Source organism: Oryctolagus cuniculus, chromosome 10, assembly GCF_051225735.1.
Source record: "Oryctolagus cuniculus isolate XC-2025 breed Fujian yellow rabbit chromosome 10, ASM5122573v1, whole genome shotgun sequence".
In the NCBI taxonomy this organism is placed as follows: Eukaryota; Metazoa; Chordata; class Mammalia; order Lagomorpha; family Leporidae; genus Oryctolagus; species Oryctolagus cuniculus.
In genome coordinates, this window is record NC_142876.1 from 44,976,374 (window position 1) to 45,120,172 (window position 143,799).

Below are 143,799 nucleotides of genomic sequence, written 5' to 3' on the forward strand. Positions count from 1 at the left end.
AATAAACTTTGATTCTTGAAAACTTTTGATGCATATAAAATAATTTGTAGATATACATACTATAATTTTTGTCAATGCATTCAAATTACTTGCATAGTTTTGACTTGCTGACCATTTCCATGAAGATGAATGGGTAAATATTCATGGTCTAATTATCAGAGGAACAAGAATGCTTTTTTTTTCTTGTTGTTTAAATCTTCAGCTTATCCACAGCAACTAGGAAAGTTCCCAAGTGTACTTTAGGGAGCATTCATTCTGGTCACTTCTCTTCAATGCAGTCCTATACACTAAATGAAGGAAATGCTACCTGTCTCCAAATCTGGAAACAATGGACCCAAAAAAATAAGCGATTTGTCCACAGTCACTGGTAATGTCAGAGAAAGAAGCCAAAGCACACCGCCATCCTCTCTCATCCCAGTCCCTGATGTGAAGGCTTGTTGCCAAGAAGTCACTTTTCAAAGTCAGAAACACATTCTGTAATCTATCACCAGACTAACATTAGTAATAAGTACCTGGGCCAGCTTGCGGTGCAGTGGATTAAGTTGCTGATACAGCGCCGGCACACCACATGAGAGACACAGTGTAAGCACCAGCTGCTCCACTCCTGATCCAGCTCCCAGCTAGTGTGCAGGAAAACAGCAAAGGATGGCCCTAGTGCTGGGCCCCTGCCACCTATGGAGGGCGGCCTGGTGGTGTTCCGGCTCCTGAGTGAACCAGCAGATGGAAAATCTTCTCTTCCTCTCTCCTTTTCCCTCTCCTTCTATCACTCTGCCTTTCCAATAAATAAATAATTTTAAAAGATTTTGAAAATTCACCTTTAATTACCAATCAGTATATTTATTCAACAACTACTGTGGCTGAGGTATATAACTATGCACCACGGGAGGCTTTTACCAGGCAGAAGGCTTGTTCCCCTCTAGAAGCTCATATTCTGGTTGAGGTCAATAAAATAGATTTCCCTAAATAAGTAACTAACAAAGCAGCAAATAATAAGTGCCAAAAGACTATTGCAAATAATAGTACCATGAGGAAGTTACGGGCCTGCTTCTTTCTGCTCCAGTAGTTCCTTATATGCACCCTTATTAGAGCTATTATAAATTGTAATTATTCACTTGCTGTGTCTAATTTATCTGCCTGTCTTCTCCACTAGAATGTTAGCCCCTTGAGGGCAAGGATGCAGTTTTATTCATCATTGTATCCTCAGCATTGAACACGTTGTTTTGCTGGATGATAAATACTTAATATACTTAATGAGTGAAGGAAAATACATAGAACATGGGTATCTATTTTGTGGCTCTCTGGAGTGAAGCAGCTTTGGTTTGAACCTCACCTCTACCTCTGAGAAGCTGTGTGAACCTAAAAAATTCACGTGCATTCTTTGCATTTCATGGGTATAACAATAATAATAGTACCTTTCTTTATCAGCTACTTTTACTATGGAACAAATCACCCCAAAAACTAAAGACTTAGCACAGTGGCCACTTATTTAGTTTAGGGTTCTGGAGCTCAATAATTGGAAACGGGCCGGTTCTCTTGTCTTTGCCAGACTCATGCATGCATCTGAATTCAGTTACCAGGTGAGCCAGAGAGAATCTCACCTTCTACCAGGCTAGCCTAGGCTTTCTACAAGGCCAGGTCAGTTTCCAGGAGGGGGGAAATAAATTCCACTCTGGATGGTAAGAGCAGCAAAGTCACAATAAAACAGGGTGCATACACCAGGAAGTGTGGAGAGGTGCCGTCATGTTTGCTATTGGCCATACTCTCTCATAAGATTAGCAAGGGGATTAAGACAACAAAACATCTTAAGGATCTGGAAGAGTGTCCACCATGCAAGTAAGGAGCTCAGTATATAATAGCAATAATTATTGTTTGAGGCTTCCAGGGAAAGAAACCTGAGTTTAATCTTGAGCAATGTATGGGATTTCTATTGTGTAGCGAACCAAGGCCTGTCACAAGAACACAACCAAAGCCAGGGGCTGGTACTACCATAGTGAGGGGAGTCTGGAGAACAGTTTACAAAAGCTGGGCTTGACACTGGAACACCAGTAAATAATAGCCAATAGCACCATTTCTTGCTTTTTATCGTTACTGCAGATTTTTTTCTCCTTCTTTGTGATAGCCCTGGCCATCTCTACTCAAAATTTAAAAACTAGAAACCTATGAGTTATATGCAGGTTTTGCTATTCCCTGCTTTGAGGGAGCTATGTGGTCCTTCTTTCCTCAATTTTATTCCATCTGTAAAACAGAATAATTCCTCTCTTTACCCGTCCATTTTGCAGTGATGGCAACCTCAATAGCCAGGCCACACAGAAGTAGCATTTACTAACTAAAAGAAATATAGGCCAGGACAGAACCTGATGTTTACATAATTTGGTGATAGCTCATACATCTAAAGCAGAAAAGTCAAGAGAGAGGAAAATAAAGTTTGACTGTGGTTACCCTTTCATGTTGGCTAGTGAAATGCTTCTAGAACTGCTCTAAAGATAATCTCAGTTCTTCCAGTCCAGTGAGATGATCCCGAGTAAGTGATCCACTGATACATTTGGATTTCTGCCACCTTGAAGGCCAACCAGATCACTCGGAGCTAACGGCAGCTCTCCTAGACTGCTCAGTGGTGATAGTTTCAGAATCTCTCTACTGTACATAGTTTAAAGGCAGATTCACTGATGAATAATTTTGATAATTCAGTCAAAGTATGATGACTGCTTGAATTAGAGGATTACATGATTGTATTTTTTTCAGAGACAATTCTGGCTTCTCCTCTGCCACGTGAAATCCATCCTGCTGAGTGCTCTTGACTAGTCACGTCTTTCCTGCCATTTTAAAAACAATAGTGGCAGAGATGCAAGCTGCTGATAGTGCTCAGCAGGACAGATCAAACACACAGATGCAATTTCTGTACGTTGAACAGCGAAGTAGGATAAAATTCAAATACTTACAATCGCTTAGTAGCTAGCATCTGATTGCTGCAAATTGAATCTTTCATAACGGAATTTATTGTAAATAGTCTCATATCATTTGTGAGTTCTGCAATAATTTCAGTCAAAGCCAGTGCAAGATATTGGAGGAGTGAGCTTTACACCATCTATATGCTAGTTTATGCGCAGATCACGAAGGATCTTTTTTATAGCAATATTCTTTTTTAAATGCTTACAAAATACAAATCGTTGTAATTTTTCTCTGAAATTTTAAACATTATCAGATAGGGTAACTTTGAAATACAGAAGAAAAAAAGATTTATTCACTTCAACAGCTGTTTTAGAATTAATTGTGAGCCCCAACCCTACTCTTCCCCTTCTACTTAGTTGCTAAATAGGCATTAAAATGAAAGGAAGTTAATATTTCTGAAATGTACTTTTTATATTCTTTGGAAGCAATAAAAAGCTTAGTAATCATCATTAGTGATCAACTTAAAAAGATAAAATTTGAAGCTAGGGTACTTTGAGACCCGTAGACATACTCACACTTTACTTCCTTCATGATAAAATGGGAAAATGGTAATAAGTCAAGTGATCAGTACTATCATTATTCACCTTTGGGTTTAGTTCCAAATACCACACTGGAAGCTTCTAGAAGACCAACACCCAAAGTCCAACAAACATAAAGGTAGCAATTTGTAAGTGTGAGAGTTTGATGACGCTCCACAAACTTGACAGATTTAATTGCTAATGACACACACAGACTCCCCAAAACGGTTCTGTCTTATAGTTGTACAATTTTCTTGTTAAAGACCCAAATAAAGAAAATTCAAAAAATGAAAAAAAAAAAAGCAGACCAATTAGTAAGACCAGGGGATTTAGGTAATCTGTTCTTCTTTCCCCTGCCCTAAACAACAACAACTCCTTTTCTATTATTTCACCAGCTATTGGCGCTTTGCTATTATAACTGTGAGTATGAGAGTGCAGCATCTCAGGGCTCAGAATAAGGTCTTACTCTCAGGTAACCTAGGACTTCGATAGAAAAGGACCTATGCGAGCAATAAATGCTTTGGTTCTATCCTTATTCATTTATTTAAGAGTAAGTATCCCATACACATGCTAATGTTTATCATTCTGAATGGGGAATTCCCAATTTTGGAACCTGAAAATTTTTCAGTTTCCCCCTCCCCTGAGCAGGTGTCTTTCCATCTCTCACAAGTCAAAGGGGGAGGTTAAAAGACAGACTTTCAGTGGTGCCCAGATGTGTATGTTAATTACTAATCGGAGCACAGAGAGATTAGAATAAACCATATTCATAGGCTTAATAGCAAACAGAACTCAGCTTAAATGATGTCCAGCTTTCATTCCTGTCCATTTTATTCAAGGGCATACCTTCCTTTTCCTACTTTTTTTTTCCCCCTGCCTTTGTGGGACACCTCCAGCCCCCATTGACAACTGAAATGCAGGGCTATAAATGTAAAGGTGCAATTCATCATGAGATAAGTCTGGAGAACATGTCCTCTACCAAAATGCGCATGAATCTCAGGCACAGCTAAAATCCAGAAACAGGAGGGGGGTCCGTGGTGCATGCTAACCAGGGGCATACACATGAGGCTGTAGTCGCCCTGACCTACCTGAAGAGCTCCAGAGTTGAAAGGCTACGTTTTGTGAAATTGCACCTGCTTTCCTAGCACTTAAGCCTAGCTCCTGCAAATCAAAGTGTCCTAATTGAAATACAAATCTGACAAGATGATAATCTTCCAATTAAAAAAAAAAAAGCAGCCTTCGGAACCCTTATCTGTTGAAGAGCTAGTAGGGAACTTCACAGGCAGTTGTTTAACCTGACAAAATGAGAGAGAAAATGTGTTTTCAAATAAGGTCATAAAGCCGGGACAGTGCAGAAAAACAAATGTTCAGCCAGGGGTTGGCCTCCATTCTCTCTACCAATGCTGCTTCCCCCACCTCAGGTGTGTGCACTCAGCCACTCACCCCCTGGGCAAGGGCCAAGGTTCTCCAAGACAGACCCAGCCCCCAAACACCAAGATACAATAAAGTGTCATTTGGCATACTTGGAGATCAGATGGCTTCCGCCTTTCATGGAGTATATGTGTTGGGGGGTGGCAGGGTGGGGGAATGGAGGGGGACAAGCTGCATACCAATGTAGTGAAATCTGGAAACAGCAGCATATATACAGACACACAAAAAGTTTGCATATTGCACAGAGCGCTTGAAGATCATAAATCTATGCATGAGAAAGATGTAGTGGAAATTTTGGGGGGGATTAGAGTTTATTTTTGTCATCTCTGTGAGACAGCTACTCATTCATCCAGATCACAGCTAAGAAAAAAGCTGGTCACAGAAATTAGCAGTTTCAGCTCAGCAGCGAAGTCGCCAGCCTGTGAAGGCAGAGAGAAATTGACTAATTAGCAATGCGCACTAAAACTTGACGGTTCTTTATAGAGAGAGAGAAGAGAGGGAGAGAGAGAGGGAGAGGGAGGAAGGGGGGGGCTCGCTTTTTCCCCTTCTTTCTTCCAAAGATGTTTGAAATCGCAGTCATTTACGCTCGACAATTTTTACAATAGCCTTGAGCCATAATTTTGCGAGTCTCTCCAGCATCCATCCCCCTGTATGGTCTCTCTCTACTGGCCAAGCACGACCGTTTCTCTCCCCAACCGTGGATTTCCTATTACTCTCGTTACGACTCACTGAGCCCCAGGCCCAAGGATAATGATGTGTTGTTTCTTGGTAGCATAATTTGTCACACGTACATTTTTTCTTCTTCTTCTCTTGCAGAAAGCTCTGCTCCCTCTCTCTCTCCCTCTCTCTCTCCTCTCTCTCTCCCTCTCTCTTTCTCTCTTTTCTCCCTCTCCTACATTTTCTTGCTGTTGCTAATTCATGGTGATCAAATGATGTACGACAAAATAAATTGTAAAGAGTGACTGCCTGGAGTTGGGAACCAGAAGGTGCTTTCCCCCCCTCCCAAGGAGAGAGCAAACCTTTAAAAAGGAACGACAATTGATTTTTTGGGGGGGAGCTCAAGTGAGCCTTGACTTTGCAGCTGGTTGAGAGCAGGTAAGTTTCTGGCCTTGTGTCTGCCTTGTGTGTATTTTTGTCATGTCTTTTGGGTTGTTGTGGGGGGGGGGGCGGGAAAGGAGCCGTTCAGAGGGGTGGGGGCAGGTGTGTGGCAAACGCTCATAAAGAATACAACTCATATTGCAAGAAATAAGCAGAGTGGGGGGAGGCACCCAAGAAGGAAGGGGAATAGGAAAAGATGGGGGGGGGGTTGGAGACAGTGAAGCGGGGAGAGCCGGAGAGAGGTATGACCGGGTCCACTTCCAGGCAGAGACTCTGAGATGTCTCAGGCAAACCAGAGCTCTGGAGGGCGGGGGCGGGGGTGCTGCCGGGGGCGGGAGCGCGAGCGAGGTGAGGGTCCACCTGCAATGGGATGGTAAAGTGAGTGGAGAGGAGCCCGGTCTGGTATAAATAGGAAGCGGGCGATCCAGGACTGGCGCCAGGCAGGGCAGAGTGAGCCGCAGTGGAAGGGGCAGGTCCGGCGGGATCCCTCGGAGCCGGGCGGCGGCGGCGGCTCTGGCGGCCGGCGGGCGTGCGGGCCGGATGTGGGCAGAGAGGGTCCCTTTCGGCTTAGCCCTGCAAGGTGCAATTACAGGTTAAGGACCGGGCGTGCGGATTTCGCCTCGCCTCCCCCACCCTACCCTCCGCCACCTACATTCGGGCGGCTCAGACTTTTTGGAGTAGTAGTTCCAGGGCCGGGGGAGTGGGGGGTGCCCGCGTGGTGGTGGTGGTTGGGGGGGGGGGGGGGTCGCTGGGGGCTGCACCTAGGAATTCGTAAGGAAGCAGCGGCTGCCGGCTACGAGGCTGGGGGTGGGTGGGCGGGGGGGGGTAGCAGGAACCCGGCACCGGACCGCCCCACCACCCACCCTCCCGCAAAAAGGAAACCCCCACCCCTCCCCCAACACCTGCTTTCTAACTTGAACTTCTGGTAGTTAACTGGAGTTAAAGCGACTGTGCCTGGGGCCCGGGAGGAAGAGCCGTCCGCGGGAATCCCTCCCGGCCTCCCGGCTCTTGCTGGAAACCCACCCTTGTGGCCCCACTCTCTACCCCCACCTTCCCTGATGCCGCCCGGCGCTGCGGGGAGGGGACGTGGTGGGGGGGTGGCACGGGCATCTGAACTTCCGAGCCCTGACCTGCGGGAGGCGGGGAGAGGGGCCAGGGTCGGGAGCACACTGGTGCAAGGGCTCTCCTGCCAGGTTCAAAGGCGCCTCTGGAAAATTAGCAAAACTGAGTGGTGACGGGGAAACCAACAGTTTGCGAAGCAGGGAAGCGGGCAGGGCCGGGGTGAGGGAAATGAGCTAGAATTGATAAGGACAGCTCCCGCCTCTGCCGAGTCCACCGAGCTGCTCCTCGCCGCGCTCCGCTGCACTTTCCCGGGAGAAGAAAGGGCTTTATCTCCTCCCTCAGACTATTAGCCCAGGAGTTTGTCGGGGCAGCAAGGATAATCGAAGGGGTGCCCAGCTCTGGGGGAGCCGACAGTCGCCCACCCGCACGCTTATGTGGCCCCCTTTCCGGCCTCCCCCAAACTGGGCCAACTGCGAGCGGCAAAGCTTCGGGCACAAGTTGACCTGGAACCACCGCCGTCCGTCGCCTCTGCGCTCCCGGGGCAACCCCCGGCTCCCCACTTCGCGGCCTTTCCCTGCAACCGGCCCGGCATGGACACGAGCCCACGAGGTGTCTCGGCCTCAGCCGCCACTTTGCCGTCGCTGCTGCCACCGCTCTCGCTGCCCGGAGCCGAGCCCGGGTGGTTTTAAGAAAGTGAGGGACAAAGTGCGCAGGAGGTGGCGAGAGGAGTAGCGGGGGAGCAGAGCGGGCGCCCGGACCCCAGGCAGGGCCCTTCGGGTGGCGCTCACGGATCCAGCGCCTTCAGACCTTCCTGCAAGCGTCGGGGTCCTGAGCGCGCCGGGTGGGAGCTAGGCTGAGCCTTGATTGTTGTTCTTCGCCCTCCCCTCCCCTCCACACCCTTCCCCACCCCGACCACACCCCACCCCCTCCACCACCCCGCTCCCCTCCCTCCCATCCCCCACCCCTGTCTGCCAGGTTGGAGGAGGGTTTAAAGCCAGGTGCGCCCAGCCAGCTCGCCATGTCCAGATCGGGGGACAGGACCTCCACCTTCGACCCCAGCCACAGCGACAACCTGCTGCACGGCCTCAACCTGCTGTGGAGGAAGCAGCTGTTTTGCGACGTGACCCTGACGGCCCAGGGCCAGCAGTTCCACTGCCACAAGGCCGTGCTGGCCTCCTGCTCGCAGTACTTCCGATCGCTCTTCTCCAGCCACCCGCCTCTCGGGGGAGGAGGGGTCGGCGGCCAGGACGGCCTGGGGGCCCCCAAGGACCAACAGCAGCCGCCGCCGCAGCAGCAGCAGCCACAGCAGCAGCCGCCGCCGCCGCAGGAGGAGCCCGGGACTCCTTCCTCCTCCCCCGACGACAAGCTGCTGACCAGCCCCCGGGCCATCAACAACCTGGTGCTGCAAGGCTGCTCGTCCATCGGGCTGCGCCTGGTGCTCGAGTACCTCTACACGGCCAACGTGACCCTGTCCCTGGACACGGTGGAGGAGGTGCTGTCGGTCAGCAAGATCCTGCACATCCCCCAGGTCACCAAGCTCTGCGTGCAGTTCCTCAACGACCAGATCTCGGTGCAGAACTACAAGCAGGTGTGCAAGATCGCCGCGCTGCACGGCCTGGAGGAGACCAAGAAGCTGGCCAACAAGTACCTGGTGGAGGATGTGCTGCTGCTCAACTTCGAGGAGATGCGCGCCCTGCTGGACTCGCTGCCGCCCCCCGTGGAGTCAGAGCTGGCGCTCTTCCAGATGTCCGTGCTGTGGCTGGAGCACGACCGCGAGACCCGCATGCAGTACGCGCCCGACCTCATGAAGCGCCTCCGCTTCGCGCTCATCCCGGCCCCGGAGCTGGTGGAGCGGGTCCAGTCCGTGGATTTCATGCGCACCGACCCGGTCTGCCAGAAGCTGCTACTGGACGCCATGAACTACCACCTGATGCCCTTCAGGCAGCACTGCAGGCAGAGCCTGGCCAGCAGGTAGGAGACAACAAAGAGAAGGGGGGGGGCGCAACGGGGGGGGGGGGGGGACGAGAGGCCGGAGGGAGGGGAGGGGGCAGGGAAGAGTGGGGAGAGGGGTGGGCTGTGCGGGAGGCTCTGGCAAGATGGAAAGAAGCGCAAACACTTCCGACTGTGTGTGGGAAAGTTGATTTCAGAGGCCCTCAAAGGTCAGCGGGGAACTGGCCTGATAGCATCCCTGAGCGGACACAGGCCTTGAATCTCGAGAGCCCCCGAGCGAGAACCCTGGAGTCCCAGCCTGAAGTTGGCAGGCGGCTGGGGCCGAAGGCTGGGCCATTAGACGTACAGCTTTGCAAGCCCGTCTGAGCCAGCCCTCCCTCCACATCTCAAGGTGGACTTGCTCACCAGAGCAAGGGAGTCTGTGATGGGAAGTCGTCGCCAACCCCTCCTCTTCCTGCCTTGGGCAGCAGAAGCGCCGAGGCGTCACTGTCAGAGGAGGGCTGTACTAGTCTTTCTGTCCTGCACACAAGTTATTTTGGGTTTACTCGCGCCTGGGGTCTTCTGACTTTGGAGGTTAAGCTCCACAAAGCTTTGTCTATCAGGGTCGCTACCGAAAATGCTGGCATCGGGTGCTCAGGCAAACTTTCCTATTGGGGCAAAGCCTTTGCTTTCCACTTTTGAAGGAAAGCAAAGCAAGAGATGTCAGGGTGGCAGAGTGAATCTTGCCTGGGGACGCCTATCTGCAAAAGCAATCCATTTGAGAATCGGAAGCTGGGGGGATCGGAAGGGGGGGGGGGTTGCAGCCTCCCAGCTCCACTTGGTCTGTGTGCCTGCTCAGGAGTCACAAAGAAGTTGGTTTTGTTGTTGCCATTTAGAATGTCTGCGTGTGTGTTGCCAGCAGAGCTTCATGTCCAAAGGGAGAGAGAAATGATGCCTCTTTAAAATGCTGCTGAGAGAAAAAGGCTGGAGGAATTGACAGTAGTGTTTTATTGGCTCCAATTTTAAAACCCTTTTTAATGAGCCCTGGAAGAGGGTTTCTTTCTCCTTTTAGAAAAGAGACACAGTATCCCTCTTGGTTTCTCACCATAAAGCATGATTCCACATGCCAGGCAGATCCAGCCTAAACTGCAAAGTGTTACATGAGGAAAGTGCTTGGTTTGAAAATTTATCATGGCATTTTCTATTCAAAATGCTGTCTGAAAGACGGAGTCCAACCTATATGCAGTGTCATGGAGTTAAAGGTTTGGTTGGGGCTGGGGATTGTTTTCATCATACTTCTACCACACCTGGGTAGCTAAAGGTCTAAGAAATAGAAGATATTCTCTACAGTTGTTTAGGTAACACTAGGCCAATGGGAGACGTGAGACATCTCGAACTTGTCAGAAATCCTTTAACTAAATTGTCCTAGTATCTGCACGAGATGGGTTAATGACTGTGGTGTCAAAAGATGACAGGAAGACAGTAACAGGGGCAAGAGTCCCAACCTGTGTTCCCCAGCAGTGAGCACAGGAGTCCAAGTGAAAACAAGAACATGAATGAGTTTTTGTTTTGTAAGAGTTTTTCATTGATGTGAAGATCAAAATGGCAAGTTCAGAGTGAAGGGCAAACGTCACTACTCCAGTGGGTGTTGGTGATTACTACTGTTATTTTCCTTCTTATCACTTTTAAAAGACTTATAAATATACTTCATTTAGCATATGTCATACATATTCAAGGATTCAGACAAAACAGAGTCTTGAACAACATTTAATCAAAATTTAAAAAACATATAATCTAGTGTAAATTCAAAAACACAGAAGGTTCATAAAATTAAGATTTAATTGTTCTAGAGTAATTTTGGAAAATGAGCTTTATAAATTTGAACCAATAATTTCTGAAGCCCTCAATGCACTTTAATAGGTATGTCCAAAGATTTAATGTTAGGCGAGTTTACTTTCAAAATGCAAATTCCATTTCCCACCTTACTCTGGATTCAACACACCAGCTGGGGCCTGCTGGCTCTGTCCTGGTGGATGACTGAGATACCAGGCTTCCGGCTTCACTGGGCCATATCATTTGAAGGATATGTAGTGGTGTCTGACCACTGAATGCTTACAAGTGTCATGGATGCTGCAAGAATCTGATACTTCTGCAGCAGAGGAAAAACTGCATTTTCCTTTAAAAAAGGAAGATACAGAAAAGAAAATTGTTCATGCGAACCTACGGTTGATCCCAAAGTAATACAATTTAGACTTTGTTCCACTATTAGTAACTATAGTGTGCTAAATTATAGGGAGTAGTGGCATTATTCCAACTTTAATTCACAGAACGAATGCAAAAATAACCACCAATATTTTAACTTTAATGTGGATGAAAATACTGTAAGTTGCAACCAACAGTATTAAATCAGCCCATTGACTATACCAACAGCATGATGTAAGGACATTCTTTCAGCCTTCTGTGTAGTTTAACAAAGGGATAAATTCTTTCAATAATTGTTTTTGAGATCATTTTTATTGAAGATAATTGAATGGAAAGGTATTCTCTCTATATTTTTTCCACCTGTAGTTTTTAAAGTCTGAATAAGAAAGACTTCAAATTTGGAGAGAGTGATGGGAAATTAAAAGTGACCAATATGTTGGAATAAGTACAAGATAGAAGCAAATAGAATAACTTCAAAAGAGAATTTACTTGTTTAAGAATATATTTAATCTATAGAAAGTAGGAATAATTTAATAACAGTAACTTTAAAATGATTTTTTTTGTTTTCTTTCTTTTCCTTTTTAAAATGATTTTAAACATAATTTTGAATTTTATTTGGTCTAAAAATGTAAAGCAATCCAAGTAAGTCTTTAAATAAATACTAAATTTAAAATTTTTGCTCTAGTTGCCTAGTTTTCCTGAGTATGCCAATTGCAGTCAGAATTGATTTCTATTCTAACAAACTAAACAGTAGGATAGTGCATAAAAGAGCCAACCTGTTCCACACATACATAAGTGATTTAAAATGACAGGACTTGACAAAAGATATAACGTGTCAAACGGGAGGAAGAAGTTCCGGTGACTGTTGTGCAGCTCCATGACCACGGTTAATAATGCTTGTGTGCTTCAACATTTCTAAGAGTGGATTTTAAACATTCTCACCGCAGAAGAGCTATAAGTAGGTAATGGACTTATTAACGAGTTTGATTAAAATTTTTCACCATATTTACTTACATCAAAATGTCAAGTTGTATTTCCAAAATGTATACAACTTTTATTTGCCAATTAAAATTTTTAAAAGATGACAATTTTTCAATAGCCAGAAATTAAAATATCTTGAAGTCTTATTTGTTATTTTTTGTTTTATAGGAAAAATGAAATATAAGATAGAAGTTCTTGAAACTTTTTTTGAAAAATTAAACACGATAGTGTTCTAAAGCATGTAAATTTCATAAAAATAACATGACATGCAATGTTTTCTACATTAAAAAGTATCAGAAGACTTAGTCTAAATTTAGCTTCAGCAACCCAAAAAAAGATCTTTTTTATTTGTACTTTTAAATTTCAGTGTATGATTCAGTAACTAACCCAAATAAAGTTGAGCTGGAGTAATTGGCATCTACATTTTCATTGTACCTAATACAATGTTATTAGTATTATTATAATATTGTTAATGTATTAGTTAAATGAATGCTTGAAATTTGAATGAATTAAGATCATGAAATAAGGAAGGCTTAGCTTTGCACTTCATCAATACATGACTCAATCTGTTGCTATTGCACGTAACAAAACTTCATCTAACCTTGTCCAGGAAAACATTTGTAACAGAAAATATTCATGAAAACAATTACACTTTTAAAAAACATTGAACCACAAGCTATTAACGATCCTTATAGAGTCCCATACTGAAGTGTAGTTTTCAAGAAATTATACTTTAAAGATGACAGGAGGCTACCTTACAAAGATTTCACTCTCCACAAAACATAGTCTATTAAAAGATTTCACATAAATTAAGGTAAAAATCTATTCAAACATCAGGAGTACTAATTAGCCTCTAAAATAACTTGCAATGATTAAAAAGCCATTAGATTTCCTAATATGCAGGTTTAATTCCTGACTTTGGTGCTTAGAAAGGGATTCTTTAAATGTGGACAACATTTTTGTATTGGTTCTCCTTCCTAAGATTAAAGAAAAGGCTTAATAAAGCAAATTAATCTTGTATCCATACATTCTCTAAATTGTTACTTTTTTATATCAATTTGATACCTTCAGATTAGAAATTGTCAGTAGCTAGATTTTGTATCAAGAGTTACTCAACCATTCAGGTACAATTTGTTTATTATCTGTAACAGGACCACTGATTACAAAATTATATCGTAGGTATGGCAGCCAAATAGTTATGTCCTACAATCAAAAGGAAATTAGGGTAGATATTAATGCATTGTATTGGCAGAGAGGACCTACTAACAAAATTGGACATTTTCAAATTTCATTTTGAACTTATACTTTTACCCACTTTTATAAATATATTGAGATCTACTACCTGAGCTAATGTGTAAGATTCTCACCTTTCTTAAGTTAAAAACACTGCGGAAAATGTGTTACCTTATTTACAATAGCTACTACGTGTCACAGGTAATATTCTAAGCACTTTCTAAACAGAGGTGCAGTAACTGCCCTAAAGAGTGAGTACCCCGGTTCCGCGGCTCACTAGGCTAATCCTCCGCTTTGCGGCGCCGGCACACTGGTTTCTAGTCCCGGTCGGGGCGCTGGATTCTGTCCCGGTTGCCCCTCTTCCAGGCCAGCCCTCTGCTATGGCCAGGGAGTGCAGTGGAGGATGGCCCAAGTGCTTGGGCCCTGCACCCCATGGGAGACGAGGAGAAGCACCTGGCTCCTGCCTTCGGATCAGCGGCGGCCATTGGAGGGTGAACCAACAGCAAAGGAAGACCTTTCTCTCTGTCTCTCTCTCTCATTGTCCACTCTGCCTGTCAAAAAAATAAAAAATAATAAATAAATAAATAAATAAATAAAAAGAGTGAGTACCATCACTAGCTTCATTTTGTAGACAGAAAAATGAGTTCCTACACAAGTGAAGCCCTGTACTCAGAATTGCACAGCAGAGCCCATGTAGTGGGCCACTTGGGTCTGGTTCTCACTCACTGGGTGCCACATCTCACTGGGACCACTTCTATGCAAGGCTGTCATGCAATGATTGACCTTAGAGTTGTAGGCAGATATAAGACTTTTGGAAGGAAAAGTGTGAAAATTAAACATTAATGTGTTTGATTTTTAATGAGATAAAGAAAGGTTGTTTTAGGTCAGGGGTCAGTAGTTTTTTCTAGGGGTGGGTGTTTGTGCCCGAGTTTGATACCTAGATCCAGTTCCTGACTTCAGCTTCTTGCTAACACAGACCTTGGGAGGCAGCGTTTAAGGCTGAAGTAACTGAATACTTGTCATCCACATGAGAGATCTAGCTCTCAACCTTGGTCAGTTATAAGAGGTGTTTGGGGCGTGAACCAGCAGATATGAGCTCTCTCTGCCTGCCTGCCTCTCTCCCTCTCAGAGAAGTGCCAAGTAATAATCCTTTTTTGGCCGGCGCTGTGGCTCAAAAGGCTAATCCTCTGCCTAGTAGCGCCGGCACACCGGGTTCTAGTCCCGCTCGGGGCACCAGATTCTGTCCTGGTTGCCCCTCTTCCAGGCCAGGGGGCTCTCTGCTGTGGCCAGGGAGTGCAGTGGAGGATGGCCCAAGTGCTTGGGCCCTGCACCCACATGGGAGACCCGGAGAAGCACCTGGCTCCTGGCTCCTGCCTTCGGATAGGCGCGATGCGCCGGCCGCAGCACGCCGGCCGCGGCGGCCATTGGAGGGTGAACCAACGGCAAAAGGAAGACCTTTCTCTCTCTCTCTCTCTCTCTCTCTCTCTCTCCCCCTCTGTTCACTATGCCGGAAAAAAAAAATAATAATAATCCTTTTTTGCTTGGGGTCACTGGGTCTCTGTTGCAGCTAGTCAATCTTCCCTGATAGTGCCACCAATGCCATAGACAATATGCAAATCAATGAGCATGGCTATGGCACAATAAAACATCATTTATGGTTAATGAAATTTCATGCAATTTTCATGTCATAATATATTCCTTTTAAAATATTTTCAATAATTTAAAAACATTTAAAAAGTATTCTTAGTGTTGGTTTATACTAAAATAGGAGGGGGCTGGATTTGTTTTAGGAGCCATGATTTGTCAATCCCTGTTCATGGCTCTTGGGATTTGTCAGTGAAGAAAGCAGACAAAAGTTTGACCTTGTTCTTATGGAAAAAATTCTCACTATTCCTCTTCTTCCTCTCATTGGAAAGAATTCAGTTTGCAATCATTGTTCTGTGCCAAGTTAGTTTCAGATTTCCAAAATAAGACCTAAGGATTTTAATAGTGATCCCAGGAAGCCAAATAGTGGCTAATTAAAACTGTAAATGAGTTACTTTTCTTTTTCAAGCATACTGGATATAGAATCTCCTAAAGCATGGTGGAATAACCTCCTGACTAGGTTTGAATAATATTTATGTGCTATTTTAAAAGAAATTGGATATTTTAATGCACTGCTTTCTCAGAGATTGACAGGCAAGTATCAAGCTTTCTAATCTAGGCGTATAAATGAAAATAGTTAATTTTTTAACTTCCATCCTCTATCTCCAGCAGTTTTGATTAAAGGGCATGTGTTGTCAGGATTCCTGACCTCTGAATGAATCAACTGGATTGGGTATGTCTGCAGACCCTCTCTGCTTTCTCTGGAGAACATCTATCCCATGTAAATTTGTCTTCTGTGTTTATCTCCCGACAAGTCACTTTTCTGAATATTTGTAACTAGAGCATTTAACTCAGTGCCTGACCTTGATCCAAAAATGTGAGTTTGATGTGAATTGCTATTGACCTTAAATATAATTGAGACAAACACTTAAGATTTGGTTCATCTCAGTGTGAATTAAACAAGCCAATGTGAAATAAAATGGAAGTAATTTTAAAGATGATTACACACACACACACACACACATACACACACCCCAGTTATTTGCCAATGATAATGCTATTATTATTGGACACCTCCTAAGACCTTGAGTTATTGATTACATTGTTTTAATTCTTACAACCCTGTTTCAGCCCTTTCTAAAGATTAGAAAAATGAGACTCAGAGAAGGTAAAAAGTCTGAGTTGAAAGTTCTTATCATCACCTGGAAAATACTTTGTTGTTTTTACACATGGCTTCTACAAAAAAGTAAATTCTAATACACACCTTCCACATATTTGTTTTCTCTCACCTCAGAGTAATTCTAAGTCCTACCTTCTAACACTTGTTGAAGCCACCCAACCAATGAAGATGAGTGGGTAGGATCTATTAGGGAGCCAGAATTCTATCCTATTGGTCTACCATACTTAACTATTCTGAGATTAAGGGGCTAAATAATTAGATGGCTGAGATTAGTGATTATGGTCTTGACTAATGCAAGATAGACTGAACCTGGGGATGGGCATTTAGCCTGATGGTTAATACCCATGTCTTACACTAGAGTACCTAGTGTTGATTTCTGGCTCTGGCTCCTGACTCCAATTTCCTGCAAATGCAAACCCTAGGAGGCAGTAGTGATGGCTCAAATAATTGAGCCCCTGCCACCCATGTGGGAGACCTGGACTGCACTCTTCTGTCTCCAGCCCTAGCCCAACATGGGTATTGCAAGCATTTGAAGAGTCAACCACCAAACAGGAAAATGCTTGCTTACTCTCTTTATCTGTATCTCCACCTCCCAAATAAAAATTAAAATAAATTAAAAATAGAATATATTTTTAAATAAAAAGAACAGTTTAACTATGAAAATTAATTATGAAACAAAACAAAACATAACCTTGGTGCTTGAATTTAAATAGTTGTTTTCCCTAGATTACCAGAGTGGTATCAGCTTTGTTTCTGTGATAATAGAATACTATTCATATTGGTGATACTTTCAGGTGATGAACACAAAGGTAGAAACCAGCATTCTAAAAATGTCCACATATTTTAATAACATAAACTAAAACTACTCTAATGTAAATTCCTTGTTTACATTTTTGTTCCAGAAAATCATTTCAGCAATTGTTATCCCATAAATGTTTATGGCTCCTGTCATTCATTTAGAATTTTAGAAAATGTATTCATTTCTCCTGTTCTATTACCCTCCAAGATACTTCATAACAAATAATTCTTAAGGGAAAACAAAACCACACTGTTTTGATATAGGCAGAGGGGTAAGTTAACCAGAGGAAGCAATGTAAGTTGTAATGCAGATGATATACAGAGTGTGCCAATTTTACTGTAAATATCAAAGGCGATTATCGATTCACAAATCATATTAATGGAAGTAAGGTTAGAACTTTTTGCAGTATTGGAAGTAAAGCAGAAAGCACTAGGGAAAGCTGACAGCAATGGGGAAATAAGAGAAAATAAAGCATAGGAAAGTGAAAAAGAAAGAAAAACAAGTAGTAAGGAACATACAAGAAAATATAGGGAATCCAAGAAATCACTAAGAGGTAAACTATCTGAAAAGGGATACAACCAAGAGCTAGCAGTGGAAGAAGATGGGCCAGGACATCTTAGAAGTTGGAGATAAGGTCTTCTGTACTTACTGTCGAAGTTCAAATCAAGCAGCATTTAGACTGCTATGTTCAAGATGTTACAAAATGTACAGTTATCCACAGAGTTCCATCAAAAAGAAAAAAAGACATTCCTTTACCCCCATGATTTAATTCAGTTCAATTATTATATCTCTATAATCTAAACTAATAAGGTGTTTTATTTTTTAAGTTTTTGTTCTTAATGCTATAGGTAACATGGTAGTTTCAGTTGGGTCAGAGCTCAATGCTCTAACCATTTGTTGAGCTAAAAGCAGATGAAAAATATATTTGCCTTCCTTGTAAAAATTATCTTAATGCCCATTGGAATTTCAGCTGTCAGCAGACTTAAGGAACAAGCAGGCCTGCAAAACCTGGGGCACTTTTACTAAACCCATGCCCAAGCCCATGTCACACCCCCAGTGAGAACTTGAAATGGTGTCTTGTAATTTAGCACTAACGAAAAGTTGTGCTGTGAAATAGCCTGCAGATTTGGAGGAAATGTATATAATTTACTAGATTTTGAGCTACAGAGAGGAATGAGATCATTTTCTTGACATGAAGTTTACAGTAAAGACAGAGAATAAATTATGACACAAATCAATTGCACTAACAGTACCTACTATAGATTACAAAAGTGCCTTTAGCAGGGACCCCATCAAACAGACTGCTAGACCCTTACCTTAATGACCCAAGAAGACTTTGTCTGCAGAAAAGCTTGAAGATGAGCCTTGAAACATAAGATAGCTAGACATGGGTCTGGGGGAAAGGCAGAGTGTGCAACTGAGTGAGGCAAAGCTGAGCGAGCACATGCAAAAGCCCCCAGTCAGGAAAGAGTTTGGTGCTTTCCCTGAAGAAAGGGGTGTGTGTGTGGCTGGAGATGCTGCTGACTGGGTTGTCCACACTAACAGGGTGGTAGGCCCTGCTAGGATGAGCTGCTACATAGATAAATTATGGGAAAGTCAACATATTTTTAGTTGAATCAAGAAAAGATCCAATACTATGGAAACACTGCTGCTTTTGAAATAAAAAATCTAAATAATTGTCTCAGCACCGCCTTACTGCACCACCACATAAGTAAAATACGTTCATGACTGCAGTTGTGTCACAGGGTTTGGCTAAGGATCAGCTGAGATAGTGAAAAGCTGAAACATAAAATACTATTTAAAATTCATTTATCATAACTTTAAATAACATTAAGCAAATTTTACCTAAATGTACTTCTGCCATTCAAAAAAAAAAAAAAAAACTCTAGGACATACATATTTGTAATTTCACTGATAACACAGAAACAGAGCAGAGGCTTTTAAGACTACAAGAATGAAGTTGAAGGGACCCAAAGGTGAAAGCAAGGGCATGAGAAGAAGTGAGAAAAATCTGACTGTGATGGCTCTCAGCAATTTCTATTTAATTCTTCAAAGGGAAATTGATGACCTTTTTAGATGTCAAAGTCTTTCATTTCTTCCTTTCAGAGAAAAGACTCCTTATTCTTTTTAATCTCATGCATTCAAGTTTAGAGGCTTGCTTTGCTGCTGCTCCCAGACCCTCTCACACACGTGTCTGGCTTCTTTGCTCCCCAAGCGCCTGTGAGTGGGTTGGTGAATTGCACCTGCACAGGGACTCTGAACTTCCTCTGAGCTCAGCTGGGCCACCGTATGGAGAGGCTCACTGGAGGCTGCAGAGAAGTGAACTGAAGAATTACAGGCGGTTTCACTTCCCTGCCTTATGTGCCTTCAGGTGCCTCTGAAGACATGCGAGGCCAGTGAAATGGAGAGGAGGAGGAAAAGAGAAAGCATCAATATCCCACAAGACAGAAGCTCTGCAAATGTAGAGGCATTGTGGGAAAATGTGGAGAGCTGGCAATGTGTGTACAAAGTGCATATTGTTGGGTGCCATCTTCTAATCTTCAGTACAGTGATTTCTGAGATGTGTTGGTATCAGATAAATGCCTATTGTGTAAGTGGGGTGAGGGTAAGATGATCAGCAATTCAGCCTGGCACTGAATGAGGAATTATTGGGTTGGGAGGCTCTATTTGTTGCCAAAAAGAAGAAAACAGTCACATTTGTAAATCCTGCAAAGAACAAAGCAGCAGACAGCTGTTCAGCACCCCTTAAACCCAGCCACACCAGAGCATCTTGGGCAAAAGCAAGGGTTTAGAGGTGGGAGTGTATAATCTGTCAGAGAGAACTTTGAAGGGAACATTTGAATGCTGTAAGATATGCACCAGGCCCTCAGCACTTTCTACTCATGTGGGATACTCTGAGGATCCCTGACAAGACGGGAATATCTCAGAGGCAGGAGTGTGTGTGGAACAGACCAAGTTGGTGGATTGGTTACTGTGGCAATTGGACCACCACTGACAATTACAATTCCTAATTTTCTTTAAAGTTTTCATAAGTGTTCACTCCAAAATGAGGAAGGGGAGAAAGAGACCTAATAGATTAAGATATTTGCATTATAACCTGAAACTTTTAAACAGCTAAATTGCATAATTAGTACCCAAAGGTCAGACAGATGTGGGTTCCAATCCCACACCAACCACTTACAAGCTTCCTATCCTTGGGTAATTTTCTTAACCTGTTTTCAGACTCCTTACCTATAGAGTGCCCATAATAATACCCACCTCATTAGGGCAAATGTGAACATTGAAATAATTTGTGTACAATAATTAGGATAGTATGTGGCTGTGAATACTTAATAGTTGACAGCTTTTATTTTCATAGAAGTGCAAGATTTGTGGATATTTGATTTGCCTCTCTGTTCACTTGTTAATTAGGACTCCTAATTTCACAAAACCTACCTATTCTAGAGTGAGAGTCCCGCAGCCTGAGGCATCATGGATTTTGTCCACCACGTTGTGTTTTAGGTTTGTGTTCATTTTATCCACCTTTGAGTGACCTCCAGAGCACAGGCTGTCCTGGTGTCTGTTTCATTTTTTTGATCTATTTATGTCAGTAATTAGAAAATTTAGAAAAACAATGGCAAATTCATAATGAACAGCTTTATTGGATGGTGATTTACATATTATACAATTCACCCACTTAAAGTATATAATTCAGTGGGTTTTACTGTATCCAGAGAGTTGTACAGCCATCATTATGATCAATTTTTGGATATTTTAATCTCTTTCCCCCAAAAAAATTCCTGTTAGAAATAAACCTCCCTCCCCTACTTCTCCTTTCCCCTACACTAGCTCTAGATAATCACTAATCTACTTTCTGTCCACTGTCTGTCCCATAGATTTACCTATTGTGGAATCATGCAATGACTGATTTCTCTTATGTAGTACAGTATTTTCAAGGTCAAAACATGTTGTAGCATGTAACTGTACTCCAATCCTTTGTATGGCTGAATATTTATTGTATGAATTTGTCATGTTGGGTTGATCCAACAGTTGATGACACTTGGGTCTTTTCCACATTTTGATATTATGAATTATGCAGCTGACATTCAGGTCGAAGTTGTGTGTGTGAACCTATATTTTCTGTTCTTTTAGGCATATATCTAGGAGTGGAAATGTTAGCTCATTTGGTAATTCAGTTAACAGTAAGCAAATGTTTAACCTTTTGAGGAACTACCAAATAGATTTTTTTTCAAAGCAGCTGCACCATTTTGCATTCTCCCCAGCTGTGTAGTGCTTCCAATTTAATAGCATCTTTACTCACACTTATTGTATGTCTTTTTCATGTAACTATCTTAGTGTGTGTGAAGTGCTCTCTCAATGTGTTTGCATTTCCCTAATGCTAATCATAGCATATTCTCATGTGCTTGTTGGTCACTTAAATGTGTGTGTGTGTGTGTGTGTGTGTGTGTGTAGAAATATCTGTTCAAATGCTTTTGGCCATTTTTTAGTTGCATTATTTATTTACCATTGAGTCTTTTAAGCATTTTAGTAAGTTTTCTTAAGGTTCCTAGAGTACATCTAGGCTACATTGTACAGAATTTGTGTGTTCTATTTAACAAAAATGAAAATAAAATGCATGCAGAGATACAATGGAAACTTTTCTAAAAATTTTTACATGAGTATGATTATCATTTAAAAATCTTGGTGTTTGATGTGGCAGAGAAAAATACCTGTGATTGATTTTGGTGTTGTCTGTTTTCTTCTTTGTGTGATTATTTTGGCTTTATGGACTTAGGCATTGTATTTCTCAAATGGTAGTCTGGACTTGCTTTAGCAAATCTTTTATTCAGAGAAAAAAAGATTCATTATTCAAGTTATTTACTTAAATGTTCTTAAAGGCACATCAATATTTATTCCAACGATGTTTATGCAATAATTATTTTAGGGAAATGAGGTGGAATTCTTTGACTGCCAAGACAGTGATAACTCATAAGAAGAAGAAATATGTCAAAAGAAAACAAAACTAAAAAAACCGAAGCTCTCAGTTTAATGGTGATGCAAAAGCTTTCTTTGTGTGAATCTGCAGGAAACAGTGAAGCACACATTTTCAGTCATGGCTGGGATCCAACTGAGGGCTTCACTACAAATATCACCAGGGCAGGTCCTGACTTGGAAAAACTAAATTCATCATGAGAATTATTTGACCAGTTTCCTCTTTCCTTTGATACAGTCTCCTTGTAATTTTTCTTAGGGACAAAAATATCTGCAGCTCTTGATAATAAATTACTCTTACTACTGTCAGTAAGTTAGGTACAGTTTCTTTCCTCACTGTTGCTTTGAGGGTGTGTATATGAAGAAATGGTCAGCACATTGTTTCCTGGGCTTAGTGGTTCTGCTTCTGGATGGTACAGCTCTATTTTGATTATGAATCTTTATGAAAAATAAAATTTCTGCTTTCTATGAAGAGAGTTATATCACTATCACATAGCAAAGACAACTCTGGGCTATCATCATTACTTAGAGTGCAAGGCCATAAGAATTTTAATGTGAATACTTTTTTTTACCTGGAATTTAGGGAGATAAAGTATCATCAAAATACATGATCTCTTTAGAGTTTCTTTTAATAGATTACCAACAGATACCAAAAAGCAGATAATCTCTCCCAATTAGCCACTTTTTTTGTTGTTTTGTTTTGCCTTTTCTAGAAGGCATTGTCTTTCCTTGGCAGAAGGCTCAGTCCCATAGAAAAGGTATTTCATTTCAGGTAGTCACTTCAGATCATCCAGAACCCTGACAAACTTAACTATTGCTTGGGTGTGGTCATCCTCAAAATTTTGTAAGGGAAAAAAAAATGTAAAAAGGAAGCATTTAAACACCATATTTAAATCACTTAAATAAATGTAAGGCTTGGGATTTCTCAGGAGTTCAGAAGCAGTAAACTAAACCAGCAGCAAGTAGTCTAGGTAAAAATCCTTCCCAGGGAAGGGACATCCCCTGTGTAGGAAACAGCTACCCCCATGCACACACATATACACACAGCATATACACCCAAGCCTTTTGTCAGAGTTGTCAAATAGTCCAACTTTCAGAAAAAAATACTCTAAGATTTAGAAAGAATATTCACCTCAGAAATATTCTTTATGGAGAGTGATCTACATTTATTTTGTGTGTGTGTATGTATGTATGTGTGTGTGTGTAGGAAATGCTATAGTCTCGTAGCATGAGAAACATATTAAATTTCTAAACCACCCCCCAAAATTCACATCTATAGCTTTAAACAGGGGTAAGAGTCTGCCTTCTTAGCTTGTAGGAATCACTTCTGTGCAAAATTATCTTTGTTTTTGTCCTTCCTTGTTGCCCCTTCCTCCATTGCAACATTGCTTTCCATTAATATGCATTGCATAAGTATAGCACCCAAAGCTTCAAATAGAGGAGTAAGTAGGAAGCCTGTCTCTGCATACTTCTAATTCTCTGGAGTGTGGCTGATGGGCTGCTACAAAGAATAGCTACTGTGTGATACAATTAGGAAGATCTTTCCTCAAGGCAGTCCTACAAGTTTGGCCATAAGGGCTCCTTCTCCAGTGTCAGTTCCCAAAGCTGAGAGTGAGATTCCTTAATCTTTTTCAGTCCTAAATTCCTGTTGACTGAACAGTTCCGTTAATGTCATTAAAATTATTCTATCAGTCTGCTTGGCCTGCCATGACAGAGTATCAGACATGGTAGCCTAACAGAAATTTATTTTCTCACATTTGTGGAGGCTGGAATTTTAAGACCAAGGTACCAGCAGAGTTGATTTCTGATGGGGCCTCTCTTCCTGGCTTGCAGGTAGCCAACTTCCCTTTGCACTCATTCATGTGGTGGGTGTGGAAGATCAGGTGGGTGCCTTCCTATTCTTAAAAGGACACTAGTCCTATTGGCTTAGTACTTGCCTCTATGACCTCATTGAGCCTGTTGCCTCCTTAATGGTCTACAAATATATTCACAAGTAGGAAAGGGGCACAATTCAGTCCTAACAAAAGCCAAGAAGAACAAAGAATTAGAAAACAGGTTAGGGAAACTGAAATGTCACTTTTCAACCAGATCTATATGATAAAATTATATAGGCAATGAGAATCTAGAAGAGGAAGAAAATGCAACTCCTCTTTCCTCAGTCCCATAAAACCTTGCCTAGACCAGTAATTCTCTTAAGAATCAACCAGAGAGCTTTTTAATAAAATGTATCTTCCTCCAACTTACCCTAGAGGTGCTAAATAAATTCATTAGAAACATGGTTCCAGGAACATAGGTACTTAGCAAACATCACAAGTGGTTTTGTGACAGGTAGATTTTGAGCGACACTTTGAAAATCATGGGGCTAAAATAATTGCTTTGGTTTTATATTTTGCTGCCTATCTATAGAAGATCAGAGAAAAATGTTGATAGTAACTTATTGAGACAGTTTGGAGGAAGTTTGTCACAAAATTAAAAGAAATATGCTTAACTGACATGAGATAGAAGGAAACAGTTCAGAGGGAAGAGTTGGAATGACCAGACAGACTCCAGGGGACATGTTTTCTGGGGATGAAGATTAGGTACCCACTGCTCTAGAGAATTTACAGAATAGTTAAAGCTACGCAGTGCAGTGTTTACAATTCAGCCTTTGAGAATGTGAGAAACTTTCTCAGAATCATTTGAGTCTACATGTCAAAGATCTAATGATTGAAAAGGATATTTACCCAGACTGGCTGATTGTGGGCTCTCTGAGATTTTGCAAATACCCTTCTGAGAGGGGGACATTGGAAGGCTGCCTACTTGCCACAGAGCTCTCTAGCTAGGGTTAACCTTGGCACCATGGCCCTCTGGGATTGGCAAAACAAAGAACAGAAAGAGCTGGTTCCCTATGGGCAGGGAGAGGAAAAGAAGAAGAAGATAAGAGATTCCTATTTCACCCACAGCAGCAGGGTGCCTCTAAGCTGGATCCTACAAGCCACACCTCATTGTCTCCACAGCACACACCCCCTGTGCCTGTCTCACTCCCTGGCTGCAGATTTTCCCCAACATAAAGATAACCTCCTTCCTTTAGCTTAACCTCAGGGTGATTTCATAGACTTCTTCCCTGAGAAATAAATTCGAAGACTTTTTAGAAGGCTTCCGTTGAAACTCCCTTTCTTGAACTTGGATACCTAGTTATTGCCTTGAATATTCCAGAAAAAGCCCAGAGTAATACATCCGATTACTAACTTTTCTGTCTCCCTGCCTGGCCGTTTCTACAGTGACTCTCCAGCTGTAAAGAGTCTGCTTGGCCAGAGGCTGGCTCCACTTCCTCTGAGAATGAGCTTCCTACTTGCCCCTGGAGGAACCCCTCCCAGGAGTTAAAGAGTAGTGGAAGAAACTGGGCTCTAGATCTAGAGATGGGACCTGGCATGGCTCCCCTCAGCATCATCTTGAATGACCAACTACTTCCTTCATTTTTACCACTATGTCTCCGACTTTGAGAGAGAAGTTTCATGAGATAAGTCACATCCTTCTGAACCAGAATTTTCATTGTTCCTGTGATCTTACATCTCTCTGTATTTTCCCTGTGCAGCAAGTACCAAGGTTACCTCAGGCTGGGAGGTCACTCTTAGCACCTCCAAAAACCAGCCAGATGGGAGAAACAGAAAGGAAGAAATTCTAGAAATGAATTTGTTTCTCAGGAGGCAGGTTGTTTAATAATTGGGTGTAATTGGGAGCGTAAATGCAGACATCACTTAGGAGTCTGTCACTAGTGTGAGAGATGCTTTATCACCATGTCACCAGACTAGACAGAACTTTTGATTGGCTCCTTGGTAAAAGGCTGCATAGGATCACTCCCTTCCTTGGACGAAAGATCTTTATTCTACCACACAAATAGTGGTGGTCCTTGCTGGTGCTTTGCCAGCCACCATCTGTGTTAGCAAACTGAACACCCCTTGAAGGCAGGAGGATTAGTACAGGGACAGGGCGAGGGTGGGAGGTGTGAAGGGTGCTGTTATTTCTACAGCAATGTATGCTCTTCAGAAGAAAGGCACTAAGTACTAGGTATTGTAATTAGGGGTTGATAAGTAATCAAGCAAAGATGTTCAACTGTTTCTGATTACTAAAGGAAGCTTTAATCTGGGAGGTGGAGAAAGAGGGGGAACGCAGTGAATATAAAGTTGGCTGGAAACCATTGTCCCTCATAAAGCAAAAGGCCAAGAATGGAGTGTGAAGAGTTATGTCCCACACCAAGACAGACTTAGCCCTAGCCCTGAAGGGTTATGATCTAAGGGCTGGGAGCTGTATGTCATGGATTCTGATGAGGACCTTAAGGTCTTTTGTTTGTTTGTCTTGTCTGCCCCTGCCATCATTAGCTAGGTTTGGTGCTCAGAGGAATTTGGCAAAACATGAGTAAACTACCCAATCCACATGCTGGAGGGCACTGTTAACTTCTGAAATTAGCATATATCATGGAGGAACTGTAGAGGATCCCTGGGAGCTACAGGGGCTGGGATGAGGAGTTAAGGAGAGGGAAGATGGCTAATCCCAAACACAAGGTATAAAGCTGCAGCCAATACAGGTGTTGCTCTCCATGGTCAAGGAAGCTGCAGAGTTTGGACGTAACACAGGTTTTCTTTATTATTATTATTTATTCATTTGAAAGGCAGAAATACAGAGAGAAGGATAGACAAAGAGAGGTCTTTCACTCCCCAAATGGCTGTAACGGCCAAGACAAAGCCAGGAGCTTCCTCCAGGTCTCCCACATGGGTGCAGGGGCCCGAGCACTTGAGCCATCTTCTGCTGCTTTCTCAGATGTATTAGCAAGGAGCCGGATCAGAAATGGAGCAGTATAGTGTAGAATTGGCACCCATATGGGATGCCAGTACTACAGGCAGAGACTTAACCTCTGCTTAACCTCACACCACGGTGCTGATCCCAACACAGGTTTTCTAAAGTCCTGATTTCTTCTCTTTATTATAGCATCTCTGAATATGATTTATCTACCACTGGCAGTGTGAGAGACCATTTCAGGTGGTAATGAGAAATACTTTAAAATTTAATAGCTAGATTAGGAATTACTATATTTAATATGTTAGAAATAAAAATTAACTCACAAAACCCATGGTTTCATAAACATTAATTCATAAACATTAATTTCATAAATTTCATTAATTTCATAAACATTAATTCTTGGAACAATTGTTCTAAATATTGGTTATACATTGAAATTATTCAGAAAGGTTTAAAACGCATACACATACACACATACGCACCCCAATGTTGAGTCCGCTCTGGATCTTGACTTAAGAGCTCTGAGAGGCTCCCCAACCCTAGATTTCCTTTTTTAAAGCTTTCTCATCTTGTATTGGGAACCACTGGGCCAGACTGGGATTTTTAAAAAATCTTTTTCAAGTGAGCAGTTTTAAATGAAAATTAAGTAAATTATATCATAGTATATGGATACAGTAAAAATCATGACAGTCACAATGACTTCACCAATGACTGAAGTTGGGTAAACATTGCACTCTTGTTATGGCTAGCTCCCTTTCTGTGAGACAATCCTGATTCTAAAGAACAAGAGAAAAGCAGAAATGTTCAATAAAAATGATGAACAGGGTGGTAGTATCGCAAGAAAAAGCCAAGGTCAGATAGGGCTGAAAGACTGAAGGTGTGGGAGCATTGTAAAGGGAACAGGTTACTCAGGGGTTAGTCAATAGGAGTCTCTTCTGTTCAACGTATGGTCCTCTGGCTCTTCCACCATTTGCCTTTGATATACCACCATCACTCCCACTGACTCAGCCTTAACACAGGCAGAGAAAAAAAAGACATGAAGAATCTACAGCATATCCTGGATAGGACAATTACAGGTGACTTTAGTCTTCATTCGTTTGTTCCTTTATTTGTGATGGCTCCATCCATACAAGCCTATACTAAGCAGTGACTGCACAAAGTTGTCTTTGCTTTTTAGTCAAAATCAGTATATTTTGTCTGTTTGATATGACCAAACAAATCTTCAAGTTATTTCTATCTTAGAAAAACTAGATAATGAATATGACATCATTCTCCAGTCAGCACAGAGCTGGACTCATGGTAGAGAAAGTGGGGTGACTCCAAAGTCCCAAGATGGGAAGCTGAAGCATTTTCAACTATACCTGCGAGTCTCCCAAGAGCAGTGTGAGGAAACTCTAGAGACATTTCCTGTGTGAAACGGAGACAATAAAAGCCATCCTGAGGCACTGGAAGAGGTGCCCAAGCCCCCTTTCCTCTATTCTTTCATCTGTTAAATGGGGATAATGATACTTCGTGTTTACCTACCTCAGAGAGGCATTATCAGGTCTATTTAAAGGCTCTTCCCATGAAAGCTGCTGTGTAATTACCAAGCACAGCTATGATAAAGAAACCTAAATACAACAGCAAATCAGCTGGAACAAATTCTCAAGGGAGTTTGCTTCTTTGGAAAATTTTAAGAAAAAGGTAGCAACTCTCCTTTGTGGAGTTTGGGGCCCACTCTTGCTGGAAGTATAGGAAGGTGGGCTGACTTTCCAAGCCTCTTTCTGGCCAGTGACTTGGGATCTTCCTCTGCTTGCCTTTTCCCCCATGATCTAAGCAATTTCCATCTGAAATTCCTCTTTCAAGTTTTTCCAACTCAGAAACCCCTTTATCCCGGAAATGAATTTCAAGCCAGGTATTTGCCTATGAAAGAGAAAAGAGAAGTTATAATGTGGGGGAAAGGTGCCTTTTATAGATAATAGGTAAGAGGATTGAAATAATTGATCACTAATGTCAGGCTTTGCTAAAATTCATCAACAAAATATGTAGGATGGGTTAGATGGGAGCAGAGACACCACCGTTCCTTGCTCAAAAGAGAACCAAACTCAGCTGAAACAGGCTGACAGGGAACTGGCTGGAATGAAGAGACAGATTCATTACAGCTATGGAAGTTCTAAAATACATCTAGAAAATAAGAGGTCAAGAATTTGGTGACTTGAATGTCATAAGTCTAACTGCCTTTACAGAGAGATTTGATAGTCAACATAATGAGTAGATTGAATTTATGAATGAGATCTGGATCCATACTGTTGTAGGAATCCCAGTGGTTTTATATTTTTGTTAAACTTGCTTATGCTGTAAATATTCTGGCTATTTATAAACAATGTAACATATGGTATCTGAACGGCTTCTAAGCCAAAATTCCAAAGCTTAATTTTCAAATGAGTGCTTTATAAAGTTAATAATTATGCATAATAACTGATTTATCAACTACTATAAAAACTATATAAATATTTTTGTATGTAATGCCGATGTTAACTGGGGGGCTTCTCAGATCTTGTAAAATTGCTACAAATCCCTACGTGACTGCAGAAATCCAAAGCCATTGCTATGGACCAAATGTTTATGTCCTCCTCCCCTCAAAAGTCATACGTTAAAACCCTAATCCCCAGGGGCTGGTGGTCTGGTGCAGTGGGTAAAAAGCCAATGCCTGCAGTGCAGCATCCCATATGGGGGCCGGTTAGAGTCCCAGCTGCTCCACTTCCAATCCAGCTCTCTGCTAATGTGCCTGGGAAAGTAGGAGAAGATGGCCCAAGTCCTTGGGCCCCTGCACCCACGTGGGAGACCCGGAAGAAGCTCCTGGCTCCTGACTTCAGATTGGCACAGCTGCAGCTGTTGCAGCCAACTGGGGAGTGAACCAGCGGATGGAAGACCTCTCTCTCTGCATAACTCTGACTTTCAAATAAATAAATATTTTTTAAGCCTTCCTTTTCCATTGGTTCACCCCCCGCAATGGCCACTGCAGTCGGCGCGCTGCAGCCAGTGCATCGCGCTGATCTGAAGCCAGGAGCCAGGTGCTTCTCCTGGTCTCCCATGTGGGTGCAGGGCCCAAGGACCTGGACCATCCTTCACTGCACTCCCAGGCCAGAGCAGAGAGCTAGACTGGAAGAGGAGCAACTGGGACAGAATCTGGCGCCCCGACTGGGACTAGAACCTGGTGTGCTGGCGCCGCAGGCAGAGGATTAGCCTATTGAGCTGCGGTGCCAGCCAGGATTAGTGACCTTTTAAGAGGAGACAGAGAGAGCTTACTTCTTTTCCCCCTCTCCCCTCTACTCCACCCTCCATAATGCTAGAACATAAAGAAGATGCCCACCCTAACTAGGAACCAAATCTGATGGCACCCTAATCTTCTACTTCTCAGCTTCCAAACGGTGTGAATTATATTTCTGTTGCTCCTATTGCTACCCCATTGGAGGCACCCATCCCCTTGTCTATGAACCCCTGGAGGCTTCCTGCTTTTCTAGTCACTCCCACACGTGGCTGCTGCACTGCCACGCATGTAATGGCACATTTACTACTGCTTTTATAAAGTACTAGGCCATAATGGCTTTAGTCAAGTCTGCCGAAATGGGAAGGGCATGGGAGAGAGTGGTAACGTCCCTCAGTCTTTCCCAGTGCCTCCCTACTAGATTACATTCAAAGCATCAACCTTTCTGTCCCCTCATTTTGCAGAAATATTCATCTTTCAATATGAGAGGTGCACAAAAAGCCTTTGCTGGAGGGACTGGCTCTAGAAGGTGGCGTTAGTTATAGGAGCAACCATATCTTTCACATTGTACTTAGAAGACTTCATTCAACCCTACAGCATTCTTTTAAGAAGATACAATCATTCCCATTGTACAGATGAGGCAATGGAGGCTTAGAATTGGCTCAAGGCCAAAAATATAAGAAATGATAGAAAGAGGATTTAAGTTCAATTGTGGCTGATTCTTTACTTGAAATTAACTTGGGAGGTGCAATAATGATGAGCTACTTTGGTTTACTTCGCCACCTCAAAACTGCATAATTCTTTCATCAGACCTCTTTTTTTTTTTTTTAATATTGCTAAAGATCATATCCAGGAAATTCCAGTAAAAAATCCTAGTGATTTAGTTTCACTTTAGAGAGAATAAGTTGGGATAAATAAGACATCCTAATCAATGTAAATACAACTCGTTATTTTTAAGTAATAAATCTTGGATGGATACTTATGGCACCTGCTTGTCACACCTGCAAATCTCACAAAAGAATAGCTAACACTGGTGAGGCTGATAACGATGGTGGGGTGGGGGTAGTGATACAGGTGATGATGCTAATTTGCTTTTATTTAGCACTATTTTAAAGGCTCTACATATATTTCCTGTAATTCTGGAAACTGACAACTATACCAAAGGTTTATTTTTATCCCTGTTATACAAATAAGATTTTAAAAGGGCAAAGAAGCTAGCCCAACCTGTTCATCTCAGAAGAACTGAAACCAAGCACATCACTTTAGCTATGAAGCCTATGCCTTTATTTATTTGGCTGTTTTGTTGTAAGAACCATGATGGTTTCATTAGAAGTCCCCACAAAGATGGAATTAAACACCATGAGGAAAAGAGAATCTATGACTCTTGTTTCTACTATTACGTTCAGCCCTTCAAACAGCACTCAGAACATAGTTGGAACTCAGCTAACAATGGCTAAATAATAAATGAAGTAATGCTTAAATCAGTAGCAACATAAAAATGTAAAAAAGTCATATATAGCTATTTAAAGTATTTTAATGGGAAGAAATATAAGCTAAGAAAACTTGGCTTGATAATACTTGCTATTTTTTTAAATCTATATTTGTAGTAAGCTAGAAGCTGAAAAGGACCTGGTATTATATTGTGACCGCTAAAAGACTATTGTGACTTTGGAAAGCCTTAAAAGAAAAATAGTATTTTTATCATGTCACGTATCACCTTTATTACACAGTGAACAATTCCGACCTTCATATTTTAAAAAGAGCAATGACAGTCTAAGTACTCAGAGGCATCACCAGGATGATAAGGAAAATGGAAACATTTTCAGAAAAAAATAGGGATTTCCAACATGCAGAAGCTAAGACCTGTAGCATCTCTTCCAGTATTTGAAGTGTGGCTACACGGTACTTGCTTTTTCTCTCGAAGACCTACCTAGGTTTTTCAGCTCAGCATAAAGAGAAAAATATATATGTTTCACAATTGTCCAGCAATTTTCAACAACTACAGAGCATATTTTAAAAACTAACTTCCGTTTCTTATCAATTCCTAAATAGATAAGAATACTTAAATTACTTAAAACTGAAAACCATTTCTACATATGTAGAGAAATGCACCATGTTGGTGGTCCCAAATCTGGTTGGTGTTAGAAACAACTGGGAGCTTGTGGAACAGTATTGATCTTCAAGGATTCATACCATTGCCTCATAATCTGTAGGAGTTGGGAACTAAAAATCTCTATCCAGAACCTAAAATTTTTATCCTCTCAGATGATCCTGATAACTTACTAGGTTTGGGAATCATTGAACGAGATTATCTCAGAGGTTTCTGCTACTTGTGATTTAATGATTCTTAGAACACTGAAGAATGACTTCTTTCACAACTTAGAATTATTTGTAATCTAAAATGAACACGGTCTAAATGCACAGTGGTAACTCTAAAGTGCTAACGAACCAACTGATTTTTTTTAATAGGTTAAAACACGCCCTGTAACCTAGTTAATGAAAACTTTTTTCATGTATCATGGAAAGGATAACTTTATCTGGCCTGTTTCCCAATTATTAAAGTTCCAAATCACTGAAATATAAATAAATGAGACTTTTCCATATTTAGAACACCAGTATGATGAAAAATTTGTTTACACCAAGAGGTTTTAGGTCATCCTTCAATCATTCATCCCCGGAACCAAAGTAGATATGTACGCAAGCACACACACGCACACGCACACGCCCGAATGTGACACATGGTAAATGTTGGGCAATTACTGAGATGGAACCAAGGAGACCTTCAAATTCTATTGCCTTTTTAACCTTATGTTTTCTATGTGAGAATCTAGGAACTCAAACACATCCAAACAGTGTTATTAATCATGACATACTCAACTTTTTGTTTGAATTTTGCTAATTTCTAATTTTTAAATACATTAATTTGCTCTAGGTAATGCTAAGATGAGAAATGAAAAAGAATATTTAAAAAGATAATTTAAGATGTGAAGAGAACATAAGAATTGAGCTAAATTAATTCTCTATGTAAAGAGCCTCTACAAGGTACATCCTGGCCATATGAAGGAGCTCTGATTATTATAATAAGGCTACATTTGTAAATTTTGCCTAATCTAACAATCCAACCTGTAAAGCTCTGCTGTAATTTTTCATAAAAAGAGTAATTGAAATCCCTTTCAGCACAGATAGTTCAGATTATTCTAATTTTGATTTTCTAGTTCACAGGGTACCTTCCCTCCTGCCCCCAGGATGTTTTCAGATTGAAATTCACCCATATCAAATAAATAGCATGATAATCTGGGGTCCAATATCCAATACACATTTGTCATTATCTGTCATTATTGTCATTGTACCATTATAATTGTACATTGTAAAAAGAATGAAAGCTTTTCCACAGGAATTATTCACATGTATTACTTTCTAGGAGTAATTGAATAGTTGACATTGCATTTACATCAAAGTAAAATATGTTATGGTTTTTCTCATTTGTATTATTCTTAAGAAATAAGAAATGTAGAGTAATCTCAATTAGGCCCCTTTGAACCTGGATCCAGGTTCATATGTAATATCAAATATATATTTTCTTACAGTAACTATGGGAACTTTTGCATCTTAGTAAAATGGAAAGTTATATCTAGCACATTGGGCTGTTCAGAGAGCCAATGGAAAAAAATGGTGAGAAAACTATTCAGATGTGTTCTGTTACTTTATGTGTTCTGCTATACCATGCAACTTCTCACCTGCATTATCTTATTTTTGATTTCTGTGCAGTTCACCTTTCTAAAGTGGAACTGTTATGTATTCATTCATTTAGAATGAATACTACTCCTTTTGATGCTGGATTGCAAAAATAACACAAGTTTTATAGACAAAATAGTCCATATAAAACACCATAACAGAATGAATGAGTGAAGATACAAATAGAACAATGCAGAAAAATGGGACTGTGTCTTTACTCACATAGGACTCAGGCACTGCCTCTACATAGGAAACATACAATCAATGAGGGTAGGTGGGATTTCTTTACTTCCAGGTAATTCTTCCTCACATCACCTGCTGAGGCTGTGTGTGCAGTGTCTTTCTTTGCTGCTATGCTAGCTAGACCTTGAATCGTGTCATTATTGATAGGGGGTGGAAGTTGTTAGCAACTGTCATCTGTTTTATGGCTTAGGTGTTGGTAGCCTGACTTCCTGTTGTCACAGGACAGATGGAAATGGCTGGTTCTTTGTACTGAGAAGACAAAGACTTTAGATCCTCTTTTCATCCGTAGAGATGGTCAACTCAAGTCAGTGTGGAAAATCTCCAGTGGGAATAATCCAGGGAAGCTGACCATATCAATGAATGAAATGACCGAACAAACATATTGGAGCCATGTAATTATCACCTTTGTTATTAATCAGATTTTTAAAACAGTACTCTTACTTATATATTAAAATAAATTATATGCATTTGCCACAATCACCCCTTCAATGAGTCTTTCCTCTATGTCTACCCTATTGATATTGATCTGTCTGCCCTCACTGATTGTCTGGCAGCATGCAGATATGTGATGATTTCATAACAGCCACAGAATCATGACTTCCAATTCATCAGATCTGTCTACACATGGTAACTCACAGCAACCAAAAAAAGATTGTCTGCCTTCATCTTGACTTCTTTTCTACACACAAAGCAGCTGATTATCTGGACTAAGAACAATAGTGAAAAGAATGGCTGGCTGGCTGGCTGTTCTGTGACTATGCATTTTGGAAGTGAGATGGCACATAAATTAGGTGTTATTTCTAAATAAAGGAGTACTTACCATACATACTCACTTACCTTATCTCCCTTCACAAAATCACTGCAGTCCTTAAAGTATGGATTCTGCTGTTGTGATCTGTTTTTGTTTGCCAACCAGTGGCCTATGAGGCACATGGGTGGAGTTCAAAAGTATATTAAATGCAAAGAAGTTGGGTTTTTTTTTCTCTCATCTATATTCACACAGTGGCAAGATGAACATTCGTCATCTGTCTACATGTCCAGCTCCCCCTATCGATAATTCTCTAACACAGGAATTTCTTTAAAAGTATTTTTCCTACTGAGGTTTATACAATGGACTCAATGGCATCAGTTTCATTAAAGGAATTCTCTTGTTCCTACCTTCAATGCCATTAACTGTATTAAGTAAACTCTCCAAACGCTAGGTTCTTCTCCAACAAACAATGCTTCTCCACCAGGGCATATTTTGTCAAGCATCCTTGAATCAGAACGGGCTGTGTATGCAATAATAGATCCAGAGCTACACTGTGGGCTGTGTTCATATTTAAGAAGAACACTTTTGTATTTATGGACTTTTCCCTTCAATCATGGTTGTTCCATTTCTTCTACCACCACCTTGAGCCTTTCAGGTAAATGAAAAGTTCAATTATATGTAAAGCGACTGTTAAAGCAGCAGGCCCCTCGTAGGGGTCTGGGCCTCCGCTCCCTGCTTCAACAGCAAGTGTGCTCAATCCATTACTGTTCCCGAGGATTGTATATCCATCAGGTCGAGTATGCCGGCCAGGGTGCATCTTATAGCTTTTACTGCATATGAGACGTTGCAGGCCTCTTCTCAGGAACTGCCAGGCAGACTGGGAATCACGGTCACGGTTAATAGCAGCGAATTGCCAGCTCTTGATGGGTGGGTAGTCACTCCTTTCAGTGGGTGCCCCCTGGGGGAGAAGGTAGAAAAACAGAGGGAGGGAATTAGAGTGACTTTGCACAGTTGAGCAGGTTCATGCCGCTGGATCAGTGGCAAGCATTGGCAGGGCTCCACTCTGGGGAGGCTCACAACAACATCACAGTCTCATTTTTACCAATTGGTGCTGCTATATCGCCAGTGGTGCACAGGGGGAGAGCAGAGGGGAGGGCGAGCTGGGAGTAGGGAAAGGGGATGAAGGCAGAAGTCTAAGCTAAATTAAACAGACAAAAAAAATTCATGTTCAAACTGGTTAACCCACCCCAGTTAGCCCTGTGCTACTAATTGTACCAAACTGGTATTTGAAGTTCCCTGGGTGATTAAAGAGTTGGCTCACAAACTCTCTGCATAACCTTAATTTTTTCAAGGTTCTTTGAGTGGAGAATGGCTTATAATAATGATTTTGACTAATACGATTTTTGACATGCAACTTTAATGCTTAACCTTAGTACAACTCCAGAGCATTTCATGTGTACTCAGCTGTAAAGAGTGATGATTTAAAGGGATAATATAAGAAAAAGGTCGTTCTAGAATGAACCTCTAACAAATTGCATAAAGGGAGCTTATTATTCCATGGGTATGGGGATATGCAGCTCTTCTGATCATTTTTCTGCTTCGTTCAAAAAAAAATTGTTGAGACATGAATGGGAGAAGAAACAGGAAAAAATGAAATAGAAATCTGCAAGCAAAGAACATTCTTTTGATGGTTATGATTTCGTTGCCACTAAAAAAGACTCTACAATAATGTGGTTATTCATCTCCTCTTTTGTTTTGGGTGAAGAATTCGTTCTAACAAGAAAATGCTGTTGTTGGTTGGAGGGTTGCCTCCTGGACCGGACCGGCTCCCCAGCAATTTGGTTCAGTATTACGACGATGAAAAGAAGACATGGAAAATACTCACAAGTGAGTGCACTTTTTATTTACTTCAGGTTAGAGCTGTCTTGATGGATTCGAAAACATGGTTAATCAAATTAGACATTTTATTGATTTGTTACCCTTGGAGGTTTGTTTATGTATCACAGGGGATTTAGAGTAAAGGACTAAATTAACATTGCAGAGGTGGCCAATTTGGTAGTCGAATAGGCCTAAATTAAAATTGGCCTAAAATCACTGTACTGGTTTACGTCACTACGTGTGCTGCAATTGGAGTTGGAGGTGTGTGCAGGAGGAGCAGAGATTCCCCTACCCCCACTTCAAATTCTTGTTTATCGTTGATTGAAAATTGAAGGATTAGTTAAGAGTACTGATACATTTTTCTCACACTAAAATAGTTAATTAGCACATTGTCTCTGTAACTAACATCCATTCTGCTTTTTAGGCATTTTTTCTCATGGCTCTTTGGTCTGTGGTAGCCAGTCCTTGGAGAAGTGCCCCCATATGTTGCTCTGGCACAGTTTGGATGGACAGCTAGATGAGTGTTGCCTATTCCAGTTGTATTAAACTGTGCTTGCAAACTTCCCAAGATTCTCCCCTCCCTTCCTTAAAGGGTGATTGTGTTTTACAGCAAACCTCTTGCCTTGGGCACTGAGATTTGGAACTTATTGTTATATCGGTTATGATTCCCAATCTGATGCAGTCGTGGAATCAAAAATCATCGTTTCTTGAGTGCAGCAGGCTGTGTGCACTAGTCCCCTCGTGGGCACAGTGGCTGCACTGGTCAATAAAACTAAATTTTAACTGTCAAAATCGCCCAGAGCTGTAAAGATAAAATAATAAATGAGCAATTTTGATCCACAAATCAAAGCCATACATTTACAACTGACAAATGTGAAAGTTAAATGTTCTTATTGTGTGTCTTTTAAGCAGTTTTTTTAAAAATCAGATTAAAAACAAAAATAATTTTCTATGCTCTTCCAGAAAGCCCTTTAGAGTAATAGAAACTGAACAACAGTTTGCCCATAAGAGCAGAAGAGGAGTAAAGACATGTGAGGTGGTGCTTGAAATAATAGGTTTCTGAGCTGGCTTACCCCAGCGAAACCTGCAGTAGCATTGTCCAGGAACTGCAACCAGAAAGCTCCCTGGGCACCACTAACACCATGGTTGTAGTAAAGCAGTGGTGGAGTAGCAACAGTGAGATTAAGGAGAGGGAAGAAAGAAGAATAAGTTAGAGATGCCTGTAAATGACTTTTATTCTCCTTTTGACAAATTAACCATCTGACTGAAAGACCAAGCTGTATGTTAAAAGTTTATCTGAGTCTAAAGGTAAAGTAAAGCCAAACAATCAACTTTTGGACACTTGATCGATGAAGACACCTACACTGATGACACATGGAGACTAGGAGGAGGAGAGAGAAAAGAGGAAGGACTAAAGATTCTCAAAGGGAGGCAGCAGCAAAACAGAACATAAAAGACAAGGAGACATTAGACCTGACCAGGAAATGGTATTCGTTCCCAAATCTATTTGTTCCCCAAACATACCAAACTCGGTCCAATTTGCCACTTACTTGAAGCCCTGATTCAGTAGATGCTAAAAGATGAATAAAACATTGCAAACATTACCTAAGTCTTTTATTCATTTTCTAAAAGATTTATTGACTTATTTGAAAGGCGGAGGGTGGGGGAGAGGGCGAAGGTGAGGGAGAGGATCCTCTGCCTACCACTTCAGTGCCCAAATGACCACAACAGCCAGATCTGGGCCAGGCTGAAGCCAGGAGCCAGAAATCCATCCTAGCCTCCCATGAGGAAGGGTGCAAAGGCTAGGGCCATCATATAATACATTCCAAAGTACATTTGCAGGGAGCTGGACTGGAAGAGGAGCACCCAGGATTTGAACCAGCAATCTAATACGGGATGCTGGCATCACAAGCAGTGGCTTAACCCACTGCACCACCATGTTGACTCCTCTTATATTCATTTTAGACACTGCTCACAGATAAGTTGATCGTCAAATATATTGTCCAAACAGAATTTTGAGCATGAAAGAGATCTATTAATTATGCTGGGACAATAATTAGACTAGAACATATGGTAATCCTACTTAAAATTTCCTCACTGCCTGATTTAACTGTTTTCTTGGACAGATGTAATAAGAATGCATGAGCTTTGAGTCAGACAGACCTTGGTTCCAACCTAGACCTATAACCTGGAGGAAGTCATTTAAGTATTCTGACTCATAGTGTATTTTGTCAGATCATTTGAGTATATTTTTAATAAATAGTGTTTATAAATCATCTAGCACATAGCATTCACCCAGTAAATTGCAGGAATAATTTATATTACTATATCACCACCGGCAATATAAGCTCAAGGACTGTATCTTTGTATCCTAAAAGCATCAGTCAATAAAAGTTCTTCATGCAAATAGGGAGACAAGTAACATTGTAATGGATACTTTAGTCCACTTCCCCAGAGTAGAGTCTATTTCCCATAGTTTTCCTATGTTAGATGTAATAATCAATAGACCAACAAGTAAGGATCAATGAGTACCTATTAACTAAATTTACTTGATGTGAAAGGAAATAAAAAGTATATTTGTGTATATATATGACAAATTTCTATACTATTTGGGCCATGTTAGTAATAAATGAAGAAATGTTTCTCCTAGGAATAATATCCAAATTCTCTCAAAGTTGAACAAAACATCAAAGATGGCAGAACTTCTACTGCCTTTCTTTTGCTCCAGATTAAATGCTAAGCTGATTTGTCAGGGAAGCGAGTATGAAAGTTAATGAGGGAAGACAGTGTCCTGGGTTGAGTTCTGCTTAGGTATTGAGTGACTGTCTCTATATAAACAAAGTAACTCACAACCACCTTAAACTTGAGATCAGCCACAGCTTCTGAATCAGCATACTTGGCCCTCTTGATTCAAGCACACAGTTCTCAGCGCATCTCCAGGCTCCTTTTAGAAAGATGCCTTCCAACAGATACAAGCAGAGATAGCTACCCATGGGAGCCACAATATTCACACACATTGTGTAACAAAGAAGAGTTAAAGGTCCTTCACCATTCTCTTTAGATCTTATCCTGTTATGCTGTTTATATTTAGTAACCACTATACATCTGAGTAATTGAGTGAGGATGAATAGGAGTGAAAAACTGGGTCTACTTAACATAAGGAAACAAAATTCAAATCATCAGGCAGCCAGTGGCCTGGTATACCCTATCAGCAGAGAGCACCTATTCCCACAGAAAAGACTGTTGCTGGCGCAGAAGGCATTTTGATCATCTTTGGAAAATCATTCAATCTGATATTATAAATGCATGTTAAGAATGCTGACAGACCACCCAATCCCCTATCAGAAAACTATTGAGAAACAACATGAAAAAGTGTCTATAAGGCCCTTTTGTAAAGGTGAAGCATTAAGTAATAACAATAAAATTCACATTGTTGTTCTCTTACCTGTTAATAAGAAAAAGGAAGTGGAGATGCACTTTCATTCATTTTTATTTTACAGTACTGCTTTTCTTGCATTTCTCACTCCTGCACGCAGTCTCCCGTTTCATTCTTAACTTATTAGAAAGCAGTACAGGAGACATGAATACTAAAATGGCCAATGCGAAAAACATGCCTCCCAGTTTGCAGGCCCTAAATCCTCAGTGAAAAGATCAAACAAAGCAATCCCCATGGCTGCTGTGGACTTTTTGTTACAGATTTCTCACATACCAAAGTTTCCATGAAGTCCACGTGTGGAAACACCTTCCATTTCTCCCCATGGTATAGCACTGAAGAGCTCAACATTCCATTTGTATTCCCCATTGGCCAATTTCTTTACTGATGGATAAAGGTATTTATTTCCCAGAAACTGCCTTCCCTTCTGCCTCCATTTCAGATAAGAGATTCAGTTCACCAAGTGCTTCTTTGTTGCCTTCTGTGAGCAATGACAGGAAAAAGGACTTCAAAATATAGATTTATGCTTCCATGTGCCAATAATGACCTCCCTTTAATAACATGAGAATGAAAATTACGGAGCTAAGTTAGAAAGTCTTGTTGCTGCTTTTGACTTCCCTGTTCCCCCTGTGAAAGCTGGGGGAAATCGTTTTGTTCCTCTTCCCTGCCATTGATTTACAACTCTTTTTGCTACTGTGCAGTGCAAGGATGTGGGGCCTTCTTTTTTTTTTTTTTTTTTTCCCATAGAAAAGAAAGGAAACTGATGAGTTGTGGTTTCCTAGGTTGTCTCCTCTGGCCCAAGATAACACTGAACTTGATCCCATCCACACAGGAAGGGCCCTCTGAGTGGCTGCCATCAATATCACAATTAGAAAATTGTTACTGGCCAGCGCTGCAGCTCAATAGGCTAATCCTCCACCTGCAGCGCCGGCACGCCGAGTTCTAGTCCTGGTCAGGGTGCCGGATTCTGTCCCGGTTGCCCCTCTTCCAGGCCAGCTCTCTGCTGTGGCCAGGGAGTGCAGTGGAGGATGGCCCAAGTGCTTGGGTCCTGTACCCCATGGGAGACCAGGAGAAGCACCTGGCTCCTGCCTTCGGATCAGCGCGGTGCACCGGCCGCAGCACGCTGGCCACAGCGGCCATTGGAGGGTGAACCAATGGCAAAGGAAGACCTTTCTCTCTCTCTCTTTCTGTCTCTCTCTCTCTCACTGTCTTCTCTGCCTGTAAAAAAAAAAAAAAAAAAAAAAAAGATTGGTACTCTTCATATTTTAAAAAATATGTATTTCCACCACTATTGAAGGAACAGTAATGAGAAAAGAAACCTTATATAAGACATTTAAGCTCAGTTCTAAGAGACAAATGTAGGTTTGACCATATTCAATATTCAGGTAATGCAGAATTGTTTAACTGCTGATTATTTAGGAAACAATGAACCTGCAGGTTGCTACGTTCCCTAGGACTTCTTTCCTTGGCCCTTCTATCTCTTGATTTCAGCCCATTTCTGTTTTTTGAAAATCTATAGATAAAAAAGTCAAGTTAGTCAAAAGCTACTAATTTTTTCTTATGATTTCTTATTTTGAAGGAAATAAAAAGTGAAGGTTTTGTACCTGTAGGTTTCCTTCATATTAGTTTTATGACCAAGAACCCAAACCCATAAATGACTTAATTTTACACAGGTAGATGGAGTTTATTTTATTTTTTTTAACTTTTATTTAATGAATATAGATTTCCAAAGTACAGCTTATGGACTACATTGGCTTCCCCCACTCCCTCATGACTTCCCTCCCACCTGCAACCCTCCCCTTTCCCGCTCTCTCTCCCCTTTATGGAGTTTATTGATAGAGTACTTCTCATCACAGAAGAACCTCAGAAAGCAGGGAGATGCTTGTGGAATAGCTCTGAAAATGCCTGATAAGAATTTAGACTTATTTCCAGCATTCCGTTTCCTCACATAGCAAGCAGTTATTGAATATCCATTCAATGTTGGGTCGTAGGATAAAATGTCTCTCTTCTCAATAACCTAAGGACACAATTATAATACCTTATTCTAAGGGCTAGATAGGGAAATCCTAGGGTACTATGGCAGCATAAAAAGGGGCCTGGATTCTAAACATGAGAGGTGATGAGAAAGTGAGGAGGGATTATCTAGGCAAAGAGGTGACTGGGAAAATGTAGCCTGATGTCAGGGATGCCTAAAAGGAAAGACACAGTATAGCACCTTCCAGAATCTGAACATGTGTGTGTCTGTAGGAGAGTCTGAGGCTGCGATAGTATAAATTATAAAACTGGGGCATCAACCAAGAACCAAATCATAGGGGTGGGGATTTGGCTCAGAGGTTAAGACACATACATCCCATAACTCAGTGCCTGCGTTCAAGGCCGGGCTCCACTCTTGTTTTCAGCTTCTTGCTAATGCACACCCTGGGAAGCAGCAGATAATGGTATAAATACTTGGGTCCCTGCCATCCACGTGGGAGATTCAGACTGAGTACCAAGCTCCTATCTTTAAACTGGTCCAGCCCCAGCTGTTGTGGATATTTTGGGAGTAAACCAGCAGATGAAAGTGCTTTATGTGTTTTTATTTTTACAGAAAACACCATGTCATACGATGATTATTTCAAGGAATTTTCAAGTTTAAAAATTGAGAGTAAGCATACTCCCATAATTTTTGTTTCCAATGTTAAAAAAAACACAGTGACATAAAGATTTGATACAATAGCATAGCAGTTGATTTATCTTAGCTTGGAACTTTTTATTTCAGCTCATGGAACAATTGTTTCCATGACTTTGGACAAAGAGGAAGGAAAGAAAGAGAATTGTGTTTGGACTTTTTAAATATGTTAGCATCTAATTTTACCTTCAATGAGCTCAATTCTAATTTGAGATACATGGCTGCACATTGCTATATATCTTGAATTATTTGCTACTGTGTATTCATGCACCAGTGCATTAGTGGATTTTTCATAGATTTTTAAAAAATATGTGTGATGGTCACTCTGAATTCTGTATTTTAAGTCAGTTGGGTCCCTAGTAAAACCAGTTGAGTTTATTTGCAAATCTCTTGTTTATTTCTGGTTCATACTGCCTTGAATATAGCAATTACTTTTTCTCTAGAGAATAACAGTATGTGTAAAAATGCCTTCTCTACATACAAGCTGTGGTATTTGGTCCTGAGTCTGGCATGGAGAAGGAATGAGTTATATGGGCTGCTTAAATTTGCTCTGTGTGATTAGACAAACTGTAGACCAAGTGTAGCAAACCTCTAAATGTGAGTACTAAAAGATTTTAAATGAATCTCCCTGACCAACCCTCTCACTTCACACACTCATATCATCCAGTCAACGAATACAATTGACATCTCCTGTGTAACAGAGACTGCTAAGCATAGAAGATGCAATGTTAAGCCAAAACAAGTTTCACCATGGCCTCACTGAGTTTAGAATGGGACACAGCATTAATAAATAATCCCAGAGAGCAGTATATAATAACAAAACATGGTAGTGCTGTGAAGGAAAGGAATTAAATATACAAGAGCTTGCAGTGGAAAGACCCAATCTAGTTTAAGAGTTAGGGACTATCACCAAATAAGTGGTACTTAAGCTGAGAACCTAAGGGTGAGAAAAGTTAGGCAGCAATCCAGGTGAAAGTCTGAGAAAAGATAGCTCTGAGTTAGTTAGCAGTGAATGCAAACACCCTGGAGAGAAGGTGCATGGCTGAACTCAGAGTGAGACAGAGCAGGCGTTTTGTGCAGTAGTTGCAATGTCATTCCCACATTCTGTTGGAGAGCCTGGGCTCAACTCCTCAGCTCTGCTTCTGATTCCAACTTCTTGCTAATGTACCCTCTAGGAGGTAGCATGTGATGGTTCAAGTAGTTGAGTCCATGTCACCCATGTGGGACATGGGGTTCCCAGCTCCTGGTTTCAGCCTGACTCAGCCCCAGCTACTGTGGGCATTTGGGGAGTGAACCAGATGGAAGATATCTTTCTCTCTACCTTTTTCTTCTTTTTCAGTTGTTTATATGATTTAACAATTTTTAACATTTTGCTGTATTCACTTCATATATGGGTATTATATAAAATGCACATCACATAATGTGGGATTCATGAAAATGATCATAAAGTAGGGATCTCTCTGCTTTTCAAATAAAAGTATAAAGTGAGACAGAGAAAGACACAAAATGTGGCTAAAGATGTCAGCAAACCAGGCCATATAGGAACTTCTATGGCAGATTCAGTCTTGGTTGTCACTTTAAGTGATGAAAAGAGAGAGAGGTGCTACACCAAGAGTCCCAGGATGACTTAATGGCAGAGGGAGACGGAGAACACTGGTCTCTGTAGTATTCGCATGAAAGTGTGCTGCCTCAGATACCACATGCATCAGCCTCACCAAATGTCACCTTTCCACCCCATCAGTTTCTTTGTCAGTCACTGGACCTTCTTAGTACCAACGTCTACATCAGTTAGGCCATTATAACGCAACAATCGCTAACTGTGAACAACTTAAATAGGTAAAGATTTCTTTCTTTTTGTGTCTCATGTCTATGGCTTTGTTCCACTTCTCATTCTGGGATTCAGCTTAATAGAAACTCTGCTATTTGACTTATCTCCATTGCCGTGGTTGGGGAGAGAGAAATTTCACACTTTTAACCTAAATGCATACATTGTGTGGACAAAAACAAATCACTGGTCCATTCCTAACTTCAAAGTGGAGAAGTGCAATCATTTTAAAGTCTCTGAAGAATGATAACCAAAATATTTAATAGTCCTAAGATGAAAGCAAGGTACCCTTATGTACAGCAAATATTTGATTTGTTCTTATTACATGCAAAGTGTTTTCATTCCTACAAAAAAGTTATTGGAATAGATAGCCACTCCACTCATTTTAAACATTTATTATTTATTTGAAAGGCAGAACTATAGAGAGAGAAGGAGAGCCAGAGATCTTCCACCCACTGGTTCACTCCCCCAAATAGCCCCCAAAAGCCATGTCTAGGCCAGGCCAAAGCAGGAACCAAGAATTCTGGTCTCCCACATTGGTAGCAGGGACCCAAGCACTTCTTTTGTACATTAGCAGCAGCCTGAATCAGAAGCAGAGTAGTAGCCAAAAAAACAAACAAACAAACTAGCATCTAATGCAGGCATCACAAGTGGAGGCTTAACCCACTGCACCAAAACATGGGCTCCTTCACGTTTCAGTCTTACACCTGCTTCATCAGTGCAGCTTTATTGTCAGGATTCATATTTATTGAAGATATGTTTCCATATTAAAGGAAAAACTTGGAATTATATTCCCAATATTATTATTATGCTTTTTAAAATTTTTTTCAAAAGCTGACTCCCCTCAAATAATTTAAATGTGTTTGAGTGACTGCTTCTATTTATGATATGGAAACCATTTTCCATCTATAATACAGTTATACAAATACCTATATAACCACGGATATAAATTATAGACATACATAATTCTCATGGAACAGAATAGTTTTTATCCGAGGGATAGCATTTAAGAAAGAGCTGAAATGATTTTCAAAATGACAACAAAAAATGAGAATTTTGGTTAGTGACTATTATATGCAAATATCATCATCAAAACAAAGGAGTAATTAAGGCAAATTGCAAATAAGTGAGTGTTTCTTTTCAAATCCATGAGATGACTCTGTGGTGATGTTATTAACCAAACCTCTATTTGAGGAATATCCATTCAGAATTTGGGGTTTTGTGTATTATACACAAAATGACTCTATTCCTGGGGAATGTCTGATCACCACCATCACACCTTTATATTCATTAAGGGCTGTGCTTTCCAGAAGATGCCTTCAGGGCCTGACGTGGCCTGGGGATGCCTTTGTGGAAGGGGAGAGCCACGCAGACACTCTCTCAGCCCTGTGTCTGGATGTCACTGCTCCTTACAGTGTGTTCTAATTATTAATCCTACTGACATGCCTCATTTGGCCATTAAGTCTTAATTTACTTTTAAAAAAATTAAGATTGAATTCCAGTGATTTAGCTAGAACAATCATCATTGTGAGTTTCAAAGACCAAAATGTTCCCACATTTTTATGTTGAGAACTGCTTAGCTCTTTCAGAAAACCCTACTGCTAAGGCAATGATGTATCACTTTCACTTTCATTATATGTTTTTAATCAGAGCGTGACTTCACACTAGACAAAGCGATGCTTTATGCATGATCTCACTTGTTTTTGCTAAAATCTTTTGACATGATTAATTTTACTTTAATGCTTTTGTCTTGTTGTAATGGTAAGGATGATGGGTATAAACCAGGCAAAAATACATGCTTTTCCATTATAATGCCACTGAGCATTAAAAATATATTTTCGATGAAAGGGAAAAAAAAATCACAGGAGACTGGACCGACTGGAATTAAATTTCTTGCTACCTGAACACAGAGTACATGAGATTTTCTGAAAAATTATTTAGTCGTTGTCTTTAGTTTTATTTTTTGGTATTTTTATAGCAATTTATTCATCTGTATGATTAGATCTGAAGAGGAACGAAGAGATTGTAGCCCATGGATTTCTTGATCTTTTCTCATTTGTTGCTTTACAGTATTTACCTCCTTCACAGTGCCAAAGGACTGAAATATTAACCACTTGTATACAAAGTACATCTCCACCAGATCAAAGGCAAGCAGGCCACAGCTTTTCTATATTGTAGCCTGTCATTGGATGTAGGCTAGTTTTCAGCCATACTGATTTTTAGTCCAAAAGAACTGAATACAACAAATAGCCTTTTTCTGAATTACAGAAAAGCAGTGATGTGGATGACTTTAAAAAGAAAACAATAGACTATTCAACAAGTGAGACCTGCTTTGTCAGCTGCTGTTCAGTACCAGTTCTTGCATATTCATTTTTTCTTCACTAATAAATTGTGGTGTTGCTTATCCATATTACAAGAATATGACACCTCCCTTCCTGTATACAACCTGTCTGCTTGCTTTCCTTGACTCTGAAATAAAACCTGTCCAATAACCTTACCTAGCCCTGTTCCTTCTGTACCTGCATGTCTATCACAGTGATGTTGGCTTCTTGTAGCTGCTGAGCACTTTGAATGAGGCTAATGTGACTGAGAAACTCAATTTCCAATTTTATTTCATGATATCAAATTTAGATTTTGATAACCTTCTGTGTCAGTAGCACAACTCTAGGAGGAGGAAGCTGTGTGATGTGCTCACACTCAAGCAGGGGCACTGTCTTCCATCCTCACCTTGCTAGGCCACACCCATTCACTTAATAGGCAAGGGGAAAAATAGGTGACCTTCATGAAACAAAAGTATATTCCAAGAGTAGCCAATGAACCACATGTCACCCTTGTTCTACATACGAGGGCTTCATGTTTTAGTTTCTCAGTATTTCCTTCCACAAACGCCCATTTTTTTTTTTTCATGTAGGTGTATTCATTTTCCAGGACTGCTGTACCAAACTACCACAAATGAGCAGCTTAAAACAATGTTTTTCTCTTGCAGGAGTCCAAAACCAAGGGTTCAGCAGGGCCATGTCTGCTGTGAAGGTTGTAGGGGAGAGGCTTCCCTTACCTCTTCTCAGCTTCTTATGGACACCAGCAGTCTTCAGGCTGCTCGGCTGATAGGTTCCTCATTGCAGGCTCTGTCTTCACATGGGCTTCTTCTCTGTGTCACTTGCCTGTGTCTCTGTATCTAGTCCTCCTCTCCTTTCTCATAAAAACAACTATCATTGGTTTTAAAGCTCACCCAATCTAGTAGGAACTCATTCTACCTTGTCTTTATCTATCAAGACTCTTTTTCCAAATAAGATCAGGCTCACAGATACTAGCAGTAAGGACTTCACAAATGTTTTCCTGGGAATGCAATTCCATTCATGACATCTAGAGAATTGCACACATAAGAAAAAAATATAGTGAAATTCCTGGCACCTCACTTGCATGTATTCATTTAATTCTCACAACAGCCCTCTACGATGGTAGGCACTGTAATTGTTTCTACTTGAGATGAAGCAATGGAAGCACGGAGACATGAAATAGTTTGCTCAAGGTCACACAGATGGTAAATGGCAGAGCCAAAATGTGTACCAAATAAAGCTCCAAAGCTGTGCTTTTCGCTGCTTCTCATTACTGTGACAATAGTAGAGGGCAAGTTGTTGAAAGAGTCAAAGGTGAAGCAAGATGAGACTCTTGCATTTATGCAGAATAACACTGAATATCTTCTGTGCAAATAGACTATATTAATATCCTAAATACGCATGTTCATTTGTTGAATCTTTCACTGTGCCCTTTATGTTTGAAAAATGAATACGTATTGGATTATTTTCCAGGTGAGAATTATTTTAGAATGAGGTGATCTTTGTTCATGTCCTGAGGACTTGCAGTTCCTACCACCACTTTCTGTGTGTACTTGTTCACTTGCAAAAATTATAATTTTTAAAGTCTTTGTGCTGAGATAGGATTTCTAAAGAGGGAAGAGCTGAGCATTTATGCTCCCAGTTGCTCATTTCATTTCATACTAAAATGACTCTGAGGAACTCCCCTGTCTGTGATATCCTCAGAAATCTCAGATCTTTGTTTCCTGTACATTCATAAATTTGTTTGAAGTTTTTCATTACCATAAGCATTAACTGGACCAAATATCAGTAGCTGCTCTTATGTGTGCATAAACGTTTTGTAGAATTTTTACTTTTGCCAATATAGAGCTCTCATATTTTAAAAACTGATGGCCGGCGCCGCGGCTCAATAGGCTAATCCTCCGCCTTGTGGCACCGGCACACCAGGTTCTAGTCCTGGTTGGGGCGCCGAATTCTGTCCCGGTTGCCCCTCTTCCAGGCCAGCTCTCTGCTGTGGCCAGGGGGTGCAGTGGAGGATGGCCCAAGTACTTGGGCCCTGCACCCGCATGGAAGACCAGGAGAAGTACCTGGCTCCTGCCTTCAGATAGGCACGGTGCACCGGCTGCAGCGCGCCAGCTGCGACGACCGTTGGAAAGTGAACCAAAGGCAAAGGAAAACCTTTTTGTTTCTCTCACTGTCCACTCTGCCTGTCAAAAAAAAAAAAAAAAAAAAAAACAAACCTGATAAAGCACCCCTTTCTGTCTTTATTCTTTCAAAAACCCATCAGCATGGGCATCTGGCCTTGCAGTTAAGGCACTAGTGACGATGCTCGGGTCCCACAGCTGAATGCCTGAGTTCAAGTCTCCAGTTTTGCTCCTGAGTGCAGCTTTGAGAGACAGCAGTGCTGGCTTGAGTGGTTGGGTTGCCTGCCATTCGTGTGGAGACCTAGAGAATTGCACACATAGTGAAATGAATTCCTGGCAATCCTAGGCTTTGGCCCAACCTAGTCTCTGCTATTGCAGGCATTTGAAGAGTGAACCAGTAAGATCTTTAATTCTCTCTGCTTCTCAAAAGATGTAGGTGCAGATGATTTAAAGGAAAGTGTAATGGTTATTTACTTTGAGTGTTGCCATTAAATTCACAGAGCTTTGGTATACTCTACTGCATTTGACACAAATACATGTACATAGGTTTCCATGTTCAGTCCAGAAAACAAACCATGATGGTTCCTGTCATTTCTTTGTATTGCTAGTGCCCAGTTCATTTGCTGGTGTTAGCACTGGAAGACCTGAATCCAGAAACTAAAAATTTGAGTAGACATGGGCACAATCTTAAATCAAGAAGTTGGCTGTACCATGCACCTTCACTAGACAGAATAACCCTTCTTGACCTTTGGAAAAATTCTTCAATTTCCCATACTCTGCATTCTCTTGAGACAGCTTTTGTTCTTTTACAAAAGAAAAGTTAGTAATTTACAAATATGATAACTGATGCCTGGTTATATGATGGCCTGTGTAAAGCCAAGGATGGGACTTGAACTGCCTTTACAGCTCAGCTAGCTTTGCAGAGAGGAAAATTCTTTTTCCAAGTCACAGATTGTACCCCATCCTACTCCTTCTAAGCATATGTGACTGTTGATAACAGAAGTCCATTGAAAGAGAGGCAGGAACAGCACAAATCCATTAACACTACTGCAATATAATAGGACATTTATCCGGCTGAAAGTAGGTTAGCAGCTTCAGCCTCATGCATGTTGTTTTCTTAAGCAGAACTGATGGGGGCAAAGAGAGCACAGAGCAGTGCCATCAGAGGTCTTCTCAGTCTCACTTGTTTGCAGGGGATAATATGTTACATGAAAGGTTGCAAATGCATGAACATAAACACATTTCCCAGAATAAATCATTTCTTTTTTTTTTAACTTTTATTTAATGAATATAAATTTCCAAAGTACAGCTTATGGATTACAATGGCTTCCCCCCCCATAACGTCCCTCCCACCCGCTACCCTCCCCTTTCCCACTCCCTCTCCCTTTCCATTCACATCAAGATTCATTTTTGATTCTCTTTATATACAGAAGATCAGTTCAGCATACATTAAGTAAAGATTTCAACAGTTTGCTCCCACACAGAAACATAAAGTGAAAAATACTGTTCGAGTACTAGTTATAGCATTAAATCTCAATGTACAGCACACTAAGGACAGAAATCCTACATGAGGAATAAGTGCACAGTGACTCCTGTTGTTGACTTAACAAATTGACACTCTTGTTTATGGCATCAGTAATCACCCTAGGCTCTCGTCATGAGCTGCCAAGGCTATGGAAGCCCCCTGAGTTCACCGACTCTGATCATATTTAGACAAGGCCATGGTCAAAGTGGAAGTTCTCTCCTCCCTTCAGAGAAAGGTACCTCCTTCTTTGATGACCCGTTCTTTCCACTAGGATCTCACTCACAGAGATCTTTCATTTAGGTTTTTTTTCCCCAGAGTGTCTTGGCTTTCCATGCCTGAAATACTCTCATGACTGGTGCATAGGGAGATTACTGATGCCATAAACAGGAGCGTCAACTTGTAAAGTCAACAACAGGAGTCACTGTGCACTTACTCTTCATGTAGGATCTCTGTCCTTAATGTGCTGTACATTGAGACTTAATGCTATAATGAGTACTCAAACAGTATTTTGTGTTTCTATGGGGGTGCAAACTGTTGAAATCTTTACTTAATGTATACTAAACTGATCTTCTGTAAAAAAAAAAAAAAAAAAGAAGAAATTATCAATTCCCAACTTGACTCCCACTGGGATTAAACATGACAATAGGTCTGATCTGATTTCATCATCATTTAAAAAATCATCTATTATTTTTCACTTTATGTTTGTGTGGGAGCAAACTGTTGAAATCTTTACTTAATGTATGCTAAACTGATCTTCTGTATATAAAGAGAATCGAAAATGAATCTTGATGTGAATGGAAGGGGAGAGGGAGTGGGAAAGGGGAGGGATGCGGGTGGGAGAGACGATATGGGGGGGAAGCCATTGTAATCCATAAGCTGTACTTTGGAAATTTATATTCATTAAATAAAAGTTAAAAAAAAAAAAAAAAGAAATACTCTCATGGGCTTTTTAGCCAGATCCGCATGCCTTAAGGGCTGATTCTGAGGCCAGAGTGCTGTTTAGGACATCTGCCATTCTATGGGTCTGCTGTGTATCTCACTTCCCATGATGGATCGTTCTCTCCCTTTTTTATTCTATCAGCTATTATTTGCAGACACTATTCTTGTTTATGTGCTCGCTTTGGCTCTTAGTCCTATCATTATGATCAATTGTGAACAGAAATTGATCACTGGGACTAGTGAGATGGCATTGGTACATGCCACCTTGATGGGATTGAATTGGAATCCTCTGGTATGTTTCTAACTCTACCGTTTGAGGTAAGTCAGCTTGAGCATGTCCTGAATTGCACATCTCTTCCCTCTCTTATTCCCACTCTTATATTTAACAGTGATCACTTTTCAGTTAAGTTTCAGCACTTAAGAAGAGTTGTGTATTGATTACAGTATTCAACCAAAAGTATTAAGTAGAACAAACAAACAAAAAATACTAAGAGGGATAACATATTAAGTTGCTCATCAACAGTCAGGGTGAGGGCTGATCAAGTCACCATTTCTCATAGTGTTCATTTCACTTTAACAGGTTTCCTTTTTGGTGCTCAGTTAGTTGTCACCTATCAGGGAGAACATATGGTATTTGTCCCTTTGGGATTGGCTTATTTCACTCAGCATAATGTTTTCCAAATTCCTAACAGGGATCACTTTTCAGTTAAAATTTAAACACCTAAGAATAATTGTGTGTTAATTACAGAGTTCAACCAATGGTACTAGAACAAAAAGATTGTTTGAGATTTATTTATTTATTTGAAAGTTCCAGGGGGAGGGGGAGAAAAGAAGAGGAGAGACAGAGACAGAGATCTTCCATCCTCTGGTTCACTGAAGTCAGGAGCTTCTTCTGTGTCTCCCACACACAAGTGTGGTGCAGGGGCTCAAGCTCTTGGGCCATCTTCTACTGTTTTCCCAGGTACAGTAGTAGGGAGCTGGATTAGAAGTGGAGCAGCTGAGACTCGAACTGGTGCCCATGTGGGATGACAACACCACATGCAGTGGCTTTACCCACTATGCCACAGCCCCTGAATAAATCATTTCTATGCCAACTTTTCCTTTTGAGAGAAATGTGTTAGTAACAGTTGTCTATCCAAGGGTCAGCAAACTTTTCTGAGAAAGGCCAGACAGTACATATTATTTGGTTTTATAGCCATGGAGTCTCTGTCGCAACTATTCAACTCTACCATTGTAGTGCCAAAGCAGCCATAAATACAGAACTGAAAAAGCATGGCTGGGTGCCAACAAAATTAATTTATAAAACAGATGGAAGGTTAGATGTGGCCAGTAGGCCATAGTTTGCCAGCCTTTGTACTCTAAGGACATACTATTTTTTCACAAATCATATTACTTGGTAGTGAAATAATACTTGTGGCAATATGGTAATAAGCAGCATTTATTAGACTAAGCCCTTCGTATGTATTAATTCAATTAAGTCTCACTCCAGAGATCCTACACTTAAATCAAAAATGATACCATATCATTTGCCACCTTCATCTCTAACTTGAGAAGCAGATGCTGTTCTAAATATCAATGAAACACTTACCCTGACAGCAAAATGAGGATAGATATTATATATGCCTTCTTGACTAAATTAATTCCCCTACAGGACATACTGCATAGACACTGGACAATGCCATATCAGAGATCAACACATGTGCTACAGCTCTAGGCAAAAACCAAATGAACCAAATATTGACTTAACAGCCATGGAGACTTCTAGTATGGCACAGGTAGCAGTAGGCTTCCAAAGATATATGTTCAGCTCTTAAATGTGTAGACTTAGACTTTTCAGCTTATCTTAAGTCTATGTTTGGAGCTGGTATTGTGATATAGCCCATTTAGCCATAACCTGCGACACTGGTGTCCCATGTAGGCACTGGTTCAAGACCCAGCTGCTTGACTTCCAATCCAGCTCCCTGCTTATGTGCCTAGGAAAGCAGTGGAGGATGACCCATGTGATTGGGTCCCTGAACCCACTTGGGAGACCAGGAAGAGGCTCCTGATTCCTGGCTTCCACTTGGCCCAGCCCCAGCTGTTATGGCCATTTGGGGAGTGAACCAGCAGATGGAAGCTCTGTCTGTAACTCTGAATTTCAAATAAATAAATCTTTAAAAATGAAAAAATTAACTAGACATTAATTCATTAGCCAGTAGGGCACAAACAGGTTGTTTTGAGACAGCAGTAGCCTTCCAGAGGTATATCCAGCTCTTAAATGTGTATATAGAGATTTTTCAGCTCCTCTTAATTTTACATTTGAACTTAAAGTTATCTGTTATATAAACTGAGCCTATCTGAAGAGTACAGATACCAAAAAATTATGGAATAGAAAAGTTAGGGAGGAAAATTTTTATCTCAGCAACCTGAAAATGATAGTATATAAACACTTAGGATGTGTCTAACATTGTGTTAAATGCATGATAAACATATTTAGTGTTTATAAGGCAGATATAACTACCATGGTGAGAATGAAAAAAAGTTTAGACTCAATAACTTTACCTAACTTTCACAGGTAGTAAATATGAGTCACTATTCCAAGACAGGATTTTTTTTTTTTTTTTTTTTACTTTCTTAAGGTGTTCTCTCTCTGCCTCCCATGGCATGAAGCTAAAAATAGATGAAGAACTTCTTTGGGCAAGACAATGTGCTCTGTTCTTACACAGATTCTCTCAGTGTGATCATGTGAGGTTGATATCATACTGTCTCCATTTCAGTGCTGAAGAAATCAAAGTCAAGGAATATACCCAAGCCAGTTCATGGTGGAGCCAGAAGCTGGCTTTAGAGCCTGCTCTTCAACTCAGCACTACACTGCTTTTATCCTGTTACATTGTTAAGGATAGTGAACGTTTATTGAGGCTTTTCTAGGATAATAGATGTTTACATATTTATTGGACTCATTTTATCCTCATGACCACTCTTGGAGATTTCCCTGTGTAATCCCTGTAGTTGGAAAGCACTTTCAAGGCTATCATTCATTGGATACCCCCTAGTAACCCAGTGAGATAAACAGGTCACCGTTTGTTATCATTATTTGACATATGAGGAAACTAAAGTTCAGAGTGGTTAAGTGACTTGTCAAGGTCACACAATAATTGATGAATTTGTGACTCAAACCCTTGGCTTCCGACCTAATTTAGTTCAGTGTTCTTTCTATTAAGCCATGTTCTATGAAACCTTATTAGGAGTCCCTTGACCTGTAACTGACATTATTTGATCTCTTTCTAACATGATATTTTTTTCCCAACTGGGTTATTTATAAAAGTATTTATACATCAGAAGCTTTCTGAATCATGCTAGCCATTTTTAAATGAAGAATAATTAACTCTTGGTTTGCAAATAAGGCAGAGGTGACAAGGCACACAGTGCCATATTAAAATTTGCAACAGAAAACACATAGCAGTCTTTAAAGACAAGAGAACTACATAGACCGATGTGGGCAAGAGGAAGGAACACCTCAAGGAACAGTGTATCTCTCTACCTGTGCCTCTCTGTGATGTTTACAGTGGGCCCTGTTACCACCACAGACTAGGTGGCAAGGTTAGAAGAAGTTACCAGAAACAGATACAGAGAGGGCTGTGTTTGAAAGGCCCAACCAATAGGACCTTTGTTCAAATGAGAAAGGCACCCACAATGACCTAGAAAAGGAAAGCCGGGGAGTAAGTACATACCCTGACTTCCCTTTTCAGTTTTCTGAAAGCAAATCTAACCCGAAGCCAGGGGGCAAGGTAGTCCCTCAATGCAGGCAGCAGCATCAGCACCTGGGAGAGCAGAGCAGCATCACAAGCTGCAGAGTGGGTCTGCCGGGGCAGTCAGAAGATGCCCAGCATATCTGGAGTACTATGTGTGAACACTACCTTTCCTTAGAGACCTAAAGCAACAATTGAAAATGATATAATATGAGGTTGCTTTAAAGAGTTCATGGATGCAATCTGTATTCCTTAAATAAAAGGTTTCTTTGAGGAAAAAAAAATGTTCATGGAGAATGCTTAGTATGAAAAAAAAAAAAAGAAACCTGTGCATAGATTTCAACATTTTTCACTAGAATAAGCTTACCTTTTAATGCTATTCTCTAAGAACTTTTTGAAGTACCCTCATGCAGATACATTTTTCAGGTCTTCTGGGGACCATAATATCAATTTGGCTTAGCTAAACTCCCTAAAACTTAAACTGTTTTATATTTCCACTGGGTTCCCCTGACCCAACACCAGGTAAACAAATCAGTGGAAGCAAGTTGTAATGGAGGGACAGCATAAGTACCACCACGCTAGCTGGCCTGCAGGTGTAGAACATTCAGTGTGATCCTAGGCCCATCCTCCATGTTACATTCATACACCTTGAACGCTCATGTGATGTTTTAAAACACGAATTACTTATTTTCTCCTCTCCCGGATTTCTTTGCCCATTGAAGACAATTGGACAGGATGTGGTTTGCATTGTTAATGGTTATTGAGTGAAAAGGAGTGCTTTATTTGTGTTTATCATAATGTCCAAATGGTGTTTGTAGTAAGAACTGAGACCTCTGTGCCTTCAGTAGAGTAGGTCCTTCTGGGTGTCTGACATTCTTTCTCTTTCTTTTTTCACTTGGTCATTGTTACTCTGCAGACTGAACTTGTGAGTTTCTGATCATGAAATGTCACTGCATATGTGAGTAATGGCATAGGTTTTCGGTGGGACCTCCTGGTAGTCACAAATGCTGAAAGAAGAGCCATAGTTGGGAAGGTTTTCAGTGGGTGAGCCACAAGTCTGTTTTTACATCAGATGGGGCTGTGTGCATTGCAGCAGATGAGCCAGGAGAGCAGGTTCACTGTGGTTTTGAAGAGAAAACATAGCCTTAAAGAAGGAGTCCCCAAGCTTGGCTCATACTGGAGAATTAGTAGCACCAACCTTTTTCACTACATGAAGATATTCAGATTGGCAACTGAGGAAAGCCAGCCATGTGCCGAAGACGACTATGAAGAACAGTTTGATTAGTTAATCCTTTACGAGACTGTATCAAAGCTGAGAGAAGAGAATCCTTTCCTCAAGGGAACAGAAAACAGGTAGAAATGTAAATTTCCTGTTAATCAAGCCTGAACAAATGCTCAGCGAGTGTAGATGTGAATAATGAATAATTTTAATGAGACATTGTTAACTTTAATTTAAAAATCTGGTTTGTAAGTAGTACTTTTATCCCTCCAATGGATGGCTCCTGTTAGGAGGAGCTCACCTCTTCCCTCCTCTCTCTCTACATTGCTCTGTTGTGAGGCACCAGGAATCTTGGATGGAAGACAAACATTGCCCACCCCCAGCCTCTTCAAAACCACAAACATTTGAACATCCTCTGCAGGATTCTGACAAATGCACAGGAATTCAGACATGGACTTTTGCCCTCTTGTTGAACCCTGCTCGTTGAGGTTATCCAAGTGCACAGAGGCATGGGATTGTGGGTATAATTGTGAGGGTGCTCAAAAATGGTCATCCTCCAACTACTAGCACATTCCCAGCCCTCGTGGCAGGTAAGGCCTTTTGTGTAGGGAACATGTATTGTTTGTTATTTCACTTGGCATCTTGCCATGTTGCCATCTCACCATTCTCCTGTATTCCGTCTCATAAGCTCATTGGGAAAAGGATAACCTTAAAATAGCTGTGCTACCGAGGGACAAGAGTAAGAACTGGAGGCAGAGGGGAGAAATGGCTGTTTGTAACCTGTGTGAGGAAGCTTGGTGGGCCTGGCAGTGCAATCACAAACAAGGTACAGTGTTGTATTTGGCAATGACTTCTGGTCTAGAGAAGATCCATTTTGTCCTTGTAGTCTGGTAGGATAGCCTTCACTTCAGGGAAAGTCCTATCTATCTGGCTGTCACTCTCTTTCTCAGAAAATGCAGCTTTGTGAAAAGTGATCTTCCCTGGGTAGCTTCCTGAATGTTTCATGTTTAGTTGTCCTTAAAGTACTAGTGGTTGGAAAAGTGTCCTCCTGAGCCTTTTCTCTTCCTGAACAATCTTCTTAGGCCACTGGGTCCATAACAATTCACTACAATGTAATCAGATAGTAGTTGGTGGCTTATCTGTGTTGCCTTCCCACATCTCTCTCTTAAGACAGACTTCTGTATTTCTGACTACCTCTTGAACATCTCCTCTTTGCCTTAAAATCGTTACCTTGCCTTCAAACCTGTTCTTTGTTATCAACTGGATAAAAGATATCTTCTTCTCTCTGACCTGAAAACCAAAGTATTTCCTTCAACCCTTTCCTCAGCCCATCAGCAATGCTGCCACGATTACTTTCTGTATCCCTTCTCCTCCATTTCCTCATCTCCACTCACATGCTAAGATCTGGCATAAAATCGCCCAGCAAATTCCCAGGACACACAAGAGAAAATCCATCTACTTAATATGGCCTCTGACACATACATGCCTTCTCAGATTCAGTTTCTGACCTTCCTCCCACTCCATACATTTTCTAAACCACAGGCTTATCCCTAGAATCTAGTCATTCTGATACCTAGGCCTGTTCTCTTGCCCTTGATTTTGTGTAGTTCCACACATAATCATGCTTCGTGCGAGGAATTTGGGGGGAAAAAAAAAGAGATGACCCATATTATTAAGCTCTTAATGGACAAAGGAAACATAAATGAATTCATTCTATATAATGCCATAACCAAGATAAAAAGAAGTGAAGGGTGCTCACAGAGCACGAAACACCTGCCCATGCATATTCTTCTGGCCAAACAGAGGCTAACTCCTGCCCCACCCACTGCTGTGCCACTTCCTCATTGCTATCACAGTACCCTGTGCATACATATCTAAGGAGCTTACTGTTTTATGTTGTAATTGTTTTAATGTCTGCCTCCTAGACTGAAAACAAGGATATGCGTCTTTCTCTTTTAAGTCTTTACAGCCACTGTGTTAATCACATGTAGTAATTATTGAAGAAATGAATGAATGGTCCTTAAACGATAAGAGCAGATTAAGCAACCCTAGCAATCGATAAACTGACAGACATTCAAGTTAGTTTATCTTCACATCTTATTTATACAGGAATCAATTGGGGTGATTGCTACATCAAATTGTTGGATATGTAAAATGTTAGGGGGTGGCTCCTCAAAAATGCTTTGAGTTGTTAATAATGAGAGAAATATCCATTTATCAGTTCATACTTATCTTGAGTCATCAGTGGACTTAAGAGCTAAACATACTTATAGTTCAAATTAAAAATTGTGGGCATACTTTAAAATTTATTCTTCCCTTTGGACTGTTTATTAAGTGCCTACCATGATGGCACAAAACAGGTATTGGCTAAATATCTATTGAAAGCAACAAATTACAGGGCAGAGTAGTATGAATTTTGATGGAATTAGCAGGTGCTATTTTTATAAAATGTTCACAAAAGCCAGACTATGCCAATTTTGTATGTCTACATCACTGTAAAGACAAAGATTAAAAAGAGGGTAGAACTTATCATAGAAGCCCTAAAGTGTTATTTTTAAAAATGTTGATTAATGTTATAAATCAAAAGCCTTAAAATTGGATTTCTATGTAAAAGAATACATTAGATTAAAATATGTGATACCACATATTAATGCAAACATATATTCCAAATCTTTTTTTATTCAGTTAGTATCTACACTTCATCCTGATCTATTTTTTGGTACTGCTTCCCAGTGACATTTGGTATCTGGGCTCTCTTGCTAATCATAAGCAAGACCAGCTAGCTCAGTCTGAACATTCACATGTTCAGAGCCTTGGTTCTTTCTGTTTTAAATTGGGGGTGGGGAAAGACTCCTGGTTATCTTGCAGAAAGTGCAAGGAAAAGTTCCCTATAAACAAGAAAGTGTCATCCAAATGCGATGCATTCTGATTGTGCTGGGCAGAGAGAGAACGTGAGCACAGGCAGAATGTGATATTGCATTTTAAATTTAGGGAATTGCAGAGTTAGGAACTTCCAAAAGGAGAGTTAAGATCCAGGTGTAAAGGATTATGTGAAAACCATTGGGATCTTATTCTATAGCCAGTGGGGAGTCACCAAAAATCTTTAAGCAGGGAAATAGCATAATTAAACCTGTGTTTTAAAAGCTAATTTGGGATGAACTGGAAAACGAGAGATTGGAAGCCAGGTAAAGTTTGTTGCATAACCCAGGCAGGGGATAATAAGGGTCTGATTAACAGCAATGTCTATGAAAATGATGAAAGGATGGCAAATTTTAAACTCATTTCATGAATAGAGTTAAACATTCCTTGTAACCGCTGGAAGTGAGAGGCGAGAGACAGTCTGGTTTGCTTGGCTAAATTGAGTTGATGCCTTTGGCCAAAGGAGAAAATCAAGAAGACACACATTTAGAGGAGAGTGGAATGAATGTAGCCTTGGACAGGACTCAAATTGCCTATATCATATATAGTCTTGTGCCTGGCACATTTGTAGGTATTCAGTAAACAGTTCAGCATATTGACAAAGGAGGGAACAATTCAAGACTGAGAGAGTGAAGTTATCCAGAAAGGACTGAAAAGGCCATAAACACATATTCATAGTCAGCACTTAAGCAAAAAGCATCACTGAGATCTGTAAGGGAGAAGAGAGGACTAATGACTCAGCTCTAAGGAAACGAGATTATGAATGTCCAATGCCTGGCATAGAGCAGGGTTCAACAAATGATTATTCCTTGAATACCTGAATGAAAGAACGAACACACTCCAGCTTTTCAGGGGCAGGTGAATAAGAACAACTGGAAGTCTTGTGGTAGCCCTTGGTGTTTTCTGAAGTGTTTTGCCTGAATCATAAACTAATTTTACAGTTCAATATCTGGCTCCTATGAGGAAATATTAATGATTTAGTCTAAATTTCAGGCAACCTAGGAGGGATTGTTTCCCTTCTCTCACTTCCACACGCTTTCCTTCTAGGTCAATTTATTGACTTAAATCTATCATCAAATTGACTTGCAACAAATGATTCTTTCCTTCAGAATGCCTGTACGAAAGCAATGACAGGAACTTAAAACACTTGCTCATATACTAAAAATGAGCCCAAGAGAACCAAAACATTCAGCCAAATCACCTCATGTCCCAGAATCTGTATATACAATGATGTAGATGACAGGTTTTGCAGGTGTTGGCCCAAGACTTCACCCGTCACTGGAAAAGTACTGCTTTTCAGTGTCTGAATTGACCTTGCTCTTATGTGTCAAGATGGAATAAAATTAAGAATATATAATAATAATAAATTGAAAGTAAACTAAAGCTCTTAGGAATCATTTGTAGAAGGCATTTATCTACAAATGTATGACTTGAAAAAAATTAAAATATGAACGAGATACAAAATACAATGTGAAAAACAACCAATTTGAAAATATGAATTATATGAAGAGAAGGGATAAAATTGTCAAAAGTCAAACAAATTTCAAATCTCACAATTGTAATAATATTAACTTATCCATTTCATTCCCTCATCCCCCCCCCCCACACACACACAGACATACACAAACTCTAAGTTCCCTCATAGCTGAAATATAATCAATTTGTTTGCCTTTGGCATTCTATTTTGGTTTTGTCCACCTTCCAAAAAATAATCAAAGGACAAACTGAAAGGAGATGACAGAAGAAACAATAGTATTGGAGGAATACACAAACCAGACCACTGGTCCTTGAATAATCATGAGTCGACTACACTTTTAAACGACAGTCATCCTTTATCATTATAGTCCGAGAAATCTGGGTTCTCAGTTAATAAAAATGTCTCCCTTACAATTACTTCTAAATGTCAAATGAACGTAACTCAAAGAATGAGAACATAAAATTACTGTCTGTTTTCAGAAGCACCATTAAGCCTTTTTAGTAATTTTACTGACTTTTTAGATTTTCCAATTGAAGATGCACCTATAGGCATTGGTGTCATCTCATTATTGTGCAGTGGAAATGGACTTCAAGCAGCTCTTGTCAGCTCATAGCCACTCTGAGTGGCTTGAGTACTATTTTCCCCCACAAAGGATGAGCATATTGATTTGCTACAGTCCTCTTTGCCAATTAAGGATTCAGAAAGTGAACTGCCACTTGAGATGAGAACTATAATTCATAAAGGATCTATGCTAAAATGACAAGAAAGAGTAGAAGATATGTTGAAATTACTTAATCAAAAAAGATCATCTATATTTAAATATATGTGTGTTTGCAAAAAAAAATTTGAGGGCACTTCAAAGCAAGAAAGATGTCACTTTCATCTTTTCGATTTTGTCATTAAAATGTTTCTCAACAAGGCAATTTACTATATAAAAGTGAATGAAAAAATAAATGATACATTGAAGCTACTGCAAACCTTCTTGAGTAAATTCAGATGTGTTTCTGAAAACCTGGGACATCACTTTCAGGTGTGGAAAAGGACTTTACTCTTTCTTTTCTAAAGTACTTACTTTTTATCTTCGTGCAATTTACCATTTTGACAAGTGCATTTAATTATGTTTGACTCTTGTATGGAATTATTCCCTAAAAAGCAAAGAAAACCACATATTTCCCAGACACATATACCTCCATACTATATATAGAAATGTAAGTTTATACTGAAACATGGATCAGAGTAGCTTATGCACTAAAGGACAATACATCTGCCACATAAAATTGCAGGATTTATTTGTAAATCTCAAGATATTAAACAACTTGACCTATTTTTAAAATTTTATCTTTAACAATATTAGTACAGGATTTACTATTGTACATATGAATTTATAAAAGAAAAAATAAACTGTCTTATGCTACCTATAGGACTAAAGTATTAAGTTCAAAAGTATGTTGCAGTGAACAGAGAATCAGAGGTTTCAGTGCAATTCAATTATTTGTTAGTACTTAGGGAAAGTGGAGTAAAGAAAAATAATATTGACATTATTCCACAACTCAGTGTAATCTGCATTTAACAGATAAACACCTGAGTTTTCAAAGCGACCCTCCTCATTTTTACCTTTCCACTGTAGCTTTCCTCTTTGTTTTTGTTGGCCTTGGAAAGCCCCATGTCTGAGCACAGTTCTTGATGCTTTTCTGGGGGGTGAGTAAAGAACAGTGTGCACCATCTAGTGGCTGAGTTCAAAATTGCAGCAGTTACAGAGGCGGGTTTGAACAGGAGGCAGCAATGGGCATCCTACACAGTTAACAGACTTGGTTCTTCCTTCAGCGTTTTTCCACATGCTGGAGAAACGCTGAAGTAGTTGCCACAGATATCAGGGGTATATGCTCACAGTCCATAAAAGATTCAGTCTAGGAGGTTCATTTAAGTAGCCCACAGTTAAAATCCTACTTTATTTGTTATGTATTTATAATTGCTTTGATAAGAATTTTTTTTTACTTGCCTGCTCAGTATCAGGACTGATGTTATGACTGTTACACTTTGCTATGTTATGAAGTAAGCCGCTTGGAGGAAAAAGAAGAAATAGGTTCCACCTGTGGTCAGATGCTTAGGTGACTTCCTTCTGTAGCATATCATCACTAAAGCTGTGGTTGCAGTCTACACAATCCTGGGGGGAGCATGGAGCCCAAGGGGTCCGTGGGTCCACAGTCACAGGGCACATTCCCTACACACTGAATGTGTGCATCCTTCAGCTGTGCTGGATTCATCACTGCTGTTCAAGTATAACTAGTAAAATAGCATTACTAACTCATCAATAACTTGTTATATAATTTTCCTCAGTAAGTATTAGTATAAAATGTTCAAGAATCTGCAAAAGAATCTATATGTATGTAAATTTTTAAAGCATTATAATGGTCTTGATTTCTACAATCACATTTCTAGGAATTTGTTCCAAGGAAACAATCATTTACATGTTCAAAAATAATTATTTCAGTGTTGATTATAATAACAAAAAATTAGAACTGAAGTTTGACAGTTGGACATTGTTTGGTATTAGTTTAGCCATACCAAAAAAAAAAAAACCACTATAAAAAACTATTAATGAAGATCCAACTTTATTAGAATGAAAATCTCACCACATATTTCAAATGAAAAGACATTATAAAAGTATGTATACTATAATCCTTTTCTATATATCTGTGGGTAACGAAGAAAACATCTAAGGGGATATTTTATTCTAAGCAGAATAATAATTTATTTTACCAAACAAAATATAAAAGAGAAAAGGACTTTTCCTGAGCAAGCTAAACAATAAAATTGACATTCTCTCAGGTAGACAGGTGAATATTTGGAGAAGAAAGTCAAATGTTTTGAGACATGGTAAATTGGAGAGCCCTGGATAGATATTTTTTAAGCATTGTGGCTGGAAGATCACCCAAGTATTAAGTGTAGATGGAAGTAAGAAAGATATAAGGTACAAGCTCTTGGGACCTGGCAAATTAACAGACGAAGATGAGCAACCCACCAGGAAGGAAGGAGAATGCAGAGGGAATGGTCTCCTGGAAGGACACGTTGGGAGGAGTGATTTGCCATGTCAGTGTGCCAGACAGATCGTGTGAGATGAGCAGCAAGAAGCGACAGTAGAGTTAGCAACCTGGAGGTTAATTTAACAACAGCTGTTTCAAGAGACTGAATAAGCTAAAACCCTAATTGGAAAGGGTTGCAGTGAAAATGGAAGCACGAAAATTGGAAACTTTGAGTAAAGACAACTTTTGGGGGGATTATTTATATAAAGGGAAAATTAGGAATAGGAGAGGTAGGAAGAAGAGGGTACTGAATCAAGAAATGTCCCTTTTTAAGGTGAGCAGTGTAACATCGTGTTTCTTTGATAGAAGAGATCTGATAAAGAGGGGAAAGTTAATGATGCAGGACATGATAAAATTGCTGGGAAAAATATCCTTGAGTAGTTGAGAAAGAATGGGACCCAGTACACAAATAGAGGGCTTGACTTTGGAAATAAGCGTGGAGAGTCCATCCATAATAACGAAAGGAAAGGAAGAATGTATGCATACTGACACAGGTAATTGGTAGGTCCCAGGCTGGAAGCCTGTGGGAGTTCTTTTCTAAGTGTTTCTATTAGTGAAATCAAAAACAAGGTTATCAGCTAAAAGTAAGTTAGAGAACAGATGTTAGAGAGTTGAGAGAGAACAAGGTATGAAGCAGTCATTTAGGACAGAAGTGAGCAGACTTTTTCTGTAAAGATGAAGATAGCAATATTTCAGCCTTTCAGGCTAGTAAGTCTGTTGCAACTATTCAGCTCCGCTATTGTAGCACAAAAGCAACCATAGGCTATCCATAAGCTGTTGGGTATGGCTGTGTATCAATAAAAAATAACTTACATGAAACAGTTGCTGGGATAGATTTGACCCATAAGCCCTAGTTTGTTAGCCTTTGACCTGGGAGAATAGGATAGTAAATGACCAAGGAAACACTCAGTAGCAAGTTCAGGCAAGAATAACATTAATGTTAGATAAGGTCTATTTACATAGTAGTGTAGATTTCTCCAGCCACATTCAGCTGAGTGAGTGCTGGGATAGGGTGGAGTATAAGCAAGATTTGGTTTTGCTATGCCACTGTGAAGAATAGAGGAAGAAGCAAGAAAGTGGAGCGTGTGTACCAGGGAATTATTACAAAGAGGAGCTATGGAATCCAAGCAAGGTCAGGAGAAAGATGATAATAAGGGGTCTCAGGTATGGGGAACAATTCCTCACTTTGCACAGCAGGTAGGTTTAATGGATTTAGACCTGGTGACAGCTTTCAATGCTCCAATACCTTTCCTGAGGAAAGAGCATGATTCATTTGCTATTTGATTGAAGAATAAGAAGTAAGCAGTGATGGAAACTCTGTAATAGGGCCTCTTTCTGTGGGGTAGATACAATGTTACTCCCCTTTTATAACATGAAGGGAAGCAGAATCCAAGTCAAGTGCAAAGTGGGATTGAATGAGAGTCTTGTTTACAGTGATGCCTAGTTTGTTAGTGGTTAGCACTATTCCTTGTCTTCCTTTTATTGTATAAGTTCTTGTCTCCTCCCTCTCCGCAAATCCTGCAGATATCTGTTGGTATGTGTGTGTTAATGGTCTTCTATTTATTTTCCCTATCCAAGCAGTCCATTTTCTTTGCCTCTTGGCATTCACATGTGGCTGGCTGTGTTTTTCTTTTTCTGGGCCAACACCTGAAGATGTTTATACTCTTCATATTTTCCTCCTAGAGGTGCTTCTCTCTCTCTTTTCTTGAAATTCTACACTTTAATGTGGTGGCTTTCTTATATTTTATCAGAGAGTACCATGGTGATAAAAGAATGTTAGCAAGAGAGGACTTACCCCGGTTCAGGTTCACAGGGTTCAGACATTCCTCCTCTCCCTAAAGCCTTCCAGGTCTGTCTAATGAAAGCAGCTAAGTCTCCATTATTCATGGACCTCAACCACCTTGTCCCTTGCTACTTTTCCACTTTATGTTCCATTGTTCCCCAAGCTTCCTTTTGTACTCCAGCCATGAAAAGCTGCCTAAAACAGCTCCCCATTCACCACCCTTTGACAGGTGACATTCATTGGAACCCTCTGAGCCCCTCTCCATTTCCACCTTTCTCTAACAGCCCAACACAAATCCAGTGATAACTAATGTTTTCCAAGACAACTAAAAACACCACCCTTCTCATGCTCTTTCCCTGCATGTGGACCACTGTCACATCTTTAACTACAGTCTGCTTTGTGTTAAATTTGTATGTGCATGTAAAATTTTCCTCCAGTGGATGTAAGCACCCGATTGTCAGGCATCGTAGTCTTTTCATTTCATGTCAAGCACTTAAGTGTCTGATACATGAAGGTACTTTAAAAAGCCCATGGAAAAACAGAATTAAAAGTTAAGTTTGTTGTGGTACAAAAGTTTTTGAAAGTTACAAATTATAATATTCATTTTCCATGAACTTTTAAAAACATTTACTTATTTGAAAGGCAGAGTGACGGGGGCAGGGTAGAGGGAGGGAAAGAGAGAGTGGAAGATGGAGGGAGAGAGGGGGAAGAGAGAATCTTTCATCCCCTAGTTCACTCCCTAAATGGTTGCAACAGCCAGGGCTGGCCAAGTCGAAGCCAGGAACTCCATCCAGATCTTCCACATTGAGTGGAGGGGCCCAGATACCTAGGCCATCTTCTGCTGCTTTCCCAGGCTCACTAGCAGGGAGCATCCGAATATGCGTTTCCATCAAAGATGTCCTCTCAACCCCCAGTGACACAACACTGACTCCTCCATGAACTTTTTGAAAATTTTCCATTTATATGATTTTAAAATGTTTTGCACCAAAAATAAACTTATCTTAAAATTCCCTTTTCCTTGAACTTTTTGAAGTACTGTCATATGTTACCAATTATATGACATCTCTTATCCCCATCTAACACATGTTCTTGGGAAGTGAGTTTAAGCCACCTTGACCATCATCAGTATAACTCTTGACAGTTTGGGGGCCTGTGACCTTTTAGCCTGTGCACGTATATGGATGTAACTGTCTTCTGGGAGCCACACATTCCTGCCCCAATAAGCCAAAACTGTATTTCAATTCAGTTCTATACACATCTGTGCTTGAACAATTGTGTACTTTTATAAAGTAGTGGGTTGCTTAAGTGAAAAATCTTTTTTGGTTGGAGATGTTTTGTCCTTTGTACAACTAAACACAACAAGAATATTTGGTGAAAAAACTATAGAAAGGGGACTCTAAGAAAAGTACTTTTTGTAGTTAGTAGTGAATCTTTTGCTTTACATAATATATACCATCTAATTAAATCCTCACAATAACCCCATGAGGTAGATATTATTATCAACATCTTGAAGAAAATCAAAACCCTTAAACTCACATAGTTGAATGATATCAAATAAGGTCCATGTGACAATATACTCTACCATTTTGAAAAGCAAAAATGCTCATAAATGTCTGATATTGAACCAAGTAGCTAAAGTTACATATTAAACACTATTTTTCTTCAACCAAATCACTTTCTCTTTGAAATTTAAAAGCATTGCTTGGAGAGGGAAAATAAAGAGAGGATGGATAATGGGTATGGGGTGCAGCTAGGTAGAAGGACCAACTCTGAGGCCAGCGTTGTGGCGTAATAGGTTAAACATCTGCCTGTGGTGCTGGCAACCCATACGGGCACCAGTTCTAGTCCCGGCTGCCCCTCTTCCAATCCAGCTCTCTTCTTTGGCCTGGGAAAGCAGTAGAAGATGGCCCAAGTCCTTAGGCCCCTGCACCCAAATGGGAGACTTGGAAGAAACTCCTGGTTCCTGGCTTTGGATCGTCCCAGCTTCAGCTGATGTGGCCATTTGGGGAGTGAACCAACAGATGGAAGATCTTTCTGTCTCTCCCTCTCACTGTCTGTGACTCTGTGTCTCAAGTAAATAAAAAAAAATCTTGAAAAAGAGAGAGAGACTATGGGAAAGAAAAAGGAAGAACTCCTAAAGGTCATATCACAGTAGGATAACTGTGGTTGCCAACAATTAATTGAATAGCTCACAGTAGCTAATAGAATTTTGAATGACCCCAACACAAAGAAATTATATAATCCTGATCTGATCATTACACACGGTATATGTATATTGGATTATCACAATGTGTCCCATAAATATGTCTCATCACTGTGTTATTATAGATTAAGGGGCCAGTGCTATGGTGTAGTGGGTTAATGCCCTGGCCTGAAGCACCGACATCTCATATGGGCACCGGTTCAAGACCTGGCTGCTCCACTTCCAATCCAGTGCTCTGCTGTGGCCTGGGAAGGCAGAAGATGGCCCAAGTCCTTGGCCCCTGCACCCACGTGGGAGACCCGGAAGAAGCTCCTGGCTCATGGCTTTGGATTGGTGCAGCTCTGGCCCTTGCGGCCATCTGGGGAGTGAACCAGTGGATGGAAGACCTCTCTCTCTCTCTCTCCTCTGACTTTTAAATAAATAAATAAATAAATCTTTTAAAAATATAGATTAAGAAAATAGCAACATGCTAAAAAAAGTGCTGCTGCAAATAACAGAATTCCAACTCAGTAAAACTTAAATTGTCTTAAATTTAACAAATCCTTTTGAGCACCTGCTGTATGCAGAGCAATTTTCTAGGCTCAAGGGATTCAGTAGTGAGCAAAACAATCCTTGTCCTGCCTATGCAGTTAGTATACTGGTAGAGAAACAGATTATAGGCAAACAAAAACTGTACAAGGCTGCTTCCAAAAATTTGCAGAAAATGGAATTAAAAGATGTTTATCACTTGTGCTGGCATTGTAGCATAGCAGGTTAAGCCACACACCTGCAACACCAGCATTCCATAATGGGCACCAGTTCATATCCTGGCTGCTCCACTGCCAACAGAGCTTCCTGCTAATGCACCCAGGAAAGCAGCAGAGGATGGCCCAAGTGTTTGAGCCCCTGCACCCATGTTGAAGACCTGGATGGAACTCCTGGCTCCTGGCTTTGGCCTGGTTCAACGCTGGCCATTGCAGCCATCTCAGGTAGTGAAACAGTAGATGGAAGATTTCTTTCTCTCTCTCTCTCTGTAATTCTTTCAAATTAAGTTAAGAAATTTTTTTAAAAAAATATTTATTTGAAAGGCAGAGTTACAGAGAGGCAGAGAGAGAGAGAGAGAGAGAGAGAGAGGTGTTCTATTCACTGTTTCCCTCCCCAAATGGCTGCAATGGCTGGAGCTGTGCTTATCTGAAGCCAGGATCTCCTTCTTGCAGGGGCCCAAGGACTTAGGCCATCTACTGCTTTCCCAAGCCATAGCAGGGAGCTGGATGGGAAATAGAGCCATCAGGTCTCAAACTGGTGCCCATATGAGATGCTGGCACTTCAGGCAGCAGCTATACCTGTACACCACAGGGCCAGGCCCCAGAAATCTTCTTCAAAAATGTTTATTGTCATATAAACTTTTTGGAAAGCCACACAGTTTTTTCATAATGCATATTTCCCTGAACTTTTTGAAGACTCTTCATGTGAATGAATTTCAAAAATTTCTGAAGGAAAATAAACTTCTTTTAATTCAGTTTTCTAGGTGTTGTTTTGAAGCACCCTCAAATAAATGATAGGCATTATCAAGTGCTATTAAGAACACTGAGTTGGGGTAAGAGCGTAGAGAATGATTGCAGGAGGGAGCCTTTTTAAATGGGATGGTCAAGGAAGGTTTCTCTTTCTAGCAGACACCTGAGTGACACAGTAGGGCAAACCCTGAGAATATAGGAAGGGAGAACATGTAAGGCAGAGAGAGTCAATGCTGAGACCTTAGGAGAGGGCTGCATTTGGAGTGCGGGGAAAACGCAAAGAGGCCAACATGGGTGGAGCATCATGGCCAGGGCAGGGTAGCTGGAAAGGAACTGGCAAGGTAGCCAGGAGCCAAGTCATCCGATCCTTGCTGGCCATCCCGAAGACTTTAATATTTAGTGCCAGGGTAATGAGAATTACAGAAAGGACTGAATACATATGAATGTCATCCTGTGACTCAGGTTGGAAGAACCATTTGGAGCACTTTGTGAAAAATAATCCCAAATGGGGCAAGAATGAAAGCAAGGAGACCTACTAGGAGGCTACTGCACAAGTCCAGGGAGAAAGGGTGCTTACTGGGCCACAGAACCAGGACGTCAGGGCCACCTCCGGAGGAACAATCGAAACCTCAGAATCCTGCCGGAATTCCTTTTGTGTAGGTGTCATTTCTGATCACAGCCTGAACTCCCGCACGGCTCAGATGGGCTTCCTCATGGCCGCCTCTGTGTTGGAGGAGAAAGAGGTCTCCTTGCAGCTCTTCTATGGAAACCCCTCAGAAGAGCCTGGCTGGGTCACAGGACCATCACTGGACCAGTCACTCACTGTATGCACTGCTGGGCATAAGGACTGAGTTTTGTGGCCCAGGTAATGGGGTGCTCTAATCATAGTTAAGAGGGGCAGCAACATGAAAGAGGTTTGTGCTTTCTTTTGTTTTTGGAAGATATGGCAAAGGACCCCGGGAAGACAGCAGAGCATAATGGCTGGGGAGAAGCTCAAGATGACGCATTGCTACCCAACTAAGCCAATCCCCAATGATTTCTCCTTTCTCTTGATTGCTGTGACACAGGGTTCCCATACCATTGATTATTCCTTCCAAATGGTCTCATGTGTATTTATTGTAGTGGTCCAGTAAGTTTACAAATTTCTCTAGGAAATCAAAAGGGCTGTAGTGTCCATTGTTTGGACAAATCCTCTTACACCCCAGGTGAGATGGTGTTAAGCTGTGTTGGAATCTGAGGAGAGATATGCACATTGCTTCTAAACAAAGCAAATTGAGAGACCTGATTCTACAAATGAAAGTATTCATGGGGTGTTCAGGAGCAACTTTGTTAGAGATACACACATCTAAGAATGGGTATGTGGCACAGCATTTAAGTCTCTGCATCCCAAAGCAGAGTACCTGGTTTGAGCTTCAGCTCCTCTCCTTGGGGCCCAGCTTCCCACTAATGCACACCCTGGGAGGCAGCAGGGATGACTCAGATACCTGGGTCCCTGTCACCCATGTGGAAAACCTAGACTAAATTCTGGACACCAGGCTTTGGCCTGGCGCAGACCTGGCTGTTGGAGGCATTTGGAGAATGAATCAGCTGAAGGAAAATCTTACTCTCCCTAACTCTCTCTCTTTCTACCTTTCAAATAAAGTGAACATAAATAAATAATTTTTAAAGTAAGTCCACACATCTATAACCAATTTATCCAGTGAACTTCAGATATGAGGTCAATAGAAACAACTTGATTTTTCCAACCAGTAGCTTTCAAACCCTCTCTGATGGGCATCTCATTCCCCAAGGAAGTTCTCACTGCAGCCCAGTCATTTGGGGTGTTACACCACAACCTTATTCTCTAAATACATTTGAAATTTCTCTTTTCCCTATTGTGTTGGGGATCACCAGGGGCACCCCAGGTTCAGTGGTTGGCTAGGAGGACAAACAGAATAATCACGCAGTTCTCCTCGCAGCTATGGTTTGTGACAGTGAAAGGGTACAAAGCAAAATCAGCAAAAAGGTACATCTGGCAAAGTCCAGAGGAAGCCCAGGCAAGCTTCCAAGAGTGCAGTTCCGATAGAGTCACACAGGACACACTTCACTTCCTTCCGCGTGGAGTTGTGACAAACACATGCCAAACGCCATCTACCAGGGCAGTACACTAGAAACTCATGCCCACTGTTTTACTGGTGGGCTGGTTATGGACACATCTTCTAGGACATGTCCCAATTCCAGACTCCCAGAGGAAAAGCAGGTACTCAGCATCCATCACGGTGTTTGTGTAAACAGTTCGGATACTGAGAACTACTTTTATCAGTTAAGTTAGGAGAAACACTCTTGAAAGCTACGTTCTCAGAACCTAACCAAAGCCCAGCTTTGCAAGCAGACTGCTCTGTAGTTGCAGTCTCAGTTAACTGTTTCCCACACACTTGTATTGACATGAACAGCAGCAAGGCTGGCCTGCCCTGGAGGAGATCAGCCATCCTGAATAACATGGCTTCAAGTGGCATCAGGCCAGGAAGAAGGCAAAGGGAGAGAGCTCTTCTTGGCTTAGTGTTTTCAGAACCTGGTTTTCCTGCTCTTCCGTACTCACTTGCTATAAACCCGACTTTGTTTTGCGAGGAGCTGCCATGATGGGTTCTGTTGTGATCCTCTTTAGGAAGGCTTCCCACTGCACCTTGGGTTACTCCCCATAAAGACTCCATACAGATCACTTTGAATGGGCAATTCATGTTCTTGAGTGGGAGTCAAGACAACTCCAGCCAAGCAAGCCTTCAGAGCACAAGTTTAGGTTATAGGGAAGTCTTGGATACCATCACCCCACCAAATCCAACTCCAGAAGTTTAGGCCACTTTTTATTTTTTTAATATTTATTTACTTACGTATTTGAAAGTCAGAGTTTTAGAGAGGGAGAGAGATCTTCCATCTGCTGGTTCACTCCTCAAATGGCTACAATGGCCAGAGCTAGGCCCATCTGAAGCCAGAAGCTTCTTCTGGGTCTCCCACATGGGTACAGGGGGCCATCCTCTGCTGCTTTCCCAGGCCATCAGCAGGGAGCCATATTGAAAGTGGAGTAGCTGGGACTTGAACTGGTCCCCACATGGGATGCTGGCAGTGCAGACAGCTGCTTGTCCCCCAACTCTTTCTTCACACTCCCATCAGACAGTTCCCCAAGCCTCTTGCTTTCAGACATCTGCCTATGTCTGCCAAGCTCTGGGGGGCTAGGAACCATCAACTCAAGAATGCCTCCACCACTGTGTTTGTCTTTAGTGGGGAGGCAGGAGAAGCATTCCAACAACTGACTCTCTAATTGTCTTCTATCTTATTGTATATATGTGAACGCACACAGAAACAGAACCAGTTTCAGAGCAACTCTAGAAATCTCTGGATAAACATGGGATGTATCTTTAGAGTAGATCCAGTATTAGGGTCTCAGCCTAAATTTTAAGACAAGTGCCAAGTATTCATATACATTCATAAATATTCACAAATATTACTTAATATTCAGTGAATGTCTAGTTTTGCCAGTAACAAAAAGAATGCCAAAAAAGAGCAATTTATCATATTGCAATAAATGTTTCTTCTGACCTGCATACCTTTGGTTCCTCACCTTTTTCCCCACAATATAATTACAGAATATCTTCAAAAGGTGACTCTTAATGGTTGTGACCACCTTGAGCTCATCTCCAAGGATCGTAGACTACATTTTAATTTCCCTTGTGTGTTGATGCCATATAACCTTGACCACCCAGTCCAGCTGCTGTAGTACTAACTGGACACAACACATACAACATGGACATAACACATGCATGTGTATACTCCATGAAACGGCTATTGAAGGACATGTAGTAAACCCTCTGAATCTTTACAATGTACTATCAGTGAGAGCAAATGTGATGAAAAGAACAAAGGTATTGCTTACAGTTCTGATGATGCTTACAGAGTGATTGGATGGCTCCACATGCCCAGGAGATTGACCAGGAGTAGAGTTTGGGAACACTGGATTGTCCAAGAGTGGTCCAGAAGAGAAGTAAAAAGTAAAAGAAAAGCAAAAGTATGATATAGATAAAAGTCCATTCTTTTCCATGGCCCAATTTGCCCCAACACATTTTCTTGGCCTTCAATAAAAGCATTGCTATTGGCCGGCGCCACGGCTCAATAGGCTAATCCTACACCTAGTGGCGCCGGCACACCGGGTTCTAGTCCCGGTCGGGGCGCCGGATTCTGTCCCGGTTGCCCCTCTTCCAGGCCAGCTCTCTGCTATGGCCTGGGAGTGCAGTGGAGGATGGCCCAAGTGCTTGGGCCCTGCACCCCATGGGAGACCAGGATAAGTACCTGACTCCTGCCATCGGATCAGCACGGTGCGCCGGCTGCAGCGCGCTGGCCGCGGCGGCCATTGGAGGGTGAACCAATGGCAAAAAGGAAGACCTTTCTCTCTGTCTTTCTCTCTCTCACTGTCCACTCTGCCTGTAAAAAAAAAAAAAAAAAAAAAAAAAAAAAAAAAAAAAAAGCATTGCTATTATAATAATATCATCATAGGAGAAGATTTTAGAAATGAATGATCCATTTTTAGAAAATAATTAAAATAAAATACAGGGCCTAGCCCAACCTAGCACACAGTTAGGAACTCAATAAATATTTGTGAGATCAGTCATTTTACTGATAATGGCTTTTGCTTCTGTGACTGTCTGGGACAGACAATCTCTTTCCAGTCTTGTGATTTAGCCTAAATTGTACCTTCTCCCTGAATTTTAATCATTTCCTCCATGGTGCATCTATGGCTCTTCTTCTAGACCATTATGCTCCTATGTTCCCGTTCTCAATCTCTCTCTCTCTCTCTCTCTCTCTCTCTCTCTCTCTCGTTAGCTCTGGTTCATAGGATTAATCACCAGTGCTCAGAGTTTAGCATAACAGTTATTCAATACATATTTTTAATTAAATGAATAAATGAATAGACTGATTAACAAGTGATTCTTAAATAGACCCTTTACTACGTCATGGGTTTTAAAAGTTAACCACTAGCACTCACTTTGCAATATTACATGTGATCTATATCAACAAACATTTCTTATATATTCTTATTTTATATCCCATTCCCATTTCTTTCCTTCCAACCTCAATAATATGGGTCAACCAGGGGGCCGTCATCTGAGAGAAATTAAACTATCTAAGAATCACTTGGGGAAGACCTATCATCTAAGCACTACCACATTTCTTCAAATGTGTCTCTGAAAATACCTACAAGAAATAGATAACTCTAGTAGCCATTGTGACATCTCGGGTAAAGCTGCTGCCTGCAGCTCTGGCATTCCATATGGGCACTGGTTTGTATCCCAGCTGTTCCATTTCTGAACCAGCTCCCTGCTAATGGCCTGAGAGGCAGCAGAAGATGACCCAAGTGTTTGGGCCCCTGCCACCCACCTGGGAGACCAGGATGCAGCTCTTGGCCTCAGCCTGGCCCATTGCTGATCATTGTAGCCACCTGGGGAGTAAACCAGTGGATGGAAGATCTCTCTCGCTCTCTCTCTCTCTGCAACTCTTTCAAAATAAATATTCTTTTTAAAATATATATAACCTGGCCGGCGCCGTGGCTCACTAGGCTAATCCTCCACCTTGCGGCGCCGGCACACCGGGTTCTAGTCCCAGTCGGGGCGCAGGATTCTGTTCCGGTTGCCCCTCTTCCAGGCCAGCTCTCTGCTTTGGCCTGGGAGTGCACTGGAGGATGGCCCAAGTCCTTGGGCCCTGCACCCCATGGGAGACCAGGAGAAGCACCTGGCTCCTGCCTTCGGATCAGCGCAATGCGCCGGCCGCAGCGTGCCAGCCGCGGTGGCCATTGGAGGGTGAACCAATGGCAAAAGGAAGACCTTTCTCTCTGTCTCTCTCTCTCACTGTCTACTCTGACTGTCAAAAAAAAAAAATATATATATATATAACCCTTTATAAGACAGAAAAAAATAAAACTAATATTTGAAAGAGATTGAAGATTTCATTCTGAAAGGCATTTTTACTTTCCAAGGAGGAAAATAAAATTATCTTTACATTTCGGCATGCCAGAATGTATTCAAGATAAAATAGTTAATATTGTAATAATGCAATTGTAATTGAGAATGCAATAGAGAAAACATTCTAATTCAAATTAAAATATGATTTGGAAAGTCAATTCTGCTTAAAAAGTCAACAGGAGTCCTGTTTTAAATCACTTTAGTCTCCTTGGTTATTTAGCACTTCCCCAGGTTAAGTGTTCAGAGCTAAAACTGTAAATCAACAATGATTTATTGGAAACTTTTGACCTTGGCATGACTGGGTGCTATGAAAGTTCCTGAGAAGAGCACGTGTCTTTTAAGAGCTTGCAGGGTCCTTTATTGGAAACTGGCTGGCATGTGTGTTGCCCAAGATCACATCTCTCCCAGAAGCCACAGAATACTGATCCATGGCACACCCCACCCCCTTCTCTTTTCTTCCCTCACATCTTCTGGTATCTGACATCTTTCCTATCTTCCAAAGACACAAATTTCACAGCCTCTTTCAGCTAACATTCACTTATCCATGCCACTGACATTTATTGATTAATATTTCTAATAACTGGGCTAGGCATAAAAGTTATGAAGATGCTAAAGTCTAGTCCAGTACTATGTGCTGGGTTTTATACTCAGCATAAAACCACAGAGGTAGCACAGTCTGGCCTCCAGGAACTCATAGATACTCTGGGGTTGACAAACAAGACAGGCAGTTTTGATATACTGCACCACTGCCTGGTAAGCGATTAAAGACATGCATTTATCCCAACAACTGCATAGAGGAGAGTGGCAACACAATATCATTGTCTGGAAAACTCTCCCTCAGCTACAACATTGAACTACAAGAGAAATAAGCTCTCCTTGTTCTTGTACAGCTTCCAAAAGTGTGTGTGTGTGTGTGTGTGTGTGTGTGTAGATTTATACATCTTGAATTCACTTAAATAACTTTAGGGGCTATGATAGCCTAGCTCGCTGTGTAAAGAACAAGTTAGGAGTGAGAAAGTGATTCAGAACCTCCATCACCTTCTCATTGCTTCAGATCACACATATCTCTTTGTGGGCTTCACCTCCCACACTATGTCCATAACAATCTAACCAACCTCAAATACACACAGTTCTTTCATCTATTTGTAGCTTTGCAGGTATACTACAGCCCAAATGTAGCAGAAAGAAAAGTTACAGAGCCTTTCTATGGATTATATATTCAGTAGGCTCTCTCAAACCCCAACTAAGGTGTGAGATGTTTTACTTTGTCTCTGTCTTCAAAAATGCATTCGCCAAGTAGCTAGATCTTTACAAAAAGACTAGTAGAACTAAACTAGGAAACCTTTAAACATTTATGTTTCTCAAATGTATTTACTATGAAATTGTTTTTTAAAAAAATCCAGGACCTCATAACAAGAAATATTCATTCAATAGTACTAAAGTGGGGCTTCTCTCTTTTAGGTTACATTTGTTTTCAACAGCATGTAATTGCTATTTGAATTTGCTTCAATGAGTATTTCACAAATATATATTCTAGCAATACTACGCTTCCAAAATGTCATTTATTTTGCCTGTTTAGATAACTCCCTAGAAAAGCATACTTTAAAAGCAGAAATCATGTAATTATAGGTAACATAAATTATATCAGGAAATCAAAACACAACAGAAAAATGTGTAGAATACAAATGCAAATGGATTTTAAATGTATGAAAAGACACTCAACCTCTGTTACAATTTTTAAAATAGTTAATCTTTAACTAGATACAAATTGTTCACCTACACAATGGGCAAAGATGCAAATGAAAAAGCGGTACAAAGTGATGATGTCCACCAAAATTTAAAATGTACTCGTTCTCTTGTCCAGAAATATCACTTGGAGGAATTCATTCCATAGACAAACTCCTGTGTGGACGTATGTATCCACAAGGACACTTGATACAAAATCATTTGGAATAGCGGGAACCTTTGACACATGTCCCTTTTCTCTCACTAGAGCACCCTCATGGTCAAACCTCCAATATCTCTTATCTGGACCTGGAAAGAGCCTCCTTCCACTCTCCCTGTGTTCCCTCTCTTACTCCTACAATATCAATGGCAGCCAAAGTAGAGTGTTGTTTGTTTGGTTGATCTATTGAATTTAAAAGGCAGAGAGAGAGAGAGAATCTTCCATCCATTGGTTCATTCTCCAAATACCTGCAATAGCCAAGGATACAACAGGCCGAAGCCAGAAGCCCACTCCAGGTCTCCCATGTGGACAGCAGGAGCCCAAGCACTTGAGCCATCACCTGCTGCCTTCCAAGATACACATTAGCAGGAAGCCAAAAATGGGAGCAAAGCCTGGACTCAGACCCAGGCATTCTGATATGGAATGTGGACATCTTAACTGTTAGACTAAACACCTGCACCCAGAATATTTTAAATCATAAAAGATAAGATGTCATACTCCTGCTTATACCCCTCCATTGCCTGTCCAGGTTGCTTATAATAAAATCCACACCAATTATCCCAGCTCAGAAGGATCCACACACCAGCCTCTGCCTGCTTCCTGAATTCATCCCTTACCTCTCTGACCCTTTCCCTTGGTGTTCCTATTACAGTGTCTCTCTCCCTCCTTCTCAGACACAACCAAAACATTCCCCCTTCTGGACATCTGCATGGATTCTTTTATTTTGTAAGGGATGACTTATTTTGTAATGGATGACTTCTTTTCACCTTTCAAATTGTATTTAAATGTCCCTCCATGGAGAGGCCTTCCCCAGCCACTCCAGTTAAGAGTGATAACTGGCCAGTCACTCTCTAGGATATCATATTTTTGACTTTTTCTTTATATCATCTATCATTATCTGGCTGTATTCCTCTTTGCTATTTAGGTTCCATGTTATATAAATCCTGTGAGAGCAGGGACATTGTCTGCTTCATTCTCTGCTATATTATCAGCAAACAGAAAAGTATTTAAATGTTTATCCAATTAATAACCATCAAAATGTAAAGTGATAAATTATAGGACACACATTAGTTGCAACACTGTGTAGCCATTTCAAACAATGCAACTGGACAATGCCAGTGTTATCTTCTGACCACACCCTGCAACATTGCTCTGGTCTGCCTTCAGCCTCCCTCCTAGGCCTCCTCTCAGATCCATCTGTCCCCAGTCTTCTTGCTGAGCTGAAGTTGACCCAAGGCTGTGCCTCAAGGCTTTTGCACTTTTTACTCCTGTACCTAACACCTGGGTGGCTCCCTTGTTCACTTCAGTCACTTCCTACTCACAAAAGCTTCACTGTTATCATTCCTTCTCCCCCAAGCATCTTAAAATCCTAGTTGGAATGGATTTCTGATTCACTTTTCTTCATTGCACTTGTCATTTGAGAGAACAGGGTCTATTTATTTGTGCATGTGTTTATGATATGCATCCTCAGATGAGGCTGTCCCTGGGTTTTGTTCACCTCAGCAAGTTCAACATCGCCTGGCATGGAGTAGCTGCAGAAGAAATATGTGATTGCAAGGGAATGAAAAAATAAATGAATGAATTATTTAGTACAAAAAAGCAGGACACCAAGTAGTGTGTGTGTGTGGTGTGCTGCTGCCATTTGCATTATACAAAATGTCTCAAAAATCCAGTTTCTCAGGAGGAAAACACAAGAACACAGCAGCAGTGACAGCTTTGGGATAGAAAACTTGAAAGGTAGAATGGACATTTGACTCAGCTATTAAGACACTGACTGCAATGCCTGCATTCCTTCTCAGTGCCTGGATTTGAGTCCTAGCTCCTCTTAGGATATCAAACTTCTGCTAATGTGCATCCTGGGAGGCAGCAGGTGATGACTTAAGACTGGGATCCCTACCACCCAGTGGAGTTCTGCATTCCTGGCTTCAACCGGGTACAGGACCTGGCTGTTATAAGCATTTGGGAATGAACCAGCAGATGGAAAATCTCCTTTCTTTCTATTTCTGTCTGCCTTTCAAATAAAATGAAAAAAAAATTAATTTTTAAAAAGAAAACTGAATGGGATGGGAGAGGGAGTGGGAGACGGGATGATTGCGGGTGGGACGGAGGTTATGGGGGGAAAAAGCCACTATAATCCAAAAGTTGTACTTTGGAAATTTACATTTATTAAATAAAAGTTAAAAAAAATAAAAAAGAGAGAAAACTGAAAGCCTGGTGGTCAGGGCACGAAGAGAGACTTTTATGGATACATTTTTTTCCAAAACAATTTAAGAAGGTTGTCATATTGGGCAGTTTTAGAAGGTCCTCCTCAATGTTCCATCTAGATGATAAACACTCAATAACCATTATTTAGCAATCCTGGATTCTTGGCATAGCCCTATGTACTCTCTTGCTCGAATGTTCATGAAAATTTGTGACTTGTGAAAGATTCCTATACTTTCTGCATGAAGAGATATAAAATCTAGGAGGAGACAGAGCAGGGTGGACCTCTAGTCGAACTAAGGCCTTCATAAATACAAACAAGTCCCTCAGGAAAAGGACCTCCTCGCCCAAAATACTTTGAATCTGCTTTCAAGGTTGAAGTCTTTCCTCCTCGTTTAAAAATTATAATAAAAACCCTGTGCCAATAGACTACCCACCCTTAACTGACTGCTTTGCTCAGTGTTTTTCTGACTCCATCAAACAAATGTCCACTTTATGAAAGCCAACTACATTCCCTGAATATCCAGATTTATAGGGAAAAAAAAGGGGCATCTACTTGCTTTACTTAAGAATTCTTTTTAAATATCAAGCTAAGAAACACATGTAGAAGATGGTTCAATATAAAAAATTATAAACAAATTTCAAAAGCACCATCACTGAACACTCAGGTGCTCAGTAATGACTTGCTGGTTGGATGAACATACCTATTGAAAATCAGCAGAGTGAAATGGATAAAAGCATGGGTTGGGGTCCAGATATCCCCGTGTTTGGATTCTGCTTCTGCCATTCATTGGCTGAGTATGACCTTCAACAAGTGACTTAATCTCTCAAGGCCTCAGTATTACTTGTATAAATAAAATGGAGGGACATTGCCCCTTTGTAGTTGGTCATATTAAATGAAAGATGTTATGTTATGTAAGTAGAAGTAAATAGAGAATCATCATAGTCTATATTTTGTCAGATAATATCATGTATTATTAGCTTCACTTAATCTATGCTCACCTGAAGAGAAGCAAATGTACAACATGAACAAAATTCAAGAGCTATAATATTTCCAAGGCTATAATGTAGGTAAATATATAACTATATGATTAATTTACATATATATGGCACCTAGTAAATGCTTGGTAGATGGTAGTTATTGTGAAAAATAACATAACAACATTTGACTTTCATTTTCATATCCACAAAGAACAATTTTGTCATAATATTCCAAGACATTTTATTGCACTGGTTCAGGAAGGGGTAAAAGGCTTTTTGTAACTGAAATTTATGGCCTTAAAATTATGAGAAAACAATTAACAGGCATATAATTGTGGCAGAGAATCAGCTTACAACTGTTGCTAACATCAATTGCATGTGTGATGATTAATCATTCTGCAGAGTGAATATTGTGATTTAATATCCCCCCCCTTTTGCTCCTAGCACTGCTAGTTTGTTTGATAAAGTTGAGAATTCCCACAAAGGGCCTTATAAACACGTGTTATTAGATTTTAAATCTGATTTGAAAGTGCCTCTCTCCTACTCCCTCTGAGTAAAGTGACCTTTTTAAATGGAGGGAAGTGGGTTTAGATGACAGTCATGATAAATGCGGTCATGTTCACTCAATAAAATAAGGCCCAGTGCATTTGAGGATAAATCAGTGAAATGTACAGCCCCACCTGTCTGTCTCCATCATTCATTTCCACTGTCACTTTCACAGTGGCTGATGGATCACAGTTGCTGTAAAATTAGACAGCCTTTAATCTCATTTCATCCTGATTAGCTTCTTTCCCCTTTCCCTCTAACTCACTGACTGACACGCTAAAAACTCACACTGGGCTGTAGATGGACCCGATTACAAACCTCCTCCACTACCTGCTTGTGAGGTAGGGTCCACCTCTGGAGACATCTGGAAAGGAGCAGGTAAGCATTCGATGTTACTTAAGAGAGAACCAATCAGCACAGTACCCAGCGCCATTTTAAACACATTGTTTGCTCTTGCTCAGTGCCCTAGTTATTTTGCTTCTCTTCAGGTTTAATCAGAAGTCAAAGCAATTTGGTATTTTACAAAATTTCAGACATTGGTTTAATATAGATTTTTACCCTGATAAACTTGGGAGCATTTTACATGCAAAACAATTTCAGGGAGTTAATTGTGGATATTTGTGGCCTCCCAATTTGCAGTAATAATTCAGAAAAGACACGAATTCAGGAATGAGAAAACCTAAATGCTCAGACAAGAATTATAGCATGCAGGTTTTAGAATGAAAATTAAAATATATAGATAAATGAGAATACCTTCAAGTAGATTTTATATTAAGACTTCAAAGACCTTCTTTTCTCTTATTTTGAAGAGTTCAGTAGTTAGCTTAGTGCAATCATGTCATTTGTTTGCAGAAAGCATAACAATAGGGGTAATCAAATGAGAAAGAAGCTTAAAAATAAATCATGTATTATTTCCTTCACTTAATTTCTGCTTGCCTGAGTGGGAACAAATGAATGGCAAGAACAAAATACAAGTGTAAAATTTTCAGAGCTTGTGCTTTATGATGAAGCTGGACTTGTGGCTAAAGAGAAGAGAATGCAGTTTTTCATTATTTATAAGATTTAGGTGTTGGACTGACCAGAAGTTTAAAATAAATGCCTGAAGTACAGTGTCCACCAGAATAAGCTGATTACATTAATGGCCTATATCCTTGTACTACATCCCCTGTGACTTGATGCATACAGATGACAGTAAATGCTGTCAAGGCTTTCACTGACCAAAGGACATCCCTGGGAAACTGTAGTAGCACCAGGCTGCTCCCAAAAGTACATGGGGCAGCCTGGTTTTGTGTTTCATATATCGGAACCAACATCATAATCCAAACGATGATGAGTTAATTTTTGAAAATGACCTCTGAAGCACATTCAACCTTAGTCACTCAATGAGCCCAATAAATACTGTTACCCCACAATGAATTCTGAGTCATGAGTCTATAAAGTTAAAAACATTTTCCAAATAAACTGAGGATTGAGGAGCTCAAGGACATTCCTCAGCTCTAAGTCCATCAACCAAAATTGTGAGCCACATAGTCCACTGCATACCCACTTCCTATCTTATCACCAAATCAGGGGTATACATACCAATAGGCATTCCCTGGTGGATGTAAGTTCAAAAGTAATGAATATTCATGGTAAAGATAAATAGTTAACATTAAATAATCAAAACTTCTAAAACCTTGGATCAGAAGCCTAACGTCTCACTTGCTGTTTCAGAAATCATGCTATGGGTCTCAAAGCTGTACCTGTTTTTATTATTTATATATCTTCAACAGCATAAACACTTTGAGAAAAATAAAATAAAAACAAAATGAAATGAGATATATATCAGCCAAAATAAGTCAGGTGTGAGATAGGCGCTCACTCTCTCTGCATTGGCAAAAGAGCACACAGTAAGAGTTGGCTGGGACTCATATTGATTTCCCACTGCACTGGTTTCTTAAGTGCTCTGTTGATCCGTGTCAAGCAATAAGTTCCCTGCCTGAACATGCACATCACCTCCCCATTTGTCCTCACCTAGATTTAAGGTGCCCATATGATGAGCTGAGCAAGGACATCATTTTTCCTACTGGTGTCACTGGGCCTAAACCACTGCATGTGATGTGATAACTAATGCTGCGAACATTTACATTCACCATATGATATTACCACAGCCAACAGTAACCGAGGCAGCACAGAGAGTGTAAGGGGTGTCCTAAGCTGTACCCTGGGACTCCCCAGATGAGATGCCAAGTGCGAATACACAGAGAGAAACTCAGATTCCTTGTATAACGCCCCCACCCCCTCACAGCTGCCACATTTGGGCAGGGAGAAGGGAAAGAGATGAGGAGAAAGGATATTTGTGATGTTCCTGACAGTTTTCATCTTTGTTACAGAAGAGCTCCTAAGCAGATAGATGGAAAATGTGTGATTGTGCTGCTAATGACATTGTACAGGAAATTAAGCGTATACATTTGGTGGAGGCATTAAATCAGCAGGACCTTAATTTAAAAACTTAAAACTGTATGGAAATTCAGCTTGCTCATTGCTGTGGAATAGAAAGCTACCAAGCACCCTGAGTCTGTTTATGGGAAGATTGCCAGCAAACCAAGTCTGGGCAGAGCATCTGAGTGACTCTGAGCAGATTCAGGGTGACTTCTTCCAAGCAGTAGCCTGCAGTTCTGACCGGCAGGGGTGTCAGTCACTGGTTCAGAGTGCCATCCCCATGGGTAGGCAGGTGAGAACTTAGAAATGGAAAGCAGCGTAACAGGCTGTTCCTGACTAATTCGTGGAATAACATCATGTAAAATTCATCAGAAGGGGTTGGGTTTGAAACTACTGGAACACACCACTGAGCCACTGCGTGAGGATGGCTGGGTGGGTGGAGGGCTGCTCTGCTGCCTGTACTGTCTTCTTCCTTCTGACTGAGTCAATTTTTATACTTGCTGGTGAAGCACACAACTAGTGAGCCACGGCCTCCAGTCCTCAGATGGAACATTTCATACATCTTTTTTTGTTTTCTTAATTCCAGTTATGCCATACAACAGTGCCCACCACTGCGTCGTGGAGGTGGAAAACTTCTTGTTCGTGTTGGGCGGAGAGGACCAATGGAATCCAAATGGTAACTGTTGAACAGCTTCGTTGTAGGTGCTTAAGACGTTTGTGTGGACTACAGAGCCTTAGGAGCAGTCCGTGCTATGATTCGTATGGAAAACATCCATTTCTGTGCAGCTGGGACAAATGCAATAGTCAGGAAATTGGGCTGACAGTTGGAGGGTGGGTCAGTGTGAGCTGAGGATGGATGTAGCAGAGCATTCACTCATCGACTCTCTGGGGATTTGGCTTCACAGAGGTGCCCCGACCCTCTCTTTATCCATCCCTTGAGGAATGCCACAAGCACAGGCACCAATTCCCTAGAGGAAGGTAGCCAGCTGCAGCTGTTAAGAATTCTCACCACCTTCTCCACTGCTTTCCTCCCATTTTATCCGTAGGCAAACCAGTGGCAATAAATAAGCATCGTCTCCAGTTGCACTGTCTGTAACTTTAGCTGGCATCATTACACATCAGGGGTGACTTGAGGGCCATGCTACTTGTTGTACCTTCTACAAGTGCCTCTTCTATAGGTTAGCCACCACCTTCCCCAATCAAGCCTTTTCATATACCTCTCAAGCCAAATGCAAGGAGAACACTTGTGCCTCACAGGCGATGCAAAATAATCAAGATATTTTTGGAAAGCTTGCACACGAAGGAGGAGTTGCAGTTGTAGCCTTCTGTGTTACAGAGATAATTATGACTGAGAAACCATAAAACAGCTTGCAGGTACACATTTTTACTTTAAAACCCCAGAACATCCAGCCAAAATTACATATATTGCATATATTTTATTGTGAATGCTCTCTTTCAGCATCTGCACCAAGGCAAATTATAGAAAATTGTTACATCTGTTCACTCTAGAAAACCTTAAAGGAAAACAGTCCAAGCCACCCCTCAAGAACATTTAAGAAAGACGGACTTTGTTTGTCAAGGCCTGGAGCTTTGTTGTGTCACATCTTCCAGGGCTGGAAAGGAAACAGTCGCTGGACTTTGTGAATAGGAGAAAAATGACATTTAATCTCTCTCCTCTCACTGAGCTTTGTAATGAGTGGTCAGTTCCCAGAAAACTCTGCTGTACATGCTGTCCACTGTGAACTCCTCATTTACTATTCAATTTATCCTTCTGCGGAGTGATTTAAACTGCACACAGTGCACAGTCATTGGGTTTGTCTAAGCAAAGGACCTGCAGAATGTTCTTGACAAAACCACAACAGAAAACTCTGGAAAGTCCTGTCTCAGACCACAGTGTGCTCTCGCCCTGCTTCTTCCCAGGTGGCCTAGGCCTCCATTAAAAGACCAGTGGTGGCACAACTCAGCTCCTCACTATGAAACCACCATTCCTGAGCCTCACGGTAATCAACAACACAGAAAACCTGCTCCTTAGGCTTATGTCAAAAAAAAAGAAAAAGAAAAAGAAAAAGAAAAAAGAAAAACCTTGTCCCTACTTTTTGTTCAACTCCTAATCAAAAATCCATCTAGGAGAATAGGCACTGGTGGGAAAGGGAGTTTAAAGGATGTATTCCTGCCTCTAGGTCAAGACTGGGGAGACTTTCCTCTGCCAATGGCTGTCTGGATATTTATAACATCATCTGTAGGCCATACAAAGTGATCAACTTAAAAATTAGCCTGCTAGAGACTTATTGAATTTCAAGTCCTATCTTTGGTTGCCTTGGCAGGACCAGATCACACGATCTCATGGGCTTTATATAGCCCATCCCTTCTCTAGACAATCAAGAATTTATCTTTGAACTAATTCAAATTCTTGATCAAATTGTGCCATTGAAGCAGGCTGATTCTGCCTGCACAGAAAACACACAATTGCATTTAGAGTAGGGCTGTCTCACTTTTTTAAAAAATAAATATTTATTTATTTATTTGAATGGCAGAGTTACAGAGAGGCAGTGGCGGAGAGATAAAGAGGTAGTCTACCTGCTGATTCACTCCCCAGATGGCCACAATGGCCAGAGCTGGGCTGATCCAAAGCCAGAAGCCAGGAGCTTCTTCCAGGTCTCCCATGTGGATGCAGGAGCCCAAGGACTTGGGCCATCTTCCACTGCTTTCCCAGGCCATTGCAGAGAGCTGGATAGGAAGTGGAATGGCCAGGAGTTGAACCAGCACCCATATAGGATGCTGGCACTGCAGACCGGGGCTTTAACGCACTGCGCCACAGTACCAGCCTGTCTCTTACCACTCAATGTGCTCCATGTAAGGCATATTTGACAAATTCTTGCCAGACCCAACTGTTGAGGCATTGTGTGCTTTTAAACATTATTACTGGTACTAATCACACAACTGTGTCACTTCTCTCAGTTTTAGCTACTAGGAATCTCTGAGTAAAGTGTTAGTACAACTCTAGTTATACATTTTAGTATTTCTTTGAGTCTCAATATGGACCTGGCAGCCATCTCTCTCTATAGAACATCCCCCTTTATCATTTGGGAAGCTTCCATGTGGAAGGCTGAGTCATTCTGTCCCTGATGTTATTGGCATGTGGAGTCATTTTATATAAATCTGAGCAAAGGCTGATGAATCATTGGCTAGGTTCTCCTAAGAACTTAAGGTTATACCTTGAGGCAAGTAGTCCAGCCTTCTGTGCCCTGTGTCAGTGACACAGTTAGTGCACTAAAGCCTTCCCCCAGGTGAAGGATGAGGCAGGCAGTGAGGTGGCCTGTCCTCCCGAGGAGGCAGCTATGACCATGAACAGCCAGCACACACAGCAGCTAAGAAATGGGTACATTGGTCTAGTGAGGTGATTTGGGCAGGGTATCAAAGAGCATCCACTACAAACTTGCCAACATTTTCCATGTGGCCTCATATTCTGACCATCTGGTCAACCATCACTGACTTCTTTAGGATTAGTGGTAGTGTTTATAGAGTGTATATTATTTGCCAGGAACTTTACTGAGTACTCACCTGCATCACAATCATTATGTGAACCATGTGCTATGATGGCTCTGGTTTTACTAGGAGGAGACTAAGCCTGAAGAGGCTGAGTAATTTGTCAGGACACACAGCTTACAAGAAGCTGAGTTGAATCCAGCATAGGTCTATCTGACATCAGAACCTTAGTCTTTCACTGCTATCCTTCCCTCCATTTGGTTAGATGTTTAACAGAACTCACGTTTTTGCAGCAGATCTTGTGAAGTTAAATCAGGAATTATATGACAGTATGAACTAGCCCCCACTCATTCACCAAGAGCTCCTAGAAAATGATGAAAGGACTCAATCATCTAAAAAATATGGAGTCTTGGCCGGTGCCGCGGCTCACTAGGCTAATCCTCCACCTAGCGGCGCCAGCACACCGGGTTCTAGTTCCGGTCGGGGCACCGGATTCTGTCCCAGTTGCCCCTCTTCCAGGTCAGCTCTCTGCTGTGGCCCTGGAGTGCAGTGGAGGATGGCCCAAGTGCTTGGGCCCTGCACCCCATGGGAGACCAGGAGAAGCACCAGGCTCCTGCTTTCAGATCAGCGCGGTGCGCCGGCCGCAGCGTGCCGGCCGCAGCGGCCATTGGAGGGTGAACCAACGGCAAAAGGAAGACCTTTCTCTCTGTCTCTCTCTCACTGTCCACTCTGCCTGTCAAAAAAAAAATATATATATATATATATATATGGGGTCTTCATGTTATAATGCCTCATGCAATTAATACCAAAGCTTATCAAGAATAATAATCCTTGAACAATGTAGAGCACACTTGAATATCATTGGTGGCAGGAGAAAAAAAATGAAATCCATAGGCTCAAATGTTATGTTTGTGACAACTCTAAAGATGAAATCTTTTTTTAAGCTAAAATTTAATTCTCATTAAAATGATGCCTGAGGAGAGTGTAGCTGAATGAAACACAAACTTCTAAACACAAATTTCTAAATTTCACATGTTTGTGAAACAGAAACATGTAGTCATGGAACGTAAATGTAATTTTACTTATTGATGATCTTGAAGTCAGAAAATTTACTAGACACTGGAAGTATCACCAGGATATAAATGTTTGTCTTTATACTCAGATGTAAATATTAACTCCCTCAGCTCCCTTCATATCAACAGTGATAGCAATGAATTATGTATCCCCCATAGACATGCATATAGTCTGCCAGGGCTCCAACTTTTGAGAAGTAATGTATCACCTACTGATGACTGGCTCCCCAAACAACTGCTTGTGGTCATTTCCTTCCCACTTCCTTCTCGTTTACCCTGGGCTGAGAACTGCCATCTCTGGCTCCATCCTCCGTGTGCAGGTCAACAATGCTGCCTGGTGATGGGGCATCAGAGCAAAAAGAGAAGTAGAGGAAAAGTCAGGAAAAAATGAAAAGAATAAGAAAGAAAGAAAATATTTCAAAGGAAATCCAAAATTCTATCACATACATCCACTACTCCTAAGCTGCTGGTAGAGTCTCACTGTGGTCACTCAAAGAAACAAGATCCCCATTTTTATCTCACCTTCCTCACCCCACCGCTTTCATTTCTTTCAGGGTTTCTTATTCCCTCTGCACCTTTTTTGCCATGTCTACAATACCTGCCTTCTTTTTATCTTCCTAGTCCTCATCCCAGTGCCTCCTAATCTTCCACTCCAGGCCCATTTTTTGTACCAATGACCCTACCTCTGTAAACTCTTTCATCCTCTCCTATCCACATCCTATCAGTCCCTGCTAAGCCTTTTCTCTGAGCCAAAGCCACTATCATTAACAACCAGCAGTGAACTTGCTCGCTTGTACTGCTACTGCTCTGCCTATGAAGGTACTCTCCCCCTTTGCTCAGAGATGGCAGATATCTTTTTTTCCAAATGGAAAATCTACACCACAGTTCAGACAGATGCATTCTTCTACATGGTAGGTAGCTTCTGCATTCCTATAAACATCATTAATCTTTTGATGCATTAGATAATTAACCTTGGAACTTGACTCCTCAAGGATGATTTTTTTTTCTGCAGGAAAATGATAGAAAATTCCACAAAAATTCCCTTACAAACCAACTCTAGAATCTGCCCTTGAGCTAGAACTTCTTTATGTGAAACAAGTCTTCTGGATCATTCTCACTTCCTGGGACTCTTAACTATTCCTTTATACCTCTAGATAAAACTGAACTATCTCCCATTCCGATCATCTGCACCCTTCCACATGATCTCTCACATCAGCAAAATCCCTATAATCCTCAAACTCTCCTCTGAGTGGCTCCTTCAACTTTCCTATTCAAAATATAGCTATCTTCTGAGAGTACTGTTTCCCTGCCAGCCTTCCTAATGAGGCTCACTTTCCCTTTTTCCTCTTCATTGTCATGTGCACACCCTTAAAACTCCAGGAAGTTTAAAGGATATCCTCAGGTTATACCACCTGATGCTGCTTTATGGGCACTGTTTTCCTGGCAACACCTCCTCCTTCACTTGACCATACCACTGTTTCACTGCCCATCATCCCTCTCCCCACTGCCCTGCCATGTGCTTCCTTCCCTCTGAGCTTCGACTGTACGGTCCATCACTATAATCAACTTCCTCCATGTTGCCAGATCCTACAGACAATTCTCAGTTGCTCACCCACTTCCTTTTGAAACACTATTTGACATGGTTTTCAATATACCTCACTTTTTGTGCTATCTTGACTCTTCTTTCATTTCCTTATTTTTCTTCTTTTAACACAGGGTTCATTCCAGAACCTATTATCTTCCATTTCCATATCTCTCCATAGATAGTTTCATATAGCTTCATTTTTTAAAATATTTATTTGAAAGGCAGTGTTACAGAGAGGGGAGAAAAAGAGGGAGAGATCTTCCATCTGCTAATTCACTCCTCAAATGGTTATAATGGGTGGGGCTGGACCAGACCAAAGCCAAGAGCCAGGAGCTTCTTCCAGGTCTCCCACTTGGGTGGCAGAGGCCCAACAACTTGGGCTATCTTCCTCTGCTTTCCCAGGTCATTAGCAGGGAGCTGGATAAGAAGTGGTGCAGCTGGAACTCAAACCAGCACTCGTATGGGATGCTGACATCACAGGAGGTGGCTTAAACTGCTGTGCAATAATGCCAGCCCATAGCTTCATGGTTTTAAAAAGTAACTCTGGACCAGTGATGTGAAAATTTGCGCCTACAGCCTCATTTATCCAGTGGCCTTCCAAAAAACTTTAATCTGAGAGCTTATGTGATTCTCAAAGCTCAAAACAGAGCTCACAGCTTCTCTCCCCAGCCCCCAATCTATTCCTTGGTCTTCCTCACCACAGCAAATTCCATGATCTTCCTTCCAATTGTTCAGCCTACAAACCTGGCAACCATTCATAATGACTTACTTTTTCTTAATACCAATATTCAGTTCCTTGGGAGATGTTTAGCTATACCTGTATAAAATAGTTCAAATATGATGTCTCACCGACTCCACATTCATTCATGCCAGTTACCCCTTGCCTTGACTACTGCAACAGCCTAACAGTTCCTCAGCTGCAGGCAACCTCTCTGCAATCTATTTTTCACATAACATCCAGAGTGATGAATTAGACCACGTTTATCACTTGCTCAAAAACCCTCCAGCAGCTTAGTTTTTCCTATCACAAACTAGAGGCCTGCACCAGTCCACACTGTGTTCTAGACCTCGACTAGATCACCCTGACTTCTGTCCAGTCACTCCAGCTTCCTTGCTGTTTTTAAACTCATTTCCAGTTCAGAGACTTTATATTTCCTGCACCACTGCCTGAGATATTTGTGTGGCTTCCGTGAGCAGCTGACCATCCTGCTTCAACTGGCCTTCCCTCTATCACCCCTGCTTTATTTTCCTTTGTATATAATATATTCTCTATTATATATTCATTAATCTAAGGTCTTGTCTTTCTTATATGTCAAAATATTCCCAGCACCTAGAATGCCTTAGACACATTAGGGGTGCCCAGTATACACTATCTGTGCAATTAATTGGGTCACAAGTACACACGTGTTCATACATGTGATGAAGTTGAACGCATACCTCAATGTCCAGTTTCACATACATGAATAACAGTAGACTTTAGGGTTAAGGCATTAGCTGCTTGAGGTGATTATCATACTAGGTGGTACACAGAAAATGGAATATACTCTGCTACTTGCATTTCTCGCTTTGATGTCAATATGATGGAAAATCAGATTCATTTTAATACCTTGAAGGCCTGACTGTGCTTCTTCATCTCAACAGAGGGCAGCTCAGAGGACTCATGCTTCCCATTTCAGCAGATGTACTTGTGTGTGTGTTACAGCACCTGTGCTCCCTCCCAAAACACACGCAGAGCCTACATCACTTGCAGGCAACAGAACTGATTTCCAAACTGAGACTCACTGCAGCAATTGCTTTTATTTCCATGGAAGACAGAAGATGCCACCACTGCTAGAGTCTTAGATCATTAGGAAAGGCTACAATAATGAGGGAGGCCGTGTATAGATGGAGAAAATCTCCATGCCTTCCTCTCAAATTTCCTAGGAACCTGAAACTTCTCTAAAATAATAGCCCTCAAAAAAGTGTTTCAGAAAGGAAAAGAAAGAAAATGTAAAAAAAAAAAAAAACACACACACACACAGCTCTGAATGGCTCTAGTCAGAGACATAATACAAGATAGTCTCTGGGACAGATAATTTGTAGAGAGTAATTTGTTTTTAAAACATAAAAGCACAAAATTTTACTTTAACACTGTAGTAAAAACTGGTTTGGTGAAATTACTCATTAATATGATGATTTCATTTTATTCCAACTCATTCCAAAAACAAGCTGAGGAATGAGAAGGGAAAGGGGAAAGACACTGGAGGTGGCCACTTGTTCTTCCCTGATCCATCACTTCTCATGCTGTGCTGGGGACACCCTCAACTTAACTCATCTGTTTGTTAACCCTGAGAATGAGAGAGGTCTCATAAAATACTACTAACACGCAAATCGACAAAGGAATCATGGTGTTAAGTGTCTCAAATGTATTTTTACAGGAAAACATAGCACAAATTTTGTCAGCCGATACGATCCTCGATTTAACAGCTGGATTCAACTTCCCCCTATGCAAGAAAGGTAAGCATTTATTCCTACTGTAGGCTGCTTCATTGGAAGGGTGAGTGTTAGATGGTTTCCCATGATAAAGAGTGCTACGCAGAGTCAATAAAGGACATGAGGCAAATTTAAAACTTGACCTGACCAATTCGGATTACCTGCCTCGTTAGTTCAATAGAGAAAAGTAATTAAATAAGTCAATTATTTGTCCTAATGTAGAAAAAAAATTGTGCAACTTGTCTCCCTTGACCACACTGATTGGCATTTTGCAAACACAGCTATAATTCCCCTGGCTCCCCTACTCTTCTCAGTGATAATATATTTAAGTCCTGAAATCTAAATATAAAATACCATTTTCACAATGATATGCATTTTGATGCAGAAATTTCAATCTTAATCACACTATTCAACATTAAATTTAAACATTTAATATTTAAATATTTAATATTTAATAGCAAATTTCATCTCTATTCAAATTGTTTATTTTGTGCTCCCCAAATATCTTCCCATAATACATTCAAGAACACATCATTCGTTAGATTTAAAAAAAAAAAGTCTTACAAAGTGTCATCTCACTTTTTACAAAGATGTTTATTTCATCTAAGTCTCCTGCTATCAAGGACAAGATGGCTACTATATTTACACATATTTTGTCTCACCTGGCTGTTACCCGAGCATGGTTCCATGTCTTTATATGCATATGCAAATTCACATGGTAGGTTGTGAGCACTTGGTCTTTCAAATCTAGACAACCTCTTGAGTAAATTCTCCAAAATGATGATGTAAGCTACAACCTATTTCCTCCTCTCCAGGAAGTTATTTAAGAATTTACTGGCTACATTCTTTCTCTTTCCTATTTCTATACAGTCCCTCACCTTATCATCTCTATTTTTTAATAATATATACTTTTAAAATATTAGTTTTCATTTTATTTAAAAGGCAGAGAGATACAGATACAGACACATTTTCCATCCACTTCCATTCACTCCATAATTGCCACAACAGCCAGGGCTGGACCAGGCTGAAGCCAGGAGCCCAGAACTCAACCTGAGCATCATCTGCTGTCTCCTAGGGTATATATCAGGAGGAAGCTGAAATTGGAGCAGAGGAGCTCGGGCTTAAACCAGGCCCTAGGATGTAGGCACCCCAAGTGGCATTTTACCCACTGTATACCACTGTATCTCAGTCTTTTAAAATTCAAGTAGAGTACACTGAGATCAAGTTAGATCCTTAATAATAAATTCCAAGTGAAAAGGAAAATTTGCAGCAATACCAATTATTCCAAGTTGTACATTACTTCAGCAAGACAGCACAAGTCTATATTCTAAATAAATTATCCATTTATCTATTTCATATAAATATATGGACACTTTCAGGGGACTAAAAGCTAAACACTGAAAATGGCAAAACACAGCACATCAAGGATCACAGCAGCACCTAGGAATGTCTAGTTGAAAGGTAGCTCAAGAACTAGTTTTAAGTCAACTAACGTCCTGACAAACTTCTCCTTAAGTCACGGTTTCCTGAAATCTTTTTCCTGAGCACCCTATTTCTCCTCATTTGAGGGTTATTTCCTGGTTGCTATCACTGCAGCTGCATCACGCACCCTTTCACCAAAACCATCCAAAAGAGCGTTTAAGAGATAACAATCGATACATGTTTGGAATGTCATCATCTCATCACTGCAGTCCCCTTTGCTGGGGGCTGTACACCATGATAATTAACCTTCATGCCTTCATCTTGGGAGGCATAACTCACGTCGTGGCCAATTATTTCTCAGCAGAGCCCCTAAGGATGGGAAGTATTGCTGCAAAACCTAATTAGTAATTTTTTTAAAGATGTGTATTGTTTACTTGATCGTCTATAATGACTTCCTCTGAGGCACTATGGCCTATCATGGCAGGGTCCTACTTAGACAATTTTTAGCAGCTCATTGACCTGATAAAAAGACCTGCCATGGTCTGTCGGCGCCCGGCAGCCACCGTTGACAGGATGGACTGTTTAACGTTTCTTTCTAAGTCATTATGGTATATCATGTCAGGTCCCTAGTAAAAGAAGGTTTTTTTTAGATTTAGAACAATCAACTCGATAGACCAAATAAAGAGCTCCTTACAGAGCTGAGTGGGAAAAGGCAGATCTCACAAATGCCCAGTCAATCTTCTAGCTCCATCTGTCCTGTGGGTTGGTTGACCCAGGCAGTAATCCTTAACTTCAAATGAAATTTTTCTGTCACTGCCAAGCTCCCATTTAAATAGCAAGTACCATCAGTTACCAGTGCAGATTAATTGGAGATTAAAAATGTAACAAAAGAATTCTAAAATATATGAGGCACTCTTAGGAAGTTTATGGAAACCTTTAATTTTACGTCGTAGAGATGGTGAATCAAGTCAGAAGTCCGTCTCCTACCCTTTCCAATTATGCTGAGAAGTCCATCACCAAACAGAATAAGAGAAACATACTGATGCCATCTCCACAGGAACTCCAGTTGGATGGATTCCTGGGATACTTTACCTAGTCAGATCTCAAAGGAGCACATATGCTGAGAACTGGACCCTCCCTGTTCAGCAGGAAGCTGGCCTCTGGCCTCTAGGCTTACTCAGCCATGGGTCAGTTCATGAACTGCATCCCTGCTAGCTGAATTTCCCGACAGAAATGATCAAACATATAAATTTAAATGTAATGCTGATGAATTGTTTAGGGCTCAGGATTTGATTCTTCAGTAAAGACAAGGTAAAAACAGAAAACCTGGATCATTAGAAATGCTTTGGTAACTTCATTTTTTAAAAATAGTAACAGATAATGGAAGTGCTATGTTATGGAGAGCATACCTCCTAGCCAGTCTAAAAGGTAGGGAAAGCAGTTTGGAGAGGCAAAAACAGCAAAGCCACTGTTTCACAAAATCAAAGGCCAAAAGCTAATACTATACAGCAAAAAGTTTTCTAAATTTGATACTCTTTCAAATACTCCTACAAAAAACAGCAACCACAAAATTTTCAAACAGAGTAATATGATGATGAAGGTCAAAAATTCAAATTGAGACAAAGTCATAATAATTCAAATCTCAAAAACTTGGCCATCCTAAGTGCCAGAAAGCACTTGTAAAGACCTATAAAATAAACAGGGTACAAAACATATCTGTAGAGATTCTTTTTTTTTTTTTAACTTAGCAACATTGAGTATTTCTTCTAGCAGTGTGGGGGTATAGGGAAAAGTGAACACTTTGAAATACACATAGTGTAATCTATAAAGCAAACTTAAATGGCCTCCAACTTACTTTTGTATAATCTCTATCTATCTATCTATCTATCTATCTATATTATGTATGTATGGCTTAAACCAAATGTGCTGTCCATGTGGTTGAGGCGGAGCAGGGAGCACTCCCAAGAGAGACCTAGAATGGGAAAATTTTAGCCTGGAACATTTAGTTGCTGACAAACCATTGTTAATCCCATGTTTCTGGACTGCATTTCAGGAATACTCACTTTGTACGTGCAAAGGAGTAAGTCAGGAGTCAGAATTCTCACTACTGGGGTGTCTACATAAAAAGGCACTTTTATACAGCAAATGAAATCTACTGAGTTTTTCCCATTTAGATCCTAACAGTGACACTGTGTGGATAAAGCCAGGAGTACACACAGAACATCACATTAAGGAGCTCTTGGCTGAAAAAGACAGCAAGTTCTGACAGCTGAGTGAGGGTCACAGTTAAAAAGGAGCTGATTAGGAAAAGCAAGACCACTGAAATTTAGGCTACATAAAAGGAGTTCACACAGCCAGAGGGAAATCTTTCTCTTGATTCATTACAATCTACAAGGAGATTTCAAAAGTTCATGGAAACTGGAACTAAAAGATAGGTTTATTTTGGTACAAAAAATTTTGAAATCCATGTATTACTTTCATGATACAAATTTTCTATGAAGCTTTTGAAGACTCCTTGTGAATTCAATTACATTTTTAAAAATTATTTATTTGAAAGGCAGAGTTAGAGAGAGAGAGAGAGAGAGATCTTCCATCCACTGATTCACACCCTTGATGGCAGCAATGGCTGGAGCTGGGACCATCCAAAGCCAGGAGCATCTTCCATGTCTCCCACGTGGGCGCAGGGTCCCAAGCACTTGGGACATCCTCTGCTGCTTTCCCAGGCACATTAGCCAGGAGCTGGATTGGAAGTGGAGCTGCCAGGACTTGAACTGGCACCCATATAGGATGCCGGCACTACAGGTGGCGGCTTTACCCACCAAGCCATAGTGCCAGCCCCTAAATAAGGTATTTTCATACTCGTCATGACCAGTTAGCATTGTCTCTCCTAGACTCGTGCTTACAGAGTGCCTTGTTACCACCTGACAATCCACAGAGTCCAAATTATTGGAGATGACCCATTAGTGAAATAAGTAAACTTACTTCAGATGTCCAGGACCTGTCATAAGATCACATCGAAGAGGTGCATTGAACTGTCCTTGTGACAGTGGTGCAAAGAAATGTGTTAACTGCAGCAAATTTTCTGTACACGAGTCAATCCTGTCAACAAAATAACTTGAGAAGGTAAAAGCACTTAAGACAGCTTTGGACTGTCATATTCAGTGAGACAGCAGTTGAAATCCGGTTAAAGGCAGAAGAAACCAAGGTTCTTTCTGTATCACTTAATGTTTCAACTGTTTTTAAACATAATTTTATGCTCAGATGAGTTTTTGTCCTCATCCCAGAAAATTCCAAATTTTTTAGATCAGAGATCCCTTTAAGGATCTCATTAAAATTTATGAAACAGCTTCCTCCAAAAAAATGTACATGTGCACAAACACCCGGTAGATGTAACATTTTACTACAATCTCAGAGCTTCCTGAACTCCTTAGAAGACACAGGCCAAAGTTAACAACCTTTATGAAATCTAACTCACATTCTCTTTATTATCCTTTCTAGTTTCTCATTTTCCCCTATTTCCACTATTGTTCACTATCTTTCTGAATTTTCTGTAGCATATATATCTTTCAAAACTCTCAAGAAAATCACAAAAAAAACCATAAGATATTACTTAAAAATTATCAATGATGACTACCAGGACAAATGCATGATCATTATTAAAAACTGAATACATCACTATCTCTAAAAAATGCAATATCTACAAGGGTATTTTACGAAGTTCATGAAAACTAGAATTAAAAGATATGTTTTCTTTGGTATAAAGCATTTTAAAATCTATGCCTAGGAAAATATGCATTTTCTAAGAACTTTTAGAAGATGCCTTTCACATGCATGGACTTTCATCTTTTTGCACCAAGAACTATATCTCTTAATTCCATTATACATGAATATTTAGAGTAAGCTTATTTTGGGCAATACATTTTCTAAACAAACATTGAAGAATTTAATTGTCAAATATATATATGAAAATATATATAGGAAAATTTTACATGTACATATCTTGATGGCCAATTTATAAAAACTTTTTATTCAGATAATATTAGTTAACAGTTCCTAAGCATGAGCAAAATTTGAAAATGCTGACAAATACTCATATCTATTCACAAATATCCTATGAGTAAGTTTCCTTATGGTCCCCCCATTATTGATGAGCAACCTAAAGCTGAGAGGGGTGAAGTAACATTTAGCAGGCAACACACCTAAAACCACATAGCCAGTCAGTGTGACTGCAGAAATGAAATTATTACTTAAGACACTATGTATTGCCTCCCACATGTTTTGGCATTTCGTAAACACAACCTGGGAAACCTCCAAGCAAAGTAGACTTGCCTAATAAAAAGCCTGCAGCACTCCTTGTCTTACAACTGACATTGCACAAGAATCTTTGTATCAATTTTTAGAAAGATCATTAACTCACAAAACATAAACTGTGTTCAGTGAGAGGCTAAGCACTTAACAATTCTATTTATTCCATATTAAGCTACATGTTGTCCTTGTGACATACATTATTCCAATAGCACCAATGGAAAAGAAAAAAGCAAAGGGTCAACTAAAGTTTCAACTTAGTCATGCTAATTTCACACTTTTGAGTCCTCCCAGTCTCATTACTGAAAATCCTTACTGCTTCTTCCTTAGGATATTTTTGCGCTTCTTTACTTTCCATTTCTTGTACTTAAATTCTAAGTCCTCAACATGTCACTAAATTGTGATCTGCTTCAAAATTGTCTTCCTGTCTTCAATCCTTTCAACACATCTTTTGCCTTTGACGATGTATCAGGATGATAGAGTCAGTAGCTTCTCTCGAAAAAGACTAAAAAATATCCTATGGCCACATAAAAATCAGCCCCCAAAGCCACTTAAATTCTTAAATTAGTTGTATAAGAGAAAAACTTTATATGAAGTTCACAGAAGTTTTTCTATTTGCAGTAGTACTAGGGGCAAAAAAGAAAAAATGATAATTGCAGAAAAATTTTGATGATGTAGTTCTCTTATAAATTGGGAACAATGACCCTTGAAGGACCATAAAGAAAGTGAATGTCAAGATAATTTATTATTGTTACATTATCTACCTCATTTTTCACTTTGTCTTACTGAGCTCTGATATCCTTACAAGGTACTAAACATCCCAAACATTAATGAACACTTTAACCATGTATAAAAAGCAATATTAAAAAAGCTAAAACAAGGAGTTGGTGAGGCTCTCCTCTACAGTTATTTTAATACAAAAATTGAGGATGAGAATGGGCAGTGCATGTGCTTCCTGAATAAGGTGTTAGATGTAGGTGTTATTTTTAAAGGTTTGTAACCCTGTTTGACCCAGGATGTACCTTCTTTCCTCACCTGGGAGATCTTAACCAGTTTCAAAAGGTAACATACTAGAGTGCCCATTCTAGCCCCAGCTACCCTGCTTCTGATTCACCTTCTTGCTAATGCATCCTGGGAGGGAGCAGATGATGGCCCAAGTATTGGATCCCTGCCTCTTTTGTGGGGGTGTGACTTGGACGGAGTTCTCATTCTGCCTTTCAAGTAGATGCAAATAAATAAGCTTTTTGGGGAGGGGAAAGGGAGAGGTTAGTATTTTGCAGTTCCTTCTCTGACTTACCAGGGATGTGGTTCTTATTACAGAAGAGCCAGTTTCTATGCCTGTCGGTTGGACAAACATTTATATGTAATTGGTGGAAGGAATGAAACTGGCTACCTGTCCAGCGTGGAGTGCTATAACTTAGAGACAAACGAATGGCGTTATGTGTCCTCCTTGCCACAGCCCCTGGCAGCTCACGCCGGAGCCGTGCACAATGGGAAGATATACATTTCAGGCAAGTCATTCCTTTGCTTTCTGTTTCCAAGTTCAGTTCCACAGCACTTTTTTGACTTGTATCTGTATGGTTAATTCACAGGGGGTGTACATAACGGAGAATATGTCCCATGGCTATATTGTTATGACCCTGTAATGGATGTCTGGGCTCGGAAACAAGATATGAACACAAAACGTGCAATCCACACTTTGGCTGTAATGAATGACCGCCTGTATGCAATTGGAGGAAACCATTTGAAAGGTCTTTTTTTTTTTTTTACTTTGTAATCACAATAACATTTGCATCTCATGTTCCTTGCTAAGGGGGTTTCTTGTTAGATAATCATAGTTAACCAAGTAAAAAACATGTTGACCAAATAAAATCTACTCTGTGTAAATTAGCAGTACCCTTGAGCAAGCATTTATTTTGGCTTTTCTGCAGATAGGATTATTTTTAAGTTACCATGCACATTAAAGAAATGAATAATGATGTCTCCAGAAAATAAGAAACGGGAGCATTAATAACTGAAAAGCACAAACAATTTGTTCTAACAATGAACTCAGTGAAGTAAATTATTCCTTACCACCAAAGTTACAGTAGTGATTTTTTTCCCACAAACTTGTTTTTTGCCATAAACAACTTTAGTCATAGTTGCACAAAATAACTATATTTTTTAAAAAGTGCAGTGGAATTTCATGTCTAAATTTCTAATTATTTCATTTAGGAACTGAATATCAAATCATCTATTATTCTCCAATTCTATTGTTTTAATTAAAAAATTTATAATATTTTTGAAGTCTTATTTAGACTCCTATTTCCCCCATTACATACATGACTGCAACTTTTTGTAGTTTGTGTGCATGCATATAACTTATGTTTTTTGTACCTAACACTGAATTTGACAAGAAAGCAGAAAAACCTTGATATTGAAAATGCTGTTGAGCTGCTTTGAGGTTCTGTTTCCTCATCTGAAAATAAAGAAATCAGTCTAGTTGGTCTCTACAAGCTCCTCCAGTTCTTGACATTCCTGACCCTTGAAATTGAACTAAACAGAAAACAGGCATCCCAGGTATGGAAGAACAGGCACATCTGTGCATTCACGAAGGTACTTCGAAAAATTCATAGGAAAATGGAATTAAAAGATAAGTTTATTTTGGCATAAAAGAGTCTTGAAATCCATGCACTTTTTTCAACATGTGCATCTTCCATGAACTTTTTGAAGACCCCTCCTATTTTATAATGATATATATACATTTTAAAAACTGAGTTAGGCATAGACTTTTTTTTTTTTTTTGACAGGCAGAGTGGATAGTGAGAGAGAGAGACAGAGAGAAAGGTCTTCCTTTTTGCCGTTGGTTCACCCTCCAAAGGCCACCATGGCTGGTGCGCTGTGGCCAGCGCACCGCGCTGATCTGAAGGCAGGAGCCAGGTGCTTCTCCTGGTCTCCCATGGGGTGCAGGGCCCAAGCACTTGGGCCATCCTCCACTGCCTTCCCGGGCCACAGCAGAGAGCTGGCCTGGAAGAGGGGCAACCGGGACAGAATCCGTCGCCCTGACTGGGACTAGAACCCGGTGTGCTGGCGCCGCTAGGTGGAGGATTAGCCTATAGGCATAGACTTTATATTTCTCCTGAATACATGTTTACCCCTAAATTTAATGAAGACCACACAAATGTTATTTTTTGTAGATATTTCCAAGTTCTTATACAGTCAGAAATGTAAGTTCAGCAGTGGATGTCTGCTGCACACCAGTGGAAAGGGATTGTCTTCACTTGTGCACCTCTTCCCTTCTTACTCTTTAGCTCCTTCTCTGGTGTGCCTTCATTTCAACCCATGACCCCTTTACCTCGATACAGTCTATATTAACTTAGTAGCTTTCTATATTAAAATTTGATTTCTTCTCAGTTCTTTTGCACAAGATATTGCCTAAGGGTTGCAGGAACTTTTGACAATTAACATTGCATCTGGACATAAAGAGTCAGGTTGACAACCCAAGTGGGAAATAGCACACCCATGGCAAAATTAGTTTATCACAAGGGGTCATCATGATGAGAAGGGCATGGACTTTGCACCTAAGCCTAGGTTTAAATCCAAGTGATGCACTTACTAGTTAATCAATACACTTAAACCTCATGTCTGTAAATGAAGGATAAGTATCCTTTCCTTGACAGTTTCTATGGTGATTACAATCAATGTATGCATTTATTTGACACAGAGAAGTCATACACCAATGCCTCTAAACTTCAGAGCCTGGGATTTTCCCAAGAGGCCGTTCTAAGTGTATATGCTTCAAAAATCATTATCAGTGATCTTAATGATTAAAAAAAGGAATACATAATACTGTTGCAGTGAGTACCTTACTCTACTGTTCTAACATCTATGAGATTTATTTTATATAGGAAGTTAGTAGTCTGAAGTAATCTGTTTGCCTCTTCAAGAATGAAAAGTATTCTACTTTTTAGTTCATCTTCCCAATTATTTTGGAGAGTCAGGCATGTCCATTAATTTAGTAGATGCACTATAACTGTCAGCTAGTACATATTCATAGCATACATTGAACTAGAAGAAAAAAAAATTTTGGTCTACACAGTGACCATGAAGTTCCCACTATGAGTTTCCCACTTACTAAATTAAAGGCAGGGTTCCAGTGGAGTACAAGAACCTAACTGTTCTCAGCAACTTAGTTCCTGCCCCAGCCACTAAGAAGGTAGTCATCCCCTACCCGAACCTTGACCTCTGCTAGATGTTGGAAAGCAGTCACATCATCAGAGCTGTTTATAAACACAGACTGTAAGAAAGATAAAAGATGCTGAACAGTGTATTTTCAATTAATTAAAATATTTAAGAAAATCAATATGGTTTAGTCTACAAGAGTCTGAGCTCTGAACCCTTATTGGCCTGGGTTCAAATCTCAGCATATCTACTTACTAGCTTGTAACTTATTCGAGTCATTGGCTGTCTTTGTTGCTCAGTTTCCCTGTTTATAAAATGAAAATAATGGTAGTATTGATCTCAGAGTGATGGATTAAACAAAACTAACATAAGCACTCTATTAAGTTTTCTTTATTATTAGTGTAAACCCTTTAAATAAGGCTTTCATAAACCATTTTAGTAAGATCTACCCCCCCACACACACCCCATATAACTAACCTTTACTAATGAATTCTGGTCAAACATTCTTGCTTTGAATTAATTCAAAACACCCAGAGGTGTGTCTTATTCCCCCTTAGGTCTTTCTGACATGTCACCCAATTAATTTCACTAGCGAATTTAAACATTTGTGTCTTCAAAGACGTCATTATCTACTTCTTGGCTCTAGACATGTTTTCTTAAACTGAGGCGCTGAGAGTTTATTCCTTGGTGTTCCATGTTGCTATATCTCTTAGGATTCTCCCACCTTGATGTCATGCTTGTGGAATGCTATGACCCCAAAGGTGATCAGTGGAATATTCTCCAAACTCCCATTTTGGAAGGTCGAAGTGGGCCTGGCTGTGCAGTGTTGGATGACAGTATTTACCTTGTGGGAGGCTACAGCTGGAGTATGGTACGTGTCTGTATTTACTTCATCCCCCTACTTTTTGTGTTTGTGCTTACTTTTCTGGTGTGTTCCTATCCGATAATATTATACATCTATACACCTATTAAGAGTATCATGCAAGGGTAGCATTTCATCCAGCAGTTAAGACACTGCATAAGATACCCATGTCCCACATCAGAGCATCTGGGTGCACTGCCTGCCTTCAGCTTCTGATTCCAGCTTTGTGCCAATACAGACTGAGAGGCAGCAGTGGGGACTCAAGTAATTGCATTCTTGTACCCACATGGAAGACCTGGATTGAGTTCCTGGCTTTGGCTCACCCCAGCCCCTGCAGGCTAAATTTCAGAAGTGTACTAGAGGGTACAAATCTCTCTCTCTCCGCCTCTCAAATAATTTTTTTAAAAGAACACATGCTAATATAGAAACAGCAAGTTACTTTAAATAGTGAAATAGAATCAGTATATTTGCCACTGAACTGACTTGCTGATCAGCTGTAAAAAGTTGAGGCAGGCCTCTGGTTTTCTCCTATCCCCGGGTTTGTTTCGTTTTTAATTTTGGCTTTCCAGCTAAAAGCCAAACCAAAGTGCTTTTTACTAATGATCTTCTAAAACTGAATAAGGGAGTCTGAAAAGTTGCTGACAGGTGAAACATGAAATATGGAATTAACTCTTCAATATCCATAAATTCTCTTCAGGTACATAATTTGCCATTTTTTTTTTTTCACTTTTCTCCATCATGAGAATTTCCAAATGTACATCAAAATAGGGATTATATGTGATCTCACTAATCCATCATCCAGCTTCAATATCCACTGACATTTTTGTCAGTTTCTTCATCTGGAACCCCTTTAAAAACTGTTTTTGAGTGGAGAAATTTGAAGCAAATCCCAAATATTTAATTATTTCATCCTAAATACCTCAGTATTTTTCTTTTAAAACAATCATTCACTTATGTAAACATTATCTGTATCACACCCAGCAAAATTAACAGTAACTCTTTTATATTTAGTCCATATTTAAGTTTCCCCTAGTATTTTTCAAAGTGACATGTTCAAACCAGGATTCAGCAAGTCTCACTGAAATTTGATTATTGCTTCATAAATCCTTTACAGTCTAAAGCATTACCTCTGCCCACTCTTTGTTACATGCCATTGACTTGTTGTCATCTTACAGAATTCCCTACTGACATCCTTGTGGTGGCATTTAAAATAGTCATCAGTCTCCATATTTCCTATAAACTGGAAGTTAGAGATAAGGGCCTAATTAAGTGAATTGAATTAAGCCTTTTCCTCCCTTTTGGCAAAAATACCTGAAAAGGTATCTGTGTAGTTCCCATTATAGTCAGTCACCCATACATGTAGATTCCGCATCTGTAGGTTAAACCAAACATGGATTTAAAATTATAAAAAAATTAGGCCTGTACCAAATATGTACAGAATTTTTTCCTTGGCATTCCATAAACAATGAAGTATAACAGTTATTTGCATTGTATTTACATTGCACTAATGTTTTAAATTTTATTTATTTGAAAGGCAGAGAGAGAGGAGAGAGATTCTAACCATTGTAACTCCTCAAATATCCACAATGCTGGAACTGGGCCAAACCAAAGCAATGGGTCTCCCACATGAGTGGCAGCAATCCAATTATTTGAGCCATTACTGCTGCCTCCTATGTCTGCATTAGCAAGAAGATGGAGCCAGGTACCAGAGCCAAATATTAAATGAAAATATTCCAATATGGGATACAGGTGTCGTAACTGGCATCTTAACCACTAATCTAAATGTCTGTCCCATGTTTGTTCTAAAAGCAATTTAAATTATGCAGGAGGAGGTACACAGGTTTTTCTGACATATCTCCCAAAATTCACCAGGAGATCTACATTGTAAGGGTCTTGAGCACCCACAGATTATGGCATCCTGGGGGGAGAGGACCCTGAAACCAACTCCCTGCTTATAGCAAGGAACAACTCTGCATCATATAGGAGTCACACTGGGATCCAGTTGTCCATACTTATAAAATAATGGCTATTTTTATATTTTCTTATTTAACTGCTTTAGTTTTATAAAACTATTCTGGGGTTTTAATGCTATGAGCTGGTTTTATTTCTTTTGTGTCAATCAAGATTCGGACAAAGTTTGGGAGTGCTTTAAAAAGTTATTAGTTAAATGGAGGTGAATATTTATCAATGTGTATAACTAGATATCCATACATGCGTTTGTCTCGTGGTGCAAACTGTTAGCTGGAAGAATACAGATCTTTGCTTCAAGCAGACACCAGAAGCACACTTTATCATTAATATTAGGTTGGTTTGGTTTTTTGTTTGTTGCCTGCTATAAAAGCTTTCTTGGTTTGGAGAAGGAAACATTACTCAGGCACCAGCTCCCAAAGTTGACAAAGGAAGCAAAATTAAAGACATTTTTTTATTTCTCACGTTGCCTCTTGAAAATACAAGAATTAACATATAGGTTAGCGAGCCTGCATTTCCAGCTTCCTTTCATCCAATCCCAGCTCTGATTCTCCACAGTAGCAAAGTAAAAATGGAGAACAAGCTATATTCCAACTTACTTCAACTACTTGAAGATTTTAGATGGCTTCTCTTTAAATCAAAATCAGCTGAATAACTTCAGTTTCTGATCCACTGTTTTCAAAGACTTATTGAGCAACTAGGTGGTTTTGGGTATTTATATGACTTACTATAAGTCATTAAAAAAGCTTTTGAAATATTGTCGGTCTCAAAATTTCCCTTGGAGTAGGACAGTTTGAGATCTACTGCTGTCATTTCATATTACTTAGGAGGAGCTAAGAAGGGATCCTCTCCAGTGTGATTGTGATAGGTTGGCTGTGGTAGTTCTCTGAACACCTTTCTCTAAATGCTCCCTGCTCTGCCATTACAGGGGGCCTACAAGTCATCTACAATATGCTACTGTCCAGAGAAAGGAACCTGGACAGAACTTGAAGGAGATGTAGCAGAACCCCTGGCAGGCCCTGCTTGTGCGACAGTTATCCTGCCTGCCTGTGTACCGTACAACAAATAACACTAAGAAATCCTGGAATGAACAGTGTCACATTTGAGGAAGCAGTGACAGGTCATGTCACTATCGTCATAGGAACAATGCATTCCCATGGTACAATTGCCAAAACCCACCCTTGGTTTCTGATGATTTACAAGTGACTACAAGAGAGAGACCTGTTCTGAACAGATGCTGTGTGTGTGACTCAGATCCTACCAGATCCTTACTGTGGTGACAGACTTCCATTTCAGACTGGTTTTAACTTGTCCCAGCTTTACAAAAACTCCTCATATGGATGTTAACTTTCCAAAGGACAAAGATAAGATACAGAAGACTGACCCCAGGAAGACCTAAGATCAGTTTTTTGTGCATTGTAGTCTACCTGCATGTGATCTGTGTTGAAGTTTTGGGGATATTGTGTTCATGAATGATTCAAAAATTGGACCCACCAAAATATTCACACTGCATTTCAGAAATTGCCACTTGATTCTGTATTCCTAACCTCTGACTACTTCTCAGACTCCACCTGCAAGACAGTTATTGAAAGTCATTTAAGATTAAAGAGGGGCATTTTTGTTTCTTTACAACTGCATTTCTCATCCCTTCTGATCTTCACAGCACCTGCCAGGATCAGAGAACAGAAAGGCGTTGGCTCTTGAAGCAATTGCTTTCTGCTCCATGGGTTTCAGGCTAGCCACAATCATAATTTCTGTGTCCTCAATTTTATCCAAAAGATTAAAACAAAATACACTATGCCACTAGTCACTTCACAAAGACCTGTGCTTTCTCATTTGTTTCGGCTTCAAGTAGTGAACACATTTTTATTTGGTTCAAAAGGTAGGATTGACAAATTCAGTCATACAGTGTCATAATGAAAACTGGGAGATGGCTTTCGGGGATTCAGGGGAGAAAAGAAGGACTAATTCCTTACTATTACAATACCAGTTCTCTCTGTTCCTAAAACACACAATTCAGAAGAGGCATAGGAGCCAATTATAGCCCCTGAGAGAATGCTGCTGCTTCTCACCTTTGGCTGGCTCTGGACACAACTTACCCTCACTATTCCCTCAACTCATCATAATTGGGCTGATATCAGAGACACCTGAGCTCAGTTAAGCAGCTGATGGCTAGCAGTCCTCAGGAGCATGAGGACTAGAGGGGTGAAGGTCAGGAGGGCATGAGATGGTCTCAGAGTGGCCAATCATCAAAGCCAGCAGGAACATAAATTCGATGTGCAAGCTCTTCTTGAATATCAACTTGTAAGAGTAAATAAAAGCCTAAAAGTTTTTAATCACCCAAAGATGCTATCAAATCCCTCAACAACTATGTCATTCAAAACAAGAAGGGAAGCCATGGAATAAGAATGCCTTGGTGATGTCATGTGGAGCGCGTCAGGATGGATGGGTATGCCAGAATCCAATGCATTTCTACAGTAAAGTGCAATCTTCGTTGTTTTGTATTTATTTGTATGTTCAGATCCAAAGGATCCGTTGTAAAAAATATATATAAACAGTCTATCTAGTGCAATCAGCTCCCATTTCTTTTTTCTTGAAAACATGAGTATATAGAAAGTTACAGTACTTCGTAGGAAAATTCCAGCTGACATCACGAAGAGAACAAGATCTGTTTCAGAACCTTTTATTGTCCACTGTCACCGTTTCTTCCAAAAGTCAGTTTATATGACAATATTTGCTTTCCTTAGACTTGTCCTTCGTCTTATTTTTATTTCTACCCAAAATAAATAAAAGCATTTATGAGAACTGTAAGTAAAGCTTTCTGTATTTCAGAAAGACACAAACGCCTAGACAGTGAAAAGTGAATAAATAAATCACAGAGAATGTAAATTTTGTACAGTATTAGAATGTGTATATGAAGCTTGCTTGGAAAGGGAAAACTTTAAATAAAAACTTTATGTACTAATCCCACTGTCTCACCTTCCTACTTATGAAGCATACATATAAATCTCTACATTGAATTGTTCGAAGATTTGTAATACGTAAATGCCGAAATCTTTTATTCTGCAGATATGCTTTACAGGTTCACCTTCCTCACAGTATATAAATACAGATGATATGGACAGTGCTAAAATTATGGAATGCTTGTGGGAAAATGTTGAGTTAAAAATTATTAAGTCAGTGGACTCTTGAGTTTTCTACTATAGAAGTGTTATATAACTCATCCAAGACCCAATAACTGAATATTTATAGATGTTATTATAAGCATCAGATGTATTAAGATATGCAAACATTTTCTAATGAATGAGTGAATCTGAAAATTAAATCAATTATCTAAATACATAGTATTTAAATTTATTCTTTAAAAAAATCTGACAAGGAAGTTATGCAAGGCAATTAGAGGGGCTATGGGAGATGTGGGGAATAAAGGCATGGAGCTGAAGGTAGCCATTGGACAGCCTCCAAAAAGCTATGCAGGATCAGTGGCTACTTCTTGAAGCCAGCAAACTAGGGAGAACTTACTCTGATGCTTCTCAGCCAAATCTGTCATTATTGATGAAACTCACAATTAAGGTACTTTTTTTTAGTTCAAGAGACAGAGACCGAAACAGCCAGGAAGAGCTTCCATCCACTGGTTCATTCTCCAAATGCTCCCGACAACTGGTGCTGGGCCAGGTCAAAGCAGAGGCCAGGAACTCAATCCAGGTCTCTCATGTGGGTGGCAGAGACCCAGCCACTTTAGCCATCACTTGCTGCACACTAGTGTGCTCATTTATAGGAAGCTGGACTCATTAGTAGAACTAGGCCTTGAACTCAGCACTCCAATGTAGGACTTGAGGGGGTCTTAGCAACTAGGCCAAACCCCATCCCTGAAAGACCTTTGCAGCCTCACAAATATTTCACAAAAGCAAGTGTAATGTATTTCTTCTCCCTGTGTTAAAGTACCATACCAAAAAAATATCCCTCTTGAAGATGTCCCCTATTATCATCTTCTCCTGAACCAGTGGTTGAGTTGTTGCAAATCTTCCAAATAACTCTACATCCTCCAAACATCCAGTGCTAATAGAATTCCATGAGCAGTTAAGGAAATATGCTTTTTCCTAATCTCAGGGAACCACTTGCTTTAAATCCATAACTAGACTTTATATTTACTGTATTTAGTCAGTTAGAATTTGAAGGAATTTGTGGTAGGAAGTGGAAATATACTGAAGAAGGAAAAATATTTTGAGAATTTGCCTTACAACTGAGTAAAAGGGTGTAGGGACCAGATTTTTTTTTAAATCAAGTTGTGTCTGATCTTAAAATTTACATGTGTTTTTCCATATATAGCTGAATTTATATTTTCCCAGCTGCTTGACACATCACCTAACAAATGATTATCATTATCAACATGGCAAGCATGAAGTACTTGTTAAACATATTCCAAAGGCATCATAATAAGTGCCAGATTTCTGATCAAACTTGATTGAGAATACAGATGCTGCTCAACTTACAATGAGGTGACATCCTTACAAACCCATCCTGAATTGAAATACATTTTCTGCTGAGTATGTATCATTCTTGTCCCATCAAAGTCAAAAATTGTGGGTACAAACATTGTAAGTCCGGGATCATCCATAGCTGAAGAAATGTGCACATGGGCTGCTTGCTGGGCCTCTGCCTGTGGCTCCAGCATCCCATATGGGTGCCAATTTGTGTCCAGGCTGCTCCTCTTCCAGTGCATCTCTTTGTTTATGGCCTGGGAAAGCCGTGGAGGATGGCCCAAATGCCTGGGCCCCTGAACCCACATGAGAGAACTGAAAGAAGCACCCTGGCTTTGGATCAGCCCAGCTCTAGCCATTGTGGCCAACTGAGGAGTGAACCAGCAGATGGAAGATCTCTGTATTTCCCTCTCTGTAACTCTACTCAAACAAATAAAATATTTTAAAAATAATAAACATAAAAAGTACAAAAAATTAAACACATGAACAAGTTAAAATAGGATTAGTAAAGGAGACCAAAACCAACTAATACACATTGATCAGTATATCTTGAAAAAGTGGGTTTCCACAGAAGAGACAGATCATAACCAGTCAAGCCTGATTTCCTAAAAGCCCTTGACTTGGGAATATCTAAACAGTGGAAAATAAAACAGAATGAGATGAAGCAAAAAGATCACTAGAAGATGGAAATATCTAAATTCATGGTATGTTTGTTTACTAGAGGTAGCTATGTAGTGTTGCTCTGGATAGCACAATAAATATGCCCCAAGTTGGGTGAGATTTCTTAATTAAGATTCTCTTGGTTGTTTTCAATTGCTGCTAACAGAATGCCAGAGACTGGGTAATTTATAATGAAAACAATTTACTGGATCACAATTTTGGAGACTGAGAAGGCCGATATCAAGGTGCCAGCTTCCAGCAAGGTCCTTCTTGTTGTGACTCCTCTTGGTGGACGGTGAAGCTTGCCATTTTATAAGAGCACCAGTCCCACCCACGAGGATGGAGTTCTTGTGCCCCAATCACCTCTTCAACTTTCTACCTGTTAACACTGTTACAATGATAATTACATTTTAATGTGAATTTTGGAGGGGGCAAACATTCAAAACAAAGCAGAGGTATTCTACATGTCTCATCAGGTTTGGTGCAATAACAAAAAGCTCAGTCCTAGAAATGAACACGAAATATGTGCTTCAAGTGTGGGGAGCAACTCGGACTAGACTAAGTTACTGGAATTAAGACTTATTCTATGCATCTGCTCTCCCACAATATGGCGCTGAGAAGGGAGAAACAGCTTCTACACAGCTGCCTCCAGTTCAACCAATAAACTGTAGGACCTACTCCTGATTGGAGGAGAGCAGCGTACTCGGCGTGTGGGTAGCAGGGTTGGGATTGGTGGAAGAGGACTATAAAGGAGGAGAGAGACAACATGCACCAGGGAACATCTATCTGAAGGAACACCTGTGCAGCCCCCGAGAGAGCCCGCCGGTAGTGTGCCGCTCCCCCGCGGAAGTGGGGAAAGTGGCAGGGGGAACCGCCTTTCCACGGAGGTGGAAGGGACGGTAGCCAACCCAGGAAGAACCAGCAGCAAACCCGGGAAGGGCCGAGCAGACAAAAGAACAGCGCAGGGTCCTATGTCTTTCCTCCACGAAGACGGGGAGTGACATTCAAGAATACAAGAACAATGGTGTAAGAATAAGAAAAAATCTATAGATTGAAGCTTCAACGGTCTATTGTATTCTTAGATTCCTGCCTAGTATATATTAAGGATTCAGTAATGGTTAATCCTTAACAGCTCACTAATGATGCTAAAAACAAGATGGTTAAAGTAAATTACTGCGTGTTGATGTCTACTGCTCAGGGCAGAAGTTTCATCACTTCAAGAATAGTGACCTTTTACTACCATGCCCCCTTCTATCTTTTACTTATTAAGCTGAATCTTATGCTGTGACCATCCAAATAAAACATAAAACAAAATGACCCGTGGTGGTAGGTAGAGTCAAGGCAGATACTTGATGGCAGGACAAAGCATCTTCATTTAGGAAGATGGCAGTCTCCTTGCTTCCAGTCATGTTGCTCAAATCTGAGACATGGCTGGCGCCGAGGTTCACTAGACTAATCCTCCACCTGTGGCGCCCACACTCCAGATTCTAGTCCTGATTGGGACGCCAGTTCTGTCCTGGTTGCTCCTCTTCCAGTCCAGCTCTCTGCTGTGGCCTGAGAAGGCAGTGGAGGATGGCCCAAGTGCTTGGGCCCTGCACCTGCATGGGAGACCAGGAGGAAGCACCTGGCTTCTGGCTTCGGATAGGTGCAGTTCGCTGGCTGTAGTGGCCATTCGTGGGGGGTGAACCAACGGAAGGAAGACCTTTCTCTCTGTCTCTCTCACTGTCTTCTGTGTAATTCTTTCAAATAAATAAAGTTTAAATTAAAAAAAAAACCTGGGACATTTATGTACTGACTGAACTACATTAGGAAAACTAAATAAAAGGAAGATGATGTATTAATTCAAAGTTATTATACCAATAATGTTCTATTCAGTGACAGCATAAAACATCCTTTAATGTTTATTATGAGTTGGGCCTTAGGATGGGCATTTCTACATATTTTCTCTGAACATCCTTATGAGGTATTACTCAAATGTTGAAAGCACAGACACATGTTCAAAAAGGATAAACTACTTTTATAAGGTAAAAGAGCTGATTGAGGGCAGAACTAGGATTCATACCAAGTCTTGAATCTAAACCCTTTCTCTAACCACCATACTTGGCTGTATATGAAAAAATTCTTAATCAGTTGAAGTCATGTAGAATTTTCTGGTAGCTGCTTTTTTCAATATGTAAATAGGAAATGCTGAAGGAAAAAGTACACAATTACTATGCATTATGATAAATTCTATATTGTGGGTATGAATGATCAACTGGAGGTACAGCAGGAAAAGAAACCTGCTGTGTGACCTTGGTGGTTCATCTGACTTCAATTCCAGGTCATATGGGGCATGACAATCTCTTCTTTAAGGGTCTTTATTGTTATGAAGACTAGTCATAGAGATTATGAAAGCACTTTGTATCTTCCACAACACACATATCAGCCATTGTGATACAATTACTAAGTCCAACATAGAGCCTACATGAAAAATACCTTTAAGTATGACCTTACCCTCGCTTTTAAGTCACATGTTTATTACCCTGTTCATTGAGCAACATGAATCTTTGTTATGCCACAGATACAACTATGGATTTGCTCCTTTTCCCTTTGGTGCATTTTCTCCACTAAGAAATGGTCAACACTGTTAAAGTCATGTCTGAGGTCCAGTTCAAACTCTACTACCCTCATTATATCATCATGACCATCACAGTCTTAAGTGAATATTTTTCATCTAAATTCCTGTGACTCTCTTACTTCATCCCACACTATTTGTAAGGTAACAACTATCTTACCCCTTTGCTAGATTCAATTTCCTGAAGAGTAGAGTTAACATGCAATGTCATTTTATCCACCATAAACCCATGAACTATTTGTGGAACAAAGTACTGCCTTTTAAGATTTATGCACTTATTTGAAAGGCAGAGTTACAGATAGAGAGGGAGAGACAGGAAGAGTGACACCTTCTATCTACTGCTTCACCCCCAGTAGGGGTGTGAAGCACTTGGACCACCTTCTATTCCCTTCCCAGGTGCATTAGCAGCCAGGCCTTTAACTGGTGGCTATGTGGGATGCTGGTGTCACAGGTAGTTTAACCTACTGTGCTACAACACTGGCTCCAAGTTACTATTTTTAAAAATTATGAATACAATAAAATCATGGAAATTTGGGGGGAGTATAGAGGGAGAAAAGAACATTACCTCTAATCCACAGAACTTTTCCTTTTGGGGTCTGAACTCTTCCCAGTCTTTTTCTTTTGTACTTTCTGCATCGCGTACAACTGAATTTATTACTTAACATCTTAACTTTTATTATTCACCAGAATGGCTCCATGTGATGAGGCAGTCTTTATAGTAACATTTAATAATTCCATAGTACGGTATTTTTACTTTTGGAGTTTTTGTTTTTTTGTAAGGTTAGGAGCCTTGTTTCAATAACGTACAAGAACTGAAACAGCGTTTTTTTGTTTGTTTTGTTGTGTTGTGTTTTTTTTTTTTTTCCCTTAATTGAGAATCGTGGACCAGAAATACAAATGAATACAACACATGCCTGATGATGCGTCCAGGAGGAACTCCATTTGAGACAGGTCAGGGTGAATTCACAAAAGATGAGTAAAAGTGTCCGGTGTCCAGGGTCATGAATTCATGGGGGACAGTTCCGCCCCCACCCCCAACCCCCATGAGGTCCCTGGAACTGCAGGAACCACAGTGCCTTTTAAGGTGGCGCTGCGGCAAAGCTTGTGCTCCTTTGGGTGGTTCCTCTGGTTCCTCTGAGGGTCAACAGGGCCCTGGGCCAGGGACGGGGTGCTTAATGGAGCGCATGGCCTCCCTGACAGCATGGACGCGGTGGGCTCAGCACGGGTCGCTGGAATCCTGCAGGAGCTGTGCCCGGTCACCAGGGCAGGGCTGACTCAGAGAACGCAGTGTCTCCAGCCAAGCGGCTCAGGCCACGAGGCAGCTCCACGTTGGGCCGTGAAGCACGTTTAAACGCTGGCAAATTTTGATTTATATACTGGTGTCACAGATAGTCCTCCAACAACGTTCTTATGTGATCTTTCTGATGCTCCCACCAGCTTCAGACTCTACCCAGCTACTATTTCCCCAGGATGCTCTTAAACATAACAGTTCTGACTCTCCAGAGATTGCTTATTCAGTTCCTCTCTAGTCATTTTCCCCATTTAACATTTCTGTTGAGAACTGCTGCAGCTCCTCCCACCCCAGACTTCCAGAATAGTTGTGGCAAACTGTACTTTCCTTGTGAATGGATTTAGACCACCAAGATGCTTCTTCAGGCCAGATGGCACTCACGCAGTTGGGCAGGAAGTTCTTTACTTGCCTGCCCGTGGTTTTCTTAAAAGTAATTTGAGACTATTAAAGCCAGCTGGGAGAAGATAATAAATGTATTCATTGCTTTTCCAACATAATTGGCCATCTTAATCCAAATCACAGGGAAGAATGACAAGAAAAGAAAAAACTTTAAAGCCAGAATTCCTGGAGGCCCCATAAACTACATGGGGTCTCATGACAAGATATAATCCAGGTCTCTTGCTAGACCACCCCCAGCGTGGTCATCATCTCCCCAAAATCCTTACAGTATCACTGTCTCCACTATTACATAGCTCTGGTCGTGTATTTTCTTATATCCGTGGCTTTATATGCTGTGTTTCCACTAACCGCCCCCTGCCCCGTATAAAATGGGGAATGCCCTAAATGTGTGTCCCCACAGTGTCTTGCTCACAGCCATGCTCAGTTAAGTGATGATGACTGATTTTAGATGTATTAGAAATCCTAAAGTAGCAGAATCATGTCTGAAATCTTTGGCACGTTATTTTATTTTATTTTATTTTTTGACAGGCAGAGTGGACAGTGAGAGAGAGAGAGTGACAGAGAAAAAGGTCTTCCTTTGCCATTGGTTCACCCTCCAATGGCCACCGCAGCCGGCGCACCGCACTGATCCAAAGGCAGGAGCCAGGTGCTACTCCTGGTCTCCCATGGGGTGCAGGGCCCAAGCACTTGGGCCATCCTCCACTGCACTCCCTGGCCACAGCAGAGAGCTGACCTGGAAGAGGGGCAACCAGGACAGAATCCGGCGCCCCGAATGGGACTAGAACCCGGTGTGTCGGCACTGCTAGGTGGAGGATTAGCCTAATGAGCCGCGGCGCTGGCCTGGCCCATATTCTTGAAAAGACAAGTCATACAAGGATTTTCTCAAATCTGACTGTCACCACCACAACAATCTTTATAAGAGTTTCTGATATAAAGTCTCAGTATGTAAGTATGAAAAGTGTGTAAGCATGCACAAGCTGCTTGCCTTTGTCACATTGTCACGTTAGCCATGTTGTTTCTATTTAATAGCTGTGATAATAGAATTGCAACCCTACTGTTATGACACTCTCCATCCTGATATAGTTTTCCCAGTATTATGCCATCAATCTCTAAAGCATTTATTCCTTATATTAAAAAGTGCTTGTTGCACCCTGTACAGAATGTAAACATATATAAGTAGCCATAATGCACCGTATATTTACAACAAAAACATACAACTAGGGTGCTGTGGGAATTCCAGAAAGGAAGAGCTTATCTCACACTAAAGAAATCAGGGAAGACTTACAGCAAAGGGAGTGTATAATGTGAGTCCAGAAGAAGAGTTTAAAACTAAAGGAAATTTGTTTGTCAGTTAATATTTACAAATAGATCCTTGAAGATATAGTAAGTAACTAAGACATTTTCATGTGAAAAAGTGCTACCAAGATATTGTTATAGTCATCTCCAGATTAGTAGACTGCATGGTAATATAAATGATCAAGACATTATAAGAGAAAGGACTTCTGCATCCAGACAGAAAAGAGACCACAGCAGGCTAAGACTTCCACTGTGACAACCAGCAAAAGATCTTATTTTTTAAATATTCTTAAAGGCATTAGAGAGTTATGAAAGCAATTAAGACTAGGTTAGTTAAAATTCCAGAGGGGAACAGCGTTCCAAGATGAGCTAATGATGGCCAGTAACCTTGTTTTTTGTCTGAGGACATTTTCCAGTTCTAGCCACAAGTGGATTGCAACTGGCTGAAGCAGAGGATGTATGCTACGGGAAAGAAAAACCAGCAAACCCTTTAGCTGCCACAAAGAATGGAAGGACAAAATGAAAACCTTGAGGCATAAACACACAGCCGGTTTTCCATATGGAGAAAGCTTGTAGTTCTGGTACGTACTAGGAAAGTAGATCAGAAATGTCTACGAAGCAGAGGACAGTTCCCACCATTTCACAGACCTGAGGACTTGCCAGGTGAGAACTGTTCCAAATACATCACTGCTCACTCCCTCATGACATTTGCAAATTGTAAAGCTGTACAAGTTGGGAGGATAAATAATGAAACTGAAAACCTCTGAAAGGGAAATCTTAGTCTTCTGTGGAATTTAGGGTGGGGAGATAAAGACCAGAATCCAAGCCACAAAAGCTTGGGAGGTGAATTAAGTCAAGATACTTAGCTGAATCTTTGATTGAATTGAGTTGATCATTTCCTCACTGTATCTGTATAACAGAGAAAGGGGAAACCTTTTCTAATGGCAGTTAAAATCAAATGAAGCCTACAGTTCCTTCATTCACAAAGCATTGCATTCAGGCTAAAATTACTAGACATGAAACATGTATCAGACAATCTATAATCAATAGAGTAAAACAGAGAATAGAAAAAGACCCTCTGCTGATCTAGATTTTTGAGCTATCAAATAACTATAAGCAATGTATTAGTACAGAAAAAATAGAAAGATTAAAAAAATCCACCACAGAATTAAAATGTATTTTCAAAGAATCAAAAGAGTTACTCCCTAACTTAAAAATGCAATGTCTTAAATGAAGAAATCAATGAATGACTTTAACAGTAGATACAGCAAAACACAGCATTGGTAAACTGGTAGTGAAATTCATAATCAAAATGAAGAACAGAGAGAACAAAGAATAGGAAAATATATATTAAAGTGAAATACACTTCTTGGGTATGCTTACAATATCTAACATATGTATCAGTATAATTCTAGAAAGAGAAATGATAGGAGAGCAGCAGTTTCCAGAGGTAGTAGCCAAAAAGTTTCCAAAGCCGCTAAAGGCTATCAACCCACAGATTCAAGAAGTTCAACAAACCTTAAACAGGAAAAATACAAAGTACACTACATACACATTGCTGAAATGTACTGTATGAAAGTACAGTGAAATTCCTGAAAACAAAAGAATCTTTAAAAATAGCAAGAGAAAAAAGTCGCTTTTTACAAAGAAGCCACTATGTGGTTTTCAATTTAGTTCTCCACAGAAATGATGGAAACCAGATACATTAGAATAACGCTTTTAAAGTGCTATAAGAAAGCAAAAGCCATCCCAGAGGTCTCTCTCTGGTTACAACATCTGTCATGGCTGACGTTGAACAAAAGGTAATTTCAGCAAATGAAAACGAAGGAGATTCGTTAGCAGTAGGTCTCCACTCAAAGAAACACCAAAGGGAGATTTTCAGACAAAAAGAAAATGATCACAGTAGAATGCCTGCTCAGAACAGCGGAGAATGAAGAACTCAGAAAAAAATGTGTGTGTGATTATTAGTAAGTATTGGCACAATACTATATGCCTTATAGTATATACAAAAAATTGTAGGTCACTATAAAATTAAAAATATATACATGACTAAAATGAGTAGTAAGAACTACTTAAAGGCAGAATGGAGTGGTAATTGGAGTTCAAAGGTTTTAAGCTTTTAAACACTATTAGGGAATAGGTAAAAGTAAAAATTAGTACTAAGTCAAGGATGCATGTTGTGATCTCTAAGTAAACAACTAAAAACAAAATTGTAAGATTAATAAATGAACAGAGGAAGTGGAACAGCAAGTGTTCAATAATTAGGAAAGCAAGCAAGGAGAGAAAGAAAACATCAACCAGCCCAAACATAAAGCATATAGTAAGATATGAGATGTAAAACTAAATATATTGCCGGCACCGCGGCTCACTAGGCTAATCCTCCGCCTTGCAGCGCTGGCACACTGGGTTCTAGTCCCGGTCAGGGCGTCGGATTCTTTTCCGGTTGCTGCTCTTCCAGGCCAGCTCTCTGCTGTGGCCCGGGAAGGCAGTGGAGGATGGCCCAAGTGCTTGGGCCCTGCACCCCATGGGAGACCAGGATAAGTACCTGGGTCCTGCCATCGGATCAGCGTGGTGCGCCGGCCGCAGTGCGCCAGCCGCGGCCATGGGAGGGTGAACCAATGGCAAAAGGAAGACCTTCTGTCTCTCTCTCACTGTCCACTCTGCCTGTCAAAAAAAAAAAAAAACCACTAAATATATCAGTAATTTCATTAAAAAATAAATGGGCTGGGGCCAGCATTGTGGTATAGTGGGTAAAGCTACTGCCCACAATACTAGCATCCCATATGGGCACTGGTTCATGTCCCAGATGCTCCACTTCCGATCCAGTTCCCTGCTAATGTGCCTGGGAAACCAGAGAAGATGTCCCAAGTGCTTGGGCCCCTGCTGCCACATAGGAGACCCAGAAGAAGCTCCTGACTACTGGCTTCCTCCTAAGCCAGCCCAAGCCATTGCTGCCATTTGGGGAGTAAACCAGTTGGACGGAAGATGGATATCTCTCTCTCTCTCTCTCTCTCACTGTCTCTCTCTCTCTGAATAACTCAGCCAAATAAATAAATAAAGCTTTAAAATAAATAAGTCAATGGGCTAAATACTCCAAGACAGACAGTAAGGTTATCAGACTGGTTTAAAGAAAACACATTAAATGATGTTTACAGGAGACAAAATTTAAATGTGAGGATGCACCAAAAACAGCTGATGTTGTTATAATACCATCAGGCAGAGCATGAAAGCAGAGTAAAAGTACATAAAAACAAGCATGACTTCCTCCCACATTAGAAGTCTAGGACATCTCAGTTAACTTTATAGCTACCTACTGACCCTGAGGGGACATAATATTTTGGCATATCAGATGCTATTTCACATATTATAAATCAATTGAAGCTAACCAGTGTTTTAAGGCATGACTTTGTACAAAAAAAAAAAAAAGCATTTGACTTCAAAGAGAGGAAAGAAAAGAGGGGAGTGGTAAATATAAAACTGTGATTATTATTTGCTCTCCCAAGATTTCTAAATCCATGGCTTAACATTTTTAGGCCACCCTCTATGGTTCATAGTCTCCAGGAGGTCTCTGCTCCATGCCCCCCAACTCATGCTCTCTACAAACACATATTCTACTTAGTCATCTTTAGGACTTAGAAGACACTGGGACCTACAACCCAGAGCAAGGGAATAAAGTAATATTGAAGGCAGGATTACATATTCTAAGCATAAAAAGATAGGAGTTTGTTCTATAGAAAAGAACATGATAGACATGTTGTCAATTTTTTCACAAACGTTTTTTCTGTGTAAGAAGTCAAGAAATCTATCTCTAGTATCTATTACCCCAGATTTCAATTCAGCGCTCAGATTCAGGTTTGGTCCTTTAAAAGGCCAGCAAAGGCAGATCAAGTAGATTGTGTGAGAGCTGAGTAGCTAATGGGAGAAGCAGATAGGGTTAATAAATTCTAAAAGACTGTTCCATCAAGAAAGATTGCACTAATCTGTGGAAGCCTAACTCGCAGGACCTCATAAGACACATTCTGTTAGTGTCAGTGTTCCACACCAATTACAGATTTCAGAAGGGCCATCAGAGCAAAACTGTGCCCTTAATATGTAAGCCAGCACTGCTGTAACTAAGACTGCAATTGCACTGGGACAAAGCTCTATGATCTTGATATATGAAAATCCAAATAGATGGTTTCCATAGAAATGAATAAAAACATTTCCAAATTACTTATTCAGGATTAATCCACTGTAGCTCTGCAAAGCAAAAGCATTTGATGAGGCTCAGTAAAGCAGCCAATGAAAAATAAACTAAAATTGTCCACTAAAGTGGTTCCCTTCACTAACAGAAAACCCATGCATAGTTAAAATGTAGGTTTAGCTAAAGTATCATTTTTTAATTCCAAGTGTACAAAGCCACAAAATTAATCATTGGAAACATCTTAAAGGTTACTGAATGTAGTTCTAAAAATGAAAAAGGCAAAGACAAAAAGCCATGCAAATTTTGTTTCTATTGTATCCTAGTTGAGTTAACTTGAGCATATTAAATTATCTTCTCTCCACCTTAGTTTCACTATCTGCAAAATGGGAGTAATAATACTTTGTCTTAGGTATAATGAAATAATTTTATATCTTGAAGTGCAGTGCAGAGGGATGAAGGGATATATGCAAGACCAGTGTTAGGTAGTAAAGGAAACAAAGAAATCCAAGAGCCACAAAGTTGGCCTCGCAGTTCTCCCAAAATCTTCAACTATTATTGAGCCATTTCCTTTATGGTTAGGTTTCCAGTTTTACAAATAATATAGGAAATGTGGGAACTTATCCTAGGGATCTAGACTAAAGTAATTTTTTCATCAAGTATTCTGTTGATTCAAGTCTATTTCTGCCTAAAAATTGTTTTTGGTTTCAGATATCTGGCACTGAATCAAACATCTTAAAATTCAAGTCCATGGCATATGTGGCAGGATGCTGAATTCGATTTTTCCTATGATCTCAACTTAGTTGTAGCCAAGTGCGAGGGACTGCAGACAGTGGGTACTAAGCACCAACATATGTTAGTTTAGGTTCCCTGAAAAGCACACAGCAGACAGGTATGGATGTGAAAGAAACATATTAGCAGAAATGCCTACTGGGGAAGAGAGAGGGCACCAGTGGAGACAGGGAGAGCCTTGAGATTGCAAGTCTGGCCTGCTCTTGGTGGAGAGGGTTTGGTAGGAAGATTCTTAGCCTGCAGCAAAGCTCTAAGATATGAGGTAGAGCAACAGGAAATCCTTAAGCTCAAATCACTCTTCAGATAAATACTCCAAATGGAGGAACAAAGCTGTCTTAAGAGTCCTTGATGCTTGAATTGGAGTAGTCCAAGGGAAGCATGGCTCTGACCCAGATACACAGCAAGTTGCTGAGGCTGTCAGTCAAGGATGCTCCCTGGAGAAGAAGTAGACTAATCTGGCAACAATAACCATCAAGCACTTCTGAAAGAAGACTAAATTAACTGGAGGTAGCTCGCCAAAGGCAACTTGTAGGTGAGGGTAACATTAGGGCATTTCACCTCTCCTCAAATACAGCTAGAAAGTAGAGCTACCTGCCTGAGGGGAATCTGGAATCCCCCACTTTCCACCCCAAGCTGCACATTTGCTAAGCTACAGAACACTGGGCTGCCCAGCACTGCCTCCAGAACAGGTTCCTTGGGGGAACCTAACACATGCCCTCACTGAGCTCACCTGTTTGTGATGGACCTAATTGATACATAATAATATACAAAAACACTGTAACATTTAAAGGTAATATATATAATCCTCTTCATTCCTAAATGCTTTAAATGTTTAATAATTTTTGTAACAATTGTCTCAGCAGAGAAAAGTTTACCCGAATGGAAATGAATAAAAAACTATATAAGAAGCATAATGCAGCTAGAAAGATTATATAATTTACTGTTATTATCAATGGAACACAAATTTTGTGAAAGTCTTGATAACGTAACTTGGGGTTTTGCTGAAAGGAACCTAAAAAAATCAAGTTCTATGAAACACACATGTAATAATTTGTAATAGCTTATGCCTTTATTACTTAAACATCACTGATCCATTAATAGACTTCTCAGATAGGCATAATAATAACTGAATTCAGCCATCTTGTCTATTTTGTTGACTCTCAGACATATCCAAACTATACTTTTGTGCATATCTCTCTATTTTTGTCAATATATGGCACTAATATATTTCATTAAGGTAATAAAATCAAATAATTTCCAAGAGTTTGTTAGTTCTCTTTACAGATTATTCATAGTTGTAACAATAATAAGTAGGCCTTCTATATCTCATATATAAGGGCAGGCCAGAAATTGAGACATCTCTGAATAATTTTGGTTTCTCTACTCTTACCACATTAACCCAACTAATTCCCAAATTTTTTTCATGCTATCCCATAGTAGTATGAAAGAGCCTCTAAATTTTCATGTATTTCCAAGAAGGGTTAAAGAAAGAAGATAAAAAGTTGAAAGAATGCTAGTAGAACTAAATGGCAAGTGATACAAGAAAAACGTTGAATCAATGAACAGAGAGACAATTATAGAACCAGGAACTGCAGGGCGGTCAGTAGAGTGATTTGTGACTCTTGTAGTAAAGAACAAACTCCAGTGGAGGGTAGGAAACAACCAATACACCTCCTCCAACCCTCATACCCTGAGACTCTGTAGACAACATCCTGCAATAGCAGCTTGAAAGATAAATCCTTGAAATTACCATAAAAATCTGACAGAGAAAATGCAAAAGTCTTGGCATCCCAATTTCTGCTTCAGGAAAGATGGAAAAATGTACTTTCCCTTATTTGTCCTATAAAATACAAGTGCAACCCTGGATACTACATATATGACAAGTATAAGAAAACTCTGAAAGGTGGGAAAAATGATGTATCAGCTGGCAGCCTCAGGACCCATGGAACAACATAGTGATGAGCTCCTTGGATTTTCTTTTTGCCTGCTCCACTATGATTTGGAGCTGGAGAAACCAGTAACTTAGAAATGCTAGTAGGGACACACACACAGGCCCAACAAAAACTGACTTTCCTTAGCTAAAAGATCAAAGAAAGGGCAGCATAGGAAGATAGAAAGAGATTAGACCATAACCAGTGTATGCTAGCCAACCACTACCCTGCTAACAAGGGCCAAGAGAGCAGGTTAGACTTTTACATTCAAACAAGTGGTAATGAAGCCCATGGGCATCTATGCCAGGATAGTGTTAAAAAAAGATCAGATTCTTGCTCACTCTCTTGCCCTCTCTCGAGTACATTTTCAACAACAAAATGTTAAAGAGTGGACATTTGGCCTAGTGGTTTACATACTGCATCCTGTGGGGCTCCATGGGATGCGCAGCCATGGAGCCCCCACGTCAAGGTCGGTCTGATAGCTGTTGCTGTGTCTTTATCACAAGGCGGATGTTGCTAGTTTCGGTTAGGGCAATGCTTTCCCACCGTCGGGACTTTCCAGAGGAGCTGAGAATGTTGTAAACAACAAGATGGCGCCGAGGACCGCGCGGTGAGCCTGCCTGCTGCGTGACACCTCATCTGATTGGCCCGAGGACGCCTCCACACTGCATGAACAGACAGCGGATTGGAGTGTTCCGTGCATGGACTTGAGCCCACTTGCAATTGGCCGGATTTTGTATATAAGCTGTGTGCTGAGGAAGGAGGGGGCTTTTCTGTCCACTCTCCTCCCTTCGTGCTTTCTCTGTTGCTGTTATTTTATTATTAAAAGTCTACTGAAGACCAATAAGCTGCGAACAGCATCATTCCTTTGCGGGCAAGGGAGCGACACATCCCATGTCAGAGTGCCTGGGTTCAAGTCCCAACTCTACTCCTAATTCTAACTTTCTGCTAAAATCAACCCAGGGAAGTCGCAGAAGATGGCTCAAGTACCTGGGTCCCTAATACCCACATGGGAGACCCAGATTGAATTCCCCATTCCCAATATCAATCCAAACCAGCATGAGCAGGGATCTGAATCTGGGAAGTGAACCACTGCATTAAACAGCTTATGCACTTGTTTTTCTATGTCCCTCTCTATCTAAGAAAATAAGAATGTTATGGGGCTGGTGCTGTGGCATAGTAGGTTAAGCTTTATGCCTGCAGCACCAGCATCCCAAATGGGTGCCAATTTGTGTCCTGGCTGTTCCTCTTCCAATCCTACTCTCTGCTTATGGCCTGGGAAAGCAATGGAAGATGGTTTGGGCCCCTGCAGCCATGTGGGAGAACTGGGAGAAACTTGTAACTCCTGGCTTCAGATTGGCCCAACTCCAGCTGTTGTGGCCATTTCGGGTGTGAACCAGCAGATTGAAGGCCTTTCTCTCTGCCTTTCCCTCTCTCTGTAACCATACTTCCCAAATAAATAAAATGTTTTAAAAAGATTTTTTAAAAAATAAAAATTTTTAAAAGTCCATCAGAAAACAGGGACTTTCAACCCAAACAGTAATAAATTACTCCATCCACCCAGTGTCACTGGAGATTACAGAAGACTTCCATCCCTACCTGGACCCACATGGGAGCACTAAGTCCTCCTTCCTTTCTCAGGCTGAGGTGGTATCAGAAGATCCTGGTAGACAGCTGGAACACCCACCACCATGACGCAAGAGGGGACATATGGCAAGTAAGTTTTCCATACATCAAACTGGTAAAATGTAAGCATAAGTAGACCATGATAAGCTATATACAAACAATATAGCACAATCATTATAAAGTCTATGTAAGACTCAAAACAGAGAAATCAAAATGAAACCAAAAAATGCAGGTGTGATCAACAAAAGCTAGAAAAAATTAAAAATTAGAGAACAGAAAAAAGTAAATCAGGCTTATACTCTATCATATGAATAATATTAGTAAGCATAAATGATGTAAATATACCAATTAAAAGAGAGATTTGTAGGTATCGGTGCCGTGGCGTAGCAGGTAAAGCCACCACCTGTAGCACTGGTATCCCAAATGGGCACTGTTTCAAATCCTGGCTGCCCCACTTGCAATACAGCTCCCTACTAATGCACCTGGGAAGGCAGGGGAAGATGGCCCTGGTTCTTGGGCCCCTGGCCCACGAGGAAGACCTGGATGAAGCCCCTGGCTTCAGATCAACCCAGCTCCAGTAGTTGTGGCTTTTTGGGTAGTGAACCAGTAGATGGAGGATCTTTCTCTGTCTCCCTTTGTCTCTAACCCTTTCAAATAAGTAAATCTTTTTAAAAGGAAGAGAGACTTATTGAGTGTATCTGAAACACATAACTATATGCTTTATACAAGCACTTTAAAAATAAAAATAGAACCAGGTTCAAAGTGAACGGATGAAAAAAAGATAAACTATGCAAACATCCATCAAAAGAAGTAGGAGGAAATTCCAAGATGCCAGGTTAGGGAGTGACCTACTATGCTAGGCTAGGGATAAATAATAAAAAAAATTAAATAAAATTAAAAAACAAAAAATGCAGGTACTGTACTGTCAGGGGAGAATTGGAGAGAAAAACGACACTGCAAATCCTACAAGAGGAAGAGGAACACCGTGGGCCTGTGTGGATGTGCAGCATGAACACAAACACGGTGCACAACTGCAGACCAGAGCAAGTGGCAGCTTGGAGACAGAGGTGAGACTGTGGTGATATAACCAGAGGGAGAACATGGCATGAGTCCAGACTGGAGCCCTGAGGGCTAGCACTTGCTAGCACTGCCCGTGGACCCAGTAGAAGTAGAGGGGGCCCATTTATCTCACCTCAACGTCCCCACAACACCTGCTACCCAGCTGAGAAAGGGCAGGCACCATTTTGGATCTGGGCAGCAGCTGTGGAAGACTTTGCACATGCACACAGCAACTGGTTGAGACAGGACGCTATCTTCTCAGCAGTACTGGCAACAGTGGCAGGGAGAGTGGAATATTTGGCCAGAGGCTCTTGTATGCATGTGTATTCCAGATATTCTAGCAGAGGGAACGATCCACAGTCCCCACTGACTTTGAGCCTGGCTGGGAGGTGGTGGCACAACCACATAGAACAGTGAGGCACACACAGCCTCCCAGGATCAAGACCTAGGCAGAGCTCTCTCAGGGAAAATCTGTCTTTCTCTTGACTAGACAGGCTGGCAGGGCAGAGAAACCCCTGAACCTAGCAACTGTGAGAGACTTGTGTGCTGAGACTGTGAGGACTCGGTGGTTACATAAGATGGTATAGGGTATAGCTGGATAATCACTGGTCTCTGGGCAATCACTGGGTGCAGATCCACACTCTTGGAGCTCCTTGGATGCCTACAGCAGGTCACTGTAGCAGGAAATGTGCTCAAAGTGAGACTGAGCAGATCATTTGTGTGGTTCATATGGGGGTGCACATGAGTGTTGAATACACTGGGGGCTAATAGCTGGGCATGGCTCAGCTTGGAGGAGAAGAGGTGAAGGGGTCATCACACCAACTGAAATGACCATTTGCTCCCTTTCTGTTTACAAGAGGAAATCTACCATATCCAACTTGGGTATTATCCTGGATATTCACACCCTGGAGCACTGAGCAGAACTCCCTGGCCACACCCAGCACACACCTCTGAGTATTCACAGAAAGAGAAGACACTCCACTAAGACACATAGGCATAGTCCAAAGATAAAAGCCATCAGAGATTAAAAAAAAAAGTATTCAACTCCATAAATGCCTAAGAACAAATACAGAAATTTAAGAAGTAAGAATAAGGAAGATACCATGACCCCCTGGCCCAAAGGAACACAACATTTCAATATTAGAATGTGAAGATGGGCCAGTGCCGCGGCTCAATAGGCTAATCCCTCCACCTAGCGGTGCCGGCACACTGGGTTCTAGTCCCGGTCCGGGCGCCGGATTCTGTCCCGGTTGCCCCTCTTCCAGGCCAGCTCTCTGCTGTGGCCCGGGAAGGCAGTGGAGGATGGCCTAAGTCCTTGGGCCCTGCACCCCATGGAAGACCAGGATAAGCACCTGGCTCCTGTCTTCGGATCAGCGTGGTGCGCCAGCCATGGCGGCCATTGGAGGGTGAACCAACGGCAAAAAGGAAGACCTTTCTCTCTGTCTGTCTCACTATCCACTCTGCCTGTCAAAAAAAAAAAAAAAAAAAGAATGTGAAGATGAAAAGATTAGGAGAATGTCAGAAATGGAATTAAAAAAATTAACCATCGGATTTCTCAAAATCAATTAGAAGCAAATCCATGAACTAAAGAAAACCATACATGATATGAATGAAAATGTTTTCCACGAAATTGAGATTTTAAAGAGAAATCAAAATGAAATATTAGAAATGAAGAATCTAATAGATCAAATAAAAAGTGCAGTGAAAAGCCTTAACAGCAGACTTGGTGATACAGAAGAAAGAATATCTGAACTGGATGATAAATCAGAACAGAAACAAGAAGAAATTAGAAAACTGAAAAACACTGATGGAGATGTACAGAATACTTCCAAATGACCCAATGTACAGGTTCTTAGGAGTTCCCGAAAGTGTGGATAAACAGAATGGACTAGAATGCCTTTTTAGTGAATAATAAATGTGAATAAAAACTCCCCCAATTTGGAGAAAGAAAGGGACATCCAAGTACAGGAAACACACAGAACTCCTAATAGATACGACCAGAAAAAATCTTCACCATGACACATTGTAGTCAAACATTCCACACAGAAACAAAGAAGAGACTCCAAGATATGCACAAGAGAAATACCAGGTAACTTTCAGAGAATCTCCAATAAGACTCACAGCTGACTTTGCATCAGAAACCCTACATGCTAAGAAAGAATGGAGAGACATTATCCAAGTCTTAAGAGAAAAAAAAAAAGTCAACTCAGAATACTGTTCCCTGCAAAGCCCACATTTATGAATGAAGGTGAAATAAAGACCTTCCATAACAGACATTGAAAGAATTTTCCACCACCCATCCAGCCCTGCAAAAGATGCTTAAGGATGTGCTACATACAGAAACACAAAAGGATAGTGTCATTATGCAAGAATGTGAAGGCAAAAAATCCCCAAGTAAAAGCACAAAAGAAATCCAAAGCAAACAATAGGAATACTTATGGAGGGTCCTGCACTGGCACAGCGGGCTAAAGCCCTGGCCTGAGGTGCCAGCATCCCATATGGGCACTGGTTCTGGTCCAGGTTGCTCCTCTTCTGATCCAGCACTCTGCTGTGGCCTGGGAAAGCAGTGGAAGATGGGCCAAGTCCTTAGGCCCATGCACCCATGTGGGAGACCCAGATGAAGCTCCTGGCACCTGGCTATGGATCAGCGCAGCTCTGGCCATTGTGGCCATCTGGGGAGTGAACCAGCGGATGGAAGATCTCTCTCTCTCTCTCTGCTTCTCTCTGTAACTCTTTCAAATAAATACTTATAGAAAAATGGAAGGAAAAGTTGTTACTTATCAACAGTCACCCTGAATGTAAATGGCCCCAACTCTCCAGTTAAAAGATACAGACAGGGGGCCGGTACTGTGGTGTAGTGGATAAAGATGCTGCCTGCAGTGCCAGCACCCCACATGGGCACCAGCTCAAGTTCTGGCTGCTCCACTTCCAATCCAGCGCTCTGCTATGACCTGGGAAAGCATTGGAGGATGGCCCAAGTCCTTGGTTGGTCCGCTACACCTGCATGGGAGACCTGGAAGAAGCTCCTGGCTCCTGGCTTCAGATCAGTACAGCTCCAGCCATCGCAGCCACCTGGGGAGTGAACCAGTGGATGGAAGACCTGCTGAATTCTACCAGACATTTAAGAACTAATCCTAATTCTTCTTAAGCTATTCAAAACAACTGAATGGGAGGGAATCCTCCCAAACTCCTCCTAAGAAGCCCGCATCATCTTAATTCCTAAGCCAGAAAAAGATATAACAGAGAAAGAGAGCAATAGACCAATATCCCTGATGAATATAGATGCAAAAATCCTCAACAAAACATTAGCTAATTGAATCCAACAACACATCAGAAAGATTATTCACACTGACCAAGTGGGATTCATTCCTGAAATGCAGGGATGGTTCAGTTTTGCAATTCAATGTGATATGTCACATAACAAATACAGAACAAAAATCATATGGTCATCTCAATAGATGCAGAAAAAGTACTTAATAAAATACAACATCCTCTCATGATGAAAATATTATGCAAATTGAGTATAGAAAGAACATTCCTCAACACAAGCAGGCAATTTGTGACAAACCCATGGCCAGTATCCTACTGAATGGAGAAAAGCTAGATGCATCCCCACTAAGATCCCAGAATCAAATAAGGATATTCTTCTCACCTTTGCTATTTAATGCAGTCCTGGAAGTTCTACCCAGAGCAATTAGGCAAGAAAATCAAAGGAACACGAATTGGAAAGGAGGAAATTAAACTATCCCTATTTGTAGATGACATGATTCTATATATGAGAGATCCAAAAGAGAGACTATTGGAATTCATAAAAGAGTTCGATAAAGTGGCAAAATATAGAATCAACACACACAAAAAATAGTATTTATATACACAGACAGTGCAATGGCTCAGAAAGAATTTTTTTAACTTTTATTTAATGAATATAAATTTCCAAAGTACAGCTTATGGATTACAATGGCTTCTCCCCCATAACTTCCCTCCCACCCGCAACCCTCCCCTTTCCCACTCCCTCTCCCCCTTCCATTCACATCAAGATTCATTTTCGATTCTCTTTATATACAGAAGATCAGTTCAGCATACATTAAGTAAAGATTTCAACAGTTTGCTCCCACACAGAGACATAAAGTGAAAAATACTGTCTCAGTACTAGTTATAGCATTAAATCTCAATGTACAGCACACTAAGGCCAAAGATCCTACATGAGGAGTAAGTGCACAGTGACTCCTGTTGTTGACTTAACAAATTGACACTCTTGTTTATGGCATCAGTAATCACCCTAGGCTCTTGTCATGAGTTGCCAAGGCTATGGAAGCCTTTTGAGTTTACCGACTCTGATCATATTTAGACAAGGTCGTAGTCAAAGTGGAAGTTCTCTCCTCCCTTCAGAGAAAGGTACCTCCTTCAGAAAGAACTTTTAAGACCAATCCTATGCACAATAGCTCTAAGAACAATTAAATATGTTGGAGTAAATTTAACCAAGGATGTCAAAATCTATACAAAGAAAATTACAAAACACTAAACAAAGAAAAATAAGAAGGCATTAAAAAAGGGAAAATAATCCATGTTCATGGATTGGAAGAATCAACATCATCAAAATGTCCATACTATCAAAAGCAATTTACAGATTCAATGTGTTCCCAATCAAAATACCAATGACATTCTTTGCAGATCTAGAAAAAATGATGCTAAATTTCACATGGAAACATAACAGACCCCAAATATTTGGAGTAATCTTATACAACAAAAACAAATATTTAGGTTCCACAATACCAGAGTTGAAGATATACTATAGGGCAGTTATAATCATAACAGCCTAGTACTGGCACAAAAACAGGCTTATAGACCAATGGAACAGAATAGAAACTCCAGAAATCAATACATGCTTCTACATCCAACTTATCTTTGACAAAGGAGCTAAAATCAATTCCTGGAGCAAGGACAGTCTCTTTAACAAATGGTGCTGGGAAAACTGGATCTCCAAATGCAGAAATATGAAAGCAGACCCATACCTTACACCTTACACACACCAAAAAAATGGATCAAAGACCTAAATCTATGACCCAATACTATCAAATTACTAGAGAACATTGAAGAAACTCCACAACACGTTGGCATAGGGAAATACTTCTTGAAAAAGACCCCAGAAGCACAGGCAATCAAAGTGAAAATTGACAAATGGGATTGCATCAAGCTGAGAAGCTTCTGTACTGCAAAAGAAACACTCAGCAAAGTAATGAGACAAACTATAGAATGGGTTAAAACATTTGCCAACTATGCAACTGATAAAGGATTAACATCCAGAATCTACAAAGGGCTAAAGAAATTCAACAATTAAACAAACAATCCAGTTAAGATATGGTCAAAGGACTTGAACCGGAATTTTTCAAGAGAGGAAATTCAAATGGCCAAAAGACACTTGAGAAAATGCTCAGGATCACTAGCCATCAGGGAAATGAAAATCAAAACCACAATGAGGTTTCACCTTACCCCAGTTAGAATGGCTCTCATACAGAAATAAACAAACAACAAATGCTGGCAAGGATTTGGGGGGAAAGGTACCATAATCCACTGTTGGTGGGAATGTAAACTGGTGCACCCACTTTGAAAGTCAGTATGGAGATACCTCGGAAATCTGAATATAGACTTACGATGTGATCCAGCCACCTCACTCCTGGAAATTTACCCAAAGCAAACGAAATCAGCAACTGAAAGAATTATCTGTACTCTCATGTTCACTGTAGCACAACTCACAATAGCTAAGATAGGGAATCCATCCAGATGTCCATCAGTTGTTGATTGGATCAAGAAATTATGGTATATGTATAAACCATGGAGTACTACTCAGCCATAAAAAATGAAATCCTGTCTTTCAGCAAGATGGACACAACTGGAAAACCATTATACTTAGTGAAATAAGCAAGCCTCAAAAAGACAGTTATCATATGTTTTCTCTGATCTGAGGTAACTAATGCCTGAAATGTAATGTATGGAGTGAAATGGACATTTTGAGATTCAATTATTGTTTACAGCCCGTATCTCTTCCATTGAGGAACAGTGAATCTTCATACTATTTATTAAACACTTTTACTTAGTGTAGGGTTAACTATATGATCATTAAGTAAACTGAAAACAGATTTTTGAAAAATTAAGAGTGGAAATGTGAAAGGGAAAAGGAACATGGGTTGGAGTGTGAGCAGGAAGGTGGGAGGGAAGTATCATTATGTTCCCAAATCTCTATGTATGAAATACATGAAGCTTATGTAACTTAAATAAAATTTAAAAACAAAGATCAGCACAGTAGGATTTGTTAAACAAATATTTGGTGATATAGACATCAGAGCAAAAACAGACTAACAGAGACAGAGAGGAACATTTTATAACTGCAGAAAGTCAGTTACACCAGAAAGATACAGCAATCCTAAATATATATTAAACTGAAAACAGAATTGCAAAATATATGAAGCAAAAGTTGATACAATTCAAGGTATAAAAAGATAAATTCACAATTAGGAGTTTAGTCTTCAACACCTCCCTCTCAATAACCAATAGAAAAACCAGAAATGAAAACCCAGCAAGAATATGTAGAATAAAACAATAACACCATCAACTAACAGAATCTAACAGTTACAGAATTCCACCAACTATATCAGATTACAGTCATGCACACCTTGCCCAGAGAAGCTACCAAAATATAATGCTTCCTGGGCCCCAATACAAACTTCAACAATTTAAAACTGAAGAACTGAAACCAACACAGAGTGTATTCTCCAACACATGCAATCAAACTAGAAACTAATAATAGACATAACAAGAGAAGCTCTAAATATCTTACACCTAAAGGACACACTTCTAAATAACCCATGATCAAAGATCAGGTCTCAACAGTTCCCTGAAATTCCACATATAAATGAGGTCATGTATTCTTTTTCTTTATGTGTCTGGTTTATTTGACTTGACAAAGTATCCTTCAGTTTCATCCATGTTACAAATGGCAGAATCACCTTTTTATGGCTAAATAATATTCCATTGAATATATATACATATATATCTGTCATCTGTTGACATATATCTTAAGTATATACAACAGCAATAACAGAAAGGAAGCCTGAAGGCAAATAAAAATATATTGATCTTAATGAAAATAAAAATACAAGATGACATTTTCAGTATATAGCTAAAGTAATAGGAAAAGAAAATTTAGAGCATTAAATATTTATATCAGAAAAAATCCAAATCTAATAATTCATTTTCATCAAGACTACAAAAGAGAAAATTAGCCCATAGAATTCATAAGTAATGAAATATCAAATCAAAATCCAGTGAGATTATAAAAGAAATGGAGAAAAATTAAACTGCTTCTTCAAAAAGATCAATAAAATTGATAAATATGTAGCAATTCTTTTTTTTTTTTTTGCTTTCAAACTTTTATTTAATGAATATAAATTTCCAAAGTACAGCTTATGGATTACAATGGCTTCTCCCCCATAACTTCCCTCCCACCCGCAACCCTCCCCTTTCCCACTCCCTCTCCCCCTTCCATTCACATCAAGATTCATTTTCGATTCTCTTTATATACAGAAGATCAGTTCAGCATACATTAAGTAAAGATTTCAACAGTTTGCTCCCACACAGAGACATAAAGTGAAAAATACTGTCTCAGTACTAGTTATAGCATTAAATCTCAATGTACAGCACACTAAGGCCAAAGATCCTACATGAGGAGTAAGTGCACAGTGACTCCTGTTGTTGACTTAACAAATTGACACTCTTGTTTATGGCCTCAGTAATCACCCTAGGCTCTTGTCATGAGCTGCCAAGGCTATGGAAGCCCCCTGAGTTCACTGACTCTGATTATATTTAGACAAGGCCATGGTCAAAGTAGAAGTTCTCTCCTCCCTTCAGAGAAAGGTACCTCCTTCTTTGATGACCCATTCTTTCCACTGGGATCTCACTCGCAGAGATCTTTCATTTAGGCTTTTTTTTTCCCCAGAGTGTCTTAGCTTTCCATGCCTGAAATACTCTCATGGGCTTTTCAGCCAGATTTGCATGCCTTAAGGGCTGATTCTGAGGCCAGAGTGCTGTTTAGGACATCTGCCATTCTATGGGTCTGCTGTGTATCTCACTTCACATGTTGGATCATTCTCTCCCTTTTTTATTCTATCAGCTAGTATCTGCAGACACTAGTATTTGCAGACACTATTCTTGTTTCTATGATCCCTTTGGTTCTTAGTCCTATCATTATGATCAATTGTGAACAGAAATTGATAAATTTTAACTGAAAAGTGATCCCTGTTAGGAATTTGGAAAACAATATGCTGAGTGCAATAAGCCAATCCCAAAGGGACAAATACCATATATTCTCCCTGATAGGTGACAACTAACTGAGCACCAAAAAGGAAACCTGTTAAAGTGAAATGAACACTATGAGAAACGGTGACTTGATCAGCCCTCACCCTGACTGTTGATGAGCAACATGATATGTTATCCCTCTTAGTATTTTTTTTGTTTGTTCTACTTAGTACTTTTGGTTGAATACTGTAATCAATACACAATTCTTCTTAAGTGCTGAAACTTAACTGAAAAGTGATCGCTGTTAAATATAAGAGTGGGAATAAGAGAGGGAAGAGATGTGCAATTCGGGACATGCTCAAGCTGACTTACCTCAAACGGTAGAGTTAGAAACATACCAGGGGATTCCAATTCAGTCCCATCAAGGTGGCATGTACCAATGCCATCTCACTAGTCCCAGTGATCAATTTCTGTTCACAAATATGTAGCAATTCTAAGAAAAAATACACAAATTACCAATGTCAAGAATTAAAGAAGGACATCACTACACACCTGCAGACACTGAAAAGATAACAATGGAACTTTACATAAATAAAGTTAGTTATGTAGATTAAATGGACTAATTTCTCAAAACTGCAGCAGCAGCATTTCATATGCCATTATGAAGTAAATTAAATAGCTCTATAATTATGAGTACTTCAAAAAAGTTAATAGAAATGGGATTTAAAAATCAGTTTATTTGGTGTAAAAATTTGAATTCCACCATTTTCTTACACATTTTCTAAGAATTTTTTGAAGACTCTCACAGATATGGATTTCAAAATTTTTGCATTAAAGAAAACTCATCTATTTAATTTTTTAATTTTTAACAGATTCAATATGATTTGTAGATACAAGTTTAAGAACATAGTGATATTCCCTTCCTCCCTTCCTCCTACCCTCCTAGCTTTACCTTTATTTTTCATTTTTAACATTTTAAATTTATATTATAGTAAAAAGGCTTGCTATTTCACCAAAAATTTCAACAAGTAAAAAGCAAAAAGACCCTAGTTTGCTGGGAATATAGACAACATCTATAAACAATAATTTAATGGAAAAGTGACCATTTCACCATTTTTTTTTGGTTAATTAGTCAATCATAATTTCTTTCAATGAAATAGAACCAATGACAATGTTACATGTGAATATTTCCTGTGTGGTTACAAGATAATAATTAAGTTCATTTAGACTTTAAGCCATTTCCTCTCAACAGTTTATGCACAGGAATAATTTTATGCAGATTGCAATGCAAATAATTATACATTACATTTTTTCTATTCTATTAGTTACCACAGATCAGGGAAAACATATGGTATTTGTCTTTTTGGGACTGGCTTATTTTAATTCCATTTTACAAAAACTTTTTAAAGTATCCTCATGTCTCTCCATACATTTAGATCTCTGACTTCTTTCATCAGTGTTCTGTAGTTTGTAGCAAAGAGTTTTCAGACCTATATATGACTTATTATGTTTACACCTAATTATTTTTGATGGATTATGAATAGTACTGTAATTGTGATTTCTTCACATGCATACTCATTAATGGTAGAGAAAACCAACTGATTCTGTTTGTCTTCTGTCTTACAATCTGGTTGAACACACAAATTCCAAATTGAGATTTTCTATATAGATTTTATATAATGTGCAAACAAGGACAGCTTGCTTTCTTCCCTTGTGATCTGTATGCCTTGTATTTTCTTGCCCTGTTGTACGGGCTAACACTTTCAACTCTAAGCTGAGTATAAGTGGTGGGAGTGGGCTTTTTCCTAATCTTATATTGTTGAATTACATTTATTGATATGTTCTTAGGGATTTTTGTGTCAATTTCCATGAGGAACAGTGGTGTGAAGTTTTTGTTTTTGGCTGTTTCCTTGCCTGGTTCTGGTATGAGGGTAATATTAGTGTTAGGAAATGTATAGTATGGGTCTCCTCTTCTTAAATGTTTCTGGAACAGATTCTTCAGAATTTCCCAGTCTCTTTCTTTTTTAAATATTTGGTAAGATTCTCCAGTGAGACTATTTGGACTTGGGGATTTTTGTTTTGGGAGATTTTAAGTTACAAATTCAATTTCCACAATATAAGGATGCTTTAAAAGTATATGGAAAATGAAATGAAAAATAAGTTTATTTTGGTAGAAGAAAAATTTAAATCCATGTATAGATTTTTCATGATACATATTTCCAAGAACTCTTTAAAGACCTTTCATATTTCAAAGAGGATGCACAAATGGCAATAAGCAAATAAAAATATTCAAAAGTATTAGCTCTTAGATAAATGAAAATTAAATTCTGATGAGATAGTACTATACACCTATCAAATTACTAAACTTAAAACATTGATATCTCTAAGTCATGGCCAGAATGTGGGTTACTCACATTTTGCTGATGAGAATGTGAAATGGTACAACCACTCTGCAAAGTTCAATAGCTTCCAAACATCTTACTGTGCAACTACCATATGACCCAAAAACTAGACTCCTGGTCATTTACCTCAGAGAAATCATAACACACACACACACACACACACATACACACACACAAACTGTATACAAATGCTTATAACAGCTTTATCCACAATAGCCCAGTACTGAAAACGGGGAAAATCTTTTCTTAATAGGTAAATATTAAAGACACAGCAGTTACACATAGTATATTGTACCATGGAACAGAGTTCAGTAATCAAAAGGTAATCATTGGTATACACAATGACCTGGGTGAGTCTCCAGAGAATCATGCAGGGTGAAAATAACCAATCCCAAAAGGTTATATACTAATTCCATTTATAAGACTTTTTTAAGATTTATTTATTTATTTGAAAGGCAGAGTTACAGAGAGGCAGAGGCAGGGAGAGAGGCCTTCCATATGCTGGTTCACTCCCCAAATGGCTGCAATGGTTGGGGTGAGCTGATCCAAAGTCAGGAGCTTTGTCCAGGTCTTCCACATGGGTGCAGGGTGCCAAGGACTTAGGCCATCTTCCACTGCTTTCCCAGGCCATTAGCAGAGAGCCAGATTGGAATTGAAGAAGCTGAGATTTGAACCAGTGCCAATATGGGATGCTGGCACTGCAGACAGTGGCTTAACCTGCTACCCCACTGCACTGGCCCCAGGACATTTTTTAAATGTCAAAATTAAATAATGAACAATATTATTGGTTGTTAGACACTAAAGAGGAGGTGAGGACATGAAGGACTTAGGATTAATAACTCAATATTCTGTCAATATTCTGCAGGGATATTTCATTATAGTTGTGCAAGATATAACCACCATAGGATACTAGGTAAAGGGCACATAAGATCTTTCTCCATTATTTTTTGAAACTGGTTATGATTTTACAATTATCTCACAATAAAGTTTTTCCATTTTAAAAAGATTAAATGTCTAAGAAAAGCCCAAAAGTGATAAAGTTTATTTGGAATTTACTAGAATAAGTTATCTATCATTATATAACATGATAATTGAAAATAAGTATTAGGATGAGCTGCCAAACACACACCAGTCAATTAAAAAGGGAGAAAAAGAAGAAAAGATTCAAGAATGTGTTAAGCCCTTTATTGTGATTTAAAATCTACAGATGGACACTTATTCCCTACTACAGAGTGAAGGCTGTTCCCAGGTTATCCAATGCTGATAGAGCTGTGTTTGGTTATCCACACCCATATTGTGCCATCCACCATTTCCAGTTTGGTTCTTTTTCTTAAAAAAAAATGATTTATTTATTTGGAAGGCAGGAGTTACAGAGAGAGGAGGATAGACAGAGAGCAAGTGGGCACTTTGATCCACAGGTTCACCCCCCAGATGGCCACAACAACCAGTGCTGGGCCAGGCAGAAGCCAGGAGCTTCATCTGGGTCTCCCATGTGGTTACAGGGGCCCAAGTATTTAGGCCATCCTCTGCTGCTTTCCCAGGTGCATTAGCAGGGAGCTGGGTTGGACGTAGAATAGTGTGGGCTCAGGCAGTGCTGCATGCCATGGCTTAACCTGTTGTACCACAGGTGCCAGCCTTTCCAATTTAGTTCTTTAAAGGGGATTAAAAAAAAAAAAAAAACACCTCACAGCAGTTACAACATCATTAGAATATTTCCAGATTTTTTAGCATTTTTTGATTTTTCTTTTTCAAGTATTTTAGCTAACTAAGTATTTTTAAGCCAGTTCTCTGTTTCTCTCTGAAGGAACCATAAAAATAAAATTTCTGTACTCATAATCCTTCCCCAGAGATAGCTACACTTAACATGTAGTGCATATCTAATCCCAGTGTATTTGTAAACTAAGGTGAGTTTTTCAATGTGCTTATTTTCATGTTTTTTTTCATATAGTGTGTATTAATTTTTGCTATAAAAATTTTTGGGGAGAAAGAGGTTTTTAAATAAAAAATTAATGCTATTAACAAAAATCAAGTAAATAAGTTCATGGTTTTTAATTAAAAAAATAGTATTGCGGGCCAGACTGCAGTGCTGGCACCTCATGTGAGTGCCAATTCGAGTCCTGGCTGCTCCTCTTCTGATCCAGCTCCTTGCTATGACCTGGGAAAGCAGTGGAAGATGGCCCAAGTCGTTGGGCTCCTGCACCCGTGTGGGAGACCAGGAAGATGCTCCTGGCTTCAGATCAGCTCAGCTCTGGCCACTGTGGTCATTTGGGGAGTGAACTGGCAGAATGGAAGATCTTTTTCTCTCTAATCCTGCCTTTCCAATAAATAGATCTTTAAAAAACATGAAAACATGATCAATGTTCCATAGCCTTCCCATCACCAGAAGAGGGAACTTTCTGCCCAAGGCGAACTTCTTGTTTATCCCATCCTCACTTTGCATCCAATACAATCCCAGACCACCTCGTAAGCTTCAGTGAATATTTGTGCTTAGGAAACCGGAACTGTTTTCATCAGCAACTAAAATATAGTATAACTAGAATGGGAACTGCCTAAGTCCTATATAGGCTGCCTAAGTTTTCCTAGAAGTACCTCTTTTAGTCCATTCCAAACTCAAGTATAGATTTTTGTGAGAATTCTTGATATGTTGTCCTGGTCCATATTAAACTGGTGGAAACAGCTCATTAAAGAAACAATGTGCAAAGGTGAAAACAAAATGAGAACACATAAGACTACACTCACTTGGTGAGTTTATCCAACAATTGTGTAGTTGCTGCCAACCTTTGTTTTGTGGTAGTGAGTTGCTTATGTTTTGGAAGCAGCGTCCATGATCACCAGGGAACTTGTGTCCCATGTAATTCAATCATGCACACAGGGGTCTGTTAAAGGCATACTGAGTACACGTATATGAGAGAATCAGAAAGGAAACTATACACAACTTACATGATAGAGTATGCACATTTGTACACAAACAATTGCTGTCAATATGTGAAAATATGCTCACATCAGCATAAGCACCTAAAGCTTTTGATTATATTCCAAGGCCAAATGGATATTACAGAACCCACGATGTACTCAAAAGAAGACTGAAGGATCTGGGAGAACACCCCCAACTTCCATCCTTGACAATCTAATTTCTAATGTTTGATTTTGACTTTGCTTAGAATACCTACAGCCTCTGCTACCAAATTACCGGAAAACATTGATTTCTCAGAGGACACTGAACAGGAAAGAGAAATTGACTGACAGAGAAACAGGTGCACTCAGGATGAACCCCACAAGGGAAAACTGAATCTGAGGTTTAGAATTTAATTTTTCTGGTAATGGCATAATTCTGCTCTCAAGTGAATCACTTGTCACTCCACTTAATTTTACATGTATTATCTCCAAGGCACACTTTTTAATCTAAAATTAGATGTAGCAGTGAGATGTGTATGATGATACAAAACATCCAGGTGTTAAATTGTTTTGTCAAGTTAGGTCTTATTTCCATTTGTTTATACCTCTTTGTAGTCTTACTTGGTGAAGCAATGGGATGAAGGAACCTGCGAAATAGTGGTGTGAAAATATTCAGATAAGCCTCCCAAAAGCTCTTCAGTCAAAGCATTTGAGAATAAGCAGAAAATACACTTCCTTTTGCCAAAGGTACTTTAAAACATCTCATCTCATTTCTCCCCAAGAACCTAATGGGTGGAGACCACAGGAAAGTGGAAGCCAGGGCTGGTGCTGTGGCATGGTTGGTGAGGCCGCTGCCTGCAGTGCCAGGATCCCATTTGAGCCCCGGTTTGGGTATCAGTTGCCCCACTTCTGATCCATCTCTCTGCTATGGCCTGGAGGGCAGTAGAAGATGGCCCAAGTCCTTGGGCTCCTGCACCCACGTTGGGGACCAGGAGGAAGCTCCTGGCTTCAGATCAACACAGCTCCAGCTGTTGCAGCCATCTGGGGAGTGAACCGGTAGATGTGGGACCTCTCTCTCTCTCTGCCTCTCTGTAACTCTACCTTCCAAATATATTGATAAGTTTTTTTAAAACATTTTTTTAATTTTTTAAAAATGAAAGTGGAAGTCAGGCAGAGCTGCATCAGGAGGGCGAGGAAAGAGAAAAAGAGATGAAGTTGGCGTAGCAGAAAATAAGGAATTCTTAGTGCAGAGACTACCTAACCGGGAAGAAAAGGTGGGGCTGGCATTGCAGCATAACAGGTAAAGGTGTAACAGGTAAAGCCACCTCCTATAACACTGGCATTCCATAAGGGTGCTGGTTCATGTGCTGGTTGCTCCACTTCAAATCCAGCTCCCTGCTAATGACTTGAGAAAAGCAGATGGCCCAAGTGTCTGGGCTCCTGTCACCCACATGGGAGACCCAGATGAAGCTCTTGTTTTCGTCCTGCCCTATCCCTGGCCATTGAAGCCATCTGAGGAGTGAACCAGTGGATGGTAGATCGAGATGTGTGTGTGTCTGTGTGTGTGTATCTCTTTCTCTGTAACTCTTTCAAATAAATAAATCTTCAAAAACAATCAGGACAAAGGTCATTCTTTCAGTCATTCTGGCTATCCATTACAACAAATTTAATTGCCTTTTATGGTAATCTCAATGTTTCCTTCCCCCATTTCCTGCAGAGCCAAGCATTCAAGAGGTACTAAGGCAAAACAACCAACCAACAGAAAAGACTTGTTGAAATGACACTCTGAACTATCCTTTCTCAGTAGGGATAAGAGGAGCCCTTCAACTGAAAATATCTTATCATTTCTTACCTTCTTTCTCTGGGTCTCCAAATTAAAATGCCCCAACCCTGACCAGAGCAGGCATTTAAGATACCCCCATCTTATATCCAAAGTGCTCTACATTAAATTCCTTGTTCCTAACTCCAGCTTCCTACTAATACAGACCCTAGGAGGCAGTGGCCATGGATCAAGGAATTGGGTTCCTGCCACCCATGTGGGAAACCTGGATTGTGTTCCTATCTCCTGGTTTTGGCCTGGTCCAGCCTCAACATTTGGGTGTATTGGAAGAATGAACCAATGGATGGAAAAAAAAAAATCTCTCTTTTCCTTCCTTCCTCCTCTTTTTTGCCTCTCCAATAACTTTAAAAATTTTAAAAGATGCCCTCCAAAAACTCTGCTCCCCGTATCTTGTAAACTACAAAATAAGCAGAATCTCACTGAAAACTCTGCCCCTGTTTCACATCAGTCTCTCATCTTAGTTATCCAGTATAATGATGATGTATTTACACCTGAATTCATAATCTCTTTTTACCTTTACTGTGAATTCTGTGGGGAAACAAAACTGACAGCAGATTCTAAGCAAAAAACAGGTTCAAATTTGCAAATTTCAGTCCAACCTTCCCATGCCATTCGTAAGTGTCTAACACTGCAATTCTGGCTTCAGTGAAGTGTACTCATGCATATTTTAATTAATGCAAACTGTGAGGTCTAGCAATGTAGTGGAAACATTCCCTTTAAAAAGAGATATCATTCCACTAGGATATATGGATTTAACACACATATAATTTTATTTCATTTCATTTGAGATGCAGAGATAGATGGCTGGAGCACTTCCATCTACCAATTCACCCACCTAGTGTCTGCAAAGGCTGAGACTGGACAGGACCAAAGCCAGGAGATGGGAATGTGGCAGGAACCCCAGTACATGAGCCATCACCATTGCCTCCCTTCATCTACATTGGCAAAACACTGGACTCAGAAACTGGAATGGGGAATCTAACCCAGATACTTGGATATGCTAAATGCTCTCTCCCACACATGCAATTTCTAAGGAGCTTATTCCTAATGAGCATAGGAATATCATGTTCTATAAATATTAAAGTCACTTTACTTAGTGATTATAGGATGTGTCATGCCAATAAAAAATTGAACAGGTATCAAACCATTGAAGGAAATGTAGTATAGTACTAAGTGTGTCTCAGAAAGTATTATATTTCTCACATTGACCCCCAATTTTTTTTCTAGAAGTGTGCTTGGACTTTTACAGAATATGTAAGAACAAACTAAGCCTTTCAGTAACACACATGTGAATAAATTATTTCATTTGCAATTAAAATTGATTTCAAGAAAATACAGTAAAGAAATTAAAGAAGCAAGTACACAAAAAAGGTAGCTATCAATTTCTAGGCACAATACTACTTTCTCTTCCCTCTTACTCTAAGTAATGTTTCCTCTTACCTCTTGTACCAAGTAGTCTTCTCTCCAACAGCCCATGTACCTGTTTGATGGTTACAATGAGGATAGTCTGATATCAAATTTTTTGTCCAAAATGTTTGTACTTTAATTCTTTAGGAATTTCACAAAGCCCATTCATTTGTTCAGATATCTAACTTGACTCCATCATTAATAACGTACATGTATGATACTAAATATCCATATATTGCCCTATGTGTATATTACCTTAATCAGTAATACACAGTTTTATAGTCCTCTTTTAAGATACATATTAAAACTAAGGAGTGTATCATATGCTAAATCACCAGTACCAACTATTCACTTTATTATAGAGAGGCATAAATTAGCACATTCTGATTTTGTACATTTATAAAAGCCTTATTAACAATCATTCTGGAAATAGGTTTTACTGAAATACTCCATATATCTGGTTTTTCCAAGAATAATTTCTGCTTTCTCTGGGCGTCACAATGTCTTCTCTCTGTAGGGTAAAACTGTGATCCTCTCATTGGTGTCAGCCATGAATAATTTTACAACCTCCTCAGTAGGTTATGGGTTTTGGAATTTTTCATTGGTCTGTGAAACATTTATTATATTCTGAGAACTTATTACGCATGGCATAAAACATGGAAAAGATATAGTCCCTATCCAGTGCTCTCTCCATCTAAATAACATGAGCAACCAAATAAAAATAGTGTGTCGCAGAGATTGGTTTCAATTTCGTTCATTTCTTTTTAGGATTATGATGTCATTTTTCAAAGACCATGTCTGCGAGCTTCGGTCTAAGGAGAGCCTGTGGTCATATGAGATTAGAGGATGGTTCACCAAAGAAATGAGTTTTGAGCAAGACCCACCGAAGCAGAATTTGGGCCATACATCAGAAGAAACGCTGAAATAGAGCTTAGCAAAAAAGAACTGAAACACTAGCCTTTTAAGCAGAAACATCTGCTAGATAAAACTCAGAATGTGGAGTAAAGAGACGTTTAAGTTCCTGGTCCTTGCTCTTAGCAGTGATGAGGTATGGCCTTAGGCAAATGATTACACCTCTTCCTACTTGTGTTTCCCCAGGTGTGAAAAAGAGGATGAAATCTCTGTTCTGTGTTGCTTCGGGAGAAGATGGAAGTACGGAGGCTAAAACACACAGTGAGCCTTCTGAGATCTTGGTGGAAGGGACCTGGTTCTGCTCCTCCCTCTTAAAAGCGATTAGCACAGCAGCCAGAATCCAAAAAGGGCTACTTCCCGGGTGTGTGAGCAGCACATGGAAGATAACAATTCTCCCTTTGTTTCTCACCTAAATCAGTGTCCTGGCAGCCCAGGGATGGGCTTATGTACCTGAGCTTTGTCACACTATATCTTTTTTTTTTTTTTTTTGACAGGCAGAGTGGACAGTGAGACAGACAGACAGACAGAAAGGTCTTCCTTTTGCCATTGGTTCACCCTCCAATGGCCGCTGCAGCCAGCGCACTGTGGTTGGCGCACACCGCTGATCCGAAGGCAGGAGCCAGGTGCTTCTCCTGGTCTCCCATGCGGGTACAGAGCCCAAGAACTTGGGCCATTCTCCACTGCACTCCCGGGCCACAGCAGAAAGCTGGCCTGGAAGAGGGGCAACCAGGACAGAATCCGGCGCCCCGACCGGGACTAGAACAAGGTGTGCCTGCGCCGCAAAGTGGAGGATTAGCCTAGTGAGCCACGGCACCGGCCCACACTATATCTTTTGAAAAGAGGCAGAGGTCTGTGAGCATAGGCAGATATGACGTAGCCAAGTGAGCCAGGTTAGGGCCATTGGTACAAGACAGTGAAGCACAGAAGGACCCAGAATTTGCCTCTGCTCCAAGTTATATTAACATTTACACCTGGCATAATAATTTAT

The 143,799-nt window shown here is 40.3% G+C and overlaps 1 protein-coding gene across 1 annotated transcript; it reads left to right on the forward strand.

Annotated features, from left to right (window-relative positions):
* Positions 1 to 7,930: 7,930 nt before the first annotated feature.
* KLHL14 (kelch like family member 14) lies at positions 7,931 to 107,700 on the forward strand. The gene is made up of 8 exons (XM_017344102.4): positions 7,931 to 9,026; positions 36,452 to 36,573; positions 83,987 to 84,076; positions 91,962 to 92,040; positions 99,064 to 99,254; positions 99,336 to 99,494; positions 102,618 to 102,775; positions 105,663 to 107,700. Exons 1-8 carry the CDS (start codon positions 8,074 to 8,076, stop codon positions 105,801 to 105,803), a joined length of 1,893 nt encoding a protein of 630 aa, XP_017199591.1. The 5' UTR covers positions 7,931 to 8,073; the 3' UTR covers positions 105,804 to 107,700.
* Positions 107,701 to 143,799: the final 36,099 nt, after the last annotated feature.

Excerpts from the sequence above, each read along its gene's own strand:
- KLHL14 (XM_017344102.4), top strand. The coding sequence starts at position 8,074 with ATGTCCAGATCGGGGGACAGGACCTCCACCTTCGACCCCAGCCACAGC. Across the intron at positions 92,041-99,063 it reads CTTCCCCCTATGCAAGAAAG|AAGAGCCAGTTTCTATGCCT; the intron begins GTAAGCATTTAT and ends TTCTTATTACAG. Across the intron at positions 99,495-102,617 it reads TGGAGGAAACCATTTGAAAG|GATTCTCCCACCTTGATGTC; the intron begins GTCTTTTTTTTT and ends TATATCTCTTAG.